The sequence below is a fragment of the Rhinatrema bivittatum genome, chromosome 1 (assembly GCF_901001135.1).
Source record: "Rhinatrema bivittatum chromosome 1, aRhiBiv1.1, whole genome shotgun sequence".
In the NCBI taxonomy this organism is placed as follows: Eukaryota; Metazoa; Chordata; class Amphibia; order Gymnophiona; family Rhinatrematidae; genus Rhinatrema; species Rhinatrema bivittatum.
Window position 1 is genome coordinate 708,969,944 of NC_042615.1, and position 144,179 is coordinate 709,114,122.

At 45.4% G+C, this 144,179-nt stretch overlaps 1 long non-coding RNA gene across 1 annotated transcript; it reads left to right on the forward strand.

The window, feature by feature from the left end:
• The first annotated feature begins 46,928 nt into the window (after positions 1 to 46,928).
• On the forward strand, positions 46,929 to 114,071 carry LOC115082047. The gene is made up of 3 exons (XR_003854060.1): positions 46,929 to 47,304; positions 47,747 to 47,853; positions 113,610 to 114,071. It is a non-coding gene; the product is annotated as an uncharacterized LOC115082047 (long non-coding RNA).
• The last annotated feature ends 30,108 nt before the right edge of the window (positions 114,072 to 144,179 follow it).

Sequence of the window (144,179 nt, forward strand, 5' to 3'; positions counted from 1 at the left end):
AATCCCTCCTGGCTCCTCAGGACTTCTCCACAGCCTCAACCAGAGCTCCCTGCTGTGCCTGACCTCGCCTCCCCACAGGTGGTAACAACTCACATCTTGGGCCAAGGGTCCATATACCCGCAAACCATAACAGCTTTTTTTAATAACTTTTAGATGCCTTGAGAATACAGTAGAGAACATGTATCTCTTTCTTATTGGACATATGTTCAAATCCTTTCTCATATAAATATTTCAAATACAACATCCTATTGGGTAGGTTTTAAAAGGAGTTCGCATGTGCACCTAAATGCGTGTATCTCGCTGCGTGCAAAGGTATGCACTATTTTATAAAGAATATGAGTAGGTTATAATAATTTTCATGTGTGCATGTCTGCACAGATATCTTATACATGCTCAGGGAGGGAGAGAGAGAGAGAGAGAGAATATAAGTCTCAGCCTGACACTCAATAGATGGACCATTGTAAGGGGCGCTTTGATGAGGGATGAATTTTTGGGAGGTGGGTTGGGGTTGGGGGGGTTAATTTACAATGAATACCTCTGAATGTGTCTGTAATAACACCGCCCCCCAAACCCCAACCCACCTCCCGAAAACTCAACCCGAATCAAAGCGCTTTGTTATACTCAGGCTTGTGAACCCTTGGACCGAAGGAAGGATGGTATACCTTAGGAAGTGGATCTGTAGGTTCTCCCATCAGGTGGCGAGGCAGAACAGAAGAAGTGGCCAGCTGACCCTCGGCACTGGAGACTGAGGCGACTGTGGAGGCAGACGAAGAGTTGTGACGTCAAGGAGAGGAACTGTGTCTTCGCCACTGGAAGCCCGCAGTCCCCCCAGGAGGAGTCCATAGGGACCTGGGCTGCTGGGACTTAGGTGGACCTTTGAGAGGTCAAGGAATCGTGAGGTCGGTGCAAAGGCTAACGAGTTTCAGCCCTGGAAGCCCGCGGTCCCCCCGGGAGGAGCCCGTAGGGACCCGGGCCGCTGGGACTTAGGTGGGCCCTTGGAGACGATAGTCCAGAAGAAGTCCAAGGTCAAGTGCCAGAGGGTCGTCGCTTACCAGTCCGAGGTCACACACCAAGGGATCGCCGCTTGCCAGTCCGAAGTCACACACCAGGAATCACCGCTTGCCAATCCGAAGTCAGGAACCAGGAACACCAAGATGAGACAGGAACCAGGAACAAGGATCCAAAGCACCAGAAGACTCACCGAAGCAAGCAGAATTAAACAGCGCTGCAAGAGACGTTGCCAAGTCAAGGAATGAGCAGAGGAAGCCTCCCTTTATACTTCCTCTACTACAGCTGTAAGTAGTTAAAGGGGCCAGGCCCCTTTAAATCTAGAGAGGGGGCGCGGCCTCACGTCTAAAGATGGACAGCTCCCCACCCAGCGTCCATCCCGGGGACCCACGCCGGAGCGACGGGCATAGACTCAGCAGCTTCCCTGGAAGCTGCCGCGGCAGGTCGCCGCCACGGGTAAGGTAGGGGGTCGCGCCCGTGGCCGTCCATGGGCACAGAACACAACACACCCCTTACATTGGTCCATCTATTGAGTGTCAGGCTGAGTCTTATAAAGACTCTTTCTCTCTCTCTCTCTCTCTCACACACCTCTTACACTTACCAACGAGCTGTAGCAAAGTGGTATGTGTAACATAAGCCAGCTGAGGGAAAATTAGCGTTTGCTCTGGGTGCATGTGCCCTTCCTGGTTATTTAAAATTCGCATAGCTCCCACATGTATCTGGCTGTTTTTGCACATGCAAGGCTTTTAAAATCTACCTCTATATGAATATCCAGACTATATAATGCTGGCCATATACAGTCATGGCTATTTTGTGGTACTTAGTAACAAATGTTCATCTGTAGTATTTTTGCCACAGTCACCTGTCTGCATTTCCCTTCTGTTGTAGTCAGCACATTGCCTGCTGTTCAGAGTCTCATCAGTCTTCAGCATTTTACTGGTCCATGGTCTTGTATTTAAACAAATGCAGAAACAAATCAAACTCTTCAGCCCTTTTTGTTATTGATGAGTCATTTTCAGCATTTACAGTGTTAATGCAGTAAACAAACACAAGAATCAATTACTCCATCATTCTACAAAAGGGCCACTACCACTGTCTTTTGTGATTGTTAAAGAGATGCTCCGTGCCTTTGCCCACTCTTTTCCAATAATGCTACAACTCACAAGTACTGTTGCTTCACTGATTCTCAGGATATCCATAATAAATATGTATGTGGTAGTTTTACATACGCTGGAAAGTAGTATATGCAAATTTGTCTCAATCAAATGTATTACAAATATCCTGAAAAGCAGACTGGTGAGGTGTGTCTCTAGGATAGGACTAGAACCATTGGCATAGACATTTTGTTGGGATTTCTTTTCCTTAACCTAACAGTCTTCTTTATACACTCTTTTTTTTCTAAAGGGAGGGGTTTCAGGCATAAATACACTATCAAAAGTGACTTCATTATCACTTTAGGATATAATGAGATCCAAAGTGCTTCCAGAACTTTATCTTGCTAAATTTGTGCCTGAAGTTTTCCCAACTGAGCAAGACTCTCCTGATATACATTCTCTGGCAAAGTAGTTGCTGGAGCTTTCCTCTTTATCACGTTACAATACAAATTCAAATTAAAAGTTAGGACTAAGATTTGATTTGTTTACTGCTTGGCTGATTAGCTGTATCTTTCAAATCAATGCATACAAAAGCTCATCCCAGCTGAAATACGTTCTTTACTGGTGCTTTTAATTGGTCTCAGGAGAAGAATACCCAGTAGATAATAGAGTTGGGACTCTGAATGAATCCTCCTGGTGTTTTTCTTCATGGTTGCTGTAGTGTTTTACTTTCTCCAGGATGTTGTTTCCTCTTTTCTTATTCAATTAGTTTCATAGGGCACTATTTGATTTCTTTGTGTCTTACAATATCTTGAAATTTGATGAATATTGCCTCATCTTTTTGCATCACAGGGCTACAAACAAGTCCATTTATTCTTGTTTGAAGTCGGCCTTGTACAGTGTAGTATTGTACTGAAATCTAACTATAATAAGAAACTAAAGTTAAGGGACTAAAAGATAGTACCATCTCAGCAGATGTTCAAGAGAGTTTGGAAAATCATTGTATTTGCTATTCTTTTGCTAATGAATATTTTACTTTACATCTTTGTAACTGGATGGTTTACCTTTAACACAGTCCTTCTTAGAGGATAATTATTATATGTACTTGCCTGCTTACTGTGGGGAATTTTCAGACCCTCTGCATTGGAACAAAGATCACTCGTACTTTTAAACCATGGGTTTTGCACCAGTTTTCAAAGTTAAAATACTCATATTTTTACTTTGAAATAAGCCATGGGTACAAAATATGCATGGCCACTGTTGTGCCTTGCGGTTATGGCCGCCCGCGACTGCAACCCCCTACCTGATTTGCGACATTGGGGCAGCCGCGGCAGCGTCGGGGAGGTTGCTGGAGTCCAGCTCTGTTCGCCCCCGCACCTCAGCGCAGGTTCCCGCGGTGATTGCCGGCAGGGGAGGTGTTCTCCCCTGACTATAAGGGAGAAGGGGATAAAGCACAGGGTAACATTTATGGATCCAAAGGAGCAGAATGGAGTCTCCCCAGATCTAATAAACTGAATGTCCCTGGCATTCTGCACTTCATGAGGGAGGGTACTCTCTAAAAAGACCAAATGCTTAAAGTCCCATAACTTCACATAGGGTGTCATAGGGTGTCATCATAGGAGTCAACAACATTTAGTTACTCTGGGATTTACTGATACAGTTTTAATATGGCATAAAACTTTTAAATTGGGACATACATTTCAGTATAAATGGGGATCTAAAATCTCACAATTGAGATAACTGCTTTGTGGTGTTCCACAGGGATTGGTATTGACACCAATACTGTTCAATATGGTGTAGATTTTCAAAGGGTTGCGTGCGTAAAATACGTGTGCAACCCCCAAAATCTACCCCTGCCTCCTCCTGCGCGCGCCGAGCCTATCTTGCATAGGCTCGGTGGCACACGCAAGCTCCGGGACGAGTGTATGTCCCGGGGCTTGCAAAAAGGGGCGGGGTGTGGTCGGTCTTGGGGCGGGGTGGGGCGTAGCCCGAGCCTCCAGGCACAGCGGCCATTTGCCGCTGAGCCTGGGATTGCGGGCTGGCCATCGGCCAGCGTGCGTAACTTCTTCAACAAAGGTAAGGGGGGATTCTAGGTAGGGCTGGGGGGCAGGTTAGGTAGGGGAAGGGAGGGGAAGGTGCGGGGGGGGGGGCAGAAGGAAAGTTTCCTCCGAGGCCGCTCCGAAATTGGAGCGGCCTCGGAGGGAACGGAGGCAGGCTGCGTGGCTCGGCGCACACACGTTGCACAATTGTGCACCCCCTTACGCGCGCTGACCCTGGATTTTATAACATGCGCGTGGCTGCGCGCGCATGCTATAAAATTAGTTGAGATTTGTTGGCGCCAGGTTGTGCGAACAAATCTGCGCCCGCGGCAGGTTTTAAAATCTGCCCCTTTATATTTAGCCCCATTAGCAACAATGATTCAGGATTTGGGGTTAAACTGGTAATTTTAAGCCAATGATCTTCAGGTATTGGTATATTTTGATGCAAGATTACAAGCTAATCTAACAGATTTAAATAATCCTCTTGATGAGATTACAGCATAGTTGTTGAAATATAAACTTAAGGTAAATCCATCTAAATCCAAAGCCATCTGGATAGGTAATAGGACTATGACAGAAAATATTGCCTCAGTAATGGATGGGACAGAATTAAGAACATATGATTTGCATACTGGGTCAGACCAGAGGTCCATTCAGCCCGGTACCTGGCAGGACCCCAGAAGATCAATATATTCTATGCTGCTTGTCCCAGGGGGAAGCAATGGATTTCCCCAAGTCCTCTTAATGGTGTATGGACTTTTTATCCAGAAACTTGTCCAAGTCTTTTTTAAACCCAGCTACACTAACAGCTTTTACTACATCCTCCAGTAGTAGTATTTTCTCCTATTTGTCTTAAATGTAGTGTATAGTAACTTCAAGGTAGATATTCAAAACCCATATAGATGGATAACTTAAAATTACCTGTGTAAATGGCAAGTTTTGATATATTAAGATTCATGACATTATCTTTGACCCCAAAGCGCTTTTCACTTTCGTCTCCAATTTAACACAGGCCAATACTCCGGACATACCATCCAACCAAGCTCAATCAAAAGCTGATGAGCTGGCACTCTTCTTCAGTAATAAAATTACAAACCTCCTAACACAACTTAAGCCCTATACAGGCACTCCAGACAGCACTTACGTATTCCACAACAAGGAAATATCCCTACAATCTTTTGAACTCACCACCTCCGCAGAGATCCAAACACTTCTGAAGAAAATGAAACCTTCTTCTCACCCCTTCGACCAAATCCCATCTAAATTACTACTTCTAATCCCAGACACCATTAACAAATCTCTAGCGGACATCATAAACTGCTCATTCACCCAGGGTTACTATCCAGATGACCTTAAACTAGCATCCATCAAACCGCTTCTCAAGAAACCTAATTTGGACCCCAAAGATCCTAACAGCTACCGTCCAATTTCCAATCTTCCTTTCATTGCCAAGGTGATGGAGAAACTAGTAAACTCGCAATTATCGGATTACATAGAAGAACACAAAATTCTATTCCCTACTCAATTCGGCTTCAGAAAAGCCTCAAGTACCGAATCACTACTCATCTCACTTACGGACTACCTGACTTTAGGCCTCGACAAAGGACAGGCCTTCCTATTGATCCTATTAGATCTATCGGCGGCTTTCGACACTGTAAACCACGCCATATTACTAAACCAGCTGGCGAACATCGGTATTGCAGGATCAGCGCTGTCTTGGTTCAAGACTTTCTTAGAGAACAGAGGTTTCAAAGTTAAAATCCACAACAAAGAATCCCATAGATACCCATCTTCACAAGGAGTTCCTCAGGGTTCCTCCCTCTCACCTACACTCTTCAACTTATATCTTCTCCCGCTTTGCCAACTTCTAAACAAATTGAACCTAATACACTTTATTTATGCCGACGACGTCCAGATTGTGATCCCCCTTAAAGAATCCATCAACAAAACTCTAGAAATGTGGGAAAACTGTTTTCAAGAAATTAATGACCTTCTATCCAGCTTAAACCTAATTCTTAACCAATCAAAAAGTGAATTCCTGCTAATCTCTCCAGATAACTGCAAAATCACCACGAACCCACCAGCTAACTTACAAATCTCAAAAGTAAGAGATCTAGGAGTTTCGATAGACAACCGGCTAAACCTAAAATCATTTATTAATCAAACAACTAAAGACTGCTTCCACAAACTTCACACATTAAAAAGAATAAAACCCCTATTTCATTTCCATGATTACAGAACAGTGCTCCAAGCAATAATCTTTGCGAAAATAGATTACTGCAACGCTATTCTACTAGGCCTCCCATCATCCCATACTAAACCTCTCCAAATGATTCAGAACACGGCAGCAAGAATCCTAACGAACAAGAGGAGAAGAGATCACATTACGCCAGTACTTAAAGACCTTCACTGGCTGCCAATCCACTACAGAATAATACATAAATCCCTCACCACAATCTTCAAAAATATTCATGGACTAGCTCCTCTCAATCTACAAATAGCTCTCAAAAAACACTCCTCCAACAGACCCATAAGAGAAGCTTACAGAGAATATCTACAGGTACCACACGCCAATACCACCCAACATACAACACTGAGAGACAGGGCCTTCTCTACAGCAGGTCCCCCACTATGGAACTCAATACCCTTAGAATTACAACAGGAACCATGTCTTCCAACCTTCAGAAAGAGACTTAAGACATGGCTGTTCATGAAAGCCTTTCCGGACCCTGACTGATGCTCGACCGCCAAATACAGCAAGACTGATTATCACCCAATAAACTGATACAGACTTACCAACCACTGCTCGTTCTACTTCTTGTTAAACTTCTTGTTAAACTTCTATCATCCTCTTCTTCTACTCCCAGTTAGAACCATCCTTGTTTTATTGTAACTGCTTTTTCTGCGCACTTGTTATAATTTGTTATATTTTGTAAATGTATACTCATGTTATAGTTAAGTACGTTTATAATTTATTGATCACCCCTTGTTTTATGTAAACCGACATGATACGAACTCCGTGAATGCCGGTATAGAAAAAACTCAAATAAATAAATAAATAAAAAATATTCAGCCTCTTTTCTGGCTAGATTTTAGCTGGGTAAGTCTCTATCCAGCTAAAATCTAGCCGGATAAAAATAAGCAATCCGGGAGCATATCTGGGAAACATAGAAACATAGAAATGACGGCAGAAGAAGACCAAACGGCCCATCTAGTCTGCCCAGCAAGCTTCACACATTTTTTTTCTCTCATACTTATCATTTTCTCTTAACTCTTGGTTCTATTTCCCTTCCACCCCCACCATTAATGTAGAGAGCAGTGATGGAGCTGCATCCAAGTGAAATACCTATCTTGATTAGTTAGGGGTAGTAGGGGTAGTAACTGCTGCAATAAGCAAGCTACACCCATGTTTATTCCCTTTACCCAGACTATGTCATACAGCCCCTATTGGTTGTTTTTCTTCTCTCCTGCCGTTGAAGCGGAGAGCCATGCTGGTTATGCATTGAAAGTGAAGTATCAGGCCCTTTTGGTTTAGGGTAGTAACTGCCGTAACAAGCCAGCTACTCCCTGCTTTGTGAGTGCGAATCCTTTTTTTTTTTTTTTTTCTTCTTCTCCCCTGCAGTTGAAGCTATTCTGGATATGCGTGAAGCCTCAGCTTTTCTTATTCCCCTGCTGTTGAAGCAGAGAGCTATGCTGGAAATGCTTGATGTATCAGCCTCTCCCATGCCATGAAGCAGAGAGCCATGCTGGATATGCATCGAAAGCGAAGTATCAGGCACATTTGGTTTGGGGTAGTAACCGCCGTAATAAGCCAGCTACTCCCCGCTTTGTGAGTGCGAACCCTCTTTACTTCTCCCCTGCCGTTGAAGCAGAGAACTATGCTGTATATGCTTGGAAAGTGAAGTATTAGGCTTATTTGGTTTGGGGTAGTAACCGCCGTAACAAGCCAGCTACTCCCCTCTTTGTGATAGCAAATCCTTTTTTCCACATTTCCTCTTGCCGTTGAAGCTTAGAGCGATGTTGGAGTCACAGTAAGCATCTGTATGTTTATTTAATAAGGGTATTGTCTCCGGGCAGTAGCCATCTTTCTGGTGAGCCACCCACTCTACATTGGCGGTCTCTTGACTTTATGGATCCACAGTGTTTATCCCACGCCCCTTTGAAGTCCCTCACAGTTCTGGTCTTCACCACTTCCTCCGGAAGGGCATTCCAGGCATCCACCACCCTCTCCGTGAAGAAATACTTCCTGACATTGGTTCTGAATCTTCCTCCCTGGAGCTTCAAATCGTGACCCCTGGTTCTGCTGATTTTCTTCCTACGGAAAAGGTTTGTCGTTGTCTTTGGATCATTAAAACCTTTCAAGTATCTGAAAGTCTGTATCATATCACCTCTGCTCCTCCTCTCCTCCAGGGTGTACATATTTAGATTCTTCAATCTCTCCTCGTACGTCATCCGATGAAGATCCTCCACCTTCCTGGTCGCCCTTCTCTGTACCGCTTCCATCTTGTCTTTGTCTTTTTGAAGATACGGTCTCCAGAACTGAACACAGTACTCCAGGTGAGGCCTCACCAAGGACCTGTACAGGGGAATAATCACTTCCCTTTTCTTACTCGATATTCCTCTCTCTATGCAGCCCAGCATTCTTCTGGCTTTTGCTATCGCCTTGTCGCATTGTTTCGCAGACTTCATATCATTAGATACTATCACCCCAAGGTCCCTCTCCTGCTCCGTGCACATCAGCCTTCCCCCCCCCATCGAATACATTTCATTCGGATTTCCACTCCCCATATGCATGACTTTGCATTTCTTTGCATTGAATCTCAGCTGCCATGTCTTCGACCACTCTTCCAGTTTCCTTAGATCCCGTCTCATTCTCTCCACTCCTTCCGGCGTGTCCACTCTGTTGCAGATCTTAGTGTCATCCGCAAAAAGACAAACCTTACCTTCAATCCCGTCCGCAATGTCGCTCACAAAGATATTGAACAGGACCGGTCCCAACACCGATCCTTGCGGTACACCACTTATAACCGCTCTCTCCTCAGAGAAGGTTCCATTTACCATCACACATTGTCTTCTGTCCGTCAACCAATTTGCAATCCAGGTCACCACATCGGCACTCACTCCCAAGCTTCTCGTTTTATTCACCAGTCTCCTGTGCGGAACCGTATCAAAAGCTTTGCTGAAATCCAAGTATATGATATCGAGTGCTCTTCCTTGATCCAATTCCTTGGTTACCCAGTCAAAAAAGTCAATCAGATTTGTCTGACAGGATCTTCCCCTGGTGAATCCATGTTGCCTCTGGTCCATCGATTCTCCGGACTGTAGATTGTTCACTATTCTCTCTTTCAGCAGTGACTCCATTACTTTTCCCACCACCGAAGTGAGGCTAACTGGTCTGTAGTTTCCAGCCTCCTCCCTGTTGCCACTCTTGTGAAGCGGGACCACCACCGCTCTTCTCCAATCACTCGGCACCACTCCCGTTTCTAGGGATCTATTGAACAGGTCACACAGAGGAGCCGCCAGAACATCTCTGAGCTCCCTCAATATCCTTGGATGAATACCATCAGGCCCCATGGCTTTGTCCACTTTCAGGTTCTTTAGCTCTTCCCACACATTTTCTACTGTGAAAGGATTTTCATCTATTCCACTTCCCTCCAGTTTCTTGTTGTGTAGAGATGGTCCTTCTCCAGGGTCTTCTTTAGTGAACACAGAGCTGAAGTATTCGTTTAATATTTCTGCCATTTCTTCGTCACTCTCCACACATTGATCATTACCACCTTTCAATTTTGCTATACCACTTTGGACCTTTCTCTTTTCGCTGATGTATCTGAAAAATGTTTTGTCACCATTTTTTATCTCCTTGGCAATCCTCTCTTCCGCTTGACTTTTTGCCAACTTGATTAATTTCTTTGTCTCCCTCAGTTGATTCAAATATGCTTCTTTGTGCTCCTCCCTTTGGGATCTTTTATATATCTTGAATGCTGTTCTTTTAGCTTTAATTTTGTCAGCCACCTCCTTTGAGAACCAGATAGGTTTCAGTTTCCTTTTGCTTTTCTTTACATTTCTAACATATAGAGCAGTTGCCTTGGTGATTGCTCCTTTTAGATTGGTCCACTGCTGATCCACATCTTTCGATATTTACCAGCTTGGCCACATCACAGACCATGAAACTGGGCTTTCATGAGGGGGAGGGTCGGCATTTTGTAATGAGCCTCCCCAGCAAAACTGGAAGTGTGTGTGTGCGCATGCGCACAAGAACATGCATATATTCTTTGGGAGGGTGGAGATGCGCATTGGGTGTCAATATGTTTGAAAGTTAGACATCTTGGGGTGGATATTCAAAGCTGGTGTGTATGTAACTTAGTCGGTTAGAACTTATTCAGCTAAATAACGATGTATATTCAGCAGTACAGCAAAGCCGCTGAATCTATGTGTATATGTGCGCACTTCGCCAGATAAATCTACCTGGCTAAGATTAGACCTGATCTATGGTGAATCTAAACTTAGATGTTAACTTATCCAGCTAACTCCGAATATCGGTAGTTAGTTAGCCGTATAAGTTATATGGCTAACTCACTCTGTAGTTTTGACAGGATAAGTTTCAAAATAGTTTATGTGCATAAGTAGTTTTTGAAAAGTGGTATAGCTTATGTGCAATGTTACAAAATTACCCCCTAATTGTCTCCATTACACAATGACTCAGAATCATCCACAGGAGGCTATGAAGCAGGGGTCGGGAACCCATGGCTCGCGAGCCAGATATGGCTCTTTTGAGGGCTGCATCTGGCTCGCAGACAGTTGCCACACTTTCTCGCTGACCCAGCTGCTCCCCGATCCTCCTCCGCCCGGACTTAAAATGCTGTCAGCCCGGGCGGAACGCGGCAGGACAGCTGGAGTCAGCGGCACCGGCGTGCTCTTTTCTTCCCGCCCCCCCCCCCCCCCCGCGGCCCGGAAGAGGAAGTGGAGAGTATCGGGTGCGTGCGCGGCAAGAAGAGGCCACGCTAGTGTGCTCGGCATCGGCCCGAAGAAAAGAAGACTGCAGCGCGGCTCGGAGGAAAATGAAGAGGTTCAACCGCGGCCGATGGGACTCCTCCTCCGCGAGGGCTGAAAATGAAGAGGTTAGCGTTGGGAGGAGGCTGCTGCTCCGCGAGTTCCCGCGGTGGGGGAGAGAGAGAGTGAATGAGCGAGCAAACACAGCTTGCTCGCTCATTCACTCACTCTCTCTCTCCCCCATCCCCACCCCGAGAACTCGCAGCAGCAGCAGCCTCCTCCCAACGCTAACCTCTTCATTTTCAGCCCTTGCGGAGGCGGAGTCCCATCGGCCACGGTTGAAGCTCTTCATTTTCCTCCGAGCCGTGCTGCAGTCTTCTTTTCTTCGGGCCGATGCCGAGCGCACTAGCGTGGCCTCTTCTTGCCGCGCAGGCACCCGATACTCTTCACTTCCTCTTCCGGGCCGCGGGGGGGGGGGGCTGTGTGTGAGTGAGAGATTGCATGTATGTGAATGATTGAGAGCCTGTACATGTGAAAGAGAGTATGTCTGTGATTGAGAGCCTGCCTGTGAGAGAGAGAGAGAGCATGAATGTAAGTTTACCATTGGGAACCTGTATGTGTAAGTTTGTGATTGAAAACCTGTTTGTGTGAAAGAGTATGTGTGTATGATTGAAATCCTTTGTGTGTGAGAGAAATCATGTGTATGTATGATTAAGAGCCTGTGTGTATAAGTAAGAGAGAGATCATGTGTGTCTGTGTGTGATTGAGAGCTGGTTTAGGTGATGGAGCATGTGAGTATGTGATTGAGAGCCTGTGTTTAAATGAGAGAGAGAGACCATGTGTGTCTGTGTGTGATTGAGAGCTGATTTAGGTGAGGGAGCATGTGAGTATGTGATTGAGAGCCTGTGTGTAAATGAGAGAAAGAGAGGACATGTTTGTAAGCATGTGAATGAGAGTCTGTGTGTGAGAGAAAAAGACAGCATGTATTTATGTGATTGAAAGCCTGTGTGTGTGTGTGTAAGCGTGAAAAGATAGACAGCATGTGTGTAAATGTGTAATTAAGAGCCTATATAAGTGAGAGAGAAAAAACATGTGTATATGTGAGTACTGAGAGCATGTGTGTATAGGTGTGTCATTGAGAGCCAGTGTGAGAGAGAGCGCTGGTATGTGACTGAGAGAGGAGAAAGTTCCAAGCAAACCACCCCACCTCCTGCTAATTCAGAACAATCTCAGGACACCTGGATATCAAACATTCCCAGGTATGCAGAGCAAAAAAATTTTGGAACCTTATTATTTTTCATTACTGGGTCTTTGTGTCTGCTATTTTGACATATTTTGTTGGTATCTGGAAATGTTTTATATGAGTTTTTAATTATTGGATATTCCACTCATCAGCTGTTTCAAAATATGTTCTTTTTGTTAGTACAGTTTTACTGCTGATGATTTTATATTTCTTGATTTGTTTTATAAGGATGGGTGATGTTTCTTTTTTCCCTTTGTTACACTGCATACAGAGACTCTGGCTTGTTGCAGTTTCCAATTCAGTTTTTTCTGCATGCTTCTTGTTATGTGTTTTGGTCTCTTTATTCTATGTTAGGTGAGGGACAGCATGTGATTCAGGTGAGGTTTTCTGCTGGTGTGTAGTTTCTGTGTAGGACTCTATAGCAGCCTGACTTGGTCCGTTTTCCTAATAGGAGATGTATTGGTGTCTTAAGGCCTGGTGTAATATTTTCAGAGACTTATTGTACTTTAAAAGTGTGATCTTACATAAAATGCACACATTTACTTGTATTTAGTTTTAAACATATTGTATGGCTCTCATGGAATTACATTTTAAAATATGTGGCGTTTATGGCTCTCTCAGCCAAAAAGGTTCCTGACCCCTGCTATGAAGGCTTTCTCTGCAGCATTCCCAGCCTCAGCCAGCCCAAGAAGAGGTATACCCAACCTGGGTGTTACGTCAGCTGGCTGTGGAGCCCGCGACCTGCCTCCCTCACCTAATGTTGCACTGCCTTAGCAGGGGCGGGCCCCGGCTCCCTGGCGATGAAGGGGAAATGCCCCCATCGCAGCTCTCCTTTTTGTGGCCCTGCTTGCCGCTGGCACTCTTCGAAGTGCGGCGGAGACGCCACCGCCATCTGCTCCTTGCATCTTGTTTGTTCCTGATCCTGAGTTCTAGTCTTCGTTCCTTCTTGTTCCTTATCCTGAGTTCCAGTCTTCATTGCCGCTTGTTCCTGATCTTGAGTTCCACTATCCGTTTCCTGCTCTGCCTTAGTTGCTTCACCCTGCTCTTTGGACTGACTTTGGCTTGACCCCTGGACCGGACCCAACTACGAGTTTGCTGCCTGCCTCTGACCCCTGGACCAGACCTGACGTCTCTTATAGCCTGCTGTGGCCCCTGGACTGGATCCTCACTGATCATCCAGGCAGAGGCCCATTTAAGACCAGGCAGCCCTGGCACCCAAGGGCTCAACCTGCGGGGAATGAGGGCTGGTATTGGTGAAGTTCCTGTTTGCCTCTGCTTCCCATCTGGCCTTGCCTCCCGATGGTGGGGATCTGTGAGGATCTTCCCTCACAGGTAGCGCTAACTCCACCTCGGGCCAATGGTCCACCTCTGCAACACTGGAAGTCAAACTTAGGTCTTCTTCATGGCACTGAACCATTAAACTGACCCAAGACATTGGGATAAAGTGGAGGAATCCTCTAAATTGGCTTTGGGATTCTAACAGAGTTTTCAGAAAACACTTACTGATGGCTGCTGAGGGACAGAAAAAGTATGGGAAAAAGAGATTTATGGAACTTGCTCAGTGGGCTACTTTTATTTTGAGCAAATCATTGTGGGTTTCAATGGTTGCATCCCTCACTCAGATGCTGTATTTTATTGTTCACAGGGCAGCCTTAACATTGGCAACAATCTTCAAACTCATTACTCAGGAAGATAATAAATATTGATTTTGTTACACACAGATAGGGACATTTGCATACATGTTCCTTTTCTATAACAATATATGAAAAATATGGATGGGGGTATGGAGAAGGATTTTAAAAAGTGGCTGAAAGGTGGAATAAGGGCCTGGTTTTTGAAAGCATTCACAAACTTAAAACTGAGTTTTACATGTATAAATGCACTTTACCCAAGTAAGTGGGTTTTTGAGAATTGCTACAAAATATGTCATTGAATTGCCCATCGGTTTTACCCATGTTAAATGCACTTAGTGCAGGTTTATGGGCGTTTGAAAACTGCTGCTATAGTATGTTACATTTACAGGTATGACTCCTTTGAAAATTCACCAGTTATTGAATATTTATAACCTGCTATTCAAAAGCATTTATGCACATAAAACATGGATTTATATGCATAATTGGGCTTTAAGAAAATTGTCCCTGGGGTTGTGTGCATACATTTACATGCAGAAGCCATTCTGCAGGTACTTCTACATACACGGGAAAGAAGTGTTCCAGGGCAAGCAGATGGGATTTCTGCCCCATACGTCTGATTTTTGCAAGCACTTCTTGCATACATCTTCTTGCATACATGTACCCTTGCAAGCAGATGTAAATGTGTGTGCATATGCCGTGCTTTTTCCCACACACGCATGTTCATTTTTAAAGTAGGCACATGCACATAAGTCTGTTTTGAAAATGTGGGCTGAAGGATGCATGCATTTTTTGCATGCAGACTTTAGTCTCATCATGCTATTATAAAATTACCCACTCAATGAGAGCTTTCATTTCAAATTAATATCTGGAAACTGATTACAATTACAGAAGTTAAATGTATTGTGGCTGGTAATGAGAAGTTGATAAATATTTTATTATCCTTGGCCTTGGCATGTATCCTTCATAATTAAAAGATACGTACTTGAGAGGAAATTTTCAAAAGGATTTTCATATAGGGATGGTAAGATTTAAACCAGTGCACGGTTGCACATGTGCACATATTCGTCAGCCTGCACCCAGGGATGCAGTTATTTAATAAATATGCACATATATACATGTGCACATGTTTGCTGAATTTTAAGTGGGCATGCCCTTGTGTGTGCAAATCCTGCCTCTACCGCATAAGGGGGGATTTTAAAAGGGACGCATGCCGACAAATTTTCCAATTTTACCAGTTTGTTCCCATTTTGCCCAGTTAACAGGTCCTTTACCTCCCCCCCCCTTTTGATAGCCTGCACACCCCTCAATTACCCCTGACCCTTTAAACCCCTCTGAAATGGCTCATTATTTATTTTTTTTTTACTTACACACTAGTGAGCAAGCCCACTAGGCCCACACTGTCAACTGGCGGAGAAGCCCAGAAGTGGGACCGGCTGGTACTTCACCTATACCAGCTGCCTCCCCTGCAGGTTGAGCCCTTGGGTTCTGGTAGGTCTTAGGTGGAACACTAGGACAATCCTTTGGGGAATCCAAGGTGAGGCGCAGGTCTGGGCAGGACCAGAAGACAATCCAGGGGTCGAGGCAGGTGGCAGACAGCGAAGAATTCGAGTTCAGAGCCAAGGTCAAAATCCAGGAAATCAAGCCAAGGGAAATAGGAGCATTGAGCAGGACAAATATGACAGAGGGATCAATGGACAAGGCAGAGCAGGACAAGGCACAGACAAGGCACGTACAAGAGCACCATGCACTAATTAAAACAAGCTACAGGAGATCTGTTGCTCAGGCAGTGAAAGTTGTCTACAAGACCCTCTTATAGGGCACTAGCAGTGACATCATCGGTGGGTGCCTTGGATTGTTCCCACCATGGATCCTTTAAGAGTGGGCATGCTGGCTGCGCACCCACCTAGGGGTCCAGGAGGGAAGCAGCTGACAGCATTATTGGCTGTGCAATACGGCCCATGTGTGGTGCCAGCAAGAGTCTGGTGGCATTGGAGGTAGGCATGGTGGGTCACAGGGCCATCCCACGACCTGCTGGTTATGACAGAACCCCCTCCCAATGCTCCCCCCTCCCCCCATCATCTTGTCCTGGGCTTCTTGGGGAACCTTCAGTAAAATTCCTGGATTAGTTGGGGGGCTTGGAGGTTAGAAACTGGCTCTCAAGAATTTTCTTCTAGGCCATATTCTTACCATGAGAGAAGATACTGAAGTTTGTTTCATACCTGTCTTGCATCTAATATTTCTTATACTTCATATTGCCTCGATTCAAGGAGCTGGGAGCAAGGGTTTCCTTGGCCAGGAGAGTGAGACTGATTTAAGCAAGAAGACATGAAATGCGTCATATATTTGGAGAAATGGAGGCAAGTGAAGCTTGTACGTGACTGGACCACCAGAAAAGGCCCAATGAAATAAGGAGTAAACTTTAAGGAGGGTATCCTCAGCTGGAGGTTCTTGGTGCTGAGCCACACCAGAGTTCCAGGATGCGGAGTTGTGATGGTCTTTTGCCATAAAGCATGGAGCCATTGCCTCATTAGGGTGGCAGCCGGACAAGTGTCCATTATAGGAAGAGGTTTGGGAGTCCGGGGATGGCATCCAAAGACAAAGAAGAAGGAAGAGGAACCTGTGGATGAATTGATGTGATCATTGTGCATGAATTCTGCCCAGGAGAGCAAGGAAGATACAGAGAAGGGCAACCAAAATGATAAAGGGGATGGAAAAGCTCCCCTATGAGGAAAGGCTGAAGAGGTTAGGGCTGTTCAGCTTGGAGAAGAGATGGCTGACGGGGGATATGATAGAGGTCTTTAAGATCATGAGAGGTCTTGAATGAGTAGATGTGACTCGGTCATTTACACTTTCGAATAATAGAAGGACTAGGGGCATTCCATGAAGTTAGCAAGTAGCACATTTAAGACTAATCGGAGAAAATTCTTTTTCACTCAACACACAATAAAGCTCTGGAATTTGTTGCCAGAGGATGTGGTTAGTGCAGTTAGTGTAGCTGGGTTCAAAAAAGGTTTGGATAAGTTCTTGGAGGAGAAGTCTATTAATGGCTATTAATCAGTTTTACTTAGGGAATAGCCACTGCTATTAATTGCATCAGTAGCATGGGATCTTCTTAATGTTTGGGTAATTGCCAGGTTCTTGTGGCCTGGTTTTGGCCTCTTTTGGAAACAGGATGCTGGGCTTGATGGATCCTTGGTCTGACCAAGCATGGCAATTTCTTATGTTCTTATGAGGACCAATTGTCTTGTCTCAGGTTGACATAGGCTTGCAGGAACGTCTTTAGCTCTTGGTTTACCCATTCGGTCTGAGCATTGCTCTGAGGGTTATAGGCAGAATTGAAATATAGGACAATCCCACATTTCCATCACAATGCTTTCCAGTAGTGGGTTGTGAATTGGACCCCCCGATCCGAGAGTATATGGCAAGGTAATCCATGCAGGTGGAAAATGTACTGTACAAAGAGTTCTGCCAGTTTGGGGGTGGAAGGAGACTGGAAGAGGGATGAAGTGTGCCATTTTGGAAAAACTGTCCACAACCATCCATATGGTGGTGCTATCTCCAGAGAGGTGAAAGTTGCAGACAAAGTCTGTAGCCACATGTGTCCAGGGTTTTGTGGGGGCTGGCAGTACATTTGTGCTTTGACACTCTTGTGCATGGCGCATGTGGGGCAAGACCTCACATAATGTTGGATGTCAGTTTTTAGCTGAGGCCAACAGTAGAGATGTGCTTCGTCTAAACATATCAGTTTGGGCTCTGGATCGGGTGCTCCGTGGAAAATTTCGGTTTCCCATGGCTTGCTTTTGTTTTTTTCGGCAATTTTCGACGAAGTGCATTAGTGCGCACTAATGGGCCTTGCTGCACACTAACAACCAGTTAGTGCGCACTATCTCTGCATTAGTGCACAGTACACCGAACGAGATAGTGTGCACTAGCTAGATGTTAATGTGCATTAAGGCCCGTTAGTGCGCAGTAACAGGTTAGTTAGTGCACCCTAATAGAAGTTACAGTGCACTAAGTATGTAGTAGTGCACTGTAACACAAGTATGTAGTAGCGCACTAACACAAAATATAAATTTTGCCAAAGTTTTAGCAAAAATCGCTTCGTATATCGGCGCTACTGAACCATGACGAATTAGACAATATTGACATTGTCTAATTCGTGAAAAATGAATGCACATCCCTAGCCAACAGTAGTGTTGCATTATAAAGTCCAGGGTCTGGGTGATACCAGGGTGACCAGAGAGACGGGAATTATGAGCTGAAGGTGCCAGGGAACCAAAGTTCTACCTGGAGGAATCGTATATGTAGCAGCGGCCATGATCTTTGCTGGATCAATGATGGCTGTGAAGGTTCTTGGGTCCCTTCTACATTGAAGGATCAAGAAAGGGTGTCAGCAGAGTGATTCTTGGTTGCTGGCTGGTAGCACAATTCAAAATTGAATCAATTAAAAAAAAGCGATCAATGGGCTTGCCTCAGATTTAGTCTCTGTGCTTAAGCCAAGTGCTCCAGGGTTTTCTGGTCAGTGTAGATAGTACTGGGTGTTTAGCACCCTCCAGCAGATGCCACCACTCTTCCAAAGCCAGCTTGATGGCTAGGAGCTCTTGGTCACCTTTTGTGTAGTTTTTTTCAGCAGGTGCAAATTTCTGAGAAAAACAGGAACACGTCACAAGAGTGTTGCTCATGTTATGTTATAAGTGGGCCCTTTAAGAGTGGGTGTGCCAGCCATGCGCATGCCTAAGGGGCTAGTGAGGGAAGCGCCATTCTCAGTCATGTGATGCGGCTTGGGTATAGCAGTGGCTAGAGTCTGGCATTGTCTGAGGTAGGTGTTGCGACCCGTTGGTTATGACAGAAAAGTTAATCGGTAGGGGGCCTTGCTATGTGCTGCATCGAGTAGATATTTACGTGCAATTTCTGTTTAAAGTCTCGAAATATCTATGTACTGCCTATACCCTGCCCAGCCCATGCTCCACCCCTTTTTGAGAAGTTCCAATATGTGCACACAGCGGCATTTACGTGCGTATCTGGGTAGCTTTTAAAATCTATTTGGGGTGTACGAGGCCAACAATTACGCAGATCCCCTAATTTCAGTGCATATTGGACTTTTAAAATTCACTTTTTAGATCCTGATTTTAAAAAGCATTTACTCACTTAAAATTGGGTTTTACATGTGTAAATGCACTTTACCCATGTAAGTAGGCTTTTGAAAATTGCTATAATATATGCCATTGAACTGTCCATAGGATTTACCTGCGTAAGAACATAAGAACAAAAGAAAATGCCATACTGGGTCAGACCAAGGGTCCATCAAGCCCAGCATCCTGTTTCCAACAGTGGCCAATCCAGGTCATAAGAACCTGGCAAGTACCCAAAAACTAAGTCTATTCCATGTAACCATTGCTAATGGCAGTGGCTATTCTCTAAGTGAACTTAATAGCAGGTAATGGACTTCTCCTCCAAGAACTTATCCAATCCTTTTTTAAACACAGCTATACTAACTGCACGAACCACATTCTCTGGCAACAAATTCCAGAGTTTAATTGTGCGTTGAGTAAAAAAGAACTTTCTCCGATTAGTTTTAAATGTGCCCCATGCTAACTTCATGGAGTGTCCCCTAGTCTTTCTACTATCCGAAAGAGTAAATAACCGATTCACATCTACCCTTTCTAGACCTCTCATGATTTTAAACACCTCTATCATATCCCCCCTCAGTCGTCTTTTCTCCAAGCTGAAAAGTCCTAACCTCTTTAGTCTTTCCTCATAGGGGAGTTGTTCCATTCCCCTTATCATTTTGGTAGCCCTTCTCTGTACCTTCTCCATCGCAATTATATCTTTTTTGAGATGCGGCGACCAGAATTGTACACAGTATTCAAGGTGCGGTCTCACCATGGAGCGATACAGAGGCATTATGACATTTTCCGTTTTATTCATCATTCCTTTTCTAATAATTCCCAACATTCTGTTTGCTTTTTTGACTGCCGCAGCACACTGAACCGACGATTTCAATGTGTTGTCCACTATGACACCTAGATCTCTTTCTTGGGTTGTAGCACCTAATGTGGAACCCAACATTGTGTAATTATAGCATGGGTTATTTTTCCCTATATGCATTACCTTGCACTTATCCACATTAAATTTCATCTGCCATTTGGATGCCCAATTTTCCAGTCTCACAAGGTCTTCCTGCAATTTATCACAATCTGCTTGTGATTTAACTACTCTGAACAATTTTGTGTCATCTGCAAATTTGATTATTTCACTCGTCGTATTTCTTTCCAGATCATTTATAAATATATTGAACTGTAAGGGTCCCAATACAGATCCCTGAGGCACTCCACTGTCCACTCCCTTCCATTGAGAAAATTGCCCATTCAATCCTACTCTCTGTTTCCTGTCTTTTAGCCAGTTTGCAATCCACGAAAGGACATCGCCACCTATCCCATGACTTTTTGCTTTTCCTAGAAGCCTCTCATGAGGAACTTTGTCAAACGCCTTCTGAAAATCCAAGTATACTATATCTACCGGTTCACCTTTATCCACATGTTTATTAACTCCTTCAAAAAAGTGAAGCAGATTTGTGAGGCAAGACTTGCCCTGGGTAAAGCCATGCTGACTTTGTTCCATTAAACCATGTCTTTCTATATGTTCTGTGATTTTGATGTTTAGAACACTTTCCACTATTTTTCCTGGCACTGAAGTCAGGCTAACCGGTCTGTAGTTTCCCGGATCGCCCCTGGAGCCCTTTTTAAATATTGGGGTTACATTTGCTATCCTCCAGTCTTCAGTTACAATGGATGATTTTAATGATAAGTTACAAATTTTTACTAATAGGTCTGAAATTTCATTTTTTAGTTCCTTCAGAACTAAAGTGTACTTTACGTGGATAAATGGCTTTTGAATATTGCCATGGTAGTAGTTACATTTACACGTGTAAATCCTTTTGATAATTCACCTGTTAAAACTGGGTTTTACACGTTTAAATGTATTTTACACACTTAAATGTGCTTTTGAAAATTGCTATGACAGAATGTTACATTTACACGCGTAATTCCTTGGAAAATTCACCTCTACTTTTTAGAGGTTTTATGGGATATTTTTATGTCTACCCATGTAAAAATGCCTTTTGAAAATTGCTTCTTCAACGAGTTCAGGGGAGGACAGACACATGTTTGGATTTCATTTTGAAATCACTACTTTTACTTTCCAGTTTCAGCTTTGCACCTACCGTGATGAAGGTAAAACATTTGTAGGTACTTTTGGTATTATGAAAATGTTGGCCATTTTCAAAGGAAAACTGCATAGGGCATTTCCCTTTGAGGATGAGTTTACAGTTTCACTGGTACTGAACATGCAAGCTGCACATAACACAAGAAGACTGAAATTCCCCCCCTCCCCAATTATTTTACTGTACTGTACAAGTAAGAAGGTATTGCAGCTGAAAAATATTACAAAATTTCAAGAAATCTGGCATCATTCTGTATCTCAGCTGCTATAGTTGCAACTTTTTTTGTATCACTAGATAAACTATGGTAGAAATATACTTCCAAACAAGTTAATATTATGTTCATTAAATGGATATTCTTGTAACATTTCTTTTGAATTCGATAAAAATAGACAAAAGAACCATATCTTTCTCACTGGCAGACTGCTTCAGAGCTTTATCTCAGACTGTAAACAATCTTTCTCTTATTTTTAAATGTATTATCATCTTTGAATTGCCATCTATCTTGATCAGTCTCTCACATAAATGTTATAGACATCTTAAAATACATATATTGTGTTATGTCTACCATTAATCTTTTTTACCATGGTGAATATGCCTAATCTTCCAGTCTCTTCTGATAAATTTTCACCTCTGTCATGAACACTGAGAGTTCAAAGAAGAGCAGCAATCCCCACAATATTCTTTTCATACTGAGATAACCAAGGAGATGAAAAATTACCAAACCTTACTGAAATGTGTTGTATAACAATTCTTCATTACTGACTGGCAAAGGCAATAAAATAGTTATCTGTCTGTCTATCTATCTATCTATCTATCTATCTATCTATCTATCTATCTATCTATTTCAACATTTCTTCCAGTACTAAAGTCCATGTAGGGTATGTGAGAGATCATAGTCACAAAAAGGATCCATGGGATAGCAAATACAGAATAATAACATGAATTATAAAGCAATTTCAAATTATTCATCAGTAGAACTAACAGAAGTTTATTAAATAGAAGAAACTGTAATGCAATTTAAAAAAAAAGATTCAGACTAAATGGCTTATGCATAAAAGGTTATCATGCATTCTAAGTCTGTTTATCATGTACAAAAAAGAACATACTATGCATAGGGATGGTAACTTTTAAACCAGTGCGCAGGCACACGTTTGTGTTCGTTGGCCTGCACCCAGGGATATGGGCATTTTATAACAAACATGCATATTATAAAACAACCTGACCATGCACCATTGGCATGCAATTTTATATATAAACGCTTTTATTGGCATTTTCAGAAACAAATAAAAATCTAGGGAGTGTTGTAGTCTGATACACTCCCTAGTCCTTCCAAATAAAAGCCATTGCATACAATGGCTTTTTTCCCATATCCCCATCCCTACCCTCTCCCTTCCCTTCACCCAGTCCCTGATTTATGTCCACATAGATCCAAATGGTCAGCTAGTGAGGCTCAATAACGAACGATACTGTCACATCGCAGAACACAAGAAATAAAGACAGTAAACTCAATCATTGAGCAATCAACTCCGAGCACGGTGCGGAAGAGTCTGTATGTAGGGGTCCCAAATATCCAGAAATTGTCGTCGATGAGTTGGTGAGCTCCGAGAAGACATATGCTCCATGTGCATTAATGAGTCAAATTGGTTCCACCAAACCCAAAAGGAGGGCAAATCCTCACTACGCCATCCCATCAGGATTACCCTTTTCCCTACTAAATATGCTTTTTGGATCAGTAAGCTGGTGCCAGGAGCTCGTATGCACAGGGGGTGAATGCAGCCAAATAAAAGCCACAATGGTGCCACTGGGATAGATACCTGCAAAATTATTGCAAGGTATTTAGGTATTTTGCCCCAGAAAAGCTTAATAATCGGACATGCCCAAAAAACATGCGCTAAGGTGCCCTGTTCTTGGGAGCATCTACCACAGGACACAGATGCAGCAATACATTGATGATGTGCCATCTGTGGAGAGATATACATGCCCTCCCTAAGAATTTATATTGTAGTTCTTGGTAATACAGATTATATGAGATCCTGGCCACCCGACAATAGCAAACATGGAGGATTGCAGGAGTGATCACAAATTCCCCATCACGAGTCCAATGATCTGCAAGTATGGTATAAATCTCCACCCTCCCCTCAGCCTTTAATCCTTTATAATAGTATGACAGTGAGGGAACCTGAGTTTGGTGCAATTTCATATTTTTTCCAACTTCTGAAAATCTGACTGTTGTAAAAAGGCCATAGGGATAGTTTTAAGATAGTGAACAATTTGCAGGTAAGGAAATGTCGAGGACCTCCCACCCCATAGTACTCATGCAATTCTGTGAATGAAAGCAGCTTCCCATCCCTTGTGATTAAATGCCCCAATTGGGTAATACCCAATGTGCCCCAGAACCAAAAAGCTACAGATTAAGATCCCAGGGAGAAATCGGCATTACCAGGTATGGGCAGTAGATAAGCGCAGACTATTGGCAGCTGTAATCGTTTAGTTAGTTGAACCCAAGCTTGCCTGATCAGCTGAATGGTTACAGAGGAAGTGAAGAAAGCTGAGAGTTTAGTAGGTTCCACTTGAAGAACATATTTCACATCTATGGGAGCTGCTAAAGCACTATCCGCTATGAAATTAGTGTAAGAGGAAGTACCCAAGATCCAATACCTGGTCACTCGCAAATTACTGGCCAAGTTGTACAACTCTACATTTGGGACTCCCAGGCCTCCCGCTCCCCACTGCTCCTGCAACCAGGAGAAAAGGATACGAGCCTTCCCGCCTTTCCATACAAAATGCTGCAAGGAGCGGTCCGCCAACGCCAAATCCCTACATTTAAGCTGAATGGGCAAATTTTGGAGTAGGTAGAGCCATTTTGGGAGGATGACCATTTTATATAGGTTTACGCGGCCGCCTAAGGCCAGGGGGAGAGGCTTCCACGGCACAAGTGTATCCTGTGTATATTTTAAAAGACGAGGGTCATTAAATTGATAGATTCTAGTAGGGTCTACCGAAAGATAAACCCCCAAGTACCGGAAAGCTTCCCCCCGCCCACTGTAATGGGAAGTGGTTGCACCATCGCTCTCTGAGTGCTTCTGGAAAGGCCAATGTGGAGGACTTGCCTCTGTTCAACTGAAAGCCAGAAAAGACCCCAAAGGTCTCAAACAATTCCAAAAGGGAGGACAACGAATTACAAGGATCTGTGAGAAAAACTAAACGATCATCAGCAAAGGCGGCACATTTAATGATGTCCACATCAAAGCAGACACCCTTAATTTTCGGGGTTCCCTGTATACCAGCTAGCAAAGGCTACAACTGTAGGATAAAAAGTAAGGGGGACAAGGGACACCCCTGGTGCGTTCCTCTCAGGATGGGGAAAGGCTCAGATTCTCCCGGTTAGCCAGTAGGCTCACTTACAGGTCCCGATACAGCAACTGAACTACATTGTAGAAGAGTCCCTCAAAACCCATCCGTCGCAATATATAAAATAAATAGCTCAATTTTACCCGATTAAAGTCTTTTCAGCATCAAAGCTTATGGCCATGTATGGAGTAGATGTATGAAGACACATCTCCATTACTACGAGCACCCTCTGAAAATTTGAAAGAGCATACCACTTTTGCACAAAGCCAACTTGGTTAATTCCCACTAAGGATGGGAGATAAACAGCCAAACGATTGGCCATGATCTTTGTCAGCAACTTTTGATCAAAGTTAAGCAACAAGATTGGGCGATAAGATTCAGGTAGCAAGGGATCCTTCACCGGTTTTGGGATGAGTGAGATGTAAGCCATATTCATCTGGGTGGGAAAACTGCCCTGAACAATAAGGTCCGAGAATAGGGCCGCCAAAGGAGGGGTTATCTGGTCAATAAGACATTTGTAAAATTCAGCAGAATAACCATTCAGGCCCCGAGTCTTCAATCTCTTAGAGCGAAAAATAGCCAGCTTAATTTCCTCTGTGGATATTGGGGCATTCAGTGTCTGCTTTTGCTCCTCAGTAAGACATGGCAAGGAAAGAGATTCACAAAAATGGGAGCAGGCTTCCTCTGACCAGTCCTCTGTCCAATAAAGTTTAAGATAGTATTCACGGAACAGACGTAAGATCGATTTAGAATTTGTCTCAACTTGACCTGTGGGATTTCGCAGTCTGGCAATGAAGTGAGGTATGTGTGTGGATCTAATCAAGTGAGATATTTTACCAGCCTTGTTGATATATTGGTAGAGCTGGTGCTGGTAATAGAGCAGGCTCTTTTTGGCACGCTGATGCAATAACGTATTTAAAGCACACTGAACAGAAAGATATTCCTGTCTCACGTGCTCCATATTAGATTGAAGGAGATGAGCCCTAGCCTTCCGCAGCTGCGTACTTAGCTGTAAGACACGCCTATTTAAGGCTATTCATCTGTGTGCAGTGTATGATATGATATCACTGCGCAGTACCGCCTTTGCGGTATACAAAAAAAGGGTTGGTTGTTCTCGATGTTCCTGATTCAAGCTGGCATAATCAGTCCACTTTTGGTTAAGGTAGCATTGAAAAGTCCTATCCTCAGCCAGAATATAGGGAAATCTCCATAGCCTGGCTGTCTGCGAGGGGGGTTGAAAATGCATGTTTAGCCAGACTGGAGCATGATCCGAGATCAAGATATCTTCAATACCGGCTTCCTGCACATTAGAAAAAGCATGGCTGCTTGTGAGAAAATAGTCAATACGGGAGTGGGCAGCATGTGATCAGGAAAGGTGAGTGAATTCCTTCTCCCCAGGATGTAAAGTACACCACGCTTCAACCAAGTGTAAAGTGTTTTCCAGGAAAGTCGGACCCCATCCCATCCCTGTCTCCCTATGCCGATTCTGGGACGCATCAAGCTGAGGATCTTTGATGGTATTGAAATCTCCCCCTACAATGATTATGTCAGAACTATAGGGAAGTAGATGTTGATATATAACCTGAAAGAACGTAGAATTGTACATATTAGGGGCATAGAGATTACAAAGAACTACCGTCTTATGATAAAGCTCCATGACAAGAATAAGGAAATGACCCTCAGGATCTTTAATTTCTCTTTTTACCTGGATAGGCAGGTTCTTGCTAAACAGAATCGCCACTCTAGCTGACCGGGAGGTAGCAGATGCATAGCAGAGGCTGCCTACCCAATTTTTACATAATTTAGTGTGTTCCAAATCAGATAAGTGAGTCTCTTGTAGGAACCCAATATCAGCTGTTTTCCGCTTTAAAGTGCTTAGAATCTTTGAACGCTTAATTGGCGAGTGAATGCCGCACACATTCTAGGAGGCTATGTGCGTCTGCGTATTAGGGATGGAGGGAAAGCCTAGCCAGTGTCAGCAGCTCTTTCACATGAATCGGGCATGCAAAATGCCACTTCTATTACATGAGGGGATTTTAAAAGATACACGCGCAGATGCCATTACCAGTTTTCACAGTTCATTCCCAGTTTGCCCAGGTAAGGAATAGGACTTCAGAACCCCCCCTAGTTTAATAGCCTCCCTTCTCTCCTATTAGACCCAACCCTTAAAACTGTGTAGATTTTGTTGTATTATATGTTACATGTCATACATTGCAGAAGTAAAGTTACACAACAGGGTACCATCAAGCTAGGGTGAGATAACATAGTACAAATACTTAACTATTATGAAGGCCTTGTAGATAGGCTGTCTCTCTCCTCTCTTCTCAAGCCCAGAAATGGCCAAAATGCAATTCCAAAAATTTATCACGAATTGTGTTATGGTATGGCCATTTCGGGCACATCGCACGGCCTAACACCAGGAAAAAAGGTGTAGTTATTATTTCCAGCATTAAAACTGTGCGATATTGCCCCTCATTTAACAAAACCCAATTCAAACTTCTCCCCGATCCCGCCCCTCCCAAAAATTAGCATTTGCACTGTGCGTTACAATTCTTTTTGCATGCGTTATGGCATTAATGCATGCATTAATGCATTATCACGTGCGTTAACATCATAACATATTTTGATGAATGACCCATAAGTAACTTGTCAATTTAGGGCTGTGAGGGTTTTAGTATTTATCTGAATTATGGTTAAATCTTTGGTGATAGAAAAGTTTTCAAGAAAATTGATATGTAATAAAAGATATTCTACACTGTTAGATTGACTGATTCCCTTCCACTTTTGTTTTTGGTTTATTTCTAAAAATCAACAGGTGTAAATGCATGCGTAAATTTATACACATGCCTCTGAAAATCAACATTACGTGAGTGAATGTGCCCTAATTTTCATAACCCTAATTTTCAAAGCATATTTACATGTCTACTTTGAAAATTTGGGTTAAAGTAAGCGTGTACTTTTTTATACTTGGTCGGAGGGAGCAACGATGGATCTTCACTCTTGACACAGTTTTCCCTAAAGGTCTCAACAAAGACATAGAATGGCATTTATTTTATTGAGAGTGTTGTTAATATGTTATTCTTTTCACATGTGTCCTGCCAGTAACAGCATCTCGCGAGAGTTCCCTCTCGCGCCTTTTTGCTCTTTAAATGGCTGTCAAAGTTTGAGGGCACTTGCGCTCCTGAGTTCATGATAAAAAGGTATGTGACTACACTTGTAGACTCTGTTTAGCAGCCACCGTGTTCCATTACTTACATTTGTTTATTGTTATATTGTAGATTAAAAAATTGCTATCTGGTCCTTCCCGATGCAGCTACCGCGAAACACGGGACCATGTCGGGGGACTTTAAATCACTCATTGTTACCTTGAATGGAGTTGCCATATTGAATTTCCTGTAACTTTCAACAATAAAAAAACACTTTGATTATTGGATGGAATTGAACTTTTCCCTGCACCAGTGTTCCTGAGTACTTGCTTATGTGCAAGGTTTGCTTCTGTGGATTATCGGTAATTGAAGTCTCCCATTATTACTGCACTACCAATTTGGTTAGCTTCCCTAATTTCTCTTAGCATTTCACTGTCCGTGTTACCATCTTGACCAGGTGGTCGGTAGTATACCCCGACACACAAGGGATTTCTACCCATAAAGATTCAATTTTGTATTTAGTCTCATGCAGGATGTTTATCCTGTTGGACTCTATGCCATCCCGGACATAAAGCACGACACCTCCTCCCAGGTGCTCCTCTCTGACATTGAGATATAATTTGTACCCCGGTATAGCATTGCCCCATTGGTTATCCTCTTTCCACATGTCTCTGAAATGCCAATTAAGTCTATGTCATCATTCACTGTTAAAACACCAAAAGAGAGGGAAAAGGATCAACAGTCCAATCCACAAACCTTCAACTGATTAATGGCAAATGACGATATCATAAACGATCTTTGCTTTGAAATTTCAATCCGCGGCCTCTCGCCTCGCAATGGGCCGCAAGCCTTAATCAGCTTACAAAGCTGTGGCGCCATTTTTTAAATTGTTGGTTGAGACCGAGTTTGTCCGGAAGTGATTGAAGAATGTTGGCCGCTTGATGCAAAGAACTGTAGAGAAATATCCCCTGAAGAAGATTGTTTTCTACAATCGAAACATGATTCATGTCGGGAATTAATTAATCGATATCCTATAAAGCATGGGCTAAGTATTCCTCTTTCCAAATTTTTGGATACACATAAAAAAAACATTTTTTCAACTTTTTAAGATTGATGGGAAGTATAGTTTTTGTTTCACATTTGTGGTAAAAATTAGGAGATTGTAATAAAGTTTAGAACTAATATGAGCAAATGACGATAGATGATTATATATTACTCTGCTTTGTAAGCTGATTAAGGCTTGCGGCCCATTGCGAGGCGAGAGGCCGCGGATTGAAATTTCAAAGCAAAGATCGTTTATGATATCGTCATTTGCCATTAATCAGTTGAAGGTTTGTGGATTGGACTGTTGATCCTTTTCCCTCTCTTTTGGTGTTTTGACTATATTAGAGAGGTGTTCTGCTTCTTTGTTTGTTGATCATTCACTGTTAGACATTCTAATTCTCCCATCTTACTTCTTAGACTTCTGGCATTAGCATACAAACATTTCAAAGTTTGTTTTTTGTTTGTATTTTCATTCTGCTTTTTAATTGATAGGGATAAGTTAGAATTTTTTAGCTCAGGTGAGTTTTTAGTTACAGGCACTTGGACTATTTTTCTAATTATTGGAACCTCACTGTCGGGATGCCCTAATTCTAATGCATCATTAGTATCCTTTGAAGATACCTCTCTCCGAACCATGCGCTGCTGAGTGACTGTCGGCTTTCCCCTTTGTTCTAGTTTAAAAGCTGCTCTATCTCCTTTTTAAAGGTTAGTGCCAGCAGTCTGGTTCCACCCTGGTTAAGGTGGAGCCCATCCCTTCGGAAGAGACACCCCCTTCCCCAAAAGTTTCCCCAGTTCCTAACAAAACTGAATCCCTCTTCCTTGCACCATCATCTCATCCACGCATTGAGACTCCGGAGCTCTGCCTGCTTCTGGTGACCTGCGCGTAGAACAGGGAGCATTTCAGAGAATGCTACCCTGGAGGTTCTGGATTTAAGCTTTCTACCTAAGTGCCTAAATTTGGCTTCCAGAACCTCCCTCCCACATTTTCCCATGTCGTTGGTGCCCACATGTACCACGACAGCCGGCTCCTCCCCAGCACTGTCTAAAATCCTATCTAGGTGACGCGTGAGGTCCACCACCTGCGCACCAGGTAGGCATGTTACCAGGCGATCCTCACGCCCACCAGCCACCCAGCTATCTACATTTCTAATAATCGAATCACCAACTATGACAGCCGACAGCCGACCTAACCTGGGCAGCCGACCTCCTGGGCAGTAGGCCTTGGGGAGATATCCTCAGTGCGAAAAGAACAATGCATCACCTGGAGAGCAGGTCCTTGCTACAGGATCCTTTCCAACTGTACCTGGTTGGTGCTCTCCCATCATGAGACCTTCTTCCTCCAAGGCAGCACCAGGGCTGCCAGTCTGAAGTTGGGACTTGACTACTATGTCCCTGAAGGTCTCATCTATATACCTCTCTGTCTGCCTCAGCTCCTCCAGGTCTGCCACTCCAGAGATCAGACTCGTTCTCTGAGAGCCAGGAGCTCTTTGCATTGCAAGCACAGGTACAACTTCTCACCGGTGGGTAAAAAATCATACATGTGACACTCTATGCAAAAGACTGGGAAGCCCCCCCAGAGGAAGGTCCCCCTGTTCAATCGATGTCACAGAGATGGAGCAGCGACTCATTGAAAGACTGGGACTGGACTTTGACGGCATGGCTGAGCAGCAAGACACCACATGAGCTGAAGCTGGTAAGTTCACCACACCCATAAATGGGTGGGCAGCAATGGATGTACACATCATTTGGCCTAAGATGCTCACTCTGCAAAGAAGCAAATTGCACCTCTGATGTCAAATCAAAAAATGATACTTGCTGGCATATGTACTAATGTCTTCTCTTTTGTTTCCACAGCTCTTGCCCTCCAAGCTGCCAGTTCTAGCCAGTAAGCCCCATAGACCAGCTGGGATGCCCCAGGGACCTCCATTGCTTTATGGATGTGCAGATCCAGGTCAGCGAGAAGGAGGAGGAGGAGGAGGAGCAGCAGCAGCAGTCACAGCATCACCACCCATTGGTCATGCTGGACCCCCTGGCCTCACCAAGCACCCTTGATGTGTCCCTGAACCTCGAGGAATTAATGCAGGAAGGGAGCAAGGAGTGGAAGCCTACAGACACATATCATCCACAAGCCAGCACACTACTGCGCCAGCCACCACCACCATGCCCTCAGCAGGAGGAGCCTACAAACCTGCTAATGCCCATCTTGCAGCGACAGTTACCAACACCAGAACCAGCACCATTGACACCAGTACCCACAGCACCAACACCGGAACACATAGCACTGACACCAGAATGTCATGCCATGCCCTGCTCTCCATTCCGGGTAAACCTATTCTCGCACACAGAGACTCAGGCCATGTCGGAGTACATCTGTGAGAACCTGGCTAAAGGCTTCATTCGACCCTCCAAGTCTCTCACTGGAGCTGGTTTTTTCTTTAAGGGGAAAAAAGATGGCTCGCTTCGCCCCTGCATCGACTACTGGAGTCTGAACAAGATCACCCTAAAAGACCACTACCATTACCCTTGATTTCTTAACTTTTTTACAGGCTTCAGGGAGTGAAAATCTTCTCCAAATTAGACCTCAGGGCAGCCTATAATTTGGTTCGAATCCACAAAGGCGATGAATGGAAGACCGCTTTTAATACTCGAGATGGCCACTTTGAATACCTTGTGATGCCGTTTGGCCTTTGTAATGCCCCTGCGGTCTTCCAGAATTTGATGAACGAGGTCTTCAGGGATATGTTGTACCAATGTGTTGTGGTGTACCTTGATGACATCTTAGTATTCTCCAAAGACCTACAAAGCCACCGCCTTGATGTCTCTTGCATCCTCCAATGTCTACAGGACAATCAACTCTATGCCAAACTCGAAATGTGTTCTTTCGAGCAGGAGACCGTTCCTTTTCTCAGCCACATGGTTTCCAGTCAAGGGTTCAGAATGGACTGCCAGAAGTTGAGAAGCATTCACCTACAGGCCTCAAGTCCTTACAGAGATTCCTTGGCTTTGCTAATTATTACAGTATGCCTCAGCAGAATTGCACTTGCAAGAAATAATATGGCTTTAGGAAGGAAGAGCAGGGTGTTTTCATTGGGCCAGGAATGCCTAGTAGGTGTGTCCGTGACATAGTTTTTTTTTATTGCATGCAAAATTTGCCACAATAATAGAGCAATCCGCAATATCGCACGCGATTATTGCTTTTTCCACTGTACTGCCCCCCAAAAAGGTGTCGGTACTTTCAGCGATAAATCCAGTGATAATGTACGATAGTGTATGGCATGCAGCGCTAGTAGACCCAATTTCCATTAACCCCGACAAAACTCCTCCCACTTGAATACTAATGTCTATTTTGCATATGCAATGTGCGATGTTCTATTTATTGAGTGTGTTATGGCGTTATTGCACACAATAAAGCCATAATGAACTCAATAATGCCCTAAAGCAATTTGAAAAATGAACCTGATGGACTTTTCACCTTTGGGTTCATTAACTCTTTTCAACTCATTGAAACCTAAAGGCAATAGGAAATGCATGTACTCAAACGCACAACAACCTTCCAAAGCTGTCCTACAGTTTGTGTTTTTATGAGATGGATATTCTAACAGTTTAACAAGGCAACATTTTGTTGTGAAACCAGGCCATGAGCAGCCGCGTTTGGGCCTCCCTTGCCTTACCCCTGCTTGCTGGTGCTCCCCGCTGTCTTCAACATGCCAGGTCAGGTCAGGTCACTCAGGGGCCTTGCTGTAGCGTTCTCTCCATGAGAGAGATGTCGCTGAACTCTGCTGGGGGCTCCGCCCCTTGGAATCTGACATCACCAGCAGAGACTTATTTAAAGCCACTTCAAGCTTCCCTGCATTACCTTGGCAACAGGTCAGTTTCTGTGAGTGCCAGTTGCCAGTTCATGTATCCATTACAGCTCTTGCTTGATCCTGCTTCAGTACCAGTTCCTGTTTGTTCCAGTTCCTGTGTTCCTGCTCCTGTGGTCCTCGCTCTGCTTCCAGCCCTTGTCTTCAGATTGTCTCCATGGTACTGATCCGGCTGGGTATATTGTTTCTTCTGTCTCTGCTCATCCCTACTTCTAGTGTGTTTTCGAGTTCCTGCTTGTCTTCAGCCTGCCCCAACTCCTGGCCTGGTTTATTGAATAGCTACACTGCTGCCTGCCTCGACTCTTGGAACATCTCTGTTCTTCCAGATCTCTGCCAGCCCAGACTCAGACTGTTTATTGGACTCCCTCCACCAAGAGGCCTTCGCTTGGGTCCTGCTGGCCCCAGCACCCAAGGATTCAACCTGTGGGGAACGAGGGCTGGTAAAGGTAAAGGTTCAGTCTAGTCTCCTGGTCCTGCACAGCCTACCGGCTACAAGCATCTTCCGAGGGCCTCCCCTTGGTAGTTCCAACTGCTTTCAAGCTGGCTCAAAGATCCACAAACCCAACAGTTTGCCAAGGCCATGTACTTGGCGGATCTCTCTGGCCTCCAGGCCATTTCGGGCTTGGCTCAACGTTTCAGCAGCAGTAGCAGTGCCTGGACGTGCTGGCCTCCATGGTTAAGTGGCTGACTAACTGTCTCGGCTCCACCTCTCAGGCTGTGGCACTGCCTATGCCTCCAGTACTGGCTCCAATTCATTCTATGCTCCTGCATCTACCCACACCGCCTCGCTATGTGGGAGACCCAAAGCAGTGCCGGGGTTTCCTGAATACTATTTTATGCATTTCAACCTATGCAGTTTCCATCGGACCAGGTAAAGACAACCTATATATTATCTTTACTGGATGGCAGAGCCCTGGCTTGGGCCTCTCTTTGATGGGAATGGGGCGATTCTCTGCTTGGGAATATTCAGCAGTTCATCCAAACAAGTGTTCAATGATCCAGCTCGACAATCCACAGCTGCTAACAAACTTCTCCATCTGCGTCAGGGGGCTCAGCTGTTGGTCGACTAAGCAGTCGAGTTCTGGACTCTAGCAACAGAGCTGGGCTGGAGGGAGGACAGTCTATGAAGTATTTACTTGGAGGGCCTGTCCTCCAGGAACTCGCTGCCCGGGATCTTCCAGAGGATCTTGAAGCATTAATTGACCCGACTGGGCGGATTGATCACCATCTTCAGCAGCGGGTCTGGGAGTTAAAGCCAGGGCGACGACCGGTTTCACTGGCACCTTCATTCTCCCTGACGATGGCGCCACCTCCTGAACCCCAAGCTGCCAGAGAAGAGAAACCAATGCAGCTGGGATGCAGTCCACTCACTTCGGAGGAGAGACAGCGCCATTGTTTACTAGGTTTATGCCTCTATTGTAGTTGCAAGTGTCACTTGTTGGCACAGTGTGAGGAACGCCTGGAAAACTCCCAAGCCTAGGTCTCACTGGGGAGCTAATCCTAGGCTGTGTGAATCCAGCTCCCCAATGCACAGTTCCAGTATCTCTGAGGTACTCTGGTGGATGGTTTTCAACGTTGGTCTTTATTGACTCTGGTGCAGGAGGAAATTTTATCTTGGCAGAGGTGGTGGAACAATTATAGCTGCCTGTCTTGCTACATACCCCACCGTTGCGGATATCCTCCATTCACGGTACTCCTCTTCTGGGCCGAGTTTCTGATATGATGCTCCGGTGTTCCTCCGCACCGGCATTCTCCATGAAGAGGAGATTTCCTTCTACATTCTTGAAAAAGCAATCCATCCCGTAGTACTGGGTCTACCTTGGCTCCAGAAACATTCCCCCCTCATAGATTGGAACACTCTCCAAATCACTGCCTGGAATCCAACTTGTTTTTCTACATGCTTGCCAAAGCTGCCTCATCCTAACATTCAGCTAGCAACTACCTCCTAGATGCTTCCACCATAGTACGCAGATTTTGCCAATGTCTTCTCTAAAGAAAAAGTCAAGACTTTCCCAGAGCACTGTGCGATTGAATTACTACCGGGCTCTATGCCCCCTTGGGGATGTGTCTACCCCTTATCCTTACCAGAGACGCAATCCATGATGCAATACATTCGAGAAAATCTGGACAGAGGATTCATTTGACCTTTGACTTCCCCGGCGGGGGCTGGCTTCTTCTTTGTTGCCAAAATGGACGGGTCCCTTAGACCATGTATAGACTACCATGGTCTCAATGCCATCACCTGCTGGGACCAATATCCTTTGCCACTTATACCAGAACTGGACCGCTTTCAAGGGGCCACCATTTTTACTAAGCTCGACCTTCGAGGAGCCTACAATTTAGTGCGAATCAGACCGGGTGACGAATGGAATACTGCATTCAACACGCGTGATGGGCATTATGAGTACCTGGTAATGCCCTTTGGACTATGTAATGCTCCCACGGTTTTCCAGAACCTCATGAATGATGTCTGGGACATGCTCCAATTATCCTAATTGTATACTTAGATGACATACTAGTATACTCAAAGGCTCTCTCCACCCAACGACAAGAGGTATGGCGAGTATTACAACGAGTCCAAGAAAACTATCTCTTTGCCAAGCTGGAAAAGTGTCTATTTGAACAGAGGTCTTTGCCATTCCTAAGAAACATAGGGGCGGATTTTCAGAGCCCTGCTCGCCTAAATCCGCCCAAAACCGGGCGGATTTAGGCGAGCAGGGCCCTGCGCGCCGGGAAGCCTATTTTACATAGGCCTCCCGGCGCGCGCAGAGCCCCGGGACTCGCGTAAGTCCCGGGGTTCTCGGAGGGGGGCGTGTCGGGGGGCGGGCCCGGTCGTCGCGGCATTCCGGGGGCGTGTCGGCAGCGTTTTGGGGGCGGGTACGGGGCGTGGCTACGGCCCGGGGGCGTGGCCGCGCCCTCCGTACCCGCCCCCAGGTCGCGGCCCGGCGCGCAGCAGGCCCGCTGGCGCGCGGGGATTTACGTCTCCCTCCGGGAGGCGTAAATCCCCCGACAAAGGTAAGGGGGGGGTGTAGACAGGGCCGGGCGGGTGGGTTAGGTAGGGGAAGGGAGGGGAAGGTGAGGGGAGGGCAAAGGAAAGTTCCCTCAAAGGCTGCTCCGATTTCGGAGCGGCCTTGGAGGGAACGGGGGGAGGCAGCGCGGCTCGGCGCGCGCAGGCTATACAAAATCGATAGCCTTGCGCGCGCCGATCCAGGATTTTAGTGGATACGCGCGGCTCCGCGCGTATCTACTAAAATCCAGCGTACTTTTGCTTGAGTCTGATGCGCAAGCAAAAGTAGGCTGATCGCGCTTCTTTTAAAATCTACCCCATAGTGTCCACCACCGGATTCCATATGGATCCCGAGAAGGTCTCCGCTATAAGAGATTGGCCACGTCCAATGGGAATCAAGGCCCTTCAACGCTTCTTTGGTTTTGCAAACTTCTATCGGCACTTTATCCCCCACTATTCGCAAAAAGTAGCTCCACTTACTGCCCTGACAAAAAAAGAGGCCAATGCCAGGGATTGGCTGCCAGAGGCACTCCAGACCTTTAACAAATTAAAGCAAGCCTTCCTTCTTGATTCCTGCTTACACCACCCTGATCCTTCCCGATCCTTTATCCTTGAGGTGGACACTTCAGACCTGGCTGTGGGGGCGATACTCAGTCAACACTCCAGCAAGGGCGCGTTACTTCCCTGCTCCTACGTTTTACAGAAGTTTTCACCTGCTGAAAGGAATTATGGGATTGGCGACAAAGAGCTCCTGGCCATAAAGATGGCTTTTGAAGAATGGCGGCAGTGGTTGGAGGGGGCCCAGCATCCTATTGTGGTCTAAACCAACCATAAGAACTTAGAATACCTGTGTCAAGCCCAGTGGTTAAACCTTCAGCAAGCCCGTTGGTCATTGTTTTTCAGCCGGTTCAACTTTTCTTTACGATATCGACCAGCATCAAAAAACACTAGTGCTGATGCCCTCTCTCGTAACTCCGAGAATGAGGACACTCCAATGTACCTCAATACATCTTAGACCCCGTTCAAGTCCACCTAATTGCCACCATTCTGATTCCCCTAGGCAAAACTGTTGTGCCTATCTGCTTGCATAAGAAAGTCCTCTCATGGGCCCATGACTCTCTGACGGCCGGGCATCCAGGCAAAGCCCGAACACTGGAGCTCCACACTCACTACTATTGGTGGCCACATGTCAGTCAAGATGTTAAGGCGTATGTTAGCTCCTGCCCCATCTGTGCCCGACAGAAGCCATTACCTGGTCGGCCGTGGGGACTTTTATAGCCACTCCCCATACCAACAGAGCCCTGGACTCATATCTCTACAGATTTTGTAGTTGACCTACCTCAGTCCAAAGGGAAGCAAGTCATCTGGGTCACGATTGATAGATTTTCAAAAATGGCCCACTTTGTGGCTCTTCCTAAGCTTCCTACCATGCCTGAACTTGCGAATTATTCACACAACATATCTTTTGCCTGCATGGATTGCCTCAACATATTGCCTCTAATCGAGGTTCACAATTTACGGCCAAATACTGAAGGGGACTCTGCAAGAAATTTGGGGTCCAGTTAGACTTCACGTTTGCATTTCATCCCCAAGGAAACAGCCAAGTTGAGCGAATCAATCGCACCTTGAAAGGATTTCTCTGCTTCTTCATAGGGGATAAGCAAGATGACTGGGTGTCTTTATTGCCTTGGGCAGAATTCTCTTATAATCATATAATAATATAAGATTATAATCTTATAATCCCCTTTATGGAACTCCATCCCCCCCGATCTGAGACAAGAACCCTACCTCCCAACCTTCAGGAAAAGACTTAAGACTTGGCTGTTTAAGCAAGCATTCCCGGACCCTAATTAATCTCTCACTTTGTCAACATATTTCTCTCAGTCATACTAGTTTCAGGAATTTGTAATTATCTTACCGACGTTATCCTTTCCTTCTATTTCTCTCTTCGCCCAGTTCAATCATCCTTGTTATTTGTAACTGCTTTTCTCCACACCTTAGCTACAGTTAGAAGTTATTTGCACCCCTGTTAAACTGTAAACCAGCATGATGTGATTGTATCATGAATGCCGGTATATAAAAAACCTAAATAAATAAAAATAAATAAAATCATCACGTCCACTCTGCAACAGGAACCTCTCCTTTCCAAGTTGTTTTTGGGAAACAGCCCAAGCCATCATTACCCACTGGCAGTGCCCTCGCCGGCAGCTCAGTTCATGGTCCAATAGCTCCACTCACTCTGAAACTCCACTCAAGCAAATTTGTGGCGTGCAGCAGATGCAGCAAAAAAAGGCATGGATCGCCACCATCACAAGGCTCCACTCTTCAATCCTGGAGATCGAGTCGGGGTGAGCACTCGGCACATTTGTCTCTGGCTTCCTTACATGCGTTTGGCTACCAAATACATAGAACCCTTTGTCGTCATGAAACACTTGAGTCCCGTCTCCTACCTCTTGCGGTTACCGTCAAGCTTAAAGATATATAATGTATTTCTTGTCTCGCTACTAAAAACACTAGTACTCTCCACATTTCACCGCAAACTACCTGAACCTATGTATGCAGTTGCTGATGAAGATCCCATTTACCAAGTACGGGACATACTGGATATTAGGTTCCATCATAGACAGTGGAAGTACCTGCTCTCATGGGAGGGCTTTGGTCCAGAGGAGAATACTTGGGAATCTGCCTCCAATATTTTAGATAAATCTCTCTTCCATCAATTCCATCACGATCATCCAGGCAAGCCAGGGCCCCCGGGGAGGGGGCGTAAGGGGGGGTACTGTTGTGAAACCTGGCCGCAAGCAGCTACGGTCGGGCCTCCTTTCCCTTACCTTTGCTTGCCAGCGCTCACCGCTATCTTCAGCATGCTGGATCAGGCCATGCTGGGGCCTTGCCACGGCATTCTCTCCATGACAGAGATGCCGCTGAACTCTGCTGGGGGCTCTGCCCCTTGGAATCTGACATCACTAGCAGAGACTTATTTAACCCTACTTCAAGCTTCCCTGCATTGCCTTGGCAACAGGTCAGCTTCTGTGAGTGCCAGTTGCCAGTTCTTGTATCCGTTACAGCTCCTGCTTGATCCTACTTCAGTACCAGTTCCTGTGTTCCTGCTCCTGTGGTCCTCGCTCTGCTTCCAGCCCTTGTCTTCAGATTGTCTCCTTGGTATTGATCCGGCTGGGTATATTGTTTATCCTGTCTCTGCTCATCCTGACTTCTAGTGTGTTTTCGAGTTCCTGCTTGTCTTCAGCCTGCCCCGACTCCTGACCTGGTTTATCGAATAGCTACACTGCTGCCTGCCTCGACTCTTGGACCGTCTCTATTCTTCCAGATCTCTGCCAGCCCAGAATCGGACTGTTTATTGGATTCCCTCCACCAAGAAGCCTTCGCTCGGGTCCTGCCAGCCCCGGCACCCAAGGGCTCAACCTGGGGGGGAACGAGGGCTGGTATAGGTAAAGGTTCAGTCTAGTCTCCTGGTCCTGTATCACCTACCGGCTACAAGTACCTTCCGAGGGCCTCCCCTTGGTAGTTCCAACTGCTCTCAAGCCGGCTCAAAGGTCCACAAACCCAACACTTTTGAACTTATCTGGACCAAACACAAGTTTTGAAAATTCTCCAGGTTGTCCAGCTACATTTTCTCTGGGTAACTCTTTACCAACAGAAAATTTAACTGGATAAAAAGAGAAGATATTGGAGGCATTCCAGGGGCATGGATCAATTTTAACAGATGAGTGCTAATATTCGGTGTTATCCGGCTAAAGTTAGCTGGTAAGTCTATTAAGAAAAAATATTTGCCCTAAATTTACTCACATAATTTTAACAGGCATACTAAATGGAACACTTATCTGGTTATGTTCTGCTGAATATTTGGTAAACTTATCCAGGTAACTTTACCTAGGGAAATTTACTATTCACTATCCTGCTGAATATTAAAGATGTGCACACATAAAAATGTAATTTCGGCTCATTTTTTCATTTTGGGTTTTCTTTTAAATTAGGTTTTGGTTCATTTAATCTTTATTTCAGGTTGTTTCATTTGCTGAACCCCCCCAAAAAATTAAGGGTCCATATTCAGCATTATTTAGCCTCTTATGGTTCCCCCCCCAAAAAAACAACAACAGGGTTTTTACAGATCTCTCTGCCCTGCCCACAAATAAGCTGGGGAGAGGGCTTCCTCAGCCCCGACTTACCCCTTCCATGTGGGTCTTCCATGAAGAAAGGGGCAGAAGTGATCCCAGCTGCTCCTGCCCTGCCAGCTCTTGTTTAAAAATGGTGCTGGCATCAGGGCTGGCTGGCACCATATTGTTTTACAGCATTTGTTCCTTCCCATCTTTCTACAAGCTTTTTTGCAGGAGGGTGGGGGAGCAGAGGGGCCTGGTAAGGCCACAGCTTAATTAAGGTAGTGACAGTAGGGGAGCAGGGGAGATCCACTTTTTTATGTGACAAACTATTTTTGGTTTATTCCATTCAGAACAAACTGAAAATAGACTTTTTCATTCTAATAAATGCATTCATTTAAAATGAATGCATATCCTGACTGAATATCAACCTCTGTATTAAACTACAGTCACATTTCTAATGAAATATGGGTTGTGCTTGAACAACCAATAATTTCCTGGAATACAGCTGATAAGAGTTCAGAACTGAACTGAAAATAACATTAAATATATTTAATAACCAGATCATATTATGCATTGCTACCCTGAGAAATAAAGTTTCTGAAACTATGATTTATGAACCTCCGCGACATCAATTTTAGATTCATATTCTGTTTATTGACTTTTTAGCAATAAACTAGAAGCTAACACTTAAATTACATCTCTCCTTTAAATTGTCTTTTTTTTTCCTTAAGGAAAATTGAAAGGGGGGAACTAGTGAGTGCTTTTGCAAGCAGTATTGTTTTTTTCTTTCCAAAGACTTTTTTTTTTTAAATTTAAATATCTTATTTTGCAATATCTACCACTCTGGCTGAATGATTATATTTGTCTTAGAGAAGCATGATGCCCAAAAATAAAATTGATCCCAGGGCAATTAGTAAAGGAACATTGCACAAATAACAATCACCAAGTGACCGCAATGGTGGCAGCTGGAGGAGTCTCAAGTCCCTTCAGCCAGCCTACCCCTCAGCATAAAAGTAAGCCGGTATATCAGAGAAGTGGTATAGGGGTTTGGAGGGGGGCAGGCACTGCTTCAGAAAGTCAGGGGGACTGTGTTACTGTAACACTCCTTACCTCCAAACACCTCCAGCATACCACCCCACACCGTGCTGCATCCAAGGGCCTTGTCTAGAACTTCCTGCACTCCTGAGCCCTTTTTATAGGTCTTACAGCCAGACGTCCTGTGGCACTGGCTGATAACATCACATCCTGACCAGGTATATAAAAAGAAACACTCTGTAACCAGCCAGTGCCTCAGCAACAGGTTGTCCAGTATTCTTAGTTGGTGCTACTGTTACTGCTTTGCCCAGCTTTGCTTTGCTTCTACCTCACCCTTCCCTGCTTCTCTGTCCTGTCTTATTCTTCTGCCCTGCTTCATCTTGCCTTGCCTTCCAGTCATCCTTTCCTCAGACTGTTCTTCTCTTGCTGACTTGGACTGCTATTGACTATGCTTGATCTCCTCCAGTCCTGACCTTTGCCTGCTTCTCAAAGCTGCTTGATCTCCGCCAGCCCTGACCTTTGCCTGCTCCACAACTTTGCTTGATCTCTGCCTGAGCCTCGGCTCAACCTGTGGCAAATCCATTGCCACCTGTTAAAATCAAGTCTGGATTTGTTCTGGCTTAACAGTGAAGGAGGCCCTGGGGCAAGGCTTCAGGAATCCACAGAATGTCTACCTGGATGGTTTAATAGAGAAGTGTAGGAAAATAGTTGGGCACTTCCACTGAATTGTGAAGGCGTGGTACCGTCTTCGTGAAACGCAGGAGGAATTAGAGTTGCCTCACAAGCATCTCATTCAAGATGTGGGCACCTGCTGGAATTCAAGTTACATGATTCTGCAGAGGCTAATGGACTAGTTGACATCCCTGTATGATCTGTCTATGGAAATGGAGATAGGTGTGCAGGCTCCCCTAGGTCATCATGGCTAGCCAGTCATGAGACAACTTGTGATAAACCTGATGCCCTTTAAGGATGTGACAGAATAGATGAGTGCCACAAACACCACCTTGTGAGATGTCATTCCCATAGTAAACATCCTGTTAGAAAAGTTGGAGGACGTTCAACAGGAAGAGGGAATGAGAGCTGAGGTACTGTGCTGTCTGGCATCTTTGGAAAAACAGGTGACAAAGAGACTAGGACTTCTGACTAGAAATTCCACATACATGCTCGATACATTAAGTGATCCATGTGTGAAAGTGAAACTTGCACAGGAGGCAAAAAATCTGACACATATTGTAAATTACCTTTATGCAGATTTTCTCCTGCATTAAGTTCTTTTATAGCCAAGCAAGATGTGTGTTATCTGTGAGAATCTTGATGACATCCATAAAGAGTCACATGTGAAAATCCTCCTTTCCTATTGAGCATCTAAAAAATGTATATTTATGTTATAAATAAGATTACAAAAAAAATATTACCCAATCAATGTTGCTCCTGCCGATTAGGAGGGGAAGAAGAGGTTAAAAAAAGGATAGAGGCAATATCTGAATTACTAGTTATCCTTAAATGGGCACTTTTATTTTTCTTTTACAGCTTTTTCATCAAAAAGAGATAACTCTTTTACTCTTATCAATGACACATTACTTCTGATACAAATAATTTTCGGAGAAGTATCAATAAACCATAAACAATAAACCATAAACAATAGAATATAAACAATAGACCATAAACAAGCTTGTTTATGTAACTACTGTTGCGCCCGTCAGTCGCAGGCGGCTGCGACCTTTGCTGCTCACCTCCTTTCTCTATGCTACTCTGAGTCTGGGGAGAATAGCGGCCTCCGCTTCCACAAGCCAACCCTCATGGTGTGCCCGGGACGGCGTGGGCGCTCCCGGCAGCCATCTTACATCTGGGGTTACCTAAGGCATTCAGGCATGCGCCTGCCCCCTTCTTAAACGCGTCATGGCGGGAACCTCGGGGGCGTCCCCACCGCATGACGTCATCCGCTTACCATACTTAAGCTCAGCTGACTTCTTGCAATACGACTTAGCAATGATTCCTGTCCTGCTATTTCTGCCACACTGGGACTCCGTCTCACTACTCCACTGGGTGACCTAGGTACCCGCTACTCAGAGGCCTTGCTGCACTCAGGGCTAACCACTCCTCGGAGATCCATTACTTTCTGTTTCTCTGTTCCAGTGAGTTTCTGCATTGTCCTCGGATGACCCTTGCTGTTCTTGCTCGGACTTCCTCGGTGCCTAATCCTCCATCTACTACCACAGTACCGGCATGAGGACAGAATCTGCTCATTTACCTTTGTGGCATGGATTCTTGTGTTACCCAGCTTGCGGGCCACTACCGGATCCTTCCAGTCTTGTGCAACTTCCATCGGCTATCTGGCCAACCCCGCACTACGGACACTACCGGAGTTGCCAGCACAAGCTATGCCTAGAGAAGGTATTCACTGGACTACTCCACGCTGAGGATTACTACTCGGACCGACCAGCTGCAGGTCACTCTCTCGAGACTGACTCTATTGATCCGCTCCTCGGATCACCATTGGCTGTACAATAAAGTTGTTTCCACTGTTGTCCATCACTGCTGAGACCTTGCCTGTTGGGGTAAGGGCCCACAGGGCTCCTCCCTGTGAGCAGAATCTTCACTTGCTATGACCCAAGGGTCCACTATTAGTTCAAGACACACAGAATGTAACAACTACTTAGCCTTTCTAAATTCTTTCAAAGTCCTCTTTTCTTCTTGTAGTGTTCACTGCCAGGGTGCGCTGAATCCTCTTCTTCTCTTTGATTCTTCTGATTTTACCTACTGCCTAACTATAATGAAATCAAAAAGAGAAACTATCTCTCTACTCACGCTTATTTCTTCTGCCAGCTAAATATATGCATGTATCCTAGGTGTATGTGTTGCATCTAATGTCACTGTTTTCTAACTAATAAAAAAGAAACAGATAATTATATTCACCCTAACTAGGCAAGTTTTTTATGCTTTTTGCACAATAATGGGGCGGATTTTAAAAGCCCTGCTCGTGCCGGCACTCCTATTTTGCATAGGCCGCCGGCGCGCGCAGAGCCCCGGGACGCGCGTAAGTCCCGGGGCTTTCTAAAAGGGGTGGGGAGGGGGGCGTGTCGGGGGCGTTCCCGAAACGATGAGGCGTTTCGGGGACGTGCCGTGGCGTTTCGGGGGCGGGCCCGGGGGCGTGGTGCCGGCCCGGGGGCGTGGTCGAGGCCTCCGGAGCAGCCCCCGGGTCGGGTGATGGCACGCCAGCAGCCCGCTGGCGCGCGCAGATTTACGTCTGCTTTTAGCAGGCGTAAATCTGCCAACAAAGGTAATGGGGGGGTTAGATAGGGCCGGGGGGGTGGGTTAGGTAGGGGAAGGGAGGGGAAGGTGGGGGGAGGGCGAAGGAAAGTTCCCTCCGAGGCCGCTCCGAAATCGGAGCGGCCTCGGAGGGAACAGGCAGCGCGTGCTGGGCTCGGCGCACACAGGTTGCACAAATGTGCACCCCCTTGTGTGCGCCAACCCCGGATTTTATAAGATACGCGCGGCTACGCGCGTATCTTATAAAATCCAGCGTACTTTTGTTCGCGCCTGGTGAGCGAACAAAAGTACGCGATCGCGCAATTTTTTAAAATCTACCCCAATGTGAGTAGCACTATAGAGACTGTTTTTCTTCAATTCATATGTCCTTTTGAAAGAGTGTGCTTTGTCATTCACAATTAACATTCCAGTATTTGTTTAATACAGATTTCTTCTCTATAATATAGCTCTCTGTATTATATATTTTTCCTTCTGATTTTCTTCACAATGTCTCTTCATAGTATTTTCAATAAAAAAAAAATTTTTTAGCTTATGCACTCTTGCATTTCTTTTTCAGCTCGACAGCATAAAAATTCACTGTCCATAATAATATTGCTCTTATTCTCAGTCTCTCTAACAAAAACTGTCATCAATTTCACACGGGACAGTTATTTTTTGAAATTACCTAAATTATTACCAATATATGCATACTCACATTCTTATTCTTCGTAAACTTGCCAAAATACTACATCTTATTTTCATCTAAGTAGAATAGAATCAATAACTGTGAGGAGCATTCCTGCAGCACCTCTCTGAACAAGTTCTACTCAGATTCTGTACAGCTTTTTCAACTGTCACTGGGTTTCTATTGACCTCTGGATTAATGCTTAGTGATGTCATATGCACTATTTTTTTTTAATAAGCATTAATATATTTTTACCCTTTTACTTAATGCATTTTCCTTTGGCATATATATAAAATAGAATTTTTTATGAGTCTTTTCTTTAATTTCTATATTTTCAAACATGTTACACTTTTAAATTCAATTTAGTACTTTGGATTTTAAAAGTACCATTGCACAGACCCAATCACCTGTAACTAGGGAAACGAGATTGATGCCATACCTAGCTATGGCCATAGAATTTTGATAATCACCATAGCAATTCCCGCTCTTTTCTTGTTTACTGGAGTGGTTGGAATTACCCACTTATTTAACCATATTTGGTTCTTTTTATAATCTAACACAAAAAATACATTCTATTACTTAGATTAATATTTCGTATGTACTATTTTTTTTTCTTATTCATGCCAACCTCTCATTAGCCATAAACTACTCCTAAACCTATTTTTAATTCTAATTCAAATTTGGAATTCTCTTTAATATTGCTTCAGTTCCTATCAACATTAATACAACTCTCACTACTGATAGTTTGTTTCTAAACTAAACCCGTTTAGTACATTTCCTGCTATTTTATTTTTATTTATTTAACCATTTTATATACCGAAACTTTTGTAAATAACTTCAAGCCGGTTTACAGAATTTTTTAAAAAGACAATACATAAATAATCCAAAACCGTTCTTCAAAAATAAAACAAAATTAAAAAGCTAGTATACATTGCCCAAAATAAATATAATCTCAAAATAAAATAACCCTCTTTCAATTACAATAATACAAGCCGTTAAGCCCGTTAAAACGGGCTACATCCTCTGTCTCTCACCTCCCCCTCATTCTCTCTCCCCTCACTCTTCACCACCCCCTACCTCCCTCCCTCTCACCCACTCCTCCCTCTCCCCTCTCCCTCTCCCCCCCCCTCTCTCACACTCAGTCCCACTCACTCTCCCTCAGTCCCACTCCCTCCCCCTCAGTCTCACTCCCTCCCTCCTCTCTCCCTCCCTCTCAGTCCCACTCCCTCCCCCTCCCCCCTCTCTCCCTCCCTCTCACTCACACTCAGTCCCACTCACTCTCCCTCAGTCCCACTCCCTCCCTCTCCCTCCCCCTCAGTCCCAATCCCTCCCCCTTCCCTCAGTCCCCCTCCCCCTCAGTCCCCCTCCCTCTCAGTCCCCCTCCCTCAGTCCCACTCCCTCCCTCCCTCTGTCCCACTCCCTCCCTCTCCCTCTCTCAGTCCCACTCCCTCCCTCTCTCAGTCCCACTCCCTCCCTCTCTCTCCCCCCCTCACTCAGTCCCCCCTCTCACTTAGTCCCACTCCCTCCCTCTCACTCAGTCCCACTCCCTCTCTCTCCTCCCCTCTCACTCAGTCCCTCCCTCTCTCTGTCAGTCCCTCCCTCTCTCTCTCCTCCCTCGCCGCTGCCACCCGCCGCCGCCGCCGCTGCCACCGCTGCCACCCGCCGCCGCTGCTGCCACTCAACGCCGCCGCCGCCCTCCCGACGCCGCCATTTTTTTTCGGCTCAGACCGACGTGCTCGCCCGCACATGCGCGGTAGAGCTGGTCTCTACTGCGCATTTGCGGCACGTCGGTCATCCTTCGTTTATTAGGTAGGATTAAATAAGCTAAAACAATTCCCATATAAAATACATAAAACATTCCCATTGACTAATTCCATGGTTAAAAGAACATAAATAAACATAATATAAATATAAAATAAACATGAAATAAAATAAAGCAAGCTTCTATCTAGGCTTTTTATAAACATTAAATAATTTAAACCTTTAAAAATGGTCATTTCTCAGATCTTTAGACTTTTCTCATGGAAATACTACCTGTCTTTATTTTTAATTTTCTCTGGTTTAACTTGTTTTAATTCCTTTTTTAGGCCCCTCCCCCCAGATAACCAGTACTAAGGTGATGTCATTAATGACCTCAGCAGTACGGTCTCAAGGGTTTCAAACCTACTTCAGCACTTTCTCACTACCTCCAACATCTGTCTTAACCCCCTTTTCCATTTTCCTTCATGTTCTTGATGTCAAACTAAAGCAGAGAATAAGCCACCAGCAGTGACAGCCTTTAAAATCACAGCTGACTCCTGCTGCTCAGCTGAATCTCCCTGCTCATCTCTCTTCCCTCAGCCTGATGCTTGTTTTTCTTTCTTTTTTTTTTTTTAGAATCCATGGCTCTTAACTTCTTCTGTGCCAAGCAACAGCAGCCCCCATCCCTATTAGTGGCAGTGATACTCAAAGGACACTCCTACAGCACTTCCTTCAGCTCTGGACCCCTTCTCAGCTCCAGGGAATCACAGTTTCACTGTCCACACCAGGACTACACTCTCACAGAGCCCTCATCTCAATCACACAAACAACTGCAGGTAAGATTAACAGCCCCTAGGTATCCTTCACCCAGCTTAACCTGACCAGCGAGGGCCTCTCTCCTGCAATGTGATCTCTGCCAGATAGATCAGATAAAACTAAAAAAAAAACAACTTACCTCACTCTGATTACTGGCAGTGCAGCTGCCTCAGATCTCCCGATCTCCCATGGCAACGATCTTACAGCAGTCAGTAAAAGCAGTAACTTTTAATCGCCAGCTCTATTTCACATGTCTCTCCTGTTTCCCAAACATGACAGTCCTCCAGCTCAGCTAGATGGCAGAGAAATTCCCCTAGTAATACTAACTAACTTTGTCCTGCCTCATCAGGATTGAGACAAATTTCTCTCTCTTTACCTTTTTTTTTTTTTAACAATCTTTATTTATATTTCTTTCTGCTGCAACCAGCCTCCAGTCAGCTGTACTTTCTCTGTTCCCTATAGCAGAGGTATACTGTACCACAGCAGCAGTGACCCACCTGCTCTCCTCATCAGTGACTTCAATCCTCCTGCTAAACCCAGCTCCACAAATGCCTAGAGGCTACTCCTTGGTAAGTAGTATTATTTTTTCTAAGCCTATTCACAATCTCCACCTTGGGAGATTTTATTTATTTATTTATTTTTGGTTTTTATATACCGGAAGTTCCTGTAAACAATACATATCACTCCGGTTCACATTTAACAGAGATAACTATCGCCGGGGAGGCGGTTTACAAGGAACATATCGTATATAATAAACGGATAATCTAAAATAAAGTACAATCAATTATGAAACAACTAAGATCAACTTAGAACACAACTTGGAACATATAACTGAAGTAATATAAGCAATATGGACATTACATTATTGTTGTAAGACAAGGGTGGTTGTTGTTCTTCTTGCTTTAGCTCTCTGGGAAAGCTTGACGGAAGAGCCAAGTCTTGAGTTTCACTTTAAAAGTAGTGTGGCATGGCTCAAGGCGGAGGTCAGGTGGTAGGGAGTTCCAGAGGAACGGGCCCGCTGTAGATAGAGCGCGTTTCCTCAGGGTAGATTTTGCAGGTTGGGTGATCATTCTGTTCTGGTATGCCCATCTGGTTGGTTTTTTAGAAGAGTGTAGTTGAAGCTGGAAGGTTAAGTTGAGGGGAGAGATGTTGTGTATGGCCTTATGAATCATCATGCAGGTTTTGAACTGAATCCTGTATTTGATGGGAAGCCAATGGAGATGCTGAAGGATCGGGATATGTCATTCCCATAGTATAAGGATCGGGAGATGTCATTCCCATAGTAAACATCCTGTTAGAAAAGTTGAAGGACATTCAACAGGAAGAGGGAATGAGAGCTGAGGTGCTGCGCTGTCTGGCATCTTTGGAAAAGCAGGTGACAAAGAGACTAGTTCTGACCAGAAACTCCACATACATGCTCGATACATTAAGTGATCCATGTGTGAAAGTGAAACTTGCACTGGAGGCCAAAATCTGACACATATGAAGAGCATGCTGGCAGAGGAGGTCTGTTAATGAGAGTGCCAGAGGTTGAGGCACAGGAGGGATGTAGCACAGGAAGAAACACCATCACTGGCCAGGTCAGACAGTAGTGTAAGTCAGAACAGCCACCCAGGTGCGAGATGACAGATCGAGGGCTACATCACCTTGAAAGCTGAGTCCTGCAGTGTCCCTAACAGCGTCACTTGAGTCACACACATCCTGCTTCCTCCTGCTATGTCTCCAGAAACATCACTGGGGCCAACATGCACTGACATAATCTGTCTGCCCAGCCCTTAGCAACATCATATGGGGCCTATATGCACTGACACCCTTTGGCTGCCTATCCCTTAAAAACATCACTGGAGACAACATACACTGATACCTTCTGCCTGCCTTGCCCTGTTTACCATCACTGGAGTCTGACCAATCTTGCTACCTCCTGACTGCGTCCCATCAACAACATTGGGGCTTTGCACATACTGTTGCCTCCTGTCACATCCCCAACAACAATACTGAGGTTTTACCAATTTTGCTGCCTCCTGTCATGTTCCCAATGACAACAATACAGTCTGACTCAGCATGCATCCTCCTGACTTGTCCCCATCAAGAAACCTGGGTATTATCACACTCTGATGCCTCCTGACTCGTCCCCCTTAACCACACTGGGGTCTGACTCAGCTTATTTCCTCCTGACTTGTCCCCAGAGAGACCAGGAAAGTGCTCAAGGCCGATATGTGGTAATGGCTATTTTTTTCTTTTAAGCCAATATTCCTTATACTAGCCAAGGGCAAAGATACCCCAATAACTTTATCTATGTAACTTTAGCAAAGTATATTCAGCAGGAGATTTGTCCCACTGAATATTTGGATAAAATTATCCGGATAACTTTGTCCAGAATACTTTACTGCTGGCCGGCTTACTGAATACTAACCTGATAATTACTAACATAGGGAATCAAGACTTGCAGCTCGCTATTGGTCTCCCCACCCCCTTGTACAAGAATCACAGTACACCTATATGGCTTTAAAACAAAGCCACAGTTTATTACATAACATAACCCGAGCCCTCATACTTATTATACAAACAATGCAAAGAACCCCCGCCACCTCCTTTCCCCCTCCTCCTCCTTGATCCTCTTCGCTTACCACCGTGTCCCAGTGGTAAGACTAAAGCCGTCACTCCCATCTCACCTACCCCGCCGCAGCCCCAGTGAGGGTAAGCTTGCGGCTTGAGCATCGCCCCCCCCCCTTGCTCATAGGCCATCCCATGTAGCAGCCCCAAACTACACAAGATTCTCCCCCCCTCCTCCAATGACCTTTACAATCCAATACAAACACTTATCACTTAGGGCTTGGAATTCCGCCACAAACAAAGACAACCTTGGTTATCTTTGTTCCCCCACTGCAGCCCCAAACCCCTCACACATTGTTGCTCTAAAACCCTCCTGAAAGCATTGTTAAATAAATCAATGCCTACACCAGAACTGTGGACTCCAATGGAATGGAAGAAACCTCCCAACACCTCCCACGACCACTCATGGTGCATCCAAAAAACCCCCTTGTCTCTGTAGCCATGCACCAATCTGTCAGTTCAATTTTATAACTCCCTGTTTCCACCGATTCGGTATGATGTCGGATCCTAATTATGATGTCCGACCAACCCACCTTAGGATTGGGCATTACATCAAATCTGTCCGCATTTGCGCCACCAATTCTCTACCAGAAAATTCCCCGATATCATTCCCACCTAAATGTATAATGAACAGCCGTGGCATTCCTCGACTCCTAATAAGCCTTTGCAGGAAAGGTATTAACTCCCCCCAAGCCCCTTTTGCCTAACCATCGGATTTTCCATTTCATGCTATCCAGGATCAAATTTGCTCCATATGGACGCTTCACCGCCCGGCGCTGAGCCCATTTCACGAAGGAATGGCCCATGACCCAAGCACATTCCTGCTCACAGAACACTCCCTTTGAGTCTGCAAAATAAAAAACGGCCATTAGTCTCCGGTCTTTCCCCTCCCAAATCCCCTTTCCATACGTGTTGTGCCAAAAGCCTTTGACTGACGTGCACCTTGGAGCGTGCAACTAATTCGCTCACTCGCATTGTTACGAAAAATGGCACGAGCAAATGCTGCCTAGAAGAGAAGTACCTCGTAACATGACCAACAAACTTTTTCCACGTGTCCTGCTATCAACAATTCAGTGTACCTAATTGGTTGCCTAACTTCCACATGACCAGAGCTATGGATTGTTGAATCAATCTCCGCATTTCCGACAACCCAGCTGCCACAGATATTCTGGGAATGGCTCTCCCATCGAACTCGCTTGTGGTGCCAATGCCCAAAAGACATCCAACTTGAAACGAGAAAGAGCATCTGCAATCCCATTCCGAATACCTGGCACATTAGTTGCCTTTCACACTAACTTCATCAATCCCTTCAGCTTGACAACTTTGTCTAAAGGCACATGCGACAACGTTCCTACCGGATCCAACTCAATACCCAGGAAAATAATCTTAATAGACGGCCCTACCTGCGTTATAGGTACCCCGAAACAACGAGTTACTGCCCAAAAAACCAGCTAACTGATCCCGCCATAAGCTAGACTAACTAGTTCCCACAAACCAGAAATCATCCACGTAATGCAAATATCGTTACAACCTATATTAACAACCTCGTAGTAGCCCGCTGTATAAAAGTGCTGAAAACTTCCCAAAGCACATGAAATCACACGACCCATGGGCAAGCAACTACCAACATAGTAACCTCCTTCAAATACAAAATCTAACAGAGTAACAAATGAAAATGCGGATTCTATATCAGCCTTGCTAGCCAAGCCCCTTTTCCAACACCTCTCACTAAATCACCTGCTGCATCGAAGGAAGCATACCATTCTATCCATGCTTTCCTAGGAATTAAAATTTTACCAATGATGCCACCATATACGATAGGTTCAAGGTCAATCCGAACTTCCCCGGAGCCTTCTTTGGTATAACCGCCAACAGAGACAAAGGCATGCTTTGAGATGGCGGCTCATGAATAGCCCAACCACCCTACCCAACTGAATCTCAGATCTCGACTTATCCCGTGCCACGTCCACCATCTTATAAGCCGACTTAGCATTGCACGCTTGCCCTCCCAAACCTGGACCTTCATGAGGGATACAAAAACCTAAACTAAAACCATCACTCAAAAAAACCTGCTGCTTCAACATTCGGAAAAAACTGTAACCAACTTTGTGGCGCAGAAAGAACAACCGGTGAATCCGCCTTGTGCTGTAAAACCTCAATATTTTCCACCCTTAGGATTGGCAGCCCCATACCCTTGAGGACATGTAGTGGCCGGGTGTGCCCCTCCACATCCAATACACACAAGTCGAAATTTGCACTCTGGGAAGAAACAGGTAAGTTGATTATATCGCCAGCAGACATCTAACCCGCCGAGCGCAACTTTGTTCCCCCTTTCCGGCTTCCTAACACTCCCTTGCCCTCGAAAGAAACCACCTGTGCCACTACCCCCAGCAATCCTCACCGGATTACCACTACCACTCCCCCTGCCCCTGAGCTTATAGGTGTATTGTCACCTTTGGTGGTCATCTGAGTTAACCACAAGTGTATGTCTTGAGTTCCCTACAACATGAATCGATTGCCATCCGTCTTGCTGCAAACTTTCTCATCGTAGTTGAGCCAGGCCCAACCTTCATAATCCTTGAATGCTCCCCTTATACTGTCCGCGTAAAACAGCAATGCACCATGCTGAGTCGGGTCGAAATGCCCTACTATGCTGGCAAATCTCAGGAAACCTCACACCCATGTCACAACATTTTTTTGCTATCCTTGGCCCTGTTCTCACTTCTTTTCCCTTTTTTTTTTTTTTACTTTTCTTCTTATTCTTCCTACCCCTTCTTCGCCCCTCCAATAGCCAGATGTTTAGGCACCTCCTCCCATAACTCAGTTAATGATGCCAAAGCCGGATGTCCCCCTAGGGCCTTCCTCTAATACCACCCACCTGATTGGTCCTGACCCCTTAGACTGGAGGAAGAGGAAGATGAACTAGAAGAGGAACTGAATCTAGCCCTCCTTTTCTGCCACCCCGATGCATGCGATCCATGTTCAGATTCACCTCCTTTCTTACCTGCCTCCAAAGTCGCTGCACTGCTTTCCTGCGTCTCCTCCAGATGCGTCCCAACTTCTTACTGGGAACGTGCCCCTCTTGTCCTTGCAGGAACTCTTTATCCCTCCATGCCTCCTGCCTCGGAGTTCCTGGAAATGCCATGTCTGCTGCATCTGAAACAGAAGATGCCCCTACCCTTGCACCCCCCCAAACTCCTGTTCTGCAACCATACTCGCTTTTCTCAAACCTGCTAAATGCTGAAACAAAGCAGCCTGAGCCCTGCTCCCGCCCATCTGACCCTGGACCCATGTTGCACTCATCCCAGGGGAAAAATTCTGGCCCCCTCAACTGACCCAGAATCCAGCGGCCAAACCCCCTGTTACCCATACCACCCTGAACTGTCCCTGCCATCCCCATCACCAGTCGGGTACTCACATACTGCTCTAGGATATCCGCTATAAGCTCCACCTGGGAAAATCCACTCAGTCCCTCTGTCCCATAATTTGGCAGTTCCCTGGCATACCCTGCCTTGCTAGCTCTGCCCCTTCTTCCCACCCTAGTCTTCACTGCAGGCAACTCCGCGGCCCGCCTTCTAACTGGACGCTTACCCCTCCCTCGTGCACCGCCCTCCCTCCCTTGCGATAAACCTGTTGTTATGGGGAAGGGGGCATGGTGGCTGCACGCTCCTTAGGAAACCTGAGCTGCTGCAGTAATCCGCGCACCTCCCTCCTCCTTCTCACGGAACCTTGCCTTTTTCACCACTGCTGGGTTGCAAAACTGCCTGCCCCTCACTGAATCCTTCTCACTATGGGTGCAGGGTAGGCCAAGCCAGCCATGCCTGTGCTAAACAGCTCCAAAGGAAAACGGGCAGTGCAAAAACCTCGGGGGGGTCGCGCAAAATAAGGGCCGGAATCAGCAAGGGATAGCCCGGGAAAATCAAAACTCCCGCCGAAGCCTATGATAAATTTCATTGCGTAGCAAAGGGAAGCCTAGCATGCGGGGGGGGGGGGGGGGGGGAGGTGTGTGAAGGAATGGGTGGGCAAAGCAAAGGCCAGCTTGGGGCAGGCACAGGGCTGCTCTCACCGGAATCGGACGCCCCCTCAGGTGAGGTCGCCACATGGGTGGGGGTGGGGGGCCCTTGCCTTGAAGGGGGGGGGGGGAGACCTGGGGACAAAACCGAGGGGAGGCCATTAGCAGCGGGGTCGCCACGCTGTCAGTTCTCACCAGGGCTGGTTTGCTCGAGGGGGTGGGAGCTCAGCCGGGCTGCACCTGACTGGATGCCATCGGAGGTCGGCTGACCACGGCAGCAGGTAGGGAAGTGGCTCTGCATTCGCGGCCATGCTTCATGCTGCCACTAAAACAAAACCTAAGCACGAAAACCGCTAGCAAAAACCTCCTGGATCAGCGCAAGCTGCGAAGCAAAACAAACTGCTGCCATTTGCCTCGCTGCTTCTTGCTGACAGGCAAGCAAATAAAACCCGCGCAATTGCTACTGTTTCTGAGGTAACCGATGATGAGGCAGCAATTCAGACTTGTTGCCGTCGCCATGGGTTACCTCCACTCCACCCCCATCACCTTTTCCTAACGGTTCCCTGCGCTGCCTCTTCATATCCTAGTAAAATTTATGTAACCCTTTTTTGGGGAATAATGAGAAATTACTACTTATCTGATAATTTTCTTTTCCTTAAACTACACAGATGGATTCAGGACCAGTGGGTTATGTACCTCTACCAGCAGATGGAGACAGAGCAAACTGACTTCACATATATATACTCTTGCAGTGACATCAGCCTGCCAGAATTCTCTTCAAAAGCCAATTGTGGACAAAAACTTGATTAATAACAGATAACCATTTCAGTACTCAACCAACAAGAAATACTGAACTCAGGCAAAGAATGTATTAACACTAATTTAGGGACTGGATTAACACTTATCAGTAACCCCTGGAACACGTAGCCTCTCAGGAGGACCATAACACAATCATTCATCAGCCAAGAGCGGGAAGCTGAATCCATCTGTCTGGTTTAAAGAAAAGGAAATTATCAGGTACATAGTAATTTCTCATTTCCTAGCACCCAGACAGATGGATAGAGGACCAGTGGGGTGTACCCAAGCTACTCCAGAATATGGTGGGAAGCTACCCACGGTCCAGTCAAAACCACAAGTGCAAAGGCTGCACCCTCCCAGGCCTGCACATCCAGATGATAATACCTGGAAAAGTTGTGTATGGAGGACAACGTTGCAGCTCGGCAAATGTCAACGGGAGACAACAATCTAATGTCCGCCCATGACACAGCCTGAGCCCTAGTGGAATGAGCCCCAACCTGAGTAGACAACGTTTTTCCAGCAGCTGTTATGGCCGCCGGCCATGGCCACCTGTGGCAGGCTCAACTCACGTCATGTCATGCTTGGCTCACTATCCCCGGTACTCTCGCGGTGGTGGCCAGTCGCAGCCGCTGCTTTCCTCCTGGCTCCCTGTGCTCCACATGGTGACTGGGATGCCGCCGACCAGGATGCCGCCGACCAGCATTCCGATCCTGGGCCTCCCTAAGCACGCATGCGCGCCATCTGTCCTCCCTTTAAATGGCCAATGGCGGGAACTTCTGGCTCGTTCCCAGCTGATGACATCACAGGCCCCACCATTAACTGACCTGGCAACGAGTTCCTTGGTTCTCATTGGTGCCAGACCTGTTGTTCCTGCCTTCGGATCCCTGCGCTTCTCCACCCGGCTTCCTGTCTCAGCGCTTCCCGCTCCTTGGGGCCTGGCTCAGTGCTACTTCACCTGGACTCTCTCTCAGCGCTTCCCGCTCCTCGGGGCCTGGCTCTGCGCCTTTACATTTGAGCCCCTACTGCAGTGCCTTCTGATCCTTGGGACTCCCATGGTACTTCTACATTGAGGATCTTGCTCCAGTGCCTTTTCTCATCTAGACCTGGCTCAGCGCTGTAACTCTACCGGACTGTGTCTCGGTGTCCCCACTCCTCAGGGCACTCCCCAGCGCTGCTACTACAGAAGGTCCTGTCACTGCATTGCCATGTCTCGAGCAGTACCTCTGTGCTGCTACTCTCCTGGCACCTGCTACAGCGGGTTTCCTGCTCTAGCCCCTATTCAGCATACCACAGTTCAAGTCTCTGCACCTGCATCTCCTCATCTCGAGGCCACTGCTGCGTGGTCCAGCTCTACACTCTTCGGAGCGGCAGTGACCTTGCACCCCTTGAGACTCTCTCTCCTTCTCCCTGTGAGAATGCTCCTGTCTTGGACTGTACCTAACCCCTCTGACACTCTCTGCATCCAGTCGTCTGCTCTCCTTTTGGACCAGCCACACAGAGGTGCTCCTAGGTCCATCCGGCCGTGGCACCCAAGAGCTCAACCTGCGGGGAATGAGGGCTTCTACTGGCGAAGTCCCAGCTTGCCTCTGTTCCCGGCCAGCCTCGCCTCCCAACAGTGGGGACCTGTGAGGCCTAAACCTTCAAGTAGCATTAACCCCACCTTGGGCCAAGGGTCCACAATTCCTAACAGCAGCCACATACACAAGGGGACTACCTCCTTAGTCCAGCAAGCTATTGTAGCCTGTGAAGCCGGCTCATCCTGTTTTCCCCATACCATGAAGGACAAACAGGTGATCCATCTTTCGGAAAGGTTTAGAAGCCTCCAGATACCTCATGACATGTCTGCTGACATCCAAGGGATGCAACATGCCATATTCCTCCACATCCCTTTTCCTATGCAGAGACAGAAAAGAAATGACTGATTCAAGTGAAAATCTGAGACAACGTTTGGCAAAAAAGAAGCAATAGTACGCAGCTGTATTGCCTCTGGAGTCACCCGAAAGAACATCTTCCGGCAAGACAAGGCCTACAGCTTGGAAATTCGATGTGCAGGAAACCTTATGTGTGTGTGTGTGTGTGTGTGTTTGTGTGTGGTACCTGGACAAAACAGCAGGACTCACTGGAAGGGTGTACAAAATAGTATTTACTGATATTAATTGGAGGAAAATCAATAAAGTCTATAAATAAAATGTCCAAATACATCCAGATTTCTCGTCTTTGATGTCATACAAGTTTAAATGATGTATCCCTCTGTGGAAGTGTCCCTTTTTACTGAAACCTGGAACTTGTAATCCATCCATGGTGTGGAATGAATGCCTGTCCCAAGGGGCTGGGGTATCCTAACCAGGGCGGACGTCCCTTTTCCCAAACAATACCTGACTCCAGAAGGGCACTCCTGATCTTCACCTGCCTGTGTCCCATGCCCCAGGGTGAAAACTTCAGTCGGGGGTCTCCTGATGGTATTCTTTTCCAAACTCCTCTTTGAAAAATAACTATCTCACTGGGCAAAGAAGGGGGGGGGGGCAGCAAAGGCACCTTGTTCCCCACAAAATAGAACAAAAAACTAAAAAGAGTTTCACTTGCTGGACACTGCAACCTCCCCTCTTGATTGGTCGAAGGGATGCACATATCCTTCCTGCACCTCTCGAGAGGGGGTTACAGCCTCCCAGAAGGTGCAGGTCAAACCAGCCAAAATCCTCACCTTAGTCTAGGAAAACTTACAAAAATCATCCTGTTGCCCTCTCGCCTACCACCAAGAAATGGCAGGATAGTGTCTCTCCCTTCTTTTGCTTAACTGAGGGCCTAACTGGAAACCTAACTGAAACCCTTCCTTCCTTCTTGAAATCATAACTACACTTCTTCCTAGTCTCATGGTCCAACCCCCTCTTATGCCTAAAGACTGCCTATTCCTGCAAGCTTCTTGGGGAGGAACAGTATTGAATGGCGTAGTCTGCAATGCAGATGGACTAAAATTAAAGGCTGGGGACTAGGCCCACTTGGTGGAGACCTCATAGTCTCAACATTTAGCTGGATAAATACTGAGTATAATCAAACATTGACATTTATCTGGTTAACTAACAAATTAACCAGATAAATGCCTATGTATTTCAGCCTCGTAATGTTTACAGAATGATCTGTGAGTAGATCGTGTTGTAAATCCAATTGCTTGTGGATGGACATAGTGCTTGTGGAGGGTGTTTTGGCTGGTGCTTGGGATTGCTGTGCATAGGTAGATGATTATTTTTTAGGTCTTTTTTGTGTGGATTTAAAGTATAGAATGTAATTGTTTGGATAGGGGATGAGTTGGGCGGATGGGGTCAGGTGTGAGGTAAGGCACATAGTGAAATGATGGAAAAATGTTGGATAGTGAGTGAATGTGGTGAATGGTGGGTGAAGGACCCTATTCCTTGAAGTAGTGGGGCTGGTGTGAGCAATAGCTGAGCTGTATGGTATTCATCTGCTGTCATGTTCTCTTTTTCTATGTTTCCTTATGGAAAGATCGAAATAGTAGCACAATACACCAAGAGAAAGATTATTTATGTTTGTGTCACTTTTTTTCCTTCTGTCTCTCTTTACCTTCATTCCAGTACCCATTTTAATACTTAGTTAAATTGACTGTGCAAGACCTGTATAATGTTATAATGCTTTTTGTAAGTGATAAAGTACCCCATTTAACTTGGAAGATACTGTAATGTAATAGTAAAGAACTGCAAAGTGCAAATCGATTTGAAACAATTAGTTGGTAGTGATTGCCATACCACTACATTAGTCAAGTTGATATTGATTGGAAATTGTTAGAAAAAATTCAGTAATGATAACTAAAAATAAAATGATGTGAAAAGTAGCTGTGGAAACCAGAGAAGAATTCAATTCAAAGGGCACTGCTTGAGCAAGTTCAATCAAAGGTAATCAACTTTGCAAATTTTTAAATGCCAATTTCTCTAATAGCAAATCTGTATACTATATTTGGTATATTTCTTTTGCACAGAAATTTGCAGAGGAGACATACTAACACAAGTTTTATATATGTAGAAAACTGATGATGCAAGGCTGCTCTCCCACTAGAGCAAGTATCCTGTTATCTTCAAACAGCAAATCTTTCTTTCACAAGCATATTGTGTTGATTAAAGCCATATTTGAGGTTTGATGATTTTCAGTTAGTTATGCAAATGATGGTACTAAATAATATTAACTATTGTAAAGAATTTCTTCTAGGGTTACCAAAAAAACATGATTAAATCAGTACAGTTATTACAAAATTCTGCAACCAGAGCAGTTTGTGGCGTGGGGAGGTATGAACATATCATGCCTGCATTTATTGGTTGCCAGTATCTTTTAGGATCCATTTTAAAGTGTTAGTAATAATACATAAAGTACTCTATAAATTGGAAAATGGATGGTTGAGATCCAGATTACTGTGGTATGTGCCGCAAAGGGAACTATGGTAAGAACATAAGAACATAAGAAAATGCCATACTGGGTCAGACCAAGGGTCCATCAAGCCCAGCATCCTGTTTCCAACAGTGGCCAATCCAGGCCATAAGAACCTGGCAAGTACCCAAAAACTAAGTCTATTCCATGTAACCATTGCTAATGGCAGTGGCTATTCTCTAAGTGAACTTAATAGCAGGTAATGGACTTCTCCTCCAAGAACTTATCCAATCCTTTTTTAAACACAGCTATACTAACTGCACTAACCACATCTTCTGGCAACAAATTCCAGAGTTTAATTGTGCGTTGAGTGAAAAAGAACTTTCTCCGATTAGTTTTAAATGTGCCACATGCTAACTTCATGGAGTGCCCCCTAGTCTTTCTACTATCCGAAAGAGTAAATAACCAATTCACATCTACCCGTTCTAGACCTCTCATGATTTTAAACACCTCTATCATATCCCCCCTCAGTCGTCTCTTCTCCAAGCTCTTTAGTCTCTTCTCCAACCTCTTTAGTCTTTCCTTATAGGGGAGTTGTTCCATTCCCCTTATCATTTTGGTAGCCCTTCTCTGTACCTTCTGGTCTGTGAATAAAGGTCCTTTAGTGACCGCCTCAGTGAAGGAAGCTAGCTTGAATATGATGCGTTAACGAGCAATTACAATGGCAGGACCAGTACTTTGGAATTCAATGCTGGAGGAGTTACAGCTAATGGGAGAACATAAGTTATTTAGGGAATGCTAAAAACCTGACTTTTTAAGGGGGCTTATAATGGTATCTAAAGATAAAGAGACAGGGATGAAGAGTTAAACAGCAAGGGGACTTAGAGGGGAAGGTCAAGAGTCACTTATTCCTGTTGTATGTTTTATATTATTTTGAATTTTTATTGCATTTTATTTATTTTAAAATTTTATATATGTAAAATTTGTAAACCACCTAGGTTGATGATAGGCAGTATAGAAAAAAGAGACAATAAAATAAAATAAATAAAATAAATTGTCTTCATTTGTAGTGCACAAAAAGTGGCTTACGACCACCCAGGAGATAGACAGTGTGTGATATATGTTTTAGGGCATGGTTAACTCCTTCATCTGATAGATCAAGCAAAACAATAAAACACTATTACAAGAGTTCTGATGTTAAAGATAAATGAACAAGTGCAGCCCTGAATCTTTTCTGGGACTGATTTTAACTGGCAGATCAGTAACTAACCTTCTGTCTTGGCTGACGAGAGTTCTCTTAGTGACCCAACATAGCAATGTACATTATCATTAGTCTTGCTTATGTGAAGGTCTAATGACTTCCTGAATGTTTTAAATAACTGCAATGCTTGAGCACATTCAATAGTACATTCAATATGTATTTTATGATCTTACATTATTTTGTATGATCTTACACAATTTTATATTTTTAATTGTGCATAAGTAAAACTCCAGTTTTCTCTGTAAAGCATATTTTGTTTTCTCTGTAAAGCATATTTTGCTATTGTTATGTTTTAATGTAAACTGATGTGATGTATCTAACGAATGTCGGTATCTTAAAAACTTTAAATAAATAATAAATAAATGTAGCCATTTATAGAGAAATTCTATAAAGATAAGAACCTTCTCTCCTCCACAGCTGTGTATTCTCTTTACCCTTTTTTCTGTTTTTCAGCCTCTCTCCCTATCCTCTACAATGAGGTCTGTCCTTCTCTCTTACTCCAGCCTCTCGCCCACTTTCTCTTCCCATCTCCAAACCAGCTTTTCTCTTCTATCTTCCGGAAAGCTCGCTCCTTCCCTGTGTCCATCACATCTCTCAGTTGCTCTTCCCTCTTCCCCAAAGGTGTCTATCATTCCTTCTCATGCCGTCCTATCTCCCAGACTCTCCTCCTTCCTCAACCCAGGCCATCTCTTACCTTCTCTCCACTTTCCCAGTGGGGCCTTTTTCTTACCTGTCTTTTCCTTCTGTAAGTCCTCTTCCCTCTTCTTTTTTCCTCCTCGTCCAGCAACTTATTTTGCTGACCCTACTTTCTTTTCTACTTCACTGATCATATTTCTTCTTTTGTATGATTACTTATTTGCCAACTTTACTTCATGCTATATTAGTAGCATATCTACCCTGAGGAAATCTACATTAGTAGATTATATTAGTATATTACTATATTAGTATTAGATTAACTAAGTATTACTATATTAGTATTAGATTATATTAGTATATTACTATATTAGTAGCAAAATCTACCCTGAGGAAACGCGCTCTATCCACAGCGGGCCCGTCTCTCTGGAACTCCCTACCACCGGACCTCCGCCTTGAGCCGTCTCTCTGGAACTCCCTACCACCGGACCTCCGCCTTGAGCCGTGCCATACTAATTTTAAAGTGAAACTCAAGACTTGGCTCTTCCGTCAAGCTTTCCCAGAGAGCTAATAGCAAGAAGAACAACAACCACCCTTGTCTTACAGCAACAATGTAATGTCTATATTGCTTTTATTGCTTCAGTTATATGTTCCAAGTTGTGTTCTAAGTTGATCCTAGTTATTTCATAATAGATTGTACTTTATTATAGATTATAGATTATCCGTTCACTATATTCGATATGTTCCATGTAAACCACCTCCCCGGCGATAGTTATCTCTGTTAAATGTGAACCGGAGTGATATGTATTGTATACAGGAACTTCCCGTATATAAAACCCAAAAATAAATAAATAAATAAACAAATATGGGTGTTGCATGTTTCAAAGCTGGCAAATAATTGTGAAGGCAAAACAAAAAAACACACTGGCTAAGAAAAAAGGTGAGATAGGGAAAGAGATAGTCAATGGGAAAAATATTCTGCAGTCATTGTTACAACCTCAGTAACAAAGTAGGAGCCTTGTGTATCAGCATATACTGTAAGTAGTATCAGATAATTCTCTAATTTAATTTCCCTGTGACCCTTTTCCAAACTAAGGGGGTCATTTATCAAAATGTGCTAAGGTGTTTTTGCATGCGTTAAGGGCTTATTGCATGCGAAAAACCCTGTTAATGCATGCGATAGCACCATATCATATGGTGTGATGCAAATCTGAAAAAGAGGAGGAGTGTGCTGGGTTTGCCAGTCTGTGAAGTGCTGTTGCACAGACTTAATGCTGATTTTAACTGCACCTTTTTCAGTTGTGTTAAGCCATGTGATAGCTTGTGTTATGGGGTGACAAGTGTTAGCACATTTTGGGATGTCTCCTGAAAGGCCTGTTTTAGTAGGTTTGAAGCTTCTGGAACACCAGCCTGGCCATGGGGGGGGGGGGGGGGAGGGGGAAGAGAAAGAGAGAGAGTAAGCACCTAGCCATAATGTCCTCTCCCTAGATAGGTATTTGTATCCCTATGGGAGGCCCACCTAGTAACTCGAGGTGAGGTTTAGGTATTAGTGTAGGGGGGTTAGGGGCCACTTTGACATTCAACGAGAGATGTACGAACAGGACAGTGGTCTCTTGTGAAGATTTGATGACCTACGGAGAGAGGAAACTCACCCAAAGATGAGATTTGTGCAAGGTTCTCTCCACCTAGCTTGATGTTACCCAGGTAGAGTGTCCATCAAGCTAGGTTGAGAGAACCTTGCACAAATATCATCTTGGAGTGAGTTTCCTCACTCCGAAGGTCATCAAATCTTCACAAGAGACCACTGTTCTGTTCATATGTCTCACTTTGAATGTCAAAGTGGCCCCTAACCCCCTACACTAATACCTAAACCTCACCTCAAGTTACTAGGTGGGCCTCCCATAGGGATAACAATAGCTATCTAGGGAGAGGACACTATGGCTAGTTAGTCTCAGTCTCAGTCTCTGTCTCTCTCTCTTAAACAAAACATTATATTCAATCAAGGACAAGAATTTCATGTGATAAGAACTATGTGACAGCTGGAATATTCTGAGCTTCTTGAGCACACATTTTGATTTTATCCCCTAGTTTTTTATCTCTTCCCAGACATTTGATCTGTGGCCATGAATATTGAGTAACAGATCCTGAATCTTGTTCCCACTAGGTGTCAACCATTGCATGAAAACTAGGACTCATTCCCCTAAGAAGATGTGAATGCTGCCTCTGCAGCATCTTTAGGTCAGCTGGCCCAGAGCAGGCTGAGAGCTGAGCCGGGCCCATGGAGTTAGCAATCTGTTACGTGCTGTATGTCTTGAACTAGTAGTGGGCCCTTGGGTCGTGGCGTGTGCAGACTCCGCCCACAGGGAGGAGCCCTGTGGGCCCTTACTACAACAGGCAAGGTCTCAGCAGTGATGGACAACAGAGGAAATAACTTTATTATACAGCAATGTAGATCTGAAGAGTGAAGCAAAAGAGTCAGTACTGTAGCTGATCAGTCCAGTAGTAATCTGAAATGTGGTGTGGTCTGGTGAATACCTTCTCTAGGCTTAACTTGTGCTGACAATCCTGGTAGTGGTCCACAGTGTGGGATAGGCTGGAAGCCGCTGGTATAGTACCATAAGACAAGAGGGATCCGGTAGTGGCCTGCAAGTGGGGTAACCCGAGAATCTGTGCCACGGAGGTAGTGTACTCACACCAGTACTGAAGAGGCAGATGGAGAACAGGCACCAAGGATGACTGGAACAGACACAGCCAGAGTCGTCTGAGAATGATGCAGGAGCTCACTGAAACAGAGAGAGACAGAGAATGGCTCTCCAAGGAGCGGATAGCCCTGAGTGCGGTAAGGCCCCCGAGGAGCGGGTACCTAGTCCACCCAGAAGTCAGTGAGGTGAAGTCCTAGAGAGGCGGAACTAGCAAAACGAGATTCCTTGCTAACTCGTCTTCCAAGAAGTCAGCTGAGTTTAAGTAAGGTAGGCGGATGACGTCATGTGGTGGGGACGCCCCCAAGGTTCCTGCCATGATGTGTTTAAGAAGGGGGCAGGCGCGCGCACGCATGCCTTAGGTAACCCTGGATGTAAGATGGCTGCCGGGAGCGCCCACGCCATCCCAGACATGCCATGAGGTTCAGCGAGTGGAAGCAGAGGCTGCCATTCTGCACAGACTCAGAGCTGCATAGAGAAAGGAGGTGAGCAGCAAAGGTTGCAGCCGCCTGCGACCGATGGGCGCAACACCTACACAGCCCGTAGGCTGGTCGTGGACCACAAGGGGAGCATGACAAGCTCAGAACGTCTCACAGCTGAGGAGCGAAGTAACCCCTCAGATCCTCCAGAGTCGGAACAGGATACAGACAAGGATTAAATCTTGAAGCTTGGAAACTGGAACTCAGAATTTAAAGCAAAGATCCTCCAGAGGCACAGGTTATTCAGGACCTGGAGCATCAGGACTAGAACATCAGGACTACATGAAGACATGGACATTGGAAGACGTGGACCTCAGAACAAAAGCTTCTGGACATCTAGAGATGGAATGATATCTGAACATCTAAAGAATGAAGGACATCTGGATGTCTAGAGATGGAAGGACATCTAGACATCTAGAGACAGAAGGACATCTGGACATCTAGAGATGGAAGGACATCTGGACATCTGGAAACAGAAGGACTTCTGGACATCTGGAGATGGAAGGACAAGGAGTCATCGAGACAGGAATGAAAGATAGAATCCTTGGAACCTGGAGCAGATCCAATGGAGATATAAATCGGAGATGGCATCCGATCCGAAGGCACTGAAAGAATGAAGCAGGCCCTTTATATAGGGCAGGTCTAGGAAGTGCCCTAAGGATGTCAGGAGGCGGGCCGAAGGGTGCTTCCTGCTTCTGGCCCTTTAAATCCAGAAGAGAGGCGTGCGCCCATGCCTAGAGAATCCCCGGAGGCAGGTGGGTGAAGTCAAGGCCTGCAACGGCATCCTGATGTGAAGAGGAGGAGGAACAGGCCGGTGGTGGCTTCCAGCCACGAAGAGGTACTGTGCTGGGCCAGGCTGCAGCCCTGAAGAGGAGTGGGCTGAAGCGGTGGCTCCCGGCTGCTGGTGTTTGGACGCGTGGGCGGAGGGAGTCCCGGCGGGGACTTCCCCGCTGAAGGTGGAGTCAGTGGCGTGGCTCAGCCACGAAGAGGGAAGCAGCATCGGACCGCTTAGTGGAGTGCTGGCAGCGGAATGGTGGCGGCAAGGCCACGGAGGAGAGCAGCTGTGTTGGCCAGCCGAGAAGAGAGGTAAGAGGCCTCCCGTGGCTCTGGCTGCGGGAGGAATCGCAACAGAAATCTTCATTTATGAAGATCTAGGAACCTAATTCCTTAATACTGCACAGATGAATCTCTTATTGCTTATGGATAACTGGCAGCCAATCCACCAGCTGCCTTTGAGCAGATATCAATAATGTTTCAATGCGTATCCAGTCTAGAATTTTCCAGTGTTATTTATTTAATAAAAAGAGCATACTGATGGTACAGAGGAGTTTCTATTCTTGCTCCTCCTCTCACTGCTCATCAGTGTGGCCTTTAGAGAGCTGCCTCCTCCTCAATTGTGAGATAAAGGTAGATTCAAACAATATATAGAAGTTCCACAAAACGTTTAATGGAATTAAGGCGCCCTCTGTTGGACAAGACAAAGAAGTCCTGCTCTAGAATTGCCCTTTTAAATAATTACCTTAATTATTATATTTTAAATAGTTTTGTATATGTTTATCAAGGAAGAATGAAAGCTAATGACATAACTAATGCTCTGAATTTACATTTAGAGTAATTAACATTTAATTTTTCTCTGGGGGATTTGTATGAAAAGTATTATCCCCTTCCATTCCCATCAGGATCTATTTCACGGGATCTTATTCTCTTTATCATACCCTTATGAGGTAGCGAAGATATATAGATGTCAATATTCAAAACCCCCTAAAACAGCTATGCTAGATAAGTTATCCTGGATATTCAAGGGGATAAGCATCCTACTGAATATCCCCAAATAGTTATTCAGCTTAAGCTAGCCAGAAAACTTTAAACCTAACCGGCTATGTTTAAATATTTCCAGTTAGGTTTAAAGTTATATGGCTAAAGTTAACTAAAAAACTTTAGGATTAACTGGTTATATTCAATAGAATATAGCCGATTAAGTGGAAATAATATAAAAAAAATGTGCCATGCAGGCCTTAGTCAGCCGATTCCCAGACCCTGACCAAGTGTGAATAAATGGTTGGATTGAACCCCCCATACCCCTAACCCCTCCAAGTATACTTTAAAAATAAAACTGCTACAGGTCTGCTTGCCAGGCTCCCCCTCGCCCCACCCCGGCTTCCAAATCAGAAAACAATGTCCCTTCCTCTCCCCTGTTACGCGTGCCGGCCCCCTCAACTCTCTCTGGCAAATCTAGTGCCTGGTTCCTCAGCCCTGGCGGTGGGCCACCAGCTCCGTCCTTGGGTCGCCCCCGGTGCCTCAGCTTCCGCTACAGATTCCTGTGCTCCATGGAGAGACGCCGCCGTCCAGCACCGCCCTCCTCCCTAGGTGCGCGCGCATCACTGACTCTTATGAAGGGCCTGCGGCAGGAACTTTGCCACAGCCCGAGATGATGACGTCGCCAGAGCTCCGGTACTTAAGGCCTGGCTCGGTTTCCAATGATCGCCTTTGCAACAGGTCTCCGCGCTGGTTGTGTGCTTCCTGGTGATTCTCCTGCATTCCTGGTTCCTGATGCTCGCAAGTTCCTGTTCCTCTTCATTCCTGATTCCTAACCTTCTTTGGATTGCTTTCTCGGACATGACCTCTGCATTGCCTGACTACGCCATTGACTCTCTCCAAGCCCAGACTTCTGCATTGCCTGACTATGCCATTGACTGTCTCCAAGCTTGGACCTCTGCATTGCCTGACTATGCCATTGACTGTCTCCAAGCTTGGACCTCTGCATTGCCTGGCTTCGCCTTTGACTCTCTCCAAGCCCAGACCTCTGCATTGCCTGATTATGCTTCTGACTCTCTCCTCGTCCAGACCTTAGCCTTGCCTTGCCACTTCTTCTTGATTGCTGCCGGCCCTGATTCCAGCTTACTCTACGACTCCTCTTCAGTCTACATCCTGGACTTGGCCTATTCAGGCTTCGGCCTGTTCCTGTTTGGGCGCCCCCTGTCTGACTTTGGTTCTATTGGCACCTGGGTCTCCGGGACTCCGCCTTGCTCAATACCGACTTCTCCATTCCACTGTTGCTGCTTCTGGGCTGACCCCTCTGTTTTTCCATTGACAACGACATCTGGAGGCCCACCTAAGTCCAGCAGGCCCCGGTACACAAAAACCTGCAGGGAACGAGGGCTGGTATTGGTGAAGTGCCAGCCAGCCTCCGTCCATCAGCCCACTGTGCCTGCCGATGGTGGGGACCCATAGGATCCCTCCTATGGGTAGCGTCAACCCGCACCTCTGCCCAAGGGTCCACCTCCGCCCGCAACAGGTTGCAAAGGCCATGGACTCGGCGGAGACGCGTGCCCTCCAGGCTGTTCTTGGCTTGGCTTCAAAGGTACAAGAACAGCAACAGTTTCTTGAGGCACTAGCCTCCTCCCTTGAGTGTCTGCACACATGGCTTGATGCCCTGTCTGGTAACTCTGTTCCAGTACCGGCTTCCTCTCACCAATAGCCATTTCCCTCCACTTCTAGAGCATTGCTGGATCTGCAAAAGGTTCATCAACCAATGCTACATGCAGTTCGCTATGCAGCCCTCCCTCTTTCAAGATGAACTCACGAAAGTCACCATTATCTTGGTCTTGTCTGGAAGAGAAGGTGTTGGCTTGGGCTTCGTCCTTATGGGAGTGATCAGACTCACACCTACAGGAACTGTCTCGATTCGTGGCTGTGTTCTGACGGACCTTTGACAATCCTGGGTGGCATGCAGTGGCAAGTACTAATTTGCTACACCTCTGACAAGACCAAAGAAGCCTCTTTGATTATACATTGAATTTTGGACCTTAGCCACAGAACTCTCCTGGCAGGAAGATTGCCTGTGTGCTATTTATCTGGATGGACTGTCCCCACAGCTGAAGGATGAATTGGCAGCTCAGGAGGTCCCTCCCTCACTCAAGGATCTCATCGATCTGACTGGCTGAATTGATCATCATCTCCAAGAGCGCCACTGGAAGAATCGGATACCCAGAAGGCCCTCTCAGGTTCGCTCCTGCTCGCCACCAGCCACTAGTCCTGCCTCCAGTAGGGTCTCCATCGTGCCAAGATGGAAGAACCTGTGCAGTTGGGCCATGGGCGGCTGTCCCCGGAAGAGCGCCTCCGGTGGAGACACAGGCCTGAGTCTGTACTGCGGAGCACCTGACCATCACCTGCAGGCCGGCCTAGTCTGTCCAGGAAACTGCCCAGCCTAAGTTCAGTTGGGGTCCTGAACTTGGTCACAATGTCACTGGCCCCTCAACTGTCCTTGCCAGTTACTCTGATTTGGGACTCCCGGTCCTTTCCAGTCCTTGCTCTAATGGATTCCGGAGCAGGAGGACATTTTATCCTCAAGGACCTAGTTCTCCACTGAACTAGCGCTGCAAAGCTCCACTACTTTCCGAACCACCCTGCACTCTGCACTCACAACAACCCACTCACAACCCACTCATACAAAACCAAGACAGACCTGAAAACCTAGCAACTGAAATTACTGTTTTAAACTCACTTAAATCGCAGTCCAGAGCCCAAGTATACAGCATTTCCTTAAAACATATCATTTACTGAGCTCACGATTCAGGGTTCCTGTTCTGCGGCATGCGCCTCAAAGCATTATTATGCACTTAGCTTTCGTTCGCTATCATTTTAATCGCAACCGCCAGCCTGCATGCTCAAACTACCATGGTTCTGCAACGATATAAGCGGAAAAACCATCATTAAAGCATAACTGAACCAATTTTTGCCATGAACACTTACTTAAGAAAGTCCCATCAACGTTGTCCCGTACTCACGTTTCCTCGGAAGTGACGTCAAACGGCGTCACCCGCAAAAGTGTAAATTTCAAAGAGGTTACAACAACTTTATAAAGAGGAAACAATTCCTTCTTCACAAATCAACAAATTAGCGCGGCTACCCTCTCACTAATTACAAATCAAGCTAAACTCAAACAGTAAGGAGATTAGTGAATCAAGCCAGACGAATCATGCAGGCATCCAAAAGCATGCATATATTTAACGCTGTCAGAAAAAAGCGCTCCACTCAATAGGTCCATTTAACCCAGTTGGGGCCATCGTGTGCCAGCTAAATATAAATTGCTGTTCTATTTTCCTTAAAAGTAATGACAGGTCCCCTCCATGTTTGAGCGTGACCTGTTTAATAACAAAAAACCGAATATCATCCGCAACATGATTTTTTTCAACCCAATGGTTCACTAAAGGGGCATGTTCACGTAACGATTTAATACGGCTTCGATGTTCAATAATACGAAAACGTATAGACCTTACTGTCTGACCTACATAAATTAAATTGCATGGGCAGACAATAGCGTAAATCACGCCACTGGTGTTACAATCAAATACCTGGGGAATATGGTACGGATATTTTAAATGAGGATGATCAAAAAAGGGTACTCTGACTATTTTTGGCTTTGCCTTGTCTTGGAGGACCGGGAAGAGTGTTGCCTAGAGCACAACAGTGGGGAGAAGGGTTAAGTTGTGCTAGAGCCTTAGAGGCCTGCTAAAGGTGTCTTAATGCAGAGACTTCCTTTTTGTTTGTCCTTTTTTCCCTATGACCCAGGTGTGCTTAAATTTAGGTTTGTTTGTGAAAGGTGCAAGACTGTGGACAGAATTACCATCCGGCAGTTTAGGAAGTATTTGCTATGGTGTCCTGGCATCTGCAGAAAAGGAGAAACGTTGCCCTCAGGGGATGATTACAAGGTGAAACATTGTTCCTCAGTGAATGATGGCAGGGGGGAATAATATACACTAAACAAGTCTTTTTGTTACTGTTGTTTGGTGACCTTTATTTCCTGGAGCTGAGCCCCAGGAAGCCTACTACAGGCAGAGCTCTATCAATGTGAACTATTTACTAAGTCACACAGTTTGTTTCTCTGCCTGGACCACAAAGACACTGTTGCTGGAGAGTCCTGCAGAGTGGCACTGCTTACAAGGTGGGCTTTATAAAAGGGAGATACACTGTGTCTAATGTGCATAAAGTGCTTGCTTCTATAGTCCACTTTGTGTAGTTTGAGTTAAATACTCTGCTTATTAGTTTTATTACTGAGAAAGCATTTGATAGGTCAATTGGAATTATTTGTTTGCTATTTTAAGGAAATATGGGTTTCAAGGTCGTTCTTTGGACTATATCCGTATTCTGTATAAAAACCCTAGGGCCAGATTTTCAAAGGGTTACACGCACCGGGCCTATTTTTAAAAGGCCCGGTGACGCGCGTAAAGCCCCGGGATGCGTGTAAGTCTCGGGGCTTTACTAAAGGGGCGGTCCGGGGGTGGGGCCAGAGGCCTCTGACAGTGCGGCAATTGCCACTGTGTTGGAGGATCGTGTGCCGGCAGGCTGCCGGTGCACGCAACTTGTGCCTTCCCAGAGGCAGGCGCAAAAGGTAAGATAAACATTGTATTTATTTATTTATTCATAGCTTTTATATATCGACATTCGTTTAGACACATCACATCAGTTTACAGTTAACATAAGGTTTAGCAATAGTGCTTTACAAATGAACGATTAAACTAGTTAGCAAATAACAGTAGCAAAAAAAAAAAAAACCAGGTAAAAACTATGGAACGACTGAAGGAATTGAAGATACATGCTATATAGGACAAAGCTTAAAAAGCTTGGGGGGAAGGTTAGGGGAAGGGGTGGGAAGGTTAGGTTAGGGGGAAGGGAATGGAGGAAGGCAGAGCGGCTCGCCGCGCAAGGTGCACAATTGTGCACCCCCTTGCCTGTGCTGACCCCTGATTTTATAACTTGTGCACGCCTTTCAACTAGGGCTGGAAAGCAGGGTTTTTGCCACCAGGGGTTTGTCTTTTGTCTCATGCTCTTGACGAATGGGATAACTGCTTTCTTTAGACTCTATGCGACAAAAATTTCCTGACATTAATATTGTGACATTCAGTTTCTTACAATTGCAACATTATATGAGATCTTTAGACATAAATGCTCTTGCAGCTAAAGGATAGGAGGATATTTGTTATCCTCTTTTTATAAATCTTTGAAACTCTCTTTTGGAGCTATTTCGTTGGAACCTATATGGTAAAAATGGATTCACAAACTAAATGCCCCTTTTCTTTTTTCAGATTTTAAGACTTGCTTTGGGCATATTTCTAATATCAAATAAAATGCGCAATTACAAGAAATGAAATTTAAAATATTGTCTAGAGCATACATATCACAGTGGCAATATTTTTTTCATGAGGTTAACTGATTGTGATTCATGTAACAAATGTATGGTTGAAGTGGGTACATTGGGTCATTCTTTTTGGTATTGTTCAAGCTTTCTGGAAACAGATATTTGGTTATATGGAAACTGTTATTTGTACAATTACCTTTTTCTGTACAACTTGCTGACCTTCTGAGTGAGGAAACCCAAAGATGAGATTTGTGCAATATTTTCTCAACCTAGCTTGATGTTACCCAGGTAGAGAGAACATTGCACAAATCTCATCTTTGGGTGCGTTTCCTCACTCCAAAGTTCATCAAATCTTCACAAGAGAGCACTGTTCTGTTCGTCCATCTCACTTTGAATGTCAAAGTGGTCCCTATTCCCCCTACACTAACACCTAAACCTCATCTCAAGTGACCAGGTAGGCCTGATATAGAGGCATAAATACCTACCTAGTATGAGGGCATTATGGCTAGTCTCTCTCTCTCTCTCTCTCTGGCACTTATCACAAAGTGTGAAAAAGTTATTGAAGTTTGCACTAAGAAAGTGCACTTTGCGATAAACTGCCTGTTACCATAAAACATGCCCCTTTTCCTATCACATGCGATATTTAGCGCATTTTGATAAATCTAGGCCTTAGATTGTAATCCTTCTGGGGATAGGGAAATACCTATAGTACCTGAATGTAATCTACTTTGAAGCGCTGAAAAAAGTGTGAAAAGCAGAAAATAAATAAAATAAAATAAAAATATATTGTTGCTCAGCTCACAAACAGGTGTCAGACCATTATCTTGGCATATACTGGTTCTTATAGATTATCTGACGGTCATGGAGGAGTTTTCTTGTTCTTACATCCAATTAAGCAAGATCTTTATGAGGCAAAAATGCAATTCCAAAGCTGTGCTATTCCTCTGCTAGCGTCAGACAGTGAAGCCTGGTCTTTATGCATCACTACTTTCACTCATTCTTTTGTGGCTTTTCTACAAGTAAAATGTTCCAAGAGATTTTGCACAATATGAAATGTTCGAAGACCTCACTGATTTGTCAAGACTCAAAAATGTTCAATACCTGCCTCAATGGAGCCAATCTGCATATTTATCTATTCCTATTTAAAACTAATGCAGCACCTTATTTCTTTCAACAAAGAATTCATTATCTATATGGAAATATTTGCAAACAAGCAAATTCCCTTTTTGATGCATTTGATTAGATCTGATGAAAGAAACTGGTGACTCATACAGAAGTCAAAAAATAGACTCATATCAATGTATTTCTCTCTCTAGTTTTTCTAAGATTGACAGATACTGCATGCATACACTGCTATGAGCTGTTTCCATAACCGTCTGAAATGTCCTTTTAGGTTTAGAGAAAGTAGAGCTGAAATGATCATTTCTTAAGTGCCAGTGACAATTGCTATATAAATATAGAAGTTAAAATCAGGGGCTAAAAATTGCTCTCTCACTCTACAGATATAAGTAGCTGTGTTATGAAGCAGCGCAGGATCTTTGACCCCCACCACAAAGGGGTGAGGGACGGAGGAACTGGAAGGAATGTGTGGGGATTTCATTTTGAACCCCCTCCCTCATGTGCTTTACAGTGCGGATTTTGTACCTGCATACATTTTTTAAATTGCACCCAAAATGTCTAAAGGGTTTTAAGCTCTGCTTTTGAAGAAAACAACACATAGACTTGAATTTACTTTTGTTATTAATGTATCGAGTATTGTGTACAATTCTGGTCACTGCAACTTAAAAAAAAAGATAGCATAATTAGAAAAAGGTATAGAGAAAAGCAACAAAAATGATTATGGGGATGGAACAGCTCCCTTAGGAAGAAAGATTAAACAGACTGGGGCTCTTCAGCTTAGATAAGAGATGACTTAGAGGCGATATGATTGAAATTATGCATGGCATGGAACAGGTTAATATGGAACAGTTATTTACATTATTGAATACTACAAGACTAGGATACACTCCCTGAAACTATCAGGTAGCAGATTTAAAATAACTTTTAAGAAAGTATTGTTTTCAGTCAGTGCATTATTAAGATATGGAAATTGTTGCCAGAAAATATGGTAAATCCGGCCAGATTTACGCGCGCAGGGCCCTCGCGCGCCTATTTTGCATAGGCCGCCGGCGCGCGCAGAGCCCCGGGACGCGCGTAAGTCCCGGGGTTTTTTTAAAAGGGGCAGGAGGGGGCGTGTCGGGGGCGTGGCAGAATGACGTGGCGTTTCGGGGGCATGATGCGGCGTTTTGGGGGCGGCGACACGGGCGTGGTTTCGGCCCGGGGGCGTTCCGGGGGCATGGCCGCGGCCTCCGGACCAGCCCCCGGGACCAGAACACTGAGCGGGGCAGCCGGCCGGCGCACGCAGATTTACGTCTGCTTTTCGCAGGTATAAATCGTGGAATAAAGGTAAGGGGGGTTTTAGATATGGCTGGGGGGGTGGGTTAGGTAGGGGAAGGGAGGGGAAGGGAGGGGAAGGGAGGGGAAGGTGGGGGTAGGGCGAAGGAAAGTTCCCTCCGAAGCTGCTCCGAAATCGGAGCGGCCTCGGAGGGAACAGGCAGTGCGCGCTGGGCTTGGCGCGTGCAGGTTGCACAAATGTGCACCCCCTTGCGCGCGCCGACCCGGGATTTTATAAGATACGCGCGGCTACGCGCGTATCTTATAAAATCCAGCGTACTTTTGTTTGCGCCTGGTGCGCGAACAAAAGTACGTGATCGCGCAATTTTTTAAAATCTACCCCTAAATGCACAATCAAATCTTTATGGGTAGAAATCCCTTTGTGTTGGGGAAGCCTATAGCGCTAGGAGTATACTACAATCCACCTGGTCAAGATGATGAGACGGACAGTGAAATGCTAAGAGAAATTAGGGAAGCTAACCAAATTGGTAGTGCGGTAATAATGGGAGATTTCAATTACCCCAATTACCCCAATATTGACTGGGTAAATGTATCATCGATTTATGCTAGAGAGATAAAGTTCCTGGATGGAATAGATGACAGCTTTATGGAGCAATTGGTTCAGGAACTGACAAGAGAGGGAGCAATTTCAGATCTAATTTTCAGTGGAGCTCAGGATTCGGTGAGAGAGGAAATGGTGGTGGGGCCGCTTGGCAATAGTGATCATAATATGATCACATTTTAATTAATGGCTGGAAGGGGGACAGTAAGCAAATCTACGGCTCTCGTGCTAAACTTTCAAAAGGGAAACTTTGATAAAATGAGAAAAATAGAAAAAAACTGAAAGGAGCAGCTACAAAGGTAAAACGTGTGCAAGAAGCATGGTCATTGTTAAAAATACCATCCTGGAAGCACAGTCTAGATGTATTCCACACATTAAGAAAGGTGAAAAGAAGGCAAAACGATCACCAGCATGGTTAAAAGGGGAGGTGAAAGAAGCTATTTTAGCCAACAGATCTTCATTCAAAAATTGGAAGAAGAATACAACAGAATACAACAGAAGAAAATAGGATAATGCATAAGCGTTGGCAAGTTAAATGTAAGACATTGTTAAGACAGGCTAAGACAGAAATTGAAAAGAAGTTGGCCATAGAGGCAAAACCTCACAGTAAAAACTTTTAAAAATATATCCGAAGCAGTAGGATTGTTAAGATAAGATAAGGCCATCGCAAAAAGATTAAATGATTTTATTGCTTCAGTGTTTACTGAAGAGGATGTTGAGGAGATACCCATATCGGACAAGGTTTTCATGGGTAATGATTCAGATGGACTGAACCAAATCTTTGTGAACCTAGAAGATGTGGTAGGCCTGATTGACAAACTGAAGAGTAGAAAATCACCTGGACCGGATGGTATAAACCCCAGGGTTCTGAAGGAACTAAAAAATGAAATTTCAGACCTATTAGTAAAAATTTGTAAGCTATCATTAAAATCATCCATTGTACCTGAAGACTGGAGGGTGGCTAATGTAACCCCAATGTTTAAAAAGGGCTCCAGGGGCGATCCGGGAAACTACAGACCAGTTAGCCTGACTTTAGTGCCAGGAAAAAATAGTGGAAATTGTTCTAAACATCAAAATCACAGAACATTTAGAAAGACATGGTTTAATGGAACAAAGGGCCTCATTTTCTAAGCGGCTCGCACGCGATAAGGGACCTTTCACATGCGAAAGGTCCCTTATCGTGTGTGATACCAGGATGGGGGCGGAGTCGGGGCGGTCTGCCACAGAAGAGGAGGAGTTGGGGCGTCACCGGGGCCGACTCCGCGACGACGGCGCGCACAGCGAAAAGGTAAGTGCCTTTTTGCTGCCTATTTCGCTCCCAATAGCTACACCTCCTATGATGGCGCTATTGAGTGCGAAACCGGCTGCGATCGCACCGCGACGGTGCGATCGCTGCCGGCTAGCACAGGCCTGCCCCCCGTTTCGGCCCCCCACCCCTCATCTTCTAAAGTATCGCAGGCCTGCGATACTTTAGAAAATGAGGTCCAAAGTCAGTATGGCTTTACCCAAGGCAAGTCTTGCCTCACAAATCTGCTTCACTTTTTTGAAGGAGTTAATAAACACGTGGATAAAGGTGAACCGGTAGATGTGGTATATTTCGATTTTCAGAAGGTGTTTGACAATGCTCCTCATGAGAGGCTTCTAGGAAAAGTAAAACGTCATGGGATAGGTGGTGATGTCCTTTCGTGGATTACAAACTGGCTAAAAGACAGGAAACAGAGAGTAGGATTAGATGGACAATTTTCTCAGTGGAAGGGAGTGGGCAGTGGAGTGCCTCAGGGATCTGTATTGGGACCCATACTTTTCAATTTATTTATAAATGATCTAGAAAGAAATATGACAAGTGAGGTAATCAAATTTGCAGATGATACAAAATTGTACAGAGTAGTTAAGTCACAAGCAGATTGTAAATAAATTGCAGGAAGACCTTCTGAGACTAGAAAATTGGGCATTGAAATGGCAGATGAAATTTAATGTGGATAAGTGCAAGGTGATGCATATAGGGAAAAATAACCCATGCTATATTTACACAATGTTGGGTTCCATATTAGGAGCTACCACCCAAGAAAGAGATCTGGGCGTCATAGTGGATAACACATGAAATCATCAGTTCAGTGTGCTGCGGCAGTCAAGAAAGCAAACAGAATGTTGGGAATTATTAGAAAGGGAATGATGAATAAAACGGAAAATGTTATAATGTCTCTGTATCGCTCCATGGTGAGACCGTACCTTGAATACTGTGTACAATTCTGGTTGCCGCATCTCAAAAAAGATATAGTTGTGATGGAGAAGGTACAGAGAAGGGTGACCAAAATGATAAAGGGAATTGAACAGCTCACCTATGAGGAAACACTAAAAAGGTTAGGACTTTTCAGCTTGGAGAAGAGATAGCTGAGGGGGGATACGATAGAGGTGTTTAAAATCATGAGAGGTCTAGAACGGGGAGATGTGAATCGGTTATTTACTCTTTCGGATAATAGAAAGACTAGGGGGCACTCCATGACGTTAGCATGTAGCACATTTAAAACTAATCGGAGAAAGTTCTTTTTCATTCAACGCACAATTATATTCTGGAATTTGTTGCCAGAGGATGGGGTTAGTGCAGTTAGTGTAGTTATGTTTAACAAAGGATTGGATAAATTCTTGGAGGAGAAGTCCATTACCTGCTATTAATTAAGTTGACTTAGAAAATAGCCACTACTATTACTAGCAACAGTAGCATGGAATAGACTTAGTGTTTGGACACTTGCCAGGTTCTTATGGCCTGGATTGGCCACTGTTGGAAATAGGATGCTGGGCTTTTGGACCCTTAGTCTGACCCAGTATGGCATGTTCTTATGGTGCAAAGGTGGCGGACCTCACACGTCACCTAGATGGGATTTTAGACAGTGCTGAGGAGGAACCAGCTGTCATGGTACATGTGGGCAACCAACGACATAGGAAAATGTGGGAGGGAGGTTCTGGAAGCCAAATTTAAACTCTTAGGTAGAAAGCTTAAATCCATAACCTCCAGGGTAGCATTCCCTGAAATGCTCCCTGTTCCACGTGCAGGTCACCAGAAGCAGGCAGAACTCCGGAGTCTCAATGCGTGGATGAGACGATGGTGCAAAGAAGAGGGATTCAGTTTTGTTAGGAACTGGGGAACCTTTTGGGGAAGGGGGAGTCTCTTCCAAAGGGATGAGATCCACCTTAACCAGGGTGGAACCAGACTGCTGGCGCTAACTTTTAAAAAGGAGGTAGAGCAGCTTTTAAACTAGAACAAAGGGGAAAGCCGACATTCACTCAGCAGCATATAGTTCGGAGAGAGGTGTCTTCAAAGGATACTAATGATGCATTAGAATTAGGGCATCTCGTCAGTGAGGTTCCAATTATAAGAAAAGTAGTCCAAGTGCCTGTAACTAAAAACTCAGCTGAGCTAAAAAATTCTAACATCCCTATCAATTAAAAGGCAGAATGAAAATACAAACAAAAAACAAACTTTGAAATGTTTGTATGCTAATGCCAGAAGTCTAAGAAGTAAGATGGGAGAATTAGAATGTATAGCAGTGAATGATGACAGATGTAATTGGCATCTCAGAGACATAGAGGAAGAAGGACAACCAATGGGACAGTGCTATACCGGGGTACAAATTATATCGCAATGACAGAGAGGCGCACCCGGGAGGCGGTGTGGCACTTTATGTCCGGGATGGCATAGAGTTCAACAGGATAAACATCCTGCATGAAACTAAATGCACAATTGAATCTTTATGGGTAGAAATCCCTTGTGTGTCGGGGAAGACTATAGTGATAGGAGTATACTAAAGTCCACCTGGTCAAGATGGTGAGACTGATAGTGAAATGCTAAGAGAAATTAGGGAAGCTAACCAAATTGGTAGTGCGGTAATAATGGGAGACTTCAATTACCCCAATATTGACTGAGTAAATGTATCATCGGTACATGCTAGAGATATAAAGTTCCTGGATAGAATAAATGACATTTTTATGGAGCAATTGGTCCAGGAACAGACAAGAGAGGGAGCAATTTTAGATCTAATTCTCAGTGGAGGATAGGATTTGGTGAGAGAGGTAACGGTGGTGGGGCCACTTGGCAATAGTGATCATAATATGATAAAATTTGAATTAATGACTGGAAGGGGGACAGTAAGCAAATTCATGGCTCTCGTGCTAAACTTTCAAAAGGGAAAGTTTGATAAAATGAGAAAAATTGTAAGAGAAAACGGAAAGGAGCAGCTACAAAGGTAAAAAGTGTGCAAGAGGCGTGGTCATTGTTAAAAAAATACCATCCTAGAAGCACAGTCCAGATGTATTCCACACATTAAAAAAGGTGGAAAGAAGGCAAAACAATTACTGGCATGGTTAAAAGGGGAGGTGAAAGAAGCTATTTTAGCCAAAAGATCTTCATTCAAAAATTGGAAGAAGGATCCAACAGAAGAAAATAGGATAATGCATAAGCATTGGCAAGTTAAATGTAAGACATTGATAAGACAGGCTAAGAGAGAATTAGAAAAGAAGTTGGCCGTAGAGGCAAAAACTCACAATAAAAACTTTTTAAAATATATCCGAAGCAGAAAGCCTGTGAGGAAGTCAGTTGGACCGTTAGATGATCGAGGGGTTAAAGGGGCACTTAGAGAAGATAAGGCCATCGCAGAAAGATTAAATGATTTCTTTGCTTCAGTGTTTACTAAAGAGTATGTTGGGGAGATACCTGTTCCGGAGAAGGTTTTCATGGGTAATGATTCAGATGGAATGAACCAAATCACGGTGAACCTAGAAGGTGTGGTAGGCCTGATCGATAAACTGACGAGTAGTAAATCACCTGGACCGGATGGTATACACCCCAGGGTTCTAAAGGAACTAAAAAATGAAATTTCAGACCTGTTAGTAAAAATTTGTAATATATCATTAAAATCATCCATTGTACCTGAAGACTGGAGGATAGCTAATGTAACTCAATATTTAAAAAGGGCTACAGGGGTGATCTGGTGTCATGAACTGCTGCCCGTAGGTTTCCCCTCGAGCAGACTCACTCATCATGCCGGCCTTCTTCACCCGACACGGCAGGATGCCGCCGTCAGACCTTCTATGCGGCTGGAGCCGCGGTTTTGCCTGCCCTCGTGGCCCGGAGGCCGCCCTGGATCGTTATCTTTGCCGCGGTTAGAGCCGCGGCCTTTCTGTCCCTCCCCACGGGGCCGGGACTGCCCCCGATGTCATTTCCATCTTCGCGGCATTAAGGCTGCATCCCCGGGCTGGTCCGGCTGCTGGAGCCACCCCCGGGGCTCCCCGCAGTGGCTGGAGCCGCTGCTGACGTCAGGGTCTGCGTTCAGGCCAGCTCTGCCTTCTCAGCGTCTTTACGTCAGTGCAGGCCGCTGTATGCGGTCCTGCACAGCTCCCTGCTGCTTGCTTCTTAGGTGCCGGCGTGCGTCTCTCTGTCTGATTTAAAGGGCCAGGCACAGGAAGTGTGCTGCCCCACCTTTAAGTGGACTTCCTGCTTGAGCCCTATAAGAAGGCTGTCTTCTCAGTCTGTTGTTGCCTTGCATTGGAGTGTCATTCTCTCTGGAGGCTCCTACCTGCCAGAGATTTGTAAGGTCTTCGGTTCTTCGTGGAGCTCCTCGTCTCGTCTGCCTTCTACCACATCTTCGTGTCTTGATGTCTTACCTGAGGTCCCGGTCCATGTTTTGATGTCGCGTCATGATCGTCCACCTCCTGATGTGCCTGCCTTCCATGATGGTCTTCCCTGCATCTTCGTCTGTGCTCCTGAGCCTTTTGATTCTGTAGGCCTGGTCTCTCAGATGATATGTGCCCGGGAATGAGGTGGCCTGCAGGTAGGATTGTCGTTGTGCTCCGGAGCTTCTGTTCCCACCAGCCACAGAGGGAGCTTCGGATGACACCGGCTTCGTCATTGGAGTTCCTCTTTGCCTGGATCTTCCCCGCGATTGTCCCGCTCTCCTCGTGGTCCGTGACCAGCCTCCAAGGGCTGTGTAGGGCGCGCAGTGGGACAGGGTGGTCCGTGACTCAGTCCCGTGGGTGGCCTGAGTAGGGCGCCCTGAGAGACAGTGCAAATGTCCTTCCTCTCAGTTATTGTCAAGTACCAAGTGTCTTCATCCGTGATGCCGTCGCATTAACCAAGTGTCCTTGTCAGTGATGCCGTCGCATCAACCAAGTATCTTCATCAGTGGTGCCGTCGCATCAACTAAGTGTTTTGTCTGCGATGCTGTTGCATTGACCATAGTCCTGTCTATGTGTCAAGGCTTGTCTGCCCTCAACCTCAGGCCAGGTCTGCTGCTCCATGCTGTACCTTGCAGCAGGTCCGAAAGGGTTCGGAATGGTCGGAGGACCATTCAACTTCCAACATTCTTGGGTGTTGGCCTTGGGAGCTTGCAGGCCTGGCAGAGGGTCAGACCGTCAGCCATCGTGGGACACACCGTCAACCCTCGGCCCGGCCCTGAAGGTCTGGGCTCGGTTCGAGGTCCAAGGGCACACTAAAACACCCTCTTTCTCAACAGAATGCAAGGCCTTCGAGGCTGCTGAACTCGACAGAATGCAAGGCCATGTGCCCAACAGTGGTTTCTGCGATGGATCCGCCTTGTTCAAGTCTTGTCTATGTTCCTGGACTGTTATGGGACCGGAAAAAGTTTTTCAGGACTTTATGCTCGTTACCCGCTGAGGTGCCAGTTTTGCCTGTGTTACGACCTGCTGGAGGTGCTCTCCTCTCCCTCCCTCTCCATTCCCTTGCTCCCTCTTTTGTGTTTTTTGTGTTGTCGGTCGCACGGTCACTGTTCGCTCGGTCGCTGCTTGCGCAGTCACCGTTCGCTCGGTCGCTGCTCGGGTCAGACCATCAGCCATCGTGGGACACACCGTCAACCCTCGGCCCGGCCCTGAAGGTCTGGGCTCAGTCCGAGGCCCAAGGGCACACTAAAAGACCCCCTTTCTCAACAGAATGCAAGGCCTTTCGAAGCCTACTCGACATCCGGGAAACTACAGACCAGTTCGCCTGATATCAGTGCCAGGAAAAATAGTGGAAAGTGTTCTAAGCATCAAAATCACAGAACATATAGAGAGACATGGTTTAATGGAACAAAGTCAGCATGGTTTTACCCAAGGCAAGTCTTGCCTCACAAATCTGCTTCACTTTTTTGAAGGAGATAATAAACATGTGGATAAAGGTGAACCGGTAGATGTAGTGTACTTGGATTTTCAGAAGGCGTTTGATAAAATTCCTCATGAGAGGCTTCTAGGAAAAGTAAAAAGTCATGGTATAAGTGGCGATGTCCTTTCGTGGATTACAAACTGGCTAAAAGACAGGAAACAGAGAGCAGGATTAAATGGACAATTTTCTCAGTGGAAGGAAGTGGGCAGTGGAGTGCCTCGGGGATCTGTATTGGGACCCTTACTTTTCAAAATATTTATACATGATCTGGAAAGAAATACGACGAGTGAGGTCATCAAATTTGCAGATGATACAAAATTGTTCAGAGTAGTTAAATTACAAGCAGATTGTTATAAATTGCAGGAAGACCTTGTGAGACTAGAAAATTGGGCATCCAAGGTGATGCATATAGGGAAAAATAACCCATGCTATAGTTACACAATGTTAGGTTCCATATTAGGTGCTACCATCCAAGAAAGAGACCTAGGCATCATAGTGGAAAACACATTGAAAACAGAATGTTGGGAATTATTAGGAAGGGAATGGTGAATAAAATGGAAAATGTCATAATGCCTCTGTATCGCTCTATGGTGAGACCCCACCTTGAATACTGTGTACAATTCTGGTCGCCGCATCTCAAAAAATATATAATTGCGATGGAGAAGGTACAGAGAAGGGCGACCAAAAGGGAAATGGAACAGCTTTCCTATGAGGAAAAACTAAAGAGGTTAGGACTTTTCAGCTTGGAGAAGAGACGGCTGCGCGGATATGATAGAGGTGTTTAAAAGCATGAGAGGTCTAGAACGGGTAGATGTGAATCGGTTATTTACTCTTTCGGATAATAGATAGACTAGGGGGCACTCCATGAAGTTAGCGTGTGGCACATTTAAAACTAATCGGAGAAAGTTCTTCTTCACGCTACGCACAATTAAACTCTGGAATTTGTTGCCAGAAGACGAGGTTAGTTCACTTAGTATATCTGTGTTTAAAAAAGGATTGGTTAAGTTCTTGGAGGAGAAGACCATTACCTGCTATTAATTAAGCTGACTTAGAAAATAGCCACTGCTATTACTAGCAACGGTAACATGAAATAGACTTAGTTTTTGGGTACTTGTCAGGTTCTTATGGCCTGGATTGGTCACTGTTGGAAACAGTGCTTGATGGACCCTTGGTCTGACCCAGTATGGCATGTTCTTCTGTTCTTATGTTCTCCACCTCTTAAATTTTGCAGAGAGCACCAACATGAAACAGACTCTCATATTGGGGCTTGGACTGGTCATTGTTGGAGACAGGATGCTGGGCTCAATGGACCATTAGTCTGACCCAGCATGGCAATTCTTATGGTTCTTATATAAAGTGATACCTATCAAAGGCAAAAAATCCATACTGTACTGTATAATGCTTTTTTTATACTTCATGTGTAAATTAGAATGTATTTATTAACCTTATTGTTTTCATTAGAATAAACTAAAAATACACCTAGAAAATGATACCTAAGTTACAATAGTTGGTGACAAAATCGTAATTGCATGTTGTCACTCTGTCAATTATTCTGTACTTAATGACTGTTTCCATTTCATTATTAATTGGCAGTAGTAAGTGAATAGAATTTGAGGTTTTAATATTATATTTAGGAAGTAGTTATCAAAGCTTTGTAAACACAGGTTATGTGCTTAAATGGCATTTTATAAAATTGTGGGAAGTCATGCTCCTTTCATTTCATTAATTGATAATACAATCGCTTTCCTTATTTCATGTGTACTTTTACTTTACATGCATAAAAATAGGTGTTCTATGAGCCAGAGTTAGGGCAGAATTGGGATTTATGTGTATACTTTGATTTAAAAAAATACAGACAAAGTAAGACACACAAGATATGCCAGTCAGAGAGCATGAGCAGTCTATGGCTGGCTGGAGGACAGATTACAGTCTGGACTCCAGTTTTCTCTTGTACATCTTTATTAGGGATGTGCATTCATTTAAAATAAAACTGCAAAATGCAACAAATAAGGCTAATTTGTTTCATTCAGAGGGCTCCGAACTGAATCGAGGGGCCGACCAAATGAAACAAATCTTATTTGTTTGTTTCATTTAAAAATATGCTTCGGGCCTAGTTCTAGGCCCCGAAGACAAGGCCTCAACTAGGGCATAGGCCTAGGCCCAAAACAGGGACCGCAGCTTATACTTTAGGCAATGCCTCGGCTTCAGGCCTAGGCCTCGTTGCAGGCATTGCGTTCAGGCATAGGCCAAAGCCCAAAGCTTAGGCCCAACCGCGACCCCAGGGTCTCGGCCAAAGCCCCCCAAAATTTAAATATAAATGAATAAGAGCTTACCTGATCTGTCGAGTTCTGTCAACAGCCGGTCCTGAGGCCCGGGCCTAATGCCGCAACCCAACCTGGAGGCCGGGTCACAGCGCCAGGAATTCGCCCTGGATAGAGGCCTGATGTCGCGACCCGACACAGAGGCCAGGTGTCAATGCCAGGAACTAGGCTTGGCCCAGGCCTAATGCTAGGGCCTCAGACAGGAGGCTGGGTCCCCATACCTGAGCCGAGGTCCAGGGTCAATTCCAGGCCTCAGTGTCCAGGCCTGGGAGCTCCCCATCTTATGTCTTCTTTCTTCTACTCTTCACTGCCAAATGACAGTGTCCACTGGGGTCACCAGGGCCTAGGCCCGATGCAGGGACCTAGGCCCAGATGCACGCCTGACACCAGGGCCTTGGCCAGCCTGGGATCATGCCAGACTGAATTAACTCCAGCAAATTCACCCTGTAGATGGTGGCATTTTGTTGTACGGCATGTGAAAAGGAGTTAATTCACTCTGGAGCGACTCCAGTCTGGCTGAGGCCCCAGCATCAGACCTTGGTCTAGGCCTCGGCCCCGGTGTTGGGACACAGCCTTCGGGTTGGGTTGTGGCCCCGAACCTGGGTCCAGGCTGAGGCCTTGGAATCAGAACCCAGCCTCTGGGCTGGGTCACAGCACAGGGCTTGGGTCCAGGCCCAGTTCTAGGCTGAGGCTCTGGTGTCAGGACCCAGCCTCCGGGGCAAGTTTGCGACATCAGGCTTGGGTCTGGGCCCTGGCCTAGGCCGAAGTCCCAGCACTGGGACCTGGCCTCCAGGTTGGGTTGCAGTGTTGCACCTGGGTCCAGGCCGAGAGCTTAGCATCTGGACCCAGCCTCTGGGCCCAGTCATGGTATAGGGCCTGGGCCTGGGCCTGGCAGAGGCTGAGGCTGAGGCCTCGGTGTTGGGACCCGACCTCTGGGTCGGGTCGCAGTGTTGGACCTCGGTCTGGGCAGAGGCCCTGGCACCAGGTCCCGGCCTCCAGGTCAGGTTGCAGTGTTGTGTCTGGGTCTGTGCCAAGGTCCTAGTGCCAGAAGCTGGTCTCTGGGTCATGCTGAAGCCTGGCCTTGAGTAGGTCGAGATGGTGGCAAGCTGCCATGTTCTCTGTCTATGCAAAGCCTAGGCTTCGGCCTGGACCTAGGCTGAAGCTGGCAGATCCTCACAGACTGGGTAAGTGGGGACTGGTAGAGATTCTGCCCCTGGCATTTTTGCAGGGGGGAGGCCTTGTTTTCATTTTTTGGCTGTTTTGGGTTTTTTTTTAAATTGTTTGATTCATTTTTTTCTCATGAATGAAAATGAATCAAACAATCCATGAACCAAAATTCATGGAATCAAAACTCCTGAAAACAAACCGAATAATGAAAACAAACATTTTTCTCTGCATATCCTTAGACTTTATTCCACACAACCAAAATGTATACAGAAGTTGCTTACCTCAGCAATATTTCTTACCAATCACCACAGCCAAGCAGTATTTAAAAGAAGCTGCCATCTCCTTCTCTTCCCTAAGGCCTTCTTGCTCTCCTCTGAGCCTATACTTTAATTCTGCCCAGAGGAGACATCCTAGACCTAGAATGCGCTGTGTTAAGTTGGACCGGCCCAGACTGCAAGGACCAGTCTATTAAGGAGTTTTGAGGATTTCTATAGGGTACTCTGCCACAATGCCCTGCAAAGAGCAAGTATAACTTTATGCATGTTAGTTTTTGTGTGTTATATTTTTTTCCAAGTGGGTGTCCATAAGTCTGCTTTGAAAATTGGTGTAACTTACATATGATTGAACTTTCCTTATGCAGGTTATTTAAAAATTATTTCATTATTTATTTAATTATTTATTTAAAAATCTCGCATCAAGTCACTTAATTCAGTTTTGTTCTCTGAAGGCAAGTATTGCCAAAAAGCTGAAGAGCAATTTTTGTATTGGTGGACATTTACAAGATATTTAGTAAAAAATATTTGGAAGAACATCAATAAAGTTAATCTCGCAATTCAATAAAAGAAGCTATCATAGATGCTATAATAACGCTTTCCATACCAACCATGCCCACCAACCATGCCCACTTGCCCACGACAGTTGGCCCCTGTGACATTGTGAGGGCAAAGGTAGCGCCGGCGCCATTTTGAATACTGGCAATACGGCCGGAGTGCAGGAGGTCACTCCCGGACCCCCGCTGGACTTTTGGCAAGTCTAGTGGGGGTCAGGAGGCCCCCCCCAAGCTGGCCAAAACTCCCTGGGGGACCAGCGGGGGTCCGGGAGAGATTTCCTGCATGCGGGCCGTATTGCCAATATTCAAAATGGCGCCGGCGCTACCTTTGCCCTGTCACATGGTAAGGGCAAAGGGCCATCGGCGCCATTTTTTTTTAGCGCAGCTGATAGCGTGGGAACGGGAGATCGCTCCCCGCGGCCCCCCTGGACCACCAGGTATGTGTAAAAAGTTTTTTTTGGGGGGGGGGGTCGAGAGAGTGGGGGAGGCTAAGGGGGTAATTTTAAAGGGGTGGGGTTTTTTTTTATCGGCGCGGGCCTCACTAAAAAAAATTAGTGATGTGAATTGGAATCGGAACCGATTCCAATTCACATCTCGTAACGATCAGATTTCCCCCCTCCCCCCCAGCCGAACCCGATCGTTAAAACGATCGGGCACACGATTCACATCCCTATTGTTTTTACTTGTACACCGCCTAGTTTCTGCTTTAGGCAGTTTATAAATACAAATAAAGATAAAAGAATGCCAAAGAAGTAAAGCGAGGAGACAAAACATTTTTCAGATATATTAGTGAAAGAAGGAAGGACAGTAGTGGTATAGTGAAATTGAAAAATGACAAAGAGCAATGTGTAGAGTGACAAAGAAATGGAAGTCATATTAAACAAATACTTCAGTTCAGTATTCACTAAAAAAAATCCTGGAGAAGGACTGTTGGTGGTTAATAAGACCATAGATGGAGATGGAGTAGATGAAACTCCATTCATAGAAGAGAATGTGTTTGAGGAGCTAGGCAAACTGAAAGTGGACAAGGCCATGGGGCTGGATGAGATACACTCCAGGATACTGAGAGCTCAGAGATGTGCTGGCGGGTCTGCTGAAGGACCTGTTCAATAGGTTCCTGGAAATGGGAATGGTGCCATGGGATAGGAGAAGAGTGATGGTGGTCCTGCTTCATAAGAGTGTTAGCAAAGAAGAGACTGGAAACTACAGACTGGTTAGCCTCACCTTGGTGGTGAGAAAATGAATGGAGACTCTGCTGAAGGAAAGGTTGGTGAATTGGTGGATTGCTGGACCCAAGGCAGCATGGATTCACCAGGGGAAGGTCCTGTGAAACAAATCTGATCGATTGGATTGAGGAAGAGCGCTCAATGTGGATTTCAGCAAAGCTTTTGATATGGACCTGCATAGGAGGCTTGTGAATACAATTAGCTTGGGTGTGAGTGTCAAGGTGGTGATGTGGATTACAAACTGGTTGACTGATAGGAGACAGAGTGTAATCATAAATGGAACCTACTCTGAAGAGAAATCCTTGTTAAGTGTAGTGCCATAGGGTTCAGTTTTGGGACCGATTCTGGTCAATATCTTTGTGAGTGACATCATGGAAGGGATAGCAGGTAAAATTTGTCTATTTGCAGATAATACTAAGCTATGCAATAGAGTGGACATGACTGAAGGAGTAGAGAGAATGAAAAGGGATTTAAGAAAGCTGGAAGATTTGGAAGCTGAGATTCAATGCCAAGAAGTGCAGAGTCATGCATCTGGTGTGCGATATGATGGGGGGGGGGGGGGGGGGGGGGGGGGAATTGATGTGCATGGACCAAGAGAGGGATCTTGGGTTAATAGTGTCTGGAGATCTGAAGATGGCGAAGCAACGAGACAAGGCGATAGATTAAGCCAGAAGAATGCTGGGCTGCCTAGAGAGAGGAATAACCAGTAAGAAAAGGAGATGATAATGCCCTTGTACAGGTCCTTTGTGAGGCCTCGCTTGGATTGCAGTGTTCAATTCTGAGGTCCATATTTCAAAAAGGAAGAACTCAAGATGGAGGCAGTCCAGAGAAAAGTGACAAAAATGGTGTGGGGTCTGTACTAGAAGACCTATGAGGAGAAGCTGAAGGATCTGAATATGTATATCCTGGAAGTCATGAGATGCAGGAGAGATATAACAGACTTTCAGATACCTGAAAGGTTTTAATGATGCAGATTCGACAAACCTTTTCTGTTGGAAAGAAATCAGTAGAACTAGGGGTCACAAAATGAAGCTCCAGGGAGGACGACTCAGAACCAATGTCAGGAAATATTTCTTCATGGAGAGGTGGATGCCAGGAATGCCCTTCCAGGAGAGGTGTTAAAAAAAAACCCAATGGGAAATTCAAAGGGGCATGGGATAAACATTGTGGATCTCTGGAGGCTAGAGGATGGAAATGAAGAAAAGAATGCATGGGTGTAACTTGCTGATGTGGCGGTTACTACCCTTAACCAATAAGCCTTCATACTCCATCTTGGCTCTCTGCTTCAATGGCACGGGGAAATGGGGAATTGGATTCTAACAGCAACCAATGAGGGTTCCGATTTTTGCAATCTGGGGAAACAAATAAGAATGGGGGTAACTTGCTGATGCTGCAGTTATTACCCTTAACCAATAAGCCTGATACTTTGGTGCATCTCCAAAATTGTTCTCTGCTTCAACAGCAGGGCATAAAGGGAACTGGATTAAAACAGCAACCGAGAGCCCTGACTTTTATGGTCTGTGAAACTAATAACCATGGGGGTAATCTATATGGCGCAGCAGATACTACCATAAGCTTGCCGGGCAGAATGGATGGACCATTTGGTCCTTTTCTGCCGTCATTTCTATGTTTTTATGTTTCCATTCCAATCAACAGGAAATTCTATCTATATCTATCTATATCCATATATTTCCAATTATAGAAATCATACAATTACATAATAATAAAACAAATATCATATATAAAACATCTCAAAAGGAAGCATAGAACAGAAGAAAATACAGGTTGTTTATCTCAACATTCAGGTGAGCAGTTACTGCTGCAGCCGTCGGCCTGACCCGAGTCGCGACCCGTCGCGGCCGGCGGCCATGACACCCGGTCGTGGGGTGCTGCGGCCGGCGTTTCCAACAAATCCTATGGACAATTCAATGGCATATATTGTAGCAATTTTCAAAAGCCCATTTACTCGAGTAAAGCACATTTACTCAAGTAAAACTAAGTTTTATGTGTGTAAATGCTTTTGAAAATCAGTTCCAAAAACTTGTTACACATCAGATACTGTATATGTCTTCTCTCCACTTATGGGTGTTTTTCAATAATTTCAACTACTTGTAAAAGAGATAGAATCAATAATATATCAGGAAAGCATACAGTAAAATGGAAGAGATTATCAAAAAGTAGAGAAAGTGATAAAGAAGGACTAGGAAACTAGGGGTACACTTATCCAGCTAACTTAGCTGGGATAATCAGTAGTGTGGCAGTGCCGCTGAATACCCAGCTATCTTAAAGTTAGCAGGATAGGCTTATCCATTTAACTTTAGGACTGCCCTGTGACCCAACCAGAGTTAACTGGATAAGTTATCTGGCTAAGTCTGAATATCAGATTTAGCCAGATAACTTATCTAGCGTACTTAACTCTTCCCTGATCCACCCATTCCCCACTCCTGAGTTATCTGGCTAAAATCTTAGCTGCTTAAGTGTCTTATCTGGCTAAGTGGTACCTGCTGACTATGACCATATATTCCACGGCACCACTTAGTCGGATAAGTCTGACTTATCCAGTTAATTTATTTTTAATATCAGGCTCCTAATATGTCTAGTGAACAAATGTTATTTATTTATTTATTTATCTTCCACAGCTTCCAAGAAAATTCTGTCCAGTGAGGATTACAAATATAGAATAATAAAATGCACATGAATACAAATTAAGGGGGTTATTTTGTAAGCCTATTGCACGCGTGTGATAGGTTGCTGGGGTCGAGGCGGGGCAGAGTCGAGGCGGAAGGGGAGGAGTCGGAGCGCTGAGGAGGCAGATGTGGCGGTAATTCGCTGGCGGCGATAAGGTAAGACCCGTTCTTGCCACCAGTAGTGCACCCAATAGCGCCAACTTTCATGGTGGCACTATTGGGTGCGAAAGCCAGCAGTGATAACACTGCAGTGATGCGATCGCTGCCGGCTTTCGCAGGCCTGCCCCCCGTTACCGAAGGATTCACTAAGCTGTGCGACATAGGAAAATCCAGGCCTAAATCAGGAATAAAACAGGAATAAAACAAACAGCAACATACAGTAAAAATATAACAACTACAACTTTAGCCATCATGTCTTTAAAAAAAACATGGTTTTAAACTGCTTTGAAAAACCTTCTATAACCCTATTTCAGAGTAATGGCTGATTTCTCTAGGGTCAAAACTCACTAGGGATGTGCAGCAGGGACGGATTCGTCCCATTCGGTATTCGTATTCATGGGGAGCCAAATCCGTTGCATCCGTTCTTGGGGACCCCGATCCGTTCATTAGTTACATATGTATTCGTTTCCCAAAAAAAACCCCATCCCAACCATTTAAATTTAATTAACTACAACCCCCCACCCTCCTGACCCCCTCAAGATTTACCAAAAGTCCCTGGTGGTCCAGCGGGGTCTTGGCGCGATCTCCTGCACTCGGGCTGTTGGCTGCCGGTATTCAAAATGGCACCGATAGCCTTTGCCCTCACTATGTCACAGGGGCTACCGGTGCCATTGGTCGGCCCCTGTGACATGGTAGGAGCAATGGATGGCCGGCGCCATCTTGTGCTCCTACCATGTGACAGGGGCCGACCAATGGCACCGGTGGAATACCTTTCCCAGGTATGTTACTAAACCTCTCGTTCTTCTGATGCTGCAGGGAACAGACAGGACACAGTTTCGGTGTTCAAAATGTAAAGTTTACTGTGATTTCATCAAAATAAATAAAGTCGGATTACTTTGAAAAGCTGTTCCACACAGTGCATCTATACTCAAACTGATTCTTTTCCTCACTAGACTCCTCTTCCCTCGCTACAGGCTCCTGGGATAAAGCTACCCCTCCATGGAGAGAATGGGTAAGTGTCCCAGCGGGGCAGGGATATCCTCCTTTTCCTAGAAAAATTATATCTAAGATCCACAGAAGTACTGTTCTTCAAAGTCCAGTCGGTGTCCAGAGTCCCAAAAGGTGGAGATACCAATGATGGGTCTCCAACGATCTATACTCTTTTCTCTGTTACTTTGTACTCTGAACTCCTCCTGGGAACCTCTCTTGGGGAAAGGTCTCTTGATGAAAGAAAGAAGGGTTGTTATGACCCATCTTAAAGAAAAGTATGAGTAATGAAAAAATTCTTCACAAAATATAACAGCAAAAAACAAAACACTATCCACACCCACAACCTTCCTCTAAGGTGATGATTCATGGCTGCTCCTTCACTGGCAATGAGAGGGGTGCAACAGATCTTCTAGATATGGGTCATGCCCCTACTCCAAGTAAAACCAGGTTCTTACCTGAGGTCAAAACCAAAAATTCCAAAACTTCTAAAAATAGTCTTTATACCACTTGGAAGCAGATCCTTACAGAGGTGAACTGAAGGAAATCCTTTTCTCCAAACAAGTTGGGTGTGGAGGCCCAAAACTCAAATCAAAAAGTAAGAAGATCAGCTCCTCACTCTTTAACTCCTAACCAACATAACCCCCTTTTGTGTACCAAGCGCTCACCGCACCAGCAATGCCTCTGATGTTAGGAATGGTATGCCCCTACTGCTGGCTAACATAAGGGCTGGGAAATAGGGCCATCTAGTGGAGACCTAAGGAGTCTTTAGACTTTAGATCACTCTCTTCCCTTAGTTGCACTGGCAATGAGTTCCACAATGTTGGGAAAGCAAACAAGAAGGCTCTTGCTCAGGGCTTCCCAAACCTGTCCTGGGACCCCATAGCCAGATGGTTTTTTTAGGATAACCAGAATGAATATGCATGAGACACATTTGCATATACGGAGTCTCTTTGGTATGCAAATTTGTCTCATGCCTATTCATTCTGGATATCTTGAAAACCCCACTGGCTGTGTGGTCCCCAAGACAAGTTTGGGAAGCCCTGCTCTAGCTCATGTCTGCTCATTCATATAAGCTTGTAGAGTGGACACCTGCAGAAGCTTTGTCCCTGCTGATTGTAATGGTCTTGATGGTACATACAATTCAATTCTATTTATTACTGAACAAAAAATATTCAGAATTCAATAACTTATGAATTGTCACCAACAGTCTAAATTTTGATCTCCTTTTAACTGGAAGCCAATGCTGTTCCCATAAAGCAGGTGTTATGTGATCTCACTTTGTCAGACCCATTAGAAGTTGGGCAGCGACATGTTGCACTAGTTGCAACATTCATAGTAGCCTCTCTAGGAACCTTACACACAGGTTGCTGCAATAATTAAGGTGTCCTAAAACAAATTTTTGCAATACCATTCTAAACAGTTCAGCAGGAAAAAATGGTTTTAAATATTTTAATATCTTTAGTTTGCAGAAAGTCACTGTTTCCAAATGACAATGTGTGGCTTTAACATCAGTTCAGAATCTAAAATGACCCCTAAACTGCATGCTTTGAATAAAAGGTGATGGTGGGGAAATTTGTATGCATGTTTGGACTATTGAAAGGGGTCATCTTCTCTTTACACCCAGTACTACTGAACCTCTATCCCAACCTTTGACTGTAGGACATTGCTAGACATTAGTTTGAGACATGTGTAACTATGGCTGAAGAAGGAGAGAGGTAGCACTGCCTGGTATCTCTCTGGCATGGCACTCTATGAGGGATTTAGAAGAAGGCAAAAGCCTCACCATTAGCATCACAACCATTAACTTGACTCCACTGTTGCTGAGTGAAAACATGTTGCATGTTGCTGTCACATTTCCCACATTCCAGGGAAATGTCTAGCACATATTTCATGCATTCCACTCCTTTATCCAGTGTGAACAGGTTAAAAAATGATTAAATAAAAGTTACCTAGGCTGCTGCAGGATTACAGTTAGGAAAAGACATCATGCTGCTCTTTTGTTTGGGTACTGTCTCTCCCCTAGTACCAGCTATTTGAAGTAGAGGGAAGGGCTGCTGCTACCACAAAATTATGAGAGATCAAATGGAGCTGCTAGTTTAGTTTCACTTTATCAGCCCAGCAACAATGATGTCATAGCCTGGATTCTTAAAGGGGCCAGGTATCAAGAGATTAAAATAAAGGCAAGGGGAGAAAGCACAAGCTGCAGAGGACACTTACCAAGCTCCTGCAGCAGTGACAAGCTATCATAGCCCCCTTCTCTGGGAGTGATAGAGGCACATTGGAGCACAGAGCTCAGCAGAGTTAGCAGCAAGGGATGCTACGATAGTCTCTGCTGCAGGGCTGTTTGAGAAAGAGTCCTGGAGAGAAAGATGAATAGGGGTGTGAATCGTGTGATCGATCATCTTAAGGATCGATTTTGGCTGGGGGGGGAGGGAAATCTGATCGTCGTGTTTTGTTTTTTTTTTAAATCGTTAAAAATCGTAAATCGGGGGAGGGCGGGAAAACCGGCACACCCAAACAACCCTAAAACCCACCCCGAAACTTTAAAACAAATCCCCCACCCTCCCAAACCCCCCCAAAATGTTTTAAATTACCTGGGGTCCAGTGGGGGGGTCCCGGCGCGATCTCCCGCTCTCTGGCCACGGCTGCGTTAAGAGAAATGGCGCCGGTGGCCCTTTGCCCTTATCATGTCACAGGGCAAAGGTAGCGCCGGCACCATTTTGGTTCCTGGCTCCCGATGTCACGCGTGCAGGAGATCACTCCCGGACCCCCGCTGGACCCCCAGGGACTTTTGGCCAGCTTGGGGGGGCCTCCTGACCCCCACAAGACTTGCCAAAAGTCCAGCGGGGGTCCGGGAGCGACCTCCTGCACGTGGGCTGTATTGCCAATATTCAAAATGGTGCCGGCGCTACCTTTGCCCTCACTATGTCATATGGGCGACGTCACCCATATGACATAGAGAGGGCAAAGGTAGCGCCGGCGCCATTTTGAATATTGGCCCTCCCCCGATTTACGATTTTTAACGATTTTAAAAAAACACGACGATCAGATTTCCCTCCCCCCCCCAGCCAAAATCGATCGTTAAGATGATCGATCACACGATTCACACCCCTATTCATCTTTCTCTCCAGGACTCTTTCTCTTTCTCTCCAGGACTCTTTCATCTTTCCAGGACGTTGCCCGTATGACATAGTGAGGGCAAAGGTAGCGCCGGCGCCATTATGAATACTGGCAATACGGCCCGCGTGCAGGAGGTCGCTTCCGGACCCCCGCTGGACTTTTGGCAAGTCTTGTGGGGGTCAGGAGGCCCCCCCCAAGCTGGCCAAAAGTCCCTGGGGGTCCAGCGGGGGTCCGGGAGCGATCTCCTGCACGCGTGACGTCGGGAGCCAGGAACCAAAATGGCGCCGGCGCTACCTTTGCCCTGTCACATGATAAGGGCAAAGGGCCACCGGCGCCATTTCTCTTAACGCAGCCGTGGCCAGAGAGCGGGAGATCGCGCCGAGACCCCCCCCCCCACTGGACCCCAGGTAATTTAAAACATTTTGGGGGGGGGGGTTCGGGAGGGTGGGGGATTTGTTTTAAAGGTTCGGGGTGGGTTTTAGGGTTTTTTTGGTGTGCTGGTTTTCCCGCGCCCTATTTAACGATACAATACAAATGCCCCTGACGATAAATCGGGGGCATTTGTATTGTATCATGCACTCTAACGATTTTGGACGATTTTAAAATTATCTGACGATAATTTTAATCGTTCAAAAATGATTCACATCCTTAAAGATGAATCCCAGTATGCAAGTCTATGTAGCCCTTGGGAAAAATAGTTTAAAAATAAATGTTTGGACCAGATTGAGAGTTGGGGTGACCAGTGCTAACCTCCATCATTTGTGCAAGGCTGGTTTGGTATCTTTAGTTGCCAGGGAAAGCCCCCGTGCCGAGACTCCAGTCTAAGCAGTAATCCAGTCCAGGTTTTCCAGCAGGTACCCTGTGGGTAGATTTTCAAATTTATGTCCGATTTTATAACGTGTCAGCAGGCGTGTGCATGTTATAAAATCGAGGATTGACATGCTCAAGGGGGTGCACGCTAGTGCACCTTGCACATGCCGACAACCGCGGGCTTCCCCCGTTCTTCCCTAACCTAAGCTTCCCACCCCTTTCCCTAAGCTTCCCCCCCCAGCCCTACTCTAACCCCCCCCCCCCAAATTCTTATACCTTTTGCGCCTGCCTGGAGGGAGGCACAGGTTGCGCGCGACAGCAGCTTGCCGGTACGCAATCCTCCAACATAGTGGCAAATGGCCACTGTGCCAAAGGCCTCTGGCACCATCCCCTCCCTACCCACAGACCACCCCTTTAGTAAAGTCCCAGGACATAGACGCGTCCCGGGGCTTTACGCACGTCGCTGGGCCTTTCTAAAATAGCCAATTTACGCCTGTAGAGCTTTTAAAATCCAGCCCTGTATGTATATTGTATAGCTCAAAAGCTTGGGGGCTAGCCTTGTGGCTTTTGTTAGTAATTTGCCAAGTGTAGGAGCACTAAAATGTAAGGTGACTAGTCCCTGGAACCATGTTTTGGGACAGTGCAGTTATTTTTAAAATATAAGGAAAATTAAATAAGAAGTGGGTGACACCTCTTCCCTGTCACCAAGAAGGCAGTTCCAGGGAAAGTAAAAATTTTTAAAAGTGGCACTATTTTATAGTGACATCAGTGGAGCAAGGATTTGCTCTGGGAGAAAGAGATTTTCCAGGTGGGGAATTAAGCAGAAGGCAGGAGGCTTTAGCAGATGGCAGAATTGCTTGTCATCAGCTCTGTCAAGGCCCAAAAGCATTTGTGTTGGAGCTAGCCTGCACTGAGTTACTGTGACCTTGGTAGATTTGAAAGAAAGAGAGAGAGAAAAAAAAAGATTTGATTCCAGATCCCAGAGAGATTACTGTGCCCTGAAGATAAAGGAGGTCCAGAGAAGTTAATAGTAGAAGCAACTGAACAGGAACACATTAATTGTTTTCTTTTGGGGTTTTTTTTGTCTATTCTAATTAGAAGGTAGTAGGATTTTGTTTTATATTTCTTGGTGGATGGCATATATCATAAGGGCCCATAAAAGAATTTCTTTGCTCCTCTTCCTTTTTCCCAGCTTTTCTGTTCCCAAGAAGTAGGTCCTTTCTGTTGGGAATGAAGGCTAACCTTCTTGGCCCAGACATTTGTGTTCTCCCATGTGAGTGTGTTACCATAGCTTTTGGGTGCAGGTATCTGAACAGACCAATCATGACTCACAGGCTGGGTGTTCAAATAATATTTTACTGGGAATTGTAATAATGCAATCATGATGTGTAGAAAAATTAAAGTCCATTTGCTTCCAAGTTTGATATAAATGTTAGAGTACAAGATATATACAATTCTCCTGTGTAAGTGTCCCTCAGTGTGGGAAATTGAGATATTGGGCCCCTCTGTTTTGGAAGAATGAGTATCCCAATATGGCGGGTGGGGGGGGGAGGGGGGCGATTCCTAGCTGTTTGGAGGATCCCCAGTGCCCATAGTACCTGAAGTCCACGTCACTGTCCTGAACTCCAGCCCATCTATGGTCCTGTATCCTGGGATGGGGACTCGTGGGGTTTCCAGATGTTCTTCTTTTCTCCATCTCACTAATTTGATTCTTGTGGGACCTTTCAGGGAGAAAGGCCTACTCTGGAAGCAGATCTTAACTTTCAGTCCTGGGAAGGAAGGGGGCAGAAAAATATTTCCTTCCATACAGATGGTATAATTTAATTCAAACCTGGACTCTTGTGAGTCTCTGCAACCTCCTCTTGGCTGGGTGAGAAAAGTATGCAGATCCCTTCTGCAACCCCAGAGAAGGGATTTCTGCCTCCTAGAAGGAGCAGGTCTGGACAGTCCCAAAAGTATCACAAAAGTAGGAAATTAAAAAAACTCTTCTCAGGTCCTTCCTCCCTCCAGTCTTTAGTACAAAATAACAAGTGTGTGTCTTTCACTTGCTATGCTAGGTTGGGGCCTAATTCAGAGAGCACACAGAAACACTCCCTCCCTCATTGAAACTAAATTGCCCTCACTGATCCTAGGCTCACTATCCCTTACCAGAAAAGGAATCTACCACCTAGGCAAACCCCAGGGGGAAGTGCCTTAGGGAATGGTATGTTCCTCCTAATTGTTAAGTAAGATAGGGACATAGGGCCATCTGGTAGATACCAGGGTATCTCTACATTACCCTGAAATTAAAGACATTTACATTTTACATTTATTTGAATTTCTGGATCGCCTAACACAATAGGCCTAGGCGATGAACATCTTTACATACATAATCATAAAGTAAAATAAAACATACATTAAATGATTATAAATCAAAACTAAAACAGCACATAGCAAAACTGAAATCAAATAAAACCAATAAAACCAACAAATAAATAATATAACTGTAATAAAACAAATAAAATACATTTCAGAATTAAAAGGAAAAAAGTTAACTTAAAATGAGCCAACTTAAAAGGAAACTTAATAATATGCCAACTTAAAAAGAAAGGTCTTAATTTCTTTTCTAAAATTCTTAAGTGAGTCACTTTGAGGTCAATGGGAAGTGAATTCCAAAAAATTGGTCCAGCAACTGAGAAAGCACTCTTGTGGATTTCCTGATTATCATTTATTTTCTTTAGCTAGATAAAACAGTTTTGCCAAGCCACCAGACATCTACAGCAGAAAGACTTTTAGCTTGCAGAAGATAACTTGGTGCCAGGGAGGTAGTCTTTGTTTTTGAGTTGGTATAGCTAGGTAGTAGGTACTCCTCTGAAGGTGGATACCGACAAAGGAAGACCAGATGCCAGCAATCTCAGGACCCATCGCATGGAGGAGACATTTGCTGTGCCAGAGACCATCGCATCAGAGATTGCATCACAATGGACTGAGCTTGGATCCCAGATAAGTGTGTGCATACTAGGGATGTGAATCATTTTAGGACGATTAAAATTATCGTCCGATAATTTTAATATCGTCTTAAACCGTTATGGAACACAATACAATAGAGATTCTAACGATTTATCGTTATAAATCGTTAGAATCGTGAGCCGGCACACTAAAACCCCCTAAAACCCACCCCGACCCTTTAAATTAAATCCCCCACCCTCACGAACCCCCCCCCCCCCAATGACTTAAATAACCTGCGGGTCCAGCGGCGGTCCGGAACGGCAGCGGTCCGGAACGGGCTCCTGCTACTGAATCTTGTTGGCGGCGGCCATAGACGAACACGATTGGACGGCAGGAAGTCCTTCCGGACCCCCGCTGGACTTTTGGCAAGTCTTGTGGGGGTCAGGAGGCCCCCCCCCAAGCTGGCCAAAAGTTCCTGGAGGTCCAGCGGGGGTCAGGGAGCGATTTCCCGCCGCGAATCGTTTTCGTACGGAGAATGGCGCCGGCAGGAGATCGACTGCAGGAGGTCGTTCAGCGAGGGTTCCGGCGCCTCGCTGAACGACCTCCTGCAGTCGATCTCCTGCCGGCGCCATTTTCCGTACGAAAATGATTCGCGGCGGGAAATCGCTCCCTGACCCCCGCTGGACCTCCAGGAACTTTTGGCCAGCTTGGGGGGGGCCTCCTGACCCCCACAAGACTTGCCAAAAGTCCAGCGGGGGTCTGGAAGGACCTCCTGCCGTCCAATCGTGTTCGTCTATGGCCGCCGCCATTTTTCGGCGCCATTTTGGAAAATGGCGCCGGCTGAAGACAACAAGATTCAGTAGCAGGAGCCCGTTCCGGACCGCTGCCGTTCCGGACCGCCGCTGGACCCGCAGGTTATTTAAGTCATTTGGGGGTGGGGGATTTAATTTAAAGGGTCGGGGGCGTATCTTCACATAGGGATCCGCGAACAGTATCGGCGATTTCTCAGGTTCATGATTCTGGTTGAGCATTATCAGTTTCAGGCGTTCCCGTTTGGATTGGCGACGGCTCCCCGCGTCTTCACCAAAGTAATGGTGGTAACCAAGATCCCCTCCCTCAGGTGGGAGGGGATCTTGGTTCATCCCTATCTGGACGATTGGCTCAACCGCGCAAAGTCGGAGGAGCTTTGCAGGGCAGCGGTTCAGTTGGTAGTTGACCGGCTCCAAATCCTCGGTTGGGTTGTCAATTTTGCCAAGAGCCAATTAGTCCCATCCCAGGTGCTGAACTTCTTGGGTACTCGGTTTGACACATCGGTTGGCAAGGTTTTTCTAATGCAGGAGCAAATCGACAAGTTAACGGCGTAGATCCGGCGGCTGTTATCTCTACCACTACCCCGGGTTTGGGTTTACTTGCAGGTGCTTGGTTCTATGGCATCTACTCTAGAGTTAGTCTCTTTGGCCTTTGCTCATATGAGACCCTTGCAGAGGGCGTTACTTTCTCGTTAGGACCGAAGTCAGAAGAGTTCCAGATCCGATTGCCGCTCTTGGAACCTGCCAGGTCCAGTCTCCATTGGTGGTTGATTCCGGCCCACGTGCAGCACGGGCTGGACCTGGAGGGGCCCCAGTGGGTGATCGTGATGACAGATGCCAGCCTCTCCGGCTGGGGTGCTGTTTGCCAATCGAGGGCAGGACAGGGCTGATGGACAGAGCAGCAGGCGAAATGGTCCATAAATCGCTTGGAAACCAGGGCAGTACGTCTGGCGTTGTGCAGTTTTCTCCCCCAAGCGATTGTAGCCTCTTGTAGGGCACAATTAGAATGGAGCTCACATGCGTGCTGAGTTAGTGGACTTTGTTGAATAGGCAGAACTCATTGGTCCAGTGAATCTTGAAATGTTCCTCATGTCTCCTATCAAAATCTTATAATTGCTGATTACTCAGAATAGCTGACTTTCACAGGATTTTTTCTTGGCCTACTATTTCTAGTGCATAACATATATTTAAAATGAAATAAAACAACACAAGGAAATGAAAAAAAAGAAAGGGAAAAACAAATGGTGTTGAGCAAAGGCCTCTCTTTTCCGTTGTTCAAGCAACTTGTGAAAATTACCTTGGCCTTGATGGATTTTCCTTTCCTTGTCTAGTATTAGTTCTGGCCCGTTCTGCTTATTCAGGGTCTGAACTGGGTGGATTTGCAGTAAAGACCCTCATGCTTTCAGGAGAAACACTATGAAGCAGAAATGAGTCAGAGTTCTTTTGCAGCAGCATGCAAGGATTCTTTACTTGGCAAACTGGGATAGAAAACAATGAACATTATACACTATATACAGTTACACAGTTCTGTACAGGTGATTGCACTAGAATACAACCAGCACAACAGGCAGGGAGAAAGATAGAGACTGGGCTCACTAGTATAGGTTACATCCTATTTAGAAGCCCTTGCAGTCTCACTCCTTTCCCTACTGGGTCAGATGACACACACACACACACACACACACACACCAGGGAACGTTAACCCCTTGATGTCTGGTCTGGAGGATGACCTTCTGCTGTCACTTCTCCAACATTCCTTCTAAGTTCTTGATGGCTGAAAGGTCTACTCTTGGAACCTGTCCTCTCCAGGCTGTCCCTGTAGCAGTCTTTGTTGGGAACCCTGCAATTGTCCATGTTGTGTTCTCATAGAAAGAACATTTTATTTCTTGTGATTCTCTCCTTCAATTCTCAGTTTCACATCTGGGCGGACTTCTAATATCCTTCCAGGTTGAGGACTCTGGTATTTCTTGGACCAGAATTCTGTAAAAGAGTCTGCAAACTGGTATACCCTTAGAAGTACAGGTTCGTCTTTAGGGTCTGACCCTTCAATATTGTTCAGACTGTCCAAAGTGTTATGTATTGGGTGGCCTTGGAAGGCCTTGCATTCTATTATGGGGAGCGCTGGGAGAGCGGTCCCCCTTAGAGGGGGTGTGCCCTTGGGCCCCTGGCACAGTCCCAGGTGGATCAGGTCCGCACCAAGGGTAGGTATAGTGTATGACAGCGTGGGTGGCGAGAGATGGCCCGACCCCCAGCCGGACCTGCATGCCTCCGGAACCAACTATGGAATGTTGGTAATGAACAGTCCTCTGACTGTTCCCGGCCTTTCGGACCTGCTGCTGGGATAGCAAAAAGGCAGCAGGCCAGACTAAGGGTGTGGGCAGACGGAGGTTCAAGCACAGAAGACGAAGACTCAGGAACTGTCAACTGTAGGCGTAGACTCAGGAACTTGGAAGGTTAAGACAATAGCACGGTCCCTCAGGGCGCCCTACACAGCCAGTACCACTGGTCTGGTCACGGACCACCCTGTCCTACATCCGCCGGAGCGGGACCAGCTCAGGAAAGGGATGAGGTACTGCACACCGGCAGTCAGAAGCGAGGTACTGCACACTGGCAGTCAGGAGCAAGGTACTGCACACCGGACTGGGACAGGTAGAACAGGAACCAACATCAAGGAACATCAGGAAACATCAGGAATGTGCAAGACACCAGACACCAAGCTGGAACAAAGAACGAAGGCCTGACGGAGTGCTGGAAGAGGAGACCTCCAGAGACAAGTAACTCCAATGCAAGGCAAGGCATGAGTGCTGGAGAAGAGCTTTTATACCCCAGGAGGAGGCAACTGACTGGGAGGAGTCCAGATGGGCCACACCTCTCTGGCCCTACAAGAGTGGAGAAGAGCCGTGGGCCTGTCCCGTAGGAGAAGGGTGTGGCCCACACCAGAGCATCCAGGCTGCAGTGGAGTCAGCCTCGGGTAGGCCCTGCTGACACTGAAGGCCTCCCAGACTGTGGAGCAAGATCCGAAGGATTACTCAGGCGAGGCCTTGGCTTCAGAGCGGCCTCCAGAGAAGGTGAGAGGTCTCCCATGGCACAGCTACGGGAGGAATCGTAACAGTAACCCCCCCTTAAAGGGGGTCCCCTCCCCTTTTGGGAGGACCAGGAACAAAGCAGAGGCCAAGGACAAGGCAATGGGCCAAGGCACAGGGAAACCAAAGAACCAGGAGAACACAAAACCAGAGAGCACGAGACCAAGAGAGCACGCGACCACTGAACACATGACCAACATAAAAAAAAACCAAAAGAGGGAGCACATGAACAGGGAGCACGTGAACAGGGAACATGTGAACATGGAGCATGAGAACAGGGAGCATGAGAACAGGGAGCGACAAGCAAAACCCGTAAACAGCACAAACAAGCGAAACCCGCATACAACACAAACAAGCGCAACAGCACACAGCACAAACAAGTGAACCGCACACAGCACAAATAAGCAACAAGAGGAAAACAGCACAAACAGCACAAACAAGCAACAATAAAAACTTTTTAAAATATATCCAAAGCAAGAAACCTGTGAAGGAGTCGGTTGGACCATTAGATGACAGAGGGGTTAAAGGGGCTCTTAGGGAAGATAAGGCCATTGCAGAAAGACTAAATGAATTCTTTGCCTCCATGTTTACTAATGAGGATGTTGGGGAGTTACCAGTTCCGGAGATGGTTTTCAGGGGTGATGAGTCAGACGAACTGAACGAAATCACCGTGAACCTGGAAGATGTAGTAGGCCAGATTGACAAACTAAAGAGTAGCAAATCACCTGGACCAGATGGTATGCATCCTAGGGTTCTGAAGGAACTAAAAAATGAAATTTCTGATCTATTAGTTAAAATTTGTAACCTATCATTAAAATCATCCATTTTACCTGAAGACTGGAGGGTGGCCAATATAACCCCAATATTTAAAAAAGGATCCAGGGGCGATCCGGGTAACTATAGACCAGTGAGCCTGACTTCAGTGCTGGGAAAAATAGTGGAAACTATTCTCAAGATCAAAATCGTAGAGCATATAGAAAGACATGATTTAATGGGACACAGCCAACATGGATTTACCCAAGGGAAGTCTTGCCTAACAAATCTGCTTCATTTATTTTGAAGGGGTTAATAAACATGTGGATAAAGGTGAACCGGTAGATGTAGTGTATTTGGATTTTCAGAAGGCGTTTGACAAAGTCCCTCATGAGAGGCGTCTACGAAAACTAAAAAGTCATGGGATAGGAGGCGATGTCCTTTTATGGATTACAAACTGGTTAAAAGACAGGAAACAGAGAGTAGGATTAAATGGTCAATTTTCTCAGTGGAAAAGGGTAAACAGTGGAGTGCCTCAGGGATCTGTACTTGGACCGGTGCTTTTCAATATATTTATAAATGATCTGGAAAGGAATACGACGAGTGAGGTTATCAAATTTGCGGATGATACAAAATTATTCAGAGTATTGAAATCACAAGCAGACTGTGATACATTACAGGAGGACCTTGCAAGACTGGAAGATTGGGCATCCAAATGGCAGATGAAATTTAATGTGGACAAGTGCAAGGTGTTGCATATAGGGAAAAATAACCCTTGCTGTAGTTACACGATGTTAGGTTTCATATTAGGAGCTACCACCCAGGAAAAAGATCTAGGCATCATAGTAGATAATACTTTAAAATCGTCAGCTCAGTGTGCTGCAGCAGTCAAAAAAGCAAATAGAATGTTAAGAATTATTAGGAAGGGAATGGTTAATAAAACAGAAAATGTCATAATGCCTCTGTATCGCTCCATGGTGAGACCGCACCTTGAATACTGTGTACAATTCTGGTCGCCGCATTTCAAAAAAGATATAGTTGCGATGGAGAAGGTACAGAGAAGGGCAACCAAAATGATAAAGGGGATGGAACAGCTCCCCTATGAGGAAAGGCTGAAGAGGTTAGGGCTGTTCAGCTTGGAGAAGAGACAGCTGAGGGGGGATATGATAGAGGTCTTTAAGATCATGAGAGGTCTTGAACGAGTAGATGTGACTTGGTTATTTACACTTTCGAATAATAGAAGGACTAGGGGGCATTCCATGAAGTTAGCAAGTAACACATTTAAGACCAATCGGAGAAAATTCTTTTTCACTCAACGCACAATAAAGCTCTGGAATTTGTTGCCAGAGCATGTGGTTAGTGCAGTTAGTGTAGCTGGGTTCAAAAAAGGTTTGGATAAGTTCTTGGAGAAGAAGTCCATTAATGGCTATTAATCAATTTTACTTAGGGAATAGCCACTGCTATTAATTGCATCAGTCGCATGGGATCTTCTTAGTGTTTGGGTAACTGCCAGGTTCTTGTGGCCTGGTTTTGGCTTCTGTTGGAAACAGGATGCTGGGCTTGATGGACCCTTGGTCTGACCCAGCATGGCAATTTCTTATGTTCTTATGTTATTATGTTCTTAAGAGGAAAACAGCACAAACAGCACGAACAGCACACAGCACAAACAAGCGAACACAGCACAGACGAGCAAGACAGGAAAACAGCAGAGATGAGCAAAAGCAGAACAACAGCAGAGATGAGGAACAGAAGACCAGAAACAAGAAACAAGGGTGGGAATCTAGGGTGGGAGCATGCTATGCAAAAACATCAGGAGGAGCACAGGCGCCTCCTGCAGGTCGTGGAACTCCATCCCGGAAACAAAGAACTGAGAGTCTGGATGCAGGCGCCTCCAGCAGGTCGGGAGAGTAGCAGAAGCTGGCGCCTCCAGCAGGTCGTGCGCGTAGAAGAAGCTCGCGCCTCTAGCAGGTCGAGGAAACAAGAACCAGGGAAAAAATTTTTTTTGGATCCAGAAACAACTTGGAAGCAGGATTCCAGGAACGTGGCAAGTCCCAATACCGGACCACGTACACCGGGCACATGGCCTTGCATTCTGTTATGTCTCGAGCGGTGTTGGGCGGCCTTGGAAGGCCGTGCATTCTGTTATGGGGAGTGCTGGGAGAGCAGTCCCCCTTAGAGGGAATGTGCCCTTGGGCCCCTGGTACAGTCCCAAGTGGATCAGGACCACGCCAAGGGTAGGTGTAGCATGTGACAGTGTGGGTGGCGAGAGATGGCCCGACCCCCAGCCGGACCTGCATGCCTCCGGAACCAACTATGGAATGTTGGTAATGAACAGTCCTCCGACTGTTCCCGGCCCTTTCGGACCTGCCGCTGGGATGGCAAAGGCAGCAGGCTGGCCTCAGGGCGTGGGCAGACGGAGTTTCAGGCACAGAAAACAAAGACTCGTGAACTGTCGACTGTAGACGTAGACTCAGGAACTTGGAAGATTCAGACATTAGCACGGTCCCTCAGGGCACCCTACACAGCCAGTACCACTGTTCTGGTCATGGACCACCCTGTCCTACAACCGAGGGAGCAGAACCAGTGCAGGATGAAAACAAATGAAGGTCCAGGATCTGAAGACAAAGACTTGGGAACTGTAGACTGTAGACGTAGACTCAGGAACTTGGAAGCTTCAGACGTTAGCACGGTCCCTCAGGGCACCCTACACAGCCAGTGCCACTGGTCTGGTCACGGACCACCCTGTCCTGCATCCACGGGAGCGGGATCAGTGCAGGAAGGGGACGAGGTACTGCACACCGGCAGTCAGAAGCGAGGTACTGCACACCGACAATCAGGAGCGAGGACTGGGACAGGAAGAACAGGAACCAACATCAAGGAACATCAGGAAACATCAGGAACGTGCAAGACACTGGACACCAAGCTGGAACAAAGAACGAAGGCCTCACGGAGCGCTGGAAGAGGAGACCTCCAGAGACGAGTAACTCCAATGCAAGGCAAGGCATCAGTGCTGGAGAAGAGCTTTTATACCCCAGGAGCAGGCAACTGCCTGGGAGGAGTCCAGATGGGCCACACCTCTCTGGCCCTACAAGAGTGGAGAGGAGCCGCAGGCCCGCCCCTTAGGAGAAGGGCATGGCCCACACCAGAGCATTCAGGCTGCAGTGGAGTCGGCCTCGGGTAGGACCTGCTGACACTGAAGGCCTCTCAGGCTGTGGAGCAAGATCCAAAGGATTAGTCAGACAAGGCCCCAGCTTCGGAGTGGCCTCCAGAGAAGGTGAGAGGCCTCCCGTGGCACAGCTATGGGAGGAATTGTAACACAAAGTCTCCTCCTTCTTCATATAGTGGGGATTAGAACCTGAAAAATATTTTTCCCAGTGGTCATCTTGGGAGTTTGAGGTAGGTTTTTTCAATATTTATTTATTTAATTTTATTTATTTATTTATTTAATTATTTTATATACCGACCTTCATGACAAATGTCATATCAAATCGGTTTACATGGAACTTGGGCATAACACTCTTAACAACCATTTAACACCAGAGCAATCAGAGGAGGCAAAGTTACATTTAACAAGGAGATCAAACTTGGGAATTGAAGAAAAAGAGAGGAAAGGGAGAGACAACCATTAAGGGTATAAGAGGGCTTACCTACGTATATTACAAGGTAGGCTTATCCTGTACCTCCCCAGCTTTTGGCCATCCTCTTTTTGGGGTGAGTTTCAGTGGTATATCTTGCCATTGAGCACATGCAGTAGTCAGAGGATTAGGAGACATTACAGATGGAAGGTGAGGTTGCAGAGAAAAAAGGAGATATTGAGAGAGTAAGGAGAACACCCCGGGATCCCACAGTTAAAGAGTAGATTTTTGAGTAGGTCCCCAAGGCCTAAATCATTTCAAGAGGTTTTTGAAAGTAAGAATTTTCTGAAGATTTTGATGAGTGATTGTTAATATTTTGGATCAGCTCCTGACTGAGAGGGAGGACCCACTGGAAGGAAGAGCTGGATCCCTGTATATAATCATATACCCAGTTAAAAGCAAGGTGAAAGACAGCCTGGATATTTTGGGAGTTTTTGTGAATTTTGAGAAGTACTTTGAAAATTCTATTTTGAAGTTTTTCCATCACTCCTGGTATATGTTAGAACTGGAGGAGAACTTATCTACCCTTAATGAGGAAGGCATTTTGGATCAGGGCACAGTTAAGAGCAAGTGAGTCATCAAAAGAGGCACTATGGTCAAAGAGACAAGTATATTTTTGATTTGTAATTTTCTCATCCTGTTTTTGAGTTTTTGAATCTTGCGTGGATACTACTTTTTAAGTTGGAGTATACTGTTCTTTTGGATCAGTAGACCTCCCTCACTGTGAGTATTGAGCAAAGAGTTTGAGTGACTGTACACCTAGGTTCCCGGGGGCTTAGACCTCTTCCCCATTGGAGAACCCTGGCCCTCCATGTCGAATATTTGGTACAAGAGTGTTTTGGACATCTGAGAGAGTAAAGACAGTCCTGGGGCTTTGCTGTAGCTCCTGCGTCAGAGAGGGGGGTTACATTCATCTCAGCTCTGCAGTCTCATCTGGGTTCCCATCTGCAGTGACATCTAGTTGTTCCATGGCTCCACCCCACTTTGTACAGGTAGCAATATCTCACTTTGAATGAAAAAGTGGTATAGTGTGGACATGTCGTGGCATGGGCATTCCGGGGCAGGGCCAAGAGATGTTGCAAATACCTACACACCTGGGCATGTGCTTAGGTCTAATGTTGCATAAGTTTACTTCTGCTATGGAGGAAGCGTAAGTTAAAAAAAATTCAGGCATCCCAGAAGGATTTAAGGGGTTTGGGGTAACTCGGGGGAGTGCAGGCTAAAGAGCCAGTGGGAATTAGGAGGACCTAACTCTAGACTAGATTACTGTAATTCAATGTTTTTAGGCCTACCAGCGAATGTGACAAGACCATTACAACTATTACAGACTGAGTGAACTGGTGTAATTAGTCATGGTGTGGCCGCACACCTATTATAAAATTCCCCCATTTGCGCAGCTCAAACCCAACTTTATGTGGTTATGCATGCCCACTTACAAAATTAGGCGCACACGTACGTGCATAAGTGTATTACATGTTATAAAATGACATGGAGATGCTGACACAATCGTGTACATATGCGCTTGCATGCCTATTTGAAAATTACCATCCCTGGGCTTGATTTTCAAAATCATTTACACATGTAAAACTGAGATTTCCACGTGTAAATACACATTACCCATGTAAGTGGGATTTTGAAAATTGCTACAATATATGCCATTTAATTGTGCTTAGGATTTGCTCACATAAGTGCACATAATACACATAAATAACTTTAGAAAATTGTGCTTAACTCCTTCGAAAATTCACCTGTATTTGCACATGCATTTGCTAATTTGAAGGTGCACAATTTTTTTTAATTCACTTTTTTTTGTATATAATCTGTTTTTATTATCAAACCAGAAAACTACTTGGTGAATAATAATTTATGAACTTCTCTTCCAGGAATTTGTTCAAACCTTTTTTAAACCTTGCTACGCTAGCTTCCTTAACCACATCCTTCAGCAAAGAATTCTAGTTCTTAATTAAATGTTGAGTGAAAAATAATTTTCTCTCATTTGTTTTGAATGTGCTGTTTAATAACTTCATGAAGTATCCTCTAGCCTTTTCATTTTTTGAAAGAGTAAATAACTGGTTTACATTTACCCATTCTATTCCACTCATGATTTTATAGTCCTTTATCATATCCCCCTCAGTTTTCTTTTCTCCAAGCTGAACAGCCCTAACCTCCTTAGACTTTTCTCATAAAGGAGCCATTCCACCCTCTTTATCATTTTGGTCACCCTTTACTTCTGCTATGGATGAGGTATAAGTCTGAAAAATAAAATTTACACATATGTGAAGTGTTTGAGGGGTCTTGGATAACTGGGGGGGGGGGGGGGAAGTTCAGGCCAAATAACCAGGGGGATATGGAAGACCTAGTTGAACACTGGGCTAACTGGTGGATGAACTGGTGAAACTGGTCATCAGCTGGTTGCTAGGGGTGTGCATTCGGTCCCTACGTATTGGCAATCCGCAACGGATGTGCCAATATTCGTTGTATTCGTGGGGAAGCGAAACATATCGCGATTCCCCACGGATACAACTAATTTTCGCCAAATTATTCGGCACCAATTTAAACAACCCCCCCACCCTCCTGATCCCCCCAAGACTTACCAAAACTCCCTGGTGGTCCAGCGGGGGGTCCGGGAACCATCCCCTGTACTCTCACACCCTCGGTACCAGTTCAAAATGGCGCCAATAGCCTTTGACCTGCTATGTCACAGGGGCTACTGGTGCCATTGGTCAGCCCCTGTCACATGGCCATCGGCGCCATCTTGTGTCACATGGCCATCGGCGCCATCTTGTGTCATAGGGAACGCAAAGGCTAGCGGCTGCCAGTATTCAAAATGGCGCCGGCGCTAGCCTTTGCCCTCACTATGTCACAGGGGCTGACCCTCGGCCCCTGTGACATAGTGAGGGCAAAGGTAGCGCTGGCGCCATTTTGAATACTGGCAGCCGCTAGCCTTTGCCCTCACTATGACACCGACCGTCAGTCCCTGTGACATAGTGAGGGCAAAGGCTAGCGCCGGCGCCATTTTGAATACTGGCAATACGGCCCGAGTGCAGGAGGTCGCTCCCGGACCCCCGCTGGACTTTTGGCAAGTCTTGTGGGGGTCAGTAGGCCCCCCCAAGCTGGCCAAAAGTCCCTGGGGGTCCAGTGGGGGTCCGGGAGCGATCTCCTGCACCCGTGCTGACGGGTGCCAGGAACCAAAATGGCGCCGATAGCCTTGCCCTTACTATGTCACAGGGGCTACTGATGCCATTGGTCTGCCCCTGTCACATGGCAGGAGCACAAGGTGGCGCCGATGGCCATGTGAAAGGGGCTGACCAATGGCACCGGTAGCCCCTATGACATGGTAGGGCTATCGGCGCCATTTTGAACTGGTACAGAGGGTGTGAGAGTGCTCCCGGACCCTCGCTGGACCACCAGGGAGTTTTGGTAAGTCTTGGGGTGGTCAGGAGGGTGGGGGGTTTGTAGTAAATTTAATTTTAGCCGGGTAACGAATAGGATTAGACGTATAACCGTATCGGGACGCCATACGGACGTATACAACGTATCTGCCACGCGACGAATTCGTATCCCGAATGCAACATATGGCGTCCCTCTGCACATCCCTACTGGATGCGCATTCATTATAAAATGCCCTCACCTGCGTGTCCATAAGCTGACTTACACTGCTGAATGTGCACAAGCTTAAACTTAGGCACACATATACATGCCCAGGCTATTTTGTAACATGCGAGTGTATGTGCATGCATGTTATAAAATTGCCACGTATCTGGGCGTGCACCTGTGTGCCCATTTGAAAGTTAACATCTTAGTAATCAGATGAACCAATTCCATTTTTTCTAAAGAGTATGGACATAGAGTGCACCCCACACATTTCCTGTCATACATACGAAAGCAGCATCGGACATCTTCATATCCTCACAGTGTGTCCTCAAATCAGTCAATATCCATCAATCATGAATATTAGAGCTACAACCATATGTTTATGCAAGAAAGATCCTGAATAAAAAGAATATAGTCATAATATCTGGCAGTGATGTTGAATAATTCTTCTACTCCCCACTGCATGTATCAAAAATGGAACTACAAATATTTGTCATCCTATTTGCTGTAACTTTTCTATTGTGTTCTAATAGTTTAGCTCTATTAGAAAATACATCTTTCTTGTACATTTTCCAAGCTTCATTCCAGAAGTTTTTTCTGCATCTCCACTGCTTTTCATTTAAACTTAAATTTGGAAGAATAATGATGTCTAAGCCTAAAAACCTAACTGACCAGGAAAGCATGCTTCAGAGCTGTCTGATGACATCTATTATAATGTAACAGATAATTGCTATGCGTCTGTTTTCTGAGCACTCAATGAGAATGCCCAAGAAGGCAATTCTAGATCTGTCACTCTGTAAAGTGAACTGTAAATTATAGTTTCACTGGTTAATCAACTCATGAAAAAGTCTCAGCTGTTCCATTGTCCCACTTCAGGTAGGAAAACATCATCAATATAATGTTTCCAAAACAGAATGAAAGGTGCAAAAGAACAAAGAAAAAAATGCTGTTCAACATCAGCCACATAGAGACTTGGTGCATCGAGGCCATATCTGCACTCATTTGCAATAAACTTTGGAAGTAATTTTGAAAGGCTTTACACATGTAAATGTAACATACTATTGTAGCACTTTTCAAAAGCCATTTATCTGTGTAAGGGCACTTAATGTGAATACATCCTATGGACAATTCAATGGCATGTACTGTAGTAATCTTCAAAAGCCCACCTAAATAGGTAGAGTGTATTTACATGGGTAAAACCCAGTTGTAAGCCTGTAAATGCTTTTGAAAATCAGGCCTTAAGATTGTAAATGTTTTTTACAATCAGGCCTTTTAAGATGAATTGTCAGAGTTACACACATAAAAATCACACATAGGGTATTCAAGGAAGGAGGAATAGCCTAGTGGTTAGAGAAGTGGGCTACAAATGAGGAGACCAGGGTTTGAGTCTTGCTGTTGCTCCCTGTGACTTTGGGCAAGTCACTTTACCCTCCATTGCCTTAAGTACAAAACTTTGATTATAAGCCCTCTAGGGATAGATAACTACTTACTAAGGATGTGAATTGTGTGCCCGGGTTCGGCTAGAGGGGGAAAAAAATCTGATCAGTGGTGATGTGAATTGGAATAGGTTCCGATTCACATCGTTATTTTTTTTTTAGTAAGGCCCGACCCTTTAAAATTGACCCCTTACCTTCCCCCACCCTCCCGAACCCCCCCAAAACTTTTTACGATTACCTGGTGGTCCAGTGGGGGTGCAGGGACCGATCTCCCGCTCTCGGGCCATCGGCGCCATTTTGGCTGCCACTCAAAAATGGCGCCGATGGCCCGATAAAAAAAAAAAACCCACCCGACCCTTTAAAAATGACCCCTTAGCTTCCCCCACCCTCCCAAGCCCCCCAAAACATTTTAAAATTACCTGGTGGTCTAGTGGTGGTCCCGGGAGCTATCTCCCATTCTCGGGCCTTCGGCTGCCACTCATAAAGATGGCGCCGATGGCCCTTTGCCCTTACCATGTGACAGGGTATCCGTGCCATTGGCCGGCTCCTGTCACATGGTGGGAGCACTGGATGGCCGGCACCATCTTTAAATATGGCAGCGGCCATCTTTACGGCGGCGGCCATCTTTAAATACAGCGGCGGCCATCTTTAAAGATGGTGCCGGCCAGCCAGTGCTCCTACCATGTGACAGGGGCTGGCCAATGGCACGGATACCCTGTCATATGGTAAGGGCAAAGGGCCATCGGCGCCATCTTTATGAGTGGCAGCCGATGGCCCGAGAACGGGAGATCGCTCTCAGGACCACCACTAGACCACCAGGTAATTTTAAAATGTTTTTGGGGGATCGAGAGGGTGGGCGAAGCTAAGGGGTCGTTTTTAAAGGGTTGGGTGGGGTTTTTTTTTATTGGGCCAACAGTGCTATTTTTGAACGGCAGCCAAAATGTCGCCGATGGACCGAGAGCGGGAGATCGGTCCCCACGCCCCCACTGGAACACCAGGTACTAGTAAAAAGTTTTGGGGGGGTTCGGGAGGGTGGGGGAAGGTAAGGGATTCTTTTTATAGGGTCGGGGTGGGTTTAGGGGTTGTTTTGGTGTGCCGGTTTTCCCCGGCCTCCCCCTCCCCTGATTTATGATTTTTCACGATAAATCGGGGGAATTTCTATTGTATCGCGACTCTTAACGATTTTTGATGATTTAAAAAATATCTGACGATTTTTTTAAATCGTCAAAAAATGATTCACATCCCTACTACTTACAGTACCTGAATGTAAACTGATGTGATATCTCAGATCAAATGTCAGTATATAAAAATAATAAATAGCATATACTCACATATATGCTATTTTATAAACCTTACAATATGTGCAAAAAAGGGGCAGGCTGGGGTGTTCCAGGACGGACTTACTTGCATAAATGTTGGTGTCGTCTTGGAACGCCCCTGTCCTGCCCCTTTATTGCACACGTATTTTGAGGTTTATAAAATAGCATATGCGCAAGTATATACTAGTTACACTTATAGTATGTGCTGATTTTTGTGTGAGCAACTCTGAAAATTCATCTTAAAGGTATGATTTTATCGATTTGTAAAGCATCTACACGCTTAAAATTGGATATTACATGTGTAAATTCACTTTATGTGTGAAAGTGGGCTTTTGAAAATTGCTACAATATATGACATTGAATTGTCTATAGGTTTTACATGCGTAAGCAAGGGTAACTTTAAAATATGCACGCGTGCACCAATATCTGCAGCTATATGGACATGCACATGCATGCACATATATTTTACAGTGCGTGCAAATGCGTGTGCACTATATAAAATGCATGTAAATTTATCCAATAGCATGTTTATGTACCTAAAAGATCCGTGCCATGTATTTTCAACATAGCCAGATAAGTTTTGATTTATCCAGGTAAGTGGTGGCAAAAGAGAAAAGTCTCAAAAACTGCTACTTATCCACCTAAGTGGCACTGCTTAAGAACTGGCTAAGTAAGATATCAAGATAAGTAAAGAAAAAAAAGCACTACTTGGCTGGAGAAGTAAGAGACAGATAACTAGCATTTGAAGACTTAACTGGTGGTGGCTATCTTACACATCTGGCTAGGTGGCGTTTTTTTAAGACTTATCTAGATAAGTGCTGGCAAAATCGTCACTTAGCCGGATAAGTCAAACTTTATACAGATAAGTGGCACACATCTACTCTGTATGCATATTTGTGCTCCTAAGGGAGGCAGGGCAGCAGAGACTGGGGGGCAGGCTAGAAAGTACAATTTAAAGAAGAGCCGGCCTGCCCACCAGCCTCTTCTTTCAGCAGTTTTACCACCCAGCCCACCCATTTTGGGGGGACAGTTCACGAATTTTAGATGCAGGTCTGTGGGTGTGGAGAGTTGCTGAACAGTCACGGCATAGGGGGTGTGGTTGACCACGTCCTGGGTTGCACAACATGTGCAATGTTTGAAAGCTGGCTAAGCAGAGAATACCAAGTAATGTGGTATTCTCTATGTTGCATTGGTGGGTGGGTGTGAGATGAGTTGCCTGTCAAGTTTTCGGCTTTGATGGCCGGGATTGGTCTATGCACCACCCCAAATTTTATTAACATGTTTAATGAATGTCCCCTATTCTTTTACAGACCAGGCCTTGATGCACCACAGAGAACTTCATCAGTGAACAAGGATTGAACTGTAGGATAATATGAGGAGTGAGGCTTCGACTCCCTTGTGTCACCCGATGGTGCTACATTGCTGTGGAATGAGACTATGGAGTGTTTTGTAAAATTGGGGTGAGGTTTCGATGGTGCCACACTCCCAACGGTGCTACATTGCTGTAGCATGATCATATAGAGCAGTTGGTGAATTGAAATTTAGCAGGCAAAGATGTGGTCACCCTGGAGACTGAGAATATGTTAATAATTAGTAATTGATGATTAGTAATCAAATTGTTATATGCAATTGAGTTGTATGCATTGATCTATGCTACGGCCATATCCATCCAATAAAGTTCTTCTTTGCGAATGTTAGGTTAACAGTTGTCTTTTACAAATGCAAGAGGAGCAGTTGGGGATGGGGGAGAAAAATGAGGGTTGGGTGGTTAATCATAGATAGGCAAGAGGAGGCAGTAGTCCGCACCTGAGATGGTTGTGCTTAAGCATAAATTTTATGAATGTATATTTTGTGACCTATTTTGAACCTTGTAGAAGTGTGATCTAATTCATTTAAAATAAATAAATAAATAGAAATAATCTCCTGATGTATCCTATGGGAAGGTGGCTATGTTGTGTGCTTAAAATTGTTATACAGATGGAGGTCAATATTTATAAGCCATCTAAATGGCTTATCCAAATATATTTAGTTACCCGGCTAGAATTTAGCTGGATAAGTCAGGGGCATTCCGAGGATGTAACTGGGAGGATTTTACTTCGCAGACTAAGGCCTAGATTCATCATTCTGCTATAAATGTAGTGGAATGATGAGCTGTGGTGAAAAAGGGGCAGGGGGACAAAAGTGTGCATTATTGCCCACAATAACAGCCCATTGCATTTTAGATAATGACCCCCTAAGTTAACTCCAATATGTGAGTGAGAGAGAAAGAGAGAGAGAGAGAGAGAGAGAGAGCCTAGCTATAATTCCTCCAACACTAGATAGGTATTTATATCTCTATGGGAGGCCCACCTAGTAACTTGAGGGAGGTTTAGGTATTAGTGTAGGGGTTAGGGGCCACTTTGACATTCAAAGTGAGACATACGAACAGAACAGTGCTCTCTTGTGAAGATTTGATGACCCTCGGAGTGAGGAAACTCACTCAAAGATGAGATTTGTGCAATGTTCTCTCAACCTAGCTTGATGTTACCCAGGTAGAGAATTACCAGCTACACATAATTTCTTGAAGAATCAATAGATGACAGTTCAAAGGAAACATGTTTTACAGATTTCCTTTTTATATCCTGAGATTGGTGTAAATCAGCTTGGCAGGGCCTCCCTGCGAGGCAAGGTTGCTGCTGGTACACGTGCAGCTAGGAGCAGCACATGCCACTCTGACGCCATCTTCTTCCTGTTCCTTTCTGGCCCTCTATAAGCAATAATGCACGGTGCACTTCAGGACTTAAAGGGCCTGCAGCAGGAAAAGTGCCATCTGCACTACTTCAGGAACCTCTGGACCTGGCATTGGCACTTCAGCAATGGGTTCCCAATTCCTGTATTCCTGATTATCATCTAGCTTTGTCTTCTAGCCTTGCTCGTCCAGCTTTGTTTTCTCCAGCCTTGCCTCATCCAGCCTAGTCTTCTTCAGTCTTCTTCATCCAGCCTTCATTGTCCAGCCGTGCCTGGTCTTTGTCCATCTTGTCCAGTGTCTTCTGTGTGTCTACATCTGCCCTTGGCCTAACTCTCTGGATCTTGATCTCTTGCTTGTAACTGACCACAATTGCCTGCCACCTGGACCTGATCTCTTGCTAGGACCTGACCACGATTGCCTGCCACCTGGACCTGACCTCTTTCATGGACCTAACTAGCCTTGATAGCTGCTTGCCCTGACCTTGGCCTGTCTCTTACTCCCTTAGTCTGCTGCCTGCCCTGACCCCGGTGTGCCTTTGGATTCTCGCTGCACTGCCCTATGGACCTGCCTAATTCCTGCCTGCCGCCAGAATCCAAGGACTCAACCTGTGGGGGAGTCAGCTGGTATAGGTGAAGCTCCTGCCTGTCCCACTACAGGATGTATTCTCCGGATGCTGGCATAGGCCTCGTAGATTCACCTGCGAGGCTGCATCAACTATGCTGGAGCAGAAAGGGCTGACGTCCTTCCCCGCTACCTTTCACATTGTTCAGATGGTCATGTGTATAACTAAGGGTGCTTCAACATTTATAAGCTCATATACTTGGAAAGATGGCAAGGATTTTCTGAGGAAAATGTTTAAAAAATGGTTGCATTGAATTCAAAACAAAAGTGATGTTTCACAGAAGTTTGTAATGTATATGTCTTTACTTGATAAATAGTTGATTTCTGCATTTGGTACATTTCATATTTGTATGTAGTTTAATATTATTTGAAAACCAATGTGAAACATTATCAATAGAAAACTTACATTTCTGGCATAGTGAGAGATGTCAAACTTTAGACAAAATTATGCAAATTTGCCACATAATTGCTGCAGAATTTTGAAAAATATGCTGCAGGAAACCAAGGGCTGTGACTATATTCTTCCCCCACAAGCAATAAATTATTGTTATTTTAAGAATTAACAGATGCTTATACAATTACTTTAATTTCATATTGCTATATTAAATTTAAACTGTAAGTACTGAAACATCACTGCAAATGTGATTATTCTAAATACAATTACTCAACATTCTGGCTGTGGTGCTTCAGAATTACATTCTGCTAATCTAGGCTAATTGGCATAAGGAAATGGAGAAATACTGCCTTTCGTTTTCTGTGCAAGTACTGTAAGTGAATGTTTTCTAATAGATTGTATTTTAAACATTGTTTTCCAGAAATCAAATTCGTTTTACAAGTTTCAATATAAATTCAATAACTGGAACTGGTTTTAAACAAGTCTGCTTTCTGGAATTCAAAAGAAAAGAATAAAATAATGCACATGGCTCAGAACTGAAGGCTATAATTTATTTTTGTTAGTATCAGCATAAACATATTTCACAAAACACTTCAAGAAAATTAGTCTACATTCATTTTGCAATGTTTACAAGCAGCAAAATCTGTATGCATATTTTTTTTAGTCTTGGTTTCTTTTTTCAATGAGTTGTAATACACAGGTATTCAAAGGAATTTGATGGAAACCAGAAAGAAAGAGTAAGCAGAGATCATTCTTTTATGAAGATACTTGTCAGCATTTGGTAGTTCCAAGATTTGGAGAACTCTTGAATACTACTTCTGCCAAATGTTACATTTTTCTGTACCATTAGAGAACTTCACATTTTTTTCTATGAAGTCTATATGCAGACACAGTCTGGATTGCAAAGTTAGCCAGATAAACTTATCTGGCTAACTTTGAAGGCTTATTCAATAGTGCCTCCATTTTGGGCATATTGGGCTGAATATGGCTGGATAAGCCATTTAGACGGATAACATAACTAGCTCACCAACAAGATCAATCAAGTTACCATTTAATAAGCAAATCCTCTTTATGCAGTAGAACTTGTTGAATTGCCACCATGGCAAAGCAAACTCTGGGGAAAAAAAGGGTTTTCCATTTCCAAAATGCTCTGAATTGTTTAGTGATTGCAGCTAGCAACATTTTTTACTGGGTGATGAGCTTTCTTGAAAATTCAGACTGTGTTGCTCGACGTGCTTTGTTTATGTACTTGGCCATAGAAGCAGTCCTGTACTTTTGTCTTATGTCTGCATATCAGTACCCAGACTGTAGAAGTCGGGCCCTCTTGGTTGTTGTCTGTATCCTATTCCCCTTTTCCCCTGCAGTTGAAGTTGGGAGCGATGTTGCAATTGCATTAGAATCATCAAGGCATATTGGTTAAGGGTAGTGATCTCCATGCCTTCTGTTCAGGATAGTAACTGCTGCACCAGCAAGTTACCCCTCTGCATGCTTTTCTCATTTTTATCCTCTAGTCTTTAGAGATCCACAGTGTTTATCCCATGCCCTTTGAATTCTTTGACTGTTCTTGTCTTTACCACTTCCTCCAGAAGGACATTCTAGGTATCCACCACCCTGTCTATGAAGAAATATTTCCTGATGTTGGTCCTGAGTTGTCCCCACTGGAGTTTCAATTCATGAGATGAGGTTGAAAGGGGGTATTCTCAGCAGAAATATTATGAACAATTTCTTTACAGAGAAGGGGATGGATGTGTAGAACAGTCTTCAAGTGGTGGAGCAAAAAACAGTATCTAAATCCAAGAAAGCATGGGATAAATAAAGGGGATCTCTATGGAAGTGATGAGAATTATAATACTAAATCATTAAACCGATGTGATATGCAAATGAATGTTGGTATAAAAAAGTTTAAAATAAATAAATTAATTAATTAATTAATCGGACCAATGAGCAGACTGGATGGGCCATATGGTCTTTTTCTGCTGTTATTTTTTTATGTTTCTACAAATTCAGATACAAAAATAATGCAGGACATGTTCTAAGAAATACTCAGCCAAACTTACCTCTGATATTAGCAATAATCTGGCTGAGGTGGTAGAGAAAGTGATTCAGTTGGTTTTCAGAGTTCAAGACAACATCACCAGAATCTCTGAAACCAAGAGCCATGTGATACATCTTGAGATCTACTACAAAGAGGTTCTTAGAAAAATAGGCATGATGGAAAGGAAACTTGCCATCATGAATGACAAAACTGATGACATTGAAAACAGAGGGAGATGGAAAAATCTATATATCGTCAGCTTCCCATAGGATGTAGAAGGGCCTGATGAGGTACATTTCTTTTCAACATGCTTCCAGAGGTACTGGGTCTAGAAGTCAAAACAGGCTGAATGAAGCTGGAGTTTGCGCATAAAGGGGCAGATTTTCAAAGGCTACATGCGTAACATACGCGCGTAACCGGAGAAAATCTGCCCCTGTGCGCACCGAGCCTATTTTGCATAGGCTCGGTGGCGCGCGCAAGCCCCGGGACATGCGTATGTCCCAGGGCTCGCAAAAAGGGGCAGGGGTGTGGCCGGGGGCGTGGGGACGGTTCGGGGGCATGGCCGGGGGCGTGGGGACGGTCCGGGGCGGTCCAGGGGTGGGTTCGAGTGCTCCGGTGTAGCGGCCTGTGCCGGGACATGGCGCGCCGGCAGCTGGCCCACTCGCATAACTTTTGGAGCAAAGGTAGGGGGGATTTAGTTAGGGTTAGGGGGGTGGGTTAGATAGGGGAAGGTGGGGGAAGGTGGGGGGGCCAGAAAAAAAGTTCCCTCCAAGGCGGCTCCGATTTCGGAGCCGCCTTGGAGGGAACGGGGAAAGCCATCGGGGCTCCCCTCAGGCTCGGTGCACACAAGGTGCACATGTGTGCACCCCCTTATGCGCACCGAGCCCAGATTTTATAACATACGCGCTGCAGCGCGTGCATGTTATAAAATCGGGCCTAGATTTGTTTATGCCGGGTTGTGCAAACAAATCTATGCCCGCGTGTAGATTTTAAGATCTGGCCCAAAGCTTTCGTCTCTCCCCCCACACCAGGGGGTAGGCCTTGTGCTATTATACAATTTCACAATTATGCCAACAAGGCATAAGTAATGGAGAAAGTGCGACTTACTCAATACTTAAAATTTCAACAGCATCGCATTTATTATTTCCACAATTTCTTTAAAGATCTCCCGGAAAAGGTATTCCAGCATAGTGGAGACTAAGAAAATGTTGTGTTAGCATAGATAAGCATACGTGATGTTGTATCCACAAGATAAAAAGTTACAGCTGAAAACGCAGCCACATTTTTGATTCTGTTGAGGCCATGCATACTTTCCTGGACGAATTGAAAAAGGTTTCTGGTTAACAATCACCTGAAGTCTACACCAGCTGGCTTGCGAGAAGATAGAAAATGGCAGTTTGTTCTGACTTTACAATTGCAGAGTCTCCTAAACTAGTGATCGATTGGTAGAAAATAATTAATACTATTAGGGATGCTCAGGAAAAAAACAGTATTGTGCCCTCCTTTTTGCCATGCAATGCTTTTGGAGTCTAATCTATGAAACTAGCAACTGTACCTGTTCTACGCCCGGGCGGCGAGCCTTTTTCTTGGCACATCTGCTCTTGTTTTGAGCTGAATTTCCCTAGAAATTCGCTGTAAGAGTGTCCCTTCCACATACACAACCCCTCATACAGGCTCCCTCACTCTCTGGCACACACACACACATCCCCTCATATAGGCTCCCTCTCTGAAACCCACACTCAAGCATTCCGCACACTCCCCCTCTTACCAACCAAGCTGCCTTTTGCACTCCCCCACACCCCCTCTCCTCTCTCACACACACACATTCTCTCTCACCGGCATCCCCCCCATGCTCTCTCACACCCTCCCTACCCCCTCTTACCAACCATGTTTTCTGTCACCCACCTCTCTCACACACACATTGTCTCTCACCGGCATCCCTCCCATGCTCTGTTTCACACCCTCCTGCTCTCTCTCACCCTCCCCTCCCCGACAAATATTATTTCTCACCGGCAAGCCACGGGACCCGCGATTTTCACGGCGAAGATGAAGGCCTGGCACGCCGTTTGCGGCGAAGATGAAGGCCCGGTGCGCCGTTCATGACACATGGGGGCCTTCCATTTTTGGCGTGATCAGAAAATAGCAGCGGAGATCAGAAAATAGTAGCGGAGACCCCGGCATGCTGCGAACAGCGCGCCGGGCCTTCCTCCTCACCGCGAACGGAGTGTGTGCCACGGAATGCGCTCCATTCGCTGCATGTCAGGGTCTCCTCTGCTATATTCTGCCTCTCCCGCGATTGCCGCTGTCCTTCCTACCTGTGCCGTGTTTGAGCCACCTGCGCCATCTATCGGCGGGCTGGGAAACTCAATTCCACTTGAAATTAGACTGCAGAGAAGCTTTAAACTTTTCAAAGTAAGTCTAAAAACCTGGCTTTTTAAATAGGCTTTTATAAGGAGAACGAAGAAAACAAATGAGCGCATAAATAAGCACCAAGCAATCAGTTTTTAAAATTTTTCTTTCCTATCTCCTAATATATATTAGAGTGTTAAATTTATATAGGAACCGTAAAGAAGTATTTTCAACCAACATATAAGCAAAATCAACACATAGATTTTATATGATAAAAAACATGTTACCGTTCACTAATGGCACATCTATAATATGTAATCTATACCAATCAACTTTTAATACTATTTGTGCCTTTTTGTAAACCGTTGTGATAGTGAATTAACTTAATGACGGTATAGAAAAGATTATAAATAAATAAATACAAATTATAGCGCCATCTATCTGTGGGCTGCGGAACATCCGTGATCACTGACGGACACTCTGATGGACACACTCTTCTTCGACTGACGTAACTATTTTATTTATTTATTTATTATTTTGTATATACCGACATTCGATCTCAATCGAGATATCACACCGGTTTAGGATCCTATAACATGGCCACAGCATCACCAAAACATTGGAGTTGTTTCTCCTTCATGGCCTCTATTATATACTGCCACATTTAAACCTGTGACAAGGCTCTATACCTTGATCACCTTGGGGATTCTTCAACATCAGGCAGTTCAGTTTTTGTCGGTGCTATCACATTATGGACCCGGATGGCCTGCTCACCAGGAATGGGGTTGGCAGCTTTTTCTGGACACTTACAAAATGTCTTTCAATACCACACCATCAGTTTCAGATACTATTTTCTCATTTGCATGATGTATGTGGACTCCACAGCATTTTTGAGTAGTATTATTGTTTAAAACCTTTAATGGATGGGAGTTCTGTTCTTATAGGTATGTGCTCAGCCCATGGAAGTCCATGCCTGGGCATTGGCTCCAAAGGCTGTTTTTACATAAGGTTTTTTTGTACTATTGCTTGCAATTTTGGGGAAGGTACTATTTGAGGCTATGTGCTAGGGCACTTTGTTTCTGTTTCAGAGTTGGGGATTTTTTTTCCTGAGCAGGGTGGAATTGTCTTGGGTGTGGAGGATTTAAAGGGTGGGTTTTCTGTGTTCTTTTGGGTTTGGAAGTTAGGTTGCAAAAAAGGTTAAAAACTGGGCACATGTGATTGCATATTATTCAATGGATCAGATGGATCAGCAGGATATGATTAGGGCCATGGTTTCAGGTCTGGGATTGGTTGTCCCTCCTTCATACTCCTTATGTCTGCATGTTAGGTAATTGTTCTGCTGAATGATTGCTGTATTATTTCCCTCAATGTATGGGGAATCTCATCGCCTATCAAGCACATATACTATGCCACAAAAATTTACCTTATTGTGGCTCTCAATCATAGCATGACCCTGATGGGAGATATGTTATCTTAGAGGGGAATTTACTTGATCAACTGCTGATACTATAAACCTTTATAGTAGGGGTAGGAATAGGAAAAATGATGTTTAGGTTTTTTTTTAGTTTTTGGGGGTTGGTTTCCCATGAACTTTGTTTCATCTAAGGTTTAATTCTTTTATTTAATTAAAAAAACAAAATAAACATAAAAAGAATGGGGCCTCCTGAAGCCTTCCATGCCCTCACCCATCCATCTCATCTGAAAAAATGCCAGGGCCAGGATCCTCCATGGCCCCTACTTACCTAGTCCAGGGGGATCTAATGCTGAGGCTTAGGCCCAGGATGAAGCCTGGGCTTTGTGTACGATATAGCGATGACCTACAGTGGTCTAGGCCTATGTAAGGCTGAGCCTTCAGGCTGGACCTAGGCATCAGGACCAATTTCCGAGGCCTTGTCCTGATGCATAGGCCCAGATAGAAGCCTCAGCCTTGCATAGGCTTAGGCCACGGTAGGTTGCTGAGACTTAGGCCTAGGCTCTAAGCAAGTTTGAGGCTTTGAGGCCTGGACCCAATGTCTGGGCCTTGGCCTAGGTCAGGGCCCAGGTCTGATGCCAGGGTCCAGTCTGGAAACTGGGTAATAACACTGGGGTTTCAACTCAGACCCAGGCCTGATGCCGGATCCTGAAGCTGGGCCCCAACACCTGGGCCTTGGCCTATACTATGGACTGAGCTCAGGTCTGCTGCTGTGGCCCTGTCCGGAGACTGGATTCCAATGCCAGGACCTTGACCTAGACAACGGGTTTGATGCCAGGACCTGATTTGGAGGTCAAATCCTGATGCCTAGGCCAGGGCCTGAACCCAGGCCAGACACTATGGCCTGGTCCAGAGACTGAGTCCCAGTGCCAGGGTCTCGGCTCAGACCCAGGACCAAAGCAGGGACGCAACCCAGAGTCCGGGTCCTGATGCCTGGGCTTTGGCTGGATACTGACTCCAGGGCCTCAGCCCAGGGTCAGGCTTGGGCCCGGCGCCCAAGCCTCAGAGGTCATCTGTCTTCTTTGTTTTTTTTTATTTGACAAAATGACACCATCCGCTTGGGAGGCACAGTAAATCAAAATGGTACCCTCTGCCGAAGAAGAAGCACGAGAGTTAATTAATTATGGCATATCCTAAGTAGATGGTGACAACTTGTCAAAGAAGAAAGAAGACAGAAGAAAGAAGACCTCCGAAGCCTGGGTGCTGGGCCCTAGGGTCAGTACCCGGTCTCCAGGCCAAGCCCCAGCCTCGGCCCTGGTTCTGGGCTGAGGCCCCTGCATCAGGACTCAGCCTCTGGGTTGGGCCCTGGCCGAGGCCTCGGTTTCAGGATCCAGTCTCTGGATCAGGCCACAGTGTTGGGCCTGGGTCCTGGCCCTGGCCCCAGCCTCGGCCAAGGCCCAGGCATCAGGGCTCAGCCTTTGGGTTGGATCCCAGTGCTGGGCTTAGGTCCAGGCTGAGGCCCCAGCATCAGGAACCGATCCTGGGCCTGGACCATGACACTGAATCCCCAATGGAGCAGGTAAGTTTATCCAACTTTTTGGGTCTCAAAACTGAACCATCGAGCCTGGGCCTAGATCCAGGTGCCAGTGTCGTGCTTGGATGTAGGCCAAGACCACTGCTTTGGGCCTTGAACTATTCCCTAAGGGGCTGATTTTAAGAGCCCTGCGCGCCGGTGCGCCTATTTTACATAGGCCTACCTGCGCGCGCAGAGCCCCGGGACTCGCATAAGTCCCGGGGTTTTCCGAGGGGTGTGTGTCGGGGGTGTGTTGGGGGGCGGGCCCGATCCACGCGGCGTTTTCGGGGCGGGACGTAGCGTTTCAGGGGCGGGTCCGGGGGCGTGGCCGCGCCCTCCGGACCCACCCCCAGGTTGCGTCCCGGCGCGCTAGCGGCCCGCTGGCGCACGGGGATTTACGTCTCCCTCCGGGAGGCATAAATCCCCCAACAAAGGTAAGGGGGGGGGTTTAGACAGGGCCAGGGGGGTGGGTTAGGTAGGGGAAGGGAGGGGAAGGTGAGGGGAGGGCAAAATAAAGTTCCCTCCGAGGCCGCTCCGATTTCGGAGCGGCCTTGGAGGGAACGGAGGTAGGCTGCGCGGCTCGGCGCGTGCCGGCTATACAGAATCGGTAGCCTTGCGCGCGCCGATCCAGGATTTTAGCGGATACGCGCGGCTACGCGCGTATCTACTAAAATCCAGTGTACTTTTGTTTGCGCCTGATGCGCCAACAAAAGTACGCCAAATCGCGCTTTTTGAAAATCTACCCCTAAGTGAGCCTCTGGCTTTGGTTGTGGGCCAAAGCCCAGTAGATCAATATTATTGTTTTCAAACTGAAATGTGAAATCCGACAAAAATTTTGTCGGATTTCAATTGTTTTGCTTTGAGAATGAAACTAAATAGGAAATGTCATCTCATTTCTTATTTTGTTTCTCCCAAATGCCCATCCCTGCTTTATAGCCTACAGGCCAACTTTTATAAGGAATTACAAAAGATCCTGGCACAGTTTGACACCCATGTCAACAGATGAAGGATAGATCTGCTCTGTCTGGAACCTTAACTGGGGTTTAAAAATCTACTTGAGACTTTTTTCTTATGAGATGTTTCGAGAAAACAAAACCTCCCCAGTAGCACAGATTATACATTTTACTAAACCTGTCACAAGCCATACTGTAGGATTGACTATGTGTGACCCTTGGGCGCTCCTCCTAGTGACTGCAACATCATGTCTTGTACGCTGTCAAATCAACATGCTGTTTCAATCACCTTCAATTTTCACAGTGGTTTTAGATCCCCTAGACCTTGGAGACTCAATATCTCTCTACTGGGAAAAAGAGAGTTTTGTGTTATTGTGTCGGCAGTTATTGCCAAATTTTATGCAACTAACCCGGCTTCTGACTTTGACCCTTCTTTACAATGGGAGACACTTAAATGTGTTCTTAGAGGCAGGATTATCTCCTACACTAATAATACTAACAGAACACAAAAAGCTCAACAGATAGAACTGGAACATATTATTAAAGACCTCGAAATACATCATAAGGCAATTAGATCCCCACCTCATATAAAAGAATTTCTAGTAATCCATAGTCCTCATTCTATCTTTAATGAAAAATTTATACTCTAGAAGGTCATTCATTTCCCATTAAAAACCATATCAGAAGTCTAGGTGTATTTCTTGATAACACTCTCTCATTTCTTCCGCAAATTAAGCAAGTCATTTCACAAGGGTTTTATAGACTCTGTGTTCTTTCCAATCTTAAAAAACTACTACATCCACCAGATTTTCGTTCTGTGCTTCAAGCTTCCATTTTTCTAATTCTTGATTATTGCAATAGCTTATACACCGGCATTTCACAAACTCATATCAAATCTTTGCAACTGTTGCTTAATTCTGCCACATCACTCGTTACTGGCATTAAATGATATGAACATATCACTCTCACTCTAGTGGAATTACACTGGCTCTCAATCAATGAATGCATTAAATACAAACTTGGAATGCTTGTACACAAACTTCTTAATGATCAAAATTGTCACTGGACGTATGCGATTTTAAAATGTTATCGACAAACTAGACTTCTTCGTTCTTTGCAAAGAGGCTTACTGGAAATTACATCACCAAAACTAGCTAAGCTTCTTATTACTCGTGCGTGCATTTTCTCTATCACAGTACGAATGTTATGGAACTCACTTCTGATAGAAATCAGACAATGTGATTCACTTAACCAATTTAGAAAATACATTAAGATCTTTTTATTTAATTTAACCTAGTTTGTTTTATCATTTAACTCTTGTGTTCATCGTCTGTTTTATTTCAATATTTCTTATTTTTTTGAATCATTGTAATAAATTCTAATTTTATTATTCTTTATTTTAATTGTATGTTGTTTTATGTTAATTTTACTGTTTTTAAATTGTGTATGTTATTTTATTCACCACCTAGGCCTTTTAGTGTTAGGCGGTTTATAAATCTAAATAAATGGAAATGGAAATGTAAGATTAGCTATGGCTAGAGATGGTGCGAGGGGTTTCATACCGCTAATATTGAGCACTCTTTGTCATTCAGAAAACAAAAATTCAATGAATACGGTGACAAACCTGGGTCACTTTTGGCCATGGTAGTTAAAGAGAGAATAAACAGCTCTATTATTTATGTTAATAATTAGATTTGGTAATATTGGGTCCAGATACAACGGTGAACCAGGAGTTTTTAGATTCTCTAGGAATGCTGTCTCTCTCTGTGGAAGATCTGACTAGTTTACTAGTTTCCATCTCTACAGAGCTAAAATGTTATTGGTCTTGGGGAAAGATGCCAGGTCCTTATGAGTTTTAACTTGATTTCTATAAACTCTTTCAGATCACCTTGCCCCTATGCTCTGTGTGCTGTTCAACTATCTACACAAGCCTGGGGTTGTAACTGGAAGGTTGATGGAGGCCTTTCTTGTTTTAATACATAAAAAGAATAAAGACCCCTTACAATGTACCTCATATAGGCCTATTTTCCTGATCAACACAGATGTCAAGATACTTGCCAAGATCCTGCAAATAAGACTGGAAGATATTGTACATAGTCTGATAGCCCAAGATCAAACTGGGTTTATCAAAGGCAGATTTTCTACCAATAATACCCATCGACTATTTAATCTAATACATTTAGTTAAGATACATAAAGTTCTAGATGCAGTAATCTCTATTGATGTGGAAATCTCATGGCACAACCCCAAAAAGGGTATTTCAGAAGCAAATCTTCTTTAGTCCACTCATGCAACTGCTTCAATAATGCAGTGAACTCTCAGGATATTTTATCAATTATTTGAAACTGGAGGTGATGTTAGTTTGCTCTAGTTCACCCCTACCACCTCCTCTTAATAGGTTCAAGCTCGCTAAGGATAGGTTCCAATACCTGGGTATTTGGGTGCAGATAGATGTTTCCCAATTATATGATACTAATTATACACTAAGGGGCGGATTTTAAGAGCCCTGCTCGCCGGTGCGCCTATGTTCAATAGGCCTACCGGCGCGCGCAGAGCCCCGGGACTCGCGTAAGTCCCGGGGTTTTCCGAGGGGGCGTGTCGGGGGCGTTTTGGGGGCGGGCCCAGGGGCGTGGTTTCGGCCCGGGGCGGTCCGGGGGCGTGGCCACGCCCTCCAGAACCGCCCCCGGGTCGCGTCTAGGCGCGTCAGCGGCCCGCTGGCGCGCGGGGATTTACTTCTCCCTCTGGGAGGCGTAAATCCCCCAATAAAGGTAGGGGGGGTTTAGACAGGACCAGGGGGGTGGGTTAGGTAGAGGAAGGGAGGGGAAGGTGAGGGGAGGGCGTTAGCGAATTCCCTCCAAGGCCGCTCCAATTTCGGAGCGGCCTTGGAGGGAACGGCGGCAGGCTGCGCGGCTCGGCGCGCGCCGGCTACACGGAATAGGCAGCCTTGCGCGCGCCGATCCAGGATTTTAGCGGCTACGCGCATATCTACTAAAATCCCGCGTACTTTTGTTTGCGCCTGATGCGCCTACAAAAGTACGCGAGGGCGCCCTTTTTGTAAATCTACCCCTATGTTGTGCATCCTGGCCACACTGGTGCCATGGCCGAGCCTGCTCACCTCGGGCTCCCCTCTGCGAGGACTGGTCCATCCTCCCTCGCAGCCACAGCCAGCCTCCAGTGCCCGCAGTGTCCCACGACATCTCCAGGCCCCTTGGGGCCTTCGACCTCGCACCACTCCTCATGGCGGGGGTCAGCTTCCTCATCGGCGTCGGGTCCGCCCCTAGGCATAAGCGCGGGGATCACCCAGCCCTTTAAAAGGCCAAGCGCGGGAAACTCCTCCGCGGCGCGCGACAATGACGTCACCTGAGCCCTGCCTTGGCAAATGGCTCATCTCATTCGTGAGAAACTAGTTGCCATCCTTTGTTCCTGCTTCCTTGATCCTGTGCTTGCTCCAGTGTTCCTGCGTTCCTGTGTTCCTGTCCTTGTTCCAGTGTTGCTGCATTCCTGTGTTCCATGCTTGTTCCAGTGTTCCTGCATCTGTGTTCCCATGGTCCTTCCTGTGTGTTAGCATCTGTTCCTGATTCCTGCTCCACTTCCCAGGTTGTACCTTCTCGGTCTGATTCATGGTACAGACCTCGGTTTGCCTCTGACCACATTTGGACTGATACCCGGTATTAACCTCTGCTCGCCACTGACCACATTTGGATCGCTGCCTGGAACTGACCTCTGCTCGCCATTGACCATGCTTGGACTGATACTTGGAACTGACCTCTGCTTGCCACTGACCACGCTCGGACTGATACCTGGAACTGACCCTTGCTTTAGCTGACCACCCTCAGATGGATACCCTGGCTTTGACCCTTGCACTTCACTTGGACACTCTCTTTGCTTCTCCTGTGACCACCAGGTCTGCCTGCTCTGACGCTGCCCATGGCCTTCTACAAACTAGACCACTAGGCACTACCTATCCTATCCGTAGGACCTTCAGTTCCTGGTATACTCTGTTCTGGTCTAGCTCAGCTGTTCTCCACTAGCCGCGCGCCCTTGCTATTGGTGGGCACACCTCTCTGCTACCTCTCTGACAGACCCTCTGAGGCCCACCTAAGCCCAGGCAGTCCAGGTACCCAAGGGCTCAACCTGCGGAACCCCCAGACTGTTATTAGTGAAGCTCCAGCTTGCCTCTGTCTCCTTGTGTGCTCCACCTCCTGGCAGCAGACACCCTCTGGTTCCTCTCTGAGGGCCGTACCAATCCTGTGCCAGGCCAAGGGTCCACCTCCAGTGCAACATACCTCTGCTGAAAAAGATACAGAATGACTTTGCGAAGTAAACATATTTACCTATCTTCTGGTCTGGTAGGGTGAACTTAATTAAAATGATGATCTTCTCTGTTGATCTATCCTTTCTCTTGCCTACCCTGTAAAGTTCCAGTCTCAATTTTTTTGACTCTTTGAGGGTACATTTTGTCTTTTTTGTGGCATGGCAAGTCTGCTAGACTATGATATTTGGAATTTATAAAATCCAGGAGATACAGAGCTCCCAGACTTCCATGCATACTACTGAGCAGCCAGACTGGCATGCATATGTGTATAGATTGGCAAGGATCTACCTTCACAGCAGCATTCTCTTAAGGTTGGATGCATGAAGGGCTGGATTCCAGCTGTTGAGCTGCAATCCCCGACAGCATTCAATACTGTTAGGGCTGCACTTAGGCACAATCCTTTTTTAGCCCACATAGTACATGTCTGGCATGCGTTTAATAGAAATTGGATATCTCCTGTGCTGACTTCTTTTTTATTACTCCCCTACTGAAAAATCCTTTGGCGTACCTGCCATATTTTCATTTGATTTGTCTAGATAGAATGAGAGGAAACTTAGATTTCTGGATCAGCTTTTTCAGGATGGCCAACCATCAAAACTGGCTGTACCCTAGAATAACCGGTGTGTATGTTTTTGTGCACCTATGTTTTAGGTTCTATAAATGAAAGAAAAAACATAATATTCTTATAAAAATTGATGCTCTATAATAAGAACAGACAAAAATTAATCATTTTCTCAAATTATTTCTAAATTTTGATGATATAGTCTGTGACAACAGTGGTTTCTTTACTGTTGGTATCATATGATTTTCAATAATAAAAACACATTCTAGTATTTTGGCTTGTTAATAGTAAATATAAATATAAAGTGAACATCAAACTAGATGCAAAAACAAAAAAACCCTTACAAACAGAAATTAAAATATATGTACAGTAAAATTTTAAAATTGTACTGGGTGTGGCAACACCCTAGTACCACTGCATGCATGTTTTCATGCACCTATGTTTTAGGCGCTATATAATTGAAAGAAGAACAAAACACTCATAAAATTGATGCTCTCTAATAAGTACAGACAAAAGTTAACCATTTTGTCAAATTATTTCTAAGTTTTGATGGTACAGTCTGTGACAACAGTGGTTTCTTTACTGTTAGTATCATACAATTTTCAAAAATAAAAACACGTATTATTTTGGCTTGTTGATAGTAAATATAAATATAAATTGAACAAAAAACTAGATGCAATAACCAAGAAAATCCTTAAAAACAAAACCCAGAATATCGACTGGACATGTACAGTAAAATCTAAAAATGTACTGGGAATAATAAATACCCTACAACCATCACGCGTATGTTTTCTTGCACCTATGGTTTATGCTCTATATAATTTAAAAAAATATTTGTGTAAAAATTGATGCTTTATAATAAGTACAGACAAGAATTAAGCATTTCATCAAATTAATTTAAAGATTTGGCAGTACAGTCTGTGATAACTGTGGTTTCTTTACTGTTAGTATCACACGATTTCAATAAAAACTCATTGAAGGGTTTTGGTTTGCTGATAGTAAATGTTTTTGAACATAAAACTAGATGCAATGTCCAACAAAACCATTAAAAACAAAAGTCAAAACATGGATTGACCGTGTACAGTAAAATCTAAAAATGTACTTCAAATCGGTGAATATGGCAAACATCTAGAACCGTCACATACATGAAAGTATGCAACTATGTTTTGAACTATATAATTGAAAGAAAACAAGATTGTATTTGCAATACAAATTAAAATATCTTTCTTTTATATTTTTAAACCTTTTCGATCAAATACACTGAATGTATGACCCTTCACACTTCTCAATTGCATAACAATATGCCTGCAGCAGTTTTAATGAAACAGAACTTTGATGTATTCAGGGGGCAGAGTTGGGATGGAGCATATGTAAAGTAGGAAAGAGTTATCATGTGCCGTGAAACAGCTGCAGTATTAGCGTGGCCAATAGCTACACCTCTTTCATTTGTGGTGAGAGAGAGAGAGAGAGAGAGAGAGAGAGAGAGAGAGAGAGAGAGAGAGAGAGAGAGAGAGAGAGAGAGAGACTTGCTATAGTGCCTCCTCCCTAGACAGGTATTTGTATCCCTATAGTAGGCCCACCTAGTAACTCGAGGTGGGGATTAGGTATTGGTGTAGGGGGTTGGGGGCCGCTTTCACATTCAACATGAGATGTACGAACAGAACAGTGGTCTCTTGTGAAGATTTGATGGCCTTCGAAGTGAGAAAACTCACTCCAAGATGAGATTTGGACAATGTTCTCTCCACCTAGCTTGTTGTTGCCCAGGTAGAGTGTCCATCAAGCTAGATGGAGAGAACATTGCCCAAATCTCATCTTGGAGTGAGTTTCCTCACTCCGAAGGCCATCAAATCTTCACAAGAGACCACTGTTCTGTTCGTAACTCTCATGTTGAATGTGAAAGTGGCCCCCAACCCCCTACACTAATACACTAATACCTAATCCCCACCTCGAGTTACTAGGTGGGCCTACCATAGGGATACAAATACCTGTCTAGGGAGGAGAAACCATAGCAAGTCTGTCTTTCTCTCTCTCTCTCTCTCTCTCTCTCTCTCTCTCTCAGGCTGTCCAGAAACATCATGAACCACAATAAACCTTTACCGGCCTCTAGCACACAGCATACCGCAAATGAAAGAGGTGTAGCTATGAGCCACACTAACTTTGCGGCACATGATAACACTTTACATATACTCTGCCCCCTGAGTACAAAATTAAACATTTACAAATCACGTTAACGGCTGTTAGTGCGATTTGTGGAATTATCTCCTGCGGTAACTCCTTGGAAAATGACCCCCATAGAGCCTAAAACATAGTTGCATATTTTGATGCATGTAATGGTTCTATATGTTTGTAACACCTAGTGGTTTGAAGTACATTTTTAGATTTACTGTATGATATATAGTACACATATACCTAACTTGATCTAATCAGACCTGCAATACAACTACATCATTCTCTTTATAATATAATTTTGTGCAAAATGCTTTCACATGTACAGAGAACACACAGACTGGCTTAAAACGGCAATTAAAATATTTGTACCTCAAAATAATTTATGCTCTGCTAATAAAGGCCTTTTATATATTCCATCAGTATGCTCGGCACAGCTCACTCAAGTAAAGGAACGTGCAATATCCCTTGCAGGTCCAAAGATTTGGAACGCACTCCCCACAGAAACACACCTACAACCAAATTTAAAGATATTTAAGAAAGAAATCAAAACTTGGCTTTTTAGGACGGCTTCTAATGATTCTAAGTCGATCATATGCACTAACCTGTTATTTTATGTTTTAATATCTTAAGATTCATTTTGTTTTAGTAAACATGCCAACCATCCCCATGCCTCGTCTTAAGTTCCAATTATAATTTGAATGTATTTTTATTTTTATTGTATTAATATCTTGTTATGGTATTTCATCGTAAATTTTACTTTATATGTTATTTTATTCAATTATAATTGGAATTTAATTTAATTGTAATTTTATTACTGTTATAAACCATTATGATGACTACACCAAATGACGGTATATAAAACCAATAAATAACATAAATAAATAAATAAATAAATGCATAAATAAATGTTGTTGTTCTTTCTGCTTGCAGTTACATACACACAAGCCATTGTGCTCATTTGTTCGTACCTGAGGCAATGGAGGGTAAAGTGACATGCCTAAGGGCAGAAGGGGCACTGCCCTGACTTGAAGCAGTCAGCTGCTGTAATTTTCTCACAAAGACACAAAAAGACCTAATTACAGCCTTTGCCAAACAAAGGCTAAAACCAACAAGAACAATCAGAAACATTTATTCTTCATGTGTACACATGGCCCTGACTTACTTCAATAAACTTACACAATATAGGAACACAAAAAGACCTAATTACAGCCTTTGCCAAATACTAAAACCAGCAAGAGCAATTACACTACATAAAGCAGATAGAGAGAGGATTCAAGGGATAAGCTGGCTGAGTCATATGTCAGGTTTGAAAATGTTTTGTAATTTTGAAACATCCTTGTACATTTCAAATACAATATAACTATAACGCTACTGTACACACTCCCCTGGGAACTCTGGACTTTGCATGTCTTTCAGTAAGTCATTTGCATCATTCGATCTATAATATAACTTTCTTGCACTTGCATTTATTTATTCTTCCTGTATACCCATCACTATGACTTACTGCAATAATCTCACACAGTACAGGGACACAAAATGACCTAATTACAGCCTTTTCCAAAAACAAAATGGCTAAAAAGAACCCCATCATGAGCAAACAGAACAAGGCAGATACAAAGAGAGAAGGTCTGTAAAAGTCTAAACACTGTTATATTGAAACTTTGTGCAACATGCTTGAACATTGCAAATGCATTATTGCTATATCTGCCTTTGTTCCCTCTACTGTATATACTCCCCTGGGAAAGTGAACTCAGGACCTTACATGTCTTCACTAATAATAATATTATATGATGAACTTCTATGTCTGAAAATTCTATCCCATACCCTATTCAGATTTGCTCCACATATGGTCACACTTTAGAGCAGCTGGAGGCACGTGCACCGGTGAATGTTTCCCTCATTCTGTGTATCCTGATGCATTTTCTGAGGCACTTTGACTTCTATCTGTCCTCTATTTCTATTTCTGGCTGTATTTACCTGGCATTGGAGCCTTGAACTGCAAAATTTGCCACCTGGATTTCATCGGGAACAGCTGTCCATCTACTGCACCATAAATGAATAAATAAATAATAAAAATAAAAATAATTGTGGGCCAGCTTTGTAGCACATTTGTATGTTGCTAATAAACCTTTCCAAATCTCTGAAAACAGAGCAAATTTATCAACTCTCAGTCTCTTGGCAGAAAGTTAGGCATACCCAGAAATTCCTCTGTGCTAGGGAACAATGAGAAGAGATAAAGAAAAAGATAAGTGGCTCCAAGCCAGAATGACAGTCATTAAAATGTAATCTGAAAGTGGCAGAGAATCTAAGCCATGAGATGCCATAGGCTGATACTGGATGGCAGCATAATACAGTAAACAGTATAGTACAAGTTCATGTGCATGAAACCTGCATGCGGTACTTGATAAATGGCTCAAAATGGCTCAAAAATACAATATCAATAATAAAAAGAGCTCTGTATAAGTAGCAGAGGTTCTAAGCCATGAGAGAGCACAGGCTGACACTGAAAGTCAGTATAATATAGTAAATGTTACAGTACCAGCTGAAGTGCATGAAAACGGGCAAATAAATGTGAATTCAATGGTTGATAAAGTGGCACAAAGTAGCTTAAAAACAAAATGACAATAAAAAAAAGTGATTTGTAGATGTAGCAGAGGTTCTAGTGTTACGCTTCCCGGCCGTGCTGGCACCGTGGCCGGTCCCGATCACCTCGCGCTTCCATCCACCAGCTCCGGCTCCCCCTCACTAGTGTCCGCGGCCAGCTCCCATCGCCCGCGATGCTCCCAGGTGACCCCAGGCCCTTCAAGGCCTTCCAGCTCTCAGCTCTCCTCACGCCGGGGCTTGGCGTCCTCCATGGCGTTGGCATTGCCCCTAGGCGCGCGCAGGCCGTGCTTTCCTTTAAAGGGCCCAGCTAGGGAACTCGGTTCATGGCGCCCGGAGATGACATCACATAGCCCTGGTATATAAGGCGAGGCTCTTCCCCCAGAGCCTCGCCTTGGCATTCGGGTCAACACCATTGGTGTGATAGTTTGCCTCCATGCTTCCAGTGTCTCCTGTTCCAATGTCTCCTGTTCCAGCGTCTCCAGTCCCAGCGTCTCCGTGTTCCTGTATCCTTCCCAGGTAGTACCTATCCAGACTGACCTTTGTTACTGATCTCTGCTTGCCTGACCATTCTCTTGCTGCCTGGAACTGACCACTGCCTGCCTGACCACTCTATTGTCTGCCACCTGGAACCGACCCTCGCTTGCCTTGACTTTGCATGGACTGATCCTGGTATTGACCCCTGCTTTGGCTGACCTCTCTTGGACTGATACTCTGGCTCTGACCCTTGCACCACTCGGACAGTCTCGTTTGGCCTCCTGTGACCTTTGGGCTAACCTGCTTGGAAACCAACTGTGGCCTCCACTTGGCTAGACCTACAGGCGCTGCCTGCCTCACCCGGAGGACCTCCTTGAATTGTTGCTTCCCTGAGGTCTCCGTAGCTTCCGGTTCAGGTCTAGCTCATTCATTCTGCATCAGCCGTGCACCCTTGCTCGTGGTACGCACACCTCTCTGATACCTCTCTGGGAGACCATCTGAGACCCACCTAAGCCCAGGCAGTCCGGGTACCCAAGGGCTCAACCTGCGGAAACCCCGGACTGTTATTGGTGAAGCTCCAGCTAGCCTCTGTCCTCTAGTGTGCTCCGGCTCCTGGTGGCAGGCGTTCTCTGAGTCTGACCAGAGGGCCGTACCAATCCTGCACCAGGCCAAGGGTCCACCTCCAGTGCAACAGGTTGCCAAGGCCATGGACTCGGCAGAGTCTCCTGCCTTGCAGGCCATCCCTGGTCTAGCTAATCGTGTCCGAGAACAACAACTGATCCTGGAAGCCCTGGCTTCTTCTGTAGAGAAGATACGTACACAATTGGAAGAGTCTGTCATGGCCAACTCAGGAGGTCTTGCCCACAGCTTATCCTCTTGAGCACCGCTGGCCCTCCCAGCTCCACCCCGCTTTAATGGGGATCCGCACCTTTGTTGAGGCTTCATAAACCAATGCTATATGCAGCTCTCACTACAACCCTCGCTGTTTCCTGATGAAACAACTAAGATCACCTTCATCCTTTCATGCCTGGAGGGGAAAGCCCTGGCATGGTCTTCCCCACTTTGGGAGCGTTCTGTCGCCATCCTTCGCCAGCTCCCTCAGTTCATCTCTGTCTTCCGATGTACCTTTGAGGACCCGGGCCAACAAGTGGTCGCTGGTCACCACCTATTCCACCTCCGTCAAGGCTCACACCCCCTTGCTGAAAATACAGTAGAGTTCAGAACACTAGCTACTGAACTAGGTTGGCAAGAAGACTGCTTAAGGGCACTCTACCTCGAGGGACTGTCTCTGGCTCTTAAGGACGAACTGGCCACCTACGATATCCCCATCTTCCTGGAAGAATTGATCTCACTGGTCGGTAGAATTGACTGGTGTGCGGCAAATAATTATACTGAGCAATAACAGTTTAACAAACAAAACAATTTTTATTTTACTGAACAACTGTTACTGTTAAACTGTTATTGCTCAGTATAATTATTTGCCGCACATTATTCTTTTGGCTATTTACCTAAATGTGTGTGCTTTCCACTCCGCACCCCCTTTGTGCTTTCGCCCGGTAGAATTGACTACCATCTCCAACAATGTCATCAGGAGGTGAGGGCCCTCCGAACTCCTACTCCACGACCATCATGTGCAGCAAGTCCTCCATTGAAGGCTTTACCGGCTCCTCAGCCACCCGAGGAGCCCATGCAAATTAATCGCGGTTGTTTGACTCCAGAGGAATGTCTCCAACGCAGAAAAGCAGGCCTCTGCTTATATTGCGGCAGTTCTGGACACCTTCTTCAAACCTGCCCTGTGCAGCCAGGAAACTCCAAAGCCTGAGCCCGGCAGGGGTCCCGAGCTTGGGCGCTACTGTTTCTGGCCCTCAACTATTGATCCCTATCTCCCTCCTAGGGGAAACTCAATCCTTTGCTACCACCACCCTCATAGACACTGGGGCAAGTGCAAACTTTATCATGGAAGATATCATTAAACTTCTTCAGATACAGACCCAACCACTAGGATTACCTCTCCGTATCACCTTGATCCAGGGGGAGCATCTCCCCCATCATATTACTCACCGTACCATGACTATTCGCCTCACCGTTGGAACCCTCCATGACAAAGAGATCTCTCTCCTTATCCTGAAGTGGTCCACACACCCTCTAGTCCTTGGACTTCCCTGGGTTCAGTTACATGCACCCCACTTTGACTGGCAGTCCCTACAACTGACTCAGTGGGGCCCTCAATGTCAGAACCACTGTTTACAACAAGTGTCTCCATCGTTGACCGTTCTCAGCACTACAACCCTTCCTGGACTGCCTGCTCCATATTCAGACTTCAAGAATGTATTTTCCAAAATAAACGCTGATATTCTCCCACCACTTTGATAATTAATTGTCCCATAGAATTACTACCTGGAACCTTGCCTCCCAAGGGCAGAACCTATCCCCTATCACTTCCGGAAACCCAAGCCATGTTGGCATACATCAAGGAGAATTTAGATAAAGGATTCATCAGACCCTCTAATTCCCCGGCCGGAGCCGGTTTCTTCTTCATAAAGATGAAGGATGGCAGTTTGAGACCCTGCATAGACTACAGAGGATTGAACGCAGTAACTCGTAAGGATGACTATCCACTGCCGCTCATTAGGGAATTATTTGATCATCTGCAGGGGGCACACATCTTCATGAAATTGGATCTCCGAGGGGCGTACAACCTTATACGAATCCAACCAGAAGACATATGGAAGACCTCCTTCAACACAAGAGACGGCCGCTATGAGTACGTAGTAATGCCCTTCGGGCTTTGCAACACCCCTGCTGTATTTCAGCAATTAATGAATGAGATCTTTCGGGACCTTTTATACTCTTTTCTCGTGATATATCTGGACGGCATGCTTATATTCTCCAAAGACCTAAAGTCCCATTGTTCCCACATCCAAGCAGTCCTCCAACGTCTCAGAGACCATCTCTATGCAAAATTAGAGAAATGTATTTTTGAACAACCCAGTCTCCCATTTTTAGGCTACATTATTTCCAACCGTGGCTTCACCATGGACCCTGATAAATTCCAGGGAATTCAAGATTGGCCACAACCAGTGGGCCTCCGCGACCTACAAAGATTCCTTGGGTTTACAAACTACTATCAAAACTTTATTGCTAACTACTCCTCTCTAGCCGCTCCACTCACCGCCATGACTAGGAAGGGATGTAACCTCCGAGTGTGGAGTCCCAAAGCTCAGTCAGCATTCCACTCCTTGAAGGAAGCCTTCTATTCCGGTCCATGTCTACATCATCTGGATCCTAACCGTCCCTTCATCGTTGAAGTTGACGCATCCGCCATCAGAGTGGGAGCTATTCTGTGTCAATACTCCACTAAAGGAACCTTAGTACCATGCTCCTTTTATTCACACAAATTCTCCTCCATGGAACAAAATTACACTATAGGGGACCGTGAACTCCTAGCTGTGAAGCTAGCTCTCCAGGAATGGCATCCTTGGCTTGAAGGGGCACAACACTAGTTCACAATATTTACTGACCACAAGAATCTAGAACACCTCAAGGAGGTCCAATTGCTCAATCCCAGACAAGCCCGCTGGGCCTTGTTCTTTGAATGTTTCAACTTTGAGCTCCGCTATCGCCCAGCACGAAAAAACTCCGGGCAGATGCACTCTCTCACTCTGTCGAGCCAGAAGATACACCCGAAACTCCCAGGCACATCATCGATCCAGCTTGCATATCGATTGCAGTCACCACCACGGTACCAGATGGGAAGATGGTGGTCCCCCGCCATCTCTGTGAGCATGTGCTCCGTTGGGCTCACGACTCTAAGCTAGCTGGTCACCCTGGCTGAACCCGGACTCTCAAGATACTTCGAAGGCATTATTGGTGGCCTAGTGTGATAAAAGACTCCTGCGACTACGTGGACTCCTGTCCAGTTTTCACGCAGCAAAAACCTCTGACTGGCCACCCATGGGGCCTCCTCCAACCTCTTCCTGTGCCCACCGAATCCTGGTCGTCTCTCCACTGACTTTATCGTGGACCTGCCTCTTCAAGAGGAAACACGGTAATCTGGGTCATTATCGACTGCTTCTCAAAAATGGCCCACTTTGTCCCACTACCTGGCCTCCCTTCAGCTCCAGAGCTAGCCAAACTCTTCCTAACCAACGTATTCCGTCTACATGGACTATCTAAGGAAATCGTCTCCAACCAGGGCCCTCAATTTGCTGCTAAATATTGGAGATCCCTTTGTAAGAAGTTCAGCATTACATTAAACTTAACCTCAGCCTATCATCCGCAAGCAAATGGCCAAGCCGAAAGGACAAACCGTTCCTTAAAGTCATTTCTACAATCATATGTCAACGACCAGCAAGATAACTGGGCTGACCTCCTGCCTTGGGCAGAACTATCCCACAATACTCATGTTGCCTCTGCCACTGATGTCTCACCTTTTGCGGTAATCTTTGGCCGCCAACCAAGCTTACCCCTACTGGTTCCACTCAGTGTACTTTCACCTGCAGCTCAGTCTACAGCGCAAACTATACGCAGACTTGGAAATCGGGTAAAAGAGAGACTAAACCAAGCAGCTGAGCGGGCCAAGCATTTTTCTGATGTCCATCGTCGGGCCGCACCACTGTTCCGGCCTGGCCAAAAGGTCTGGCTAAGCACGAAACATATTCAACTACGACTACCATCTCAACGACTAGCTCCCAGATACATTGGTCCTTTCTCCATTCTGTGACGTATTGGTGCGGTTACCTACCAATTGCAACTCCCTGCTTCCATGGGATTGTTGAAACCTTTGGTCCCGAAGGCCTCCTACTCCCACTTAGCATTCTCCAGATCTGGAGAATGCCCTTCAGGTCAAAGCGGTCCTCGATGTTTGACGTCGTTGGGGCCATTGGGAGTACCTCCTGTCATGGGAGGGTTTCAGCCCAGAAGAAAACTCCTGGGAGCTATCACACAATATCTTCGACAAGGACCTGATTCGGGGATTCTACCAGAACCATTCTGAGAAGCCCAGGCCGGTAAGGGAGAGGCCTAGAAGGGGGGGAGTACTTTTATGCCTTCCAGCCGCACCGGCACCACAGCCGGTCCCGCTCACCTCGCGCTTCCATCCACCAGCTCCAGCTCCCTCTTGCTAGTGTCTGCGGCCAGCTCCCATCGCCTGCAACGCTCCCAGGCATCTCCAGGCCCGTCGGGGCCTTCCAGCTCTCAGCGCTCCTCACACCAGGGCTCGGCATCGGCCCCACCCCTAGGCACGTGTGCGCGGGCCGCACTTCCCTTTAAAGGGCCCAGCGCGAGAACTTGGTCTGCGGCGCCCGGAGTTGACATCACAGAGCCCTGGTATATAAAGTGAGGCTCTTCCCCCAGAGCCTCTCCTTGGCATTCGGGTTGACACCGTTGGTGTGATAGTTTGCCTCTGTGTTTCCAGTGTCTCTTGTTCCAGCATCTCCAGTCCCAGCATCTCCATGTTCCTGTATCCTTCCCAGGTAATACCTATCCGGACTGCCCTTTTGTACTGACCTTTGCCTGCCTGACCATTCTCTTGCTTGCCACCTGGAACTGACCACTGCCTGCCTGACTATTCTCTTGCCTGCTGCCTGGAAATTAACCACTGCCTGCCTGACCACTCTATTGTCTGCTACTTGGAACCAACCCTCGCTTGCCTCGACTTTGCATGGACTGATCCTGGTATTGACCCCTGATTTGGCTGACCTCTCTTGGATTGATATTCTGGCTCTGACCCTTGTGCTTCACTTGGACACTCTCTTCTGGCCTCCTGTGACCTTTAGGCCAACCTGCTTGGGAACCAACCGCAGCCTCCACTTGGCTAGACCTACAGGCGCTGCCTGCCTCACCCGGAGGACCTCTTTGAACTGTTGCCTCCCTGAGGTCTCCGGAGCTTCTGGTCAGGTCTAACTCATTCATTCTGCATCAACAGCGCACCCTTGCTCGTGATATGCTAACCGATACCTCTCTGGGAGACCATCTGAGGCCCACCTGTCCAGGCGGTCCGGATACCCAAGGGCAAAACTTGCGAAAACCCCAGACTGTTATTGGTGAAGCTCCAGCTAGCCTTTGTCTCCTAGTGTGCTCCGCCTCCTGGTGGCAGGCGCTCTCTGGGTCCGACCAGAAGGCAGTACCAATCCTGCACCAGGCCAAGGGTCCACCTCCAGCGCAACATCTAAACCATGAGATACCACAGGCTGACTCTGGCTGTCAGCATAATATGGAAAATAGTACAGTATAAACTCATGTGCATAAAAATGGGCCTAAAAACGTTCATGTGGTATTTGATAAGTGGCTCAAAAACACAATGACAATAAAAATAAACCTGATCTGTATATGTAACAGAGGTTCTAAGTCATGAGATACCACAGGCTGACACTGGTTGTTCAGCCTAATACAGTAAATATTACAATATGAGCTAATGTACATGAAAACCTCCATGCATTACTTGTTAAGTAACTCAAAATGATTCAGAAACATGACAATCAAAACAAGTGATCTGTATATATAGCAGAGGCTCAAAAGCCATGAGATACCACAAGCAGACACTGAAAGTCAGCATAATATAGAAAATATGAACAGTACAAGTACATGACATGAAAACATGCATTCAGTGGTTCTTGGGTGTTTCAATTTTTTTAGGAAAACCGAAGGGGGTTTCAAATGATCAGAAACTGAAGGGTGGCAAACATGATTAAAAGTTAGGAAGTTTCAACTTACTGCAATAAGTTTTACTGATTGTGCAAGCATTTATAGTTTTCGAATGCATGAAAATGTACACTTGGGGGTAGATTTTCAGACGAGCGCGAACAGCCTACTTTTGTTTGCGCTCCAGGCGCAAACAAAAGTACGCTGGATTTTAGTAGATACGCGCGTAGTCGCGCGTATCGGCTAAAATCCTGGATCGGCGCACGCAAGGCTATCGATTTCGTATAGCCTGCGCGCGCCGAGCCGCGCAGCCTACCCCCGTTCCCTCCTAGGCCGCTCCGAAATCGGAGCGGCCTAGAAGGGAACTTTCCTTTGCCCTCCCCTCACCTTCCCCTCCCTTCCCCTACCTAACCCACCCGCCCGGCCCTGTCTAAACCCCCATCCTACCTTTGTCGGGGGATTTACGCCTCCCGGAGGGAGGCGTAAATCCCCGCGCGACAGCGGGCCTCCTGCGCGCCGGGCCGCGACCTGGGGGCGGGTACGGAGGGCGCGGCCACGCCCCCGGGCCGTAGCCACGCCCCCGTACCCGCCCCCCAAACGCTGCCGACACGCCCCCGCAACGCCGCGCGCTCCGGCCCCGCCCCCCGACACGCCTCCCAACATGCCCACTCCGAAAACCCCGGGACTTACGCGAGTCCCGGGGTTCTGCGCGCCCCGGTGAGCCTATGTAAAATAGGCTCACCGGCGCGCAGGGCCCTGCTCGCGTAAATCCGCCCGGTTTTGGGCGGATTTACGCGAGCAGGGCTCTGAAAATCCGCCCCTCGGTGTTTCTAGTATTTCAGTCTGATAACTGAATTTGATATCCCTAAACATAAAAAAATTCAAATTTTTGAAAGTAAGAAGAGAATTTTTTAAAGTAAGTAAGAGAAAGTAAGAAGAGAGCTGGGTGGAGGGGGAGATGATAGAGGAGAGTGACAGTCTGGAGGAGTTGCTTTGCTGTGCTGAAGGTGCCAGCAACTGATTTCTAAATATGAGAGATCATATATATCAAGCTGAAACCTCCCCCAGTCTTATAAATGTGTGGAATACAGATCTAGGCTCTGATTTGGACTGGGAGAAGAGGAAACAGATATGAAAAGTGTCTCAAACAATCTCCTTTTGCAGCAAGAGCAGAGAGCTCTTGTACAAATTATTACACTGCTGGTACCAGACATTAGTCCTCCTTGCAAAATTTGGCATTAGCAACCCTCAGTGCTGGCAGGGATGTGGGCATGTGGGCATGTGGAAATAACATGTGGTGGACATGCAGGGAGATCTGTGAGTTTTGGGAATCTGTTTTGAACCATATCCATCAGATTTGTGATATGACACCTCCTATGGATCCCACCATATCCTTAATGGGGTTTTGGAACATATGGTATGTATGAGGGAATTTAGGAAACTAACAAATCATTTACTTCATGCGGCTCAGCTTATAATAGCACATATGTGGAAAACATAACACAGCGTGGAATGTTGGGGAAAAAAGACAATAGATATTGCTATTCTGGAGCAACTTACATATAGTCTCTGGGAACAAGGAGACTTGTATAGCAGGACATGGTCTCTGTACTGGGACTGGCAGGAGAAATGTACAAAAAGATAACTTTTTTATGACTCATGCTTATGATTTCTTTCAATCTTGTCTCTTTTTTTTTCATGATGATTTACCTGTTGTATTTTGGAATGTGTGTGTCTTCTGAAAATAAAACGTTATAAAAAGTAATATAAATTAGGAAATCTTGCTCTTTCTAATCCTTATATTAAGTCTTTCCAAAATACCCTTCCCTCCAAAAATAGTTCTCACACTTATTTTTCTAACTTCCTAAGGCTTCCCAGGCAAACAACACTTTTAGAGGACCAGCTATCTTTTATTTAGTTACTTATTTATTTGTGGAACTTATGTTCTGCGTAAGGGTGGGAAGAAGTAAAAATTTAGTTTTGTTTTTTGTTTTGTTCTTGGGGAACGAGGATTTCCCTGTGAATTTCATTTCGTTTAATGTTTATTTCATTTATTTATTTAAAAAAAAAATCAAAATAAGCATTAAAACCACCCAGAAAAACAGAAAAAAATCTGGGGCCTCTCGAGGCCTCCAGTCCTCACCACCCATCCTTCCTACCTGAAAAAACGCCAGGGTCAGGATCTTCCCTGACCTCCCACATACCCATTCTGGGGGGATCTGACACTGAGTCCTAGGCCCAGGCTGAATTCTTGGCATTCAGTTGGCCTAGCCGTGATAGGTTGCCATGACCTTAACCTAGGCTTTCCCCAAGGCCCAGGCTTTGAGGCCTGCTCTGTCACCAAGGCCTAGGCCCAGACTGAATAATAGGGACCAGTCTGCAGACCAGGTCCTGATGCTTGGGCCTTGGCCTGGATTCAGATCAACACTGGGGCTTGACCCAGAAGATGGGTCCTGAAACCTGGGACTCAGCCTAGGCAAAGGCCTGGGCCATGGCCCGATGCAAGGACCTGATCTAGAGACTAGGTCCCAAAACCTGGGCTTCGGGCCAGACCTAGGCTTTATGCCGGGGCCTCACCTGGAGGCTGGGTCTCAATGCCTGGGCTTGGCTTAGGCCAGGGCGCCGACACCGTGATCCAGCTCAGAGGTCTGGACCCAATGCCTAGGCCTAAGTCAAGCCCAGGTCCAATGCTGGGGCCTGGCCAGAGACTGGATCCCGATGCCCGGGCCTCGGCCCAAGGTTAGATTCAGGCCTGTGCCCAGGCCTCGTAAGTCTTCATCTTCATTAAATTAGCTGTCATACATCAAAATGACGCCCTCCGCTGGAGTTAACTACATCAACTCCTGAGTAGATGGTGTCATTTCAAGAGCAAAGAAAGAAAAAAGAAGATAAACAACTGCACCCTCCCAGGCAGACACCTTCCCATGCACCCATTAAAAATTCTGTACTTTATCCCCTCCCATCTGGGAGGAGGTATATGTAGTTGTTTGGGGGGGGGGGGGGGCAGAAGGGTTAAAGTACAGATTTTTATCGGAGGGGTGGGGCTGGAG